The 144,179-nt window shown below is 27.6% G+C and overlaps 4 protein-coding genes and 1 long non-coding RNA gene across 8 annotated transcripts; 4 read left to right on the top strand and 1 right to left on the bottom strand.

Moving 5' to 3' along the window:
- The first annotated feature begins 13,693 nt into the window (after positions 1-13,693).
- LOC124805832 (heme-binding protein 2) lies at positions 13,694-18,975 on the top strand. The gene is made up of 6 exons (XM_065796081.1): positions 13,694-13,815; positions 14,136-14,249; positions 14,412-14,810; positions 15,830-15,921; positions 16,166-17,873; positions 18,364-18,975. The coding sequence occupies exons 5-6, from the start codon at positions 17,633-17,635 to the stop codon at positions 18,843-18,845; spliced, it is 723 nt and encodes a 240-aa protein (XP_065652153.1). The 5' UTR covers positions 13,694-13,815; positions 14,136-14,249; positions 14,412-14,810; positions 15,830-15,921; positions 16,166-17,632; the 3' UTR covers positions 18,846-18,975.
- A 7,372-nt stretch (positions 18,976-26,347) lies between these two features.
- LOC136079758 (uncharacterized) lies at positions 26,348-28,089 on the top strand. Its single transcript, XR_010638179.1, has 3 exons — positions 26,348-27,474; positions 27,544-27,612; positions 27,947-28,089. It is a non-coding gene; the product is annotated as an uncharacterized LOC136079758 (long non-coding RNA).
- Positions 28,090-52,776: 24,687 nt separating this feature from the next.
- Positions 52,777-55,873, bottom strand: LOC136079757 (uncharacterized). The gene is made up of 2 exons (XM_065796080.1): positions 52,915-55,873; positions 52,777-52,845 (listed from the first exon to the last, which is right to left on the bottom strand). Exon 1 carries the CDS (start codon positions 55,502-55,504, stop codon positions 54,239-54,241), a length of 1,266 nt encoding a protein of 421 aa, XP_065652152.1. The 5' UTR covers positions 55,505-55,873; the 3' UTR covers positions 52,777-52,845; positions 52,915-54,238.
- Positions 55,874-69,728: 13,855 nt separating this feature from the next.
- On the top strand, positions 69,729-115,127 carry LOC100215902 (endoplasmic reticulum-Golgi intermediate compartment protein 3). 4 transcript variants are annotated; one of them, XM_065796076.1, is made up of 18 exons: positions 69,730-69,938; positions 76,853-76,923; positions 77,014-77,101; positions 80,632-80,672; positions 80,768-80,846; positions 82,471-82,502; positions 82,614-82,684; positions 83,157-83,238; positions 85,609-85,692; positions 86,125-86,182; positions 91,256-91,300; positions 93,209-93,240; positions 93,351-93,447; positions 94,911-94,975; positions 98,484-98,562; positions 113,997-114,054; positions 114,131-114,186; positions 114,966-115,127. In XM_065796076.1, exons 1-18 carry the CDS (start codon positions 69,851-69,853, stop codon positions 115,043-115,045), a joined length of 1,206 nt encoding a protein of 401 aa, XP_065652148.1. In that variant the 5' UTR covers positions 69,730-69,850; the 3' UTR covers positions 115,046-115,127. The 4 variants fall into 4 exon arrangements, with proteins under 4 accessions (XP_065652151.1, XP_065652148.1, XP_065652149.1 ...); XM_065796077.1 differs by lacking the exon at positions 91,256-91,300; XM_065796078.1 differs by lacking the exon at positions 98,484-98,562.
- A 1,585-nt stretch (positions 115,128-116,712) lies between these two features.
- On the top strand, positions 116,713-117,117 carry LOC124818652 (protein phosphatase 1 regulatory subunit 27). Its single transcript, XM_065795084.1, has one exon. It carries the CDS (start codon positions 116,713-116,715, stop codon positions 117,115-117,117), a length of 405 nt encoding a protein of 134 aa, XP_065651156.1.
- The last annotated feature ends 27,062 nt before the right edge of the window (positions 117,118-144,179 follow it).

Raw genomic sequence — 144,179 nt, 5'->3', positions numbered from 1 at the left:
AAGTACCCTTACTTAAAAAGCAACATTTTACAAGTTAAAAAAAGTTTTTAAAATATTTAATAATCTTGGAATAACTCATGATTGAATAAAGTGTTTATTGTGCATATAAGTGAAAGTGAAAGTGAAAGTACAGGACTTTTGTGTTTTTAGAAAAATGCTTTTTTTTTTCTTGGATCCCGACAAAATTTTTCCTAGGTGTTATTTTCTAAGAGAAGACACATATATATTTATATACATGAAGAGCACGCTGGAAAAAACAGCATAGTCACATTTAAAATGTTTTGAGAAAGTACATCAGAGCCGTGGCTAGGCTACCCCACACCTACAAGTAGGGGCAAGGGAGAGTTTTTAGAGCGAATTTAGAGGCTTATTTGCAAATTTAGGTGCCATTTTTTAAAATTTAACGAGCACTTGCTACATTAACTCAATTGCATAGTTTAACCATTGATCCTTTTTAGGAATTATATATCTTAAAACAATAACTTTTCCTCTTTTTTTGTTTTGGATTAAGTTCTTTAGATTTAGTTCATTTCGATTGAATAAATCTATGACATCATCTAAAAAAGAGAGCCTACTCAGGTGATTTAAGGCCAGTCCAAATTTTTATGTTAGTTCGTCCTACCTTCTATAATTTTTTTTAATAAAAAACTCTTTTTGAAAATTTGTGTCTGAGCTAAATTTAACTTAGCAAAAGTTGGGCTAAGTTGAAAAAATTATTATTGACAAAACTATGGTGGATAACGCATATTGTCATTAAACTAAAAGATGAATGTTTCAAAAAATTAAGGGTTTAAATTGTTAAGCACAACTTTTCTAGTTATCTTCAACCTAAAAGACATCAATATTTTATTATATTGTTTTTTCATACTTTGATTCAGAAGGTAGGATATAAAATCCGACGTTTGATTATTTCTTTCAACGACGAACACTGAAGTGTCGAGAATTCGGTAATACTTAGCGATTTTGTTTTGAAAGGTTTTTGATGACCGCATAAAAAAAAAAAAATTCGAAATGGCTACTAAAAACTTTACATCTGCACAATTAAAAGATATTTTGGAAATTCATGAAAATACTATTGTGAAGATGTTTAATGGTAGAATTGAAAAACTTGAAAACAAATTAAACTCAGTAACTGACGAGAACAAGGAACTAAAAAAGGAATTACGAGAACTTAATAAAGCTGTTGAACTTGTGAGTAATAATTATGATAAAATGGTTGCTGATCATCAAACATCAAAAACATCATTGATAAATGAATATGCAAGTACTAAAATGATTAACAAACTGGCAAAACTTGAAGACAGAAGTTGACGCAACAACTTAAGATTCTGCGGGATTGAAGAAATTGAAAATGAAGGTTGGGAAGACAGTGAAAAAAAAAATAAAGTAAGAGAGATTTTAAATAATAAACTTCAACTACACGGAAACTTTGAAATTGAAAGGGCGCATCGAGTTGGCAAAACATTACCTGAAAACAATAAAAAAAAAATAGATCGATCGTAGTAAGATTTCTTAACTACGAAGACAAAGTCACGATATTCAGAAAATATACGACGATGAAACTATGGGCTCAAAAGGTTTACATAAATGAAGATTATAGTGATCGTACGCTAGAATTGCGAAAAAAACTCCTAAATGAGGCAAAAGTTTTAAGGGCAAAGGGTAAGTACACTAATGTTGTATATAATAAATTAATCATACGGGATTTATAAAAGAAATTCTCTGATCTCATTTCGAATATAAAAAAAACAAAAATTAAACGGATTCTAAAGGAACCTTAAATTTTGAGTCTAGCTTTTATAATTTTTTTCGAACTAATGATTTCTTTTTAGACTAGGAATCTGATCCTGATCTTAATTATTTTACTGATTCTGATGCTTTGCAAAGTAAATGCAACTACTTTTATACCCATGAAATTAAAGGGTTTCTTGATCAAAATAATATTAACACGGTTCACATTAATATTCGAAGTTTAAAAAAAAATTTTGAAATCTTTAGTAATTTTATTAAAGAAACTAGTAATCTTTTTAATATAATCTGCTTAACAGAAACATGGTTGCAGTTCGGAAGACGTAAATTCTTTTACCAATTTTGAACTGCCGGGTTTTAATGTAATTTCATTGGCACGAAAAACAAATAAGCGTGGCGGAGGCGTGCTTATTTATGTTAAAAATAACTTAATATAAGATACTTTACCCGGCATGACATGAGCATCACTGATGCTGATAAAGAGGTTTTAACAATTGAAATTTTAACCAATAAACTAAAAAATAAAATTCTAAGTTGTTATTATCGCCCACCTTCAGGTGAAATTAAAAATTTTAATTCGTTTTTATGTAATGACATTATTAAAAAAAGTAACAGCGAAAATAAATTTATCTACTTATTGGGTGATCTGAATTTAGATTGTTTTCAATACCACGTCAATAATAACATTAAAAAGTTTTATAATAGCATTCTCGAAAATGGTGCGATTCTTTTGATTAGCAAACCGACAAGAATTACTCAATCAAGTGCTTCTTTAATTGATAATATTTTAACCACTGATGTTTTTAAAGTATCCTTAAAAAAAGACATAATTAAAAATGACATATCTAATCATTTTCCTGTTTTCTTTTCTATTAATATAGATAATAAATTACTTCCTTATGAAAAACGAGTTTTCAAAAAGCGAATTTTTACAAATAAAAACCTTGAATCTTTTAAAGAACAATTATCTTTAATTGATTGGAGCTTTATTAACGCCTCTGATAATACAAACTTAGTTTATAACTCCTTTTTTAAAACTTTCTATGATATTTACGACACTAATTTCCCTGAAGTTAATTTAAATCTCAAAGCTAAAAGTATTAAATCGCCTTGGATTACAACGGGTTTGCGTAAGTCTTCAAAAATTAAACAAAAATTATACATTAATTTCTTAAAATGTAAAACAAATGAAAATAAAATTATATATAAAAATTACGCTAAACTTTTTGAAAGCCTCAAAAAAAAACAAAAAAAAAAAATTATTTAAATTTACTAGATAAATATAAATGAAATTTTAAACGCACTTGGTTTATAATAAGAGAAATTACTGGCAGCAAAAAAACTACATCACACTCTTTGCCAACCATGGTTAAACATAATAATGAATTTTTATATGATAAAAGACAAATTACGGAAGAGTTTATTAAATATTTTGTGTCTGTAGGACCAAATATTGCAAAAAACATTTCTATAGCAAACAGTTTAATGAATGATCTATGTTTCCCTCTAAACTCTTACTTGAACTCTTTTGAATTATTTTTTGAAGAGTTTGAAATTGCATTTAAAATGTTGAAATCTAACAAAGCAGTAGGCCCTGATGGTATTAACGGCAACATTATTATAAGTTCATTTGATGTTTTAAAAGATATACTCTTTAAGGTTTTTTCAATATCAATTAAACAGGGAATTTTTCCACAAGCTTTAAAATTAGCAAAAGTCATACCAATATTAAAAGGTGGTGACATTGAGAATATAAGTAACTATCGTCCAATTTCACTACTTTCTGTATTCCCTAAAGTTTTAGAAAGAATTTTGTACAATAAAATTTATAATCACCTTACTATAAACAATTTGTTTTACAGCAATCAATATGGATTCCAAAAAAACAATTCCACTGAACATGGCATTTTACAATTTACAAGAAATATATCTGACTCATTTGAAATTTCTCAATTTACTTTAGGTGTTTTCATTGACTTGGCAAAAGCTTTTGATACTATTGATCACAAAATTCTTTTTAAAAAGTTGGAGTGGTACGGAATTACTGGAAATATATTAATTTGGCTTAAAAGTTACCTAAATAATCGGAAACAATTTGTTTATACAGATGATAACGTATCATCTAATTTGTTAAATATTTCATGTGGAGTTCCTCAAGGATCCATATTAGGACCCCTCCTGTTTCTAATATATATTAACGATCTACCAAAAGCTTCTAACCTAATGACAATTATGTTTGCTGATGATTTTAACCTATATCTTTCTCATAAAAACATTTTTTACACTTTTTAGCCACATGAACATTTAACTAGCCAAAATTTCCGAATGGTTTAGATTAAACAAACTATCATTAAATATTGATAAAATTAAATGGATTCTTTTTCATCCTTATGGTAAAAAGTACCAGCTGCCTGCAACTTACCCTTTCTTTTTATCGATAACATAATTATTAAAAGAGTTCTAGGGACAAGATTTTAGGTGTATATATCGATGAAAATCTTAATTGGAAAAGCCACATTGCTAACTGTGCAATAAAATTTCAAAGAGTATAGGCATTTTATACAAACTAAGAAACGTTCTAGATAAACATACCTTAATTCAGTTATATTATTCGCTAATTCATTGCCGTATTAATTATGCAAACATTGCTTAGGGTAGCACTTATAAAAGAAAACTTAAACCTCTCTATCGGCAACAGAAACATGTAGCGCGCCTTATAAATTTCAATGACCGTTTTGCTCACGCCAAGCCTCTTTTATATGATATGAAAGCACTCAATGTATATGAGTTAAATGTTTTTAATAATATTATTAGTTTTATGTATTAATGCAAGACCCACCTATCACCCGTTTCTTTTCGTAACTTGTATTTACAAAGAAATAGAAATAAATATATTTTAAGGAACGATAATTTAATTCGACAACCATCTTCTCAAACAAATTTTGGAAAATTTTTTATTTCATTTCGCGGACCATTTTTATGGAGTTGTATAGTTCTAAATACTTCTGAAGATTTTTTCTCAAGAATGTAATTTTGATTCTTTTAAACAAAATCTTAAAAAACTCATTTTTTCAACTGAAAATATATTAATCTACTTTTAAATTTTTTGAAAATCCTTTATCTATATTAGTATATATATATATATATATATATATATATATATATATATATATATATATATATATATATATATATATATATATATATATATATATATATATATATATATATATATATATATATATATATATATATATATGTATATATATATATATATATATATATATATATATATATATATATATATATATATATATATATATATATATATATATATATATATATATATATATATATATATATATATATATATATATATATATATATATATATATATATATATATATATATATATATATATATATATATATATATATATATAGAACCCTTAGATGTTGTCCGAAAGTTTTTTCCATATTTTGTTGACAAAAAGTAAAAATTAAAATGCAAGACCGGAATTTTTTTTTTTTAATAATGATAGACTGCCTGCCCCAACCAAACCCTCAGTCGATGTAGCAGCACTCCCTTGTGGGTCAGGCTATTTGTCAGTCGATGTAGCAGCACTCCCTTGCGAGTCAGGCTATTTGTAAGTCGATGTAGCAGCACTCCCTTGCGAGTCAGGCTATTTGTCAGTCGATGTAGCAGCACTCCCTTGCGAGTCAGGCTATAAGATAGTTGATGTAGCAACACTCCGCCTATGATTTACAGTAAAAAAAAAAAAAAAAAAACATTTTATTAAAAAAAAAAAAAATAAAAACATTTTATTAAAAAAAATAAAAATAAAAACATTGTTATATTGTTAAAAACATTCAGAATGTTTTAAAAACATTTAGAATGTTTTTAAAAACATTTAGAATGTTTTTAAAAACATTCTGGTCAATTAAATTTGCGTTTTTGTGGTTTTTTTATATAACAATTAATTTGTAATTAAATTAATGGTTTTGACTTTCGTCCAACACGAAAATGTTGGACGAAAGTCAAAAGTAATTAAAAGTGACGTATGTGTTGGCGTAAGAATCACTTTTTTCCTTCCGCTCTTCCCAAAGCCAACAAACTATACATCTATTTACGATCTACGTAACAACGATCTATTTAATGTATATTCTTTTTTATTTATTATTATTTTTTTTTTATCCACAAGCAATTAGCGGTTTCTCTGTGACAAGACCTGATGTGGTCTTTTTTGAGTATCCGCGTTCTTTATATTTATTTTTATTATTTATTTCTTAACGATATCTTGACTTGTTTAACTTTTATTATTGGGCGCTACTGCAGTTTCTCCCCCCCTTTTTTTTATTGCTGATTATGATAGAGAATTTTATGCTGATTAAGAATCGTATAAAAACATAGGTCTGAAAATTAACAAAAAGTGCTCTAATTCGCTGTTGAAGTTTAAAAATTTACACTAAAAAACGCTAATATTCGCCATTTTTTTAAAACGTTTTATATCAAAGTTTACATTTTGAAATCAATCGTTTAGAAAATCTTTTTTTAATTACGCAACCCGGTTTTTATTGTCGTCAAAATTAAATTATATTGAAATTAAATTGTTTTTAATAATATATTTTATATGTTTTTAATTAATTTTTTAAAAATTAATTTAAGATTTTGCTTTTTAAATGTACATAAATCGACTGACAAATAGGGATTGGCGCAATTAAATGTACATGCATCGACTGAAAAATAGGGATTGGCGCAAATAAATGTACATACATCGACTGACAAATAGGGATTGGCGCGATTAAAAGTACATCATTTGAGACAGGGTTAAGGTTTGGGCTAGAGATAAATCAGAAAATGATGCGCTCAGCATTTTTAAACAGTTTTGTTTTACATTTTTGATAGAAACCAGGCTTTTTTAAATTCATCGTTGAAAAGAATTTTATTTATAACAGAGTATGAAAAAATGGCGATTATTAGCGTTTTTTAGTGTAAATTTTTAAACTTCAACAGCGAATTAGAGCACTTTTTGTTAATTTTCAGATCTATGTTTTTATACGATTCTTAATCAGCATAAAAGTCTCTATCATAATCAGCAATAAAAAAAAAAGGGGGGGGGGGGGGGAGAAACTGCAGTAGCGCCTATTATTGTAATAAGTTTTGTTTATTTAAATTGTAATAAATATTGTAATAAAGAACCAAAAAAAAAATAAACAGAAAGGTTTCTGTCGGATGGAAGTTATTCTATATATATATATATATATATATATATATATATATATATATATATATATATATATATATATATATGTATATATATATATATATATATATATATATATATATATATATATATATATATATATATATATATATATATATATATATATATATATAATATATATATATATATATATATATATATATATATATATATATATATATATATATATATATATATATATATATATATATATATATATATATATATAGGTACGTAGAATTACGCGTTTTACGGAACCGATATTTTGGCTAAAATTCTGTGCCACGTTTTTTGAAGTTTGCTTTTCGCTATCGAGGGAGAAACGTATTTTGAGAATTTTTATTTAGATTTTTATTTAGAAATCATTCTAAATTCCAAATCATTTATTTGAATCATACTTAATATGATTCAAATAAATTACCATTCAATGAATGGTAAATTATTTGAATCATATTAAGCATGATTCAAATAAATGATTTAGCTAGTTTCAATTTTTATAAGTTTTTATGCTAAGTATTGAGACAGTTCAATTATAGTACTCTAATATTTTTAATTACAGTTCAACTGTAGATAAAGCTCTTAAAATTAATAAAGAAGTATAATTAACTTTATTATTAGCACAAAGTTTTTTTAACTTAATAAAAGTTAATATTACTACAGAAATATGACAGAAGGCACTGTTAAAATGATTAAAAAAAGTTACAATGCTTATCTATTATTCAGTTATGACTTTGGTTTCATTTATTTAAACTTGAAAAGTTTATTTGATTCATTTCTTCATGATTGCAGTTAAAAAAAAAATTTTTTTCATTATATATTTTCATTTCTTTTATAATTTGCTTTAAATTAATAATTTTTCAATTAAAACAGTTAATTTGCAATTTTAAATAGTTCTTTAACCAATTTTTGTTTAACTTTTTTTTAATATGCAGTTAATAAGATTAAAATTGGTTTTATATTATAAATTCAATAATACATGTTTTTTGCTCAGTCCAATCATATTACATTTTTAAAAAGCTTTATATCATATAATAATATAATATACTGCTTTTTTATGTATTTAGAGTATATCATATATTAGTAATATACTAATATTTGTCTAAAAATATATAGACATATATAATATATTTATAGTATATTACATTTAATATACAATTTATAGTATATTATATTTATAGTATATTATATATTTAATATATACTATAACATATACTATAACATATAGTATATATTAAATATATACTATAATATAATATATACTTAATACATACTATATCAATAGTAATTATGAATAATATGATTCCGATACAGCAATGACAGTCTTGCACAATAGCAGAGTAGAAAAACTTAAAAAAAACACAGAAAGGCTATTACTATTTCTTACTGGACTAGAAAAGATAATGATTCTGAAGCTGTTGATTATTATATGAAAAAGTTCCAGCTAGTTGCTGACATTGAACCCTGTGAGCTGATGTTTTCCTAATGTGAATATTTAAATGTAATTAAAATAATAAACTTTAATATAAAAACATCTTTTACCAAAACTCAAAATACATCACATAATGCATAGTTTAGTTATAGATGGTTCCCCCTCTGACGTGAAAAAAAGTTTTAAAAACAAAAAATGTTTTATAATATTATTTTAATTAGTTTACATCTTGGCTTTTAGTTAATGATTAAGATATTAAATTCCATTAATGAAACTATATATTAATCATTGTTAACAATAGACACGACGTGAATGTTGCCAATTATTTTTTGATAATTGGACATGCATTTTATTATCATACTACATGATTTTACTATTTTTTGACTATATATATATATATATATATATATATATATATATATATATATATATATATATATATATATATATATATATATATATATATATATATATATATATATGTATATATATATATATATATATATATATATATATATATATATATATATATATATATATATATATATATATATATATATATTATATAATGTGCAGCAAGTAGTGGAACTTGCAAAAAAAATGTACAGAGAGTAGTGGAACTTGCAAAAAAAATGTACAGAGAGTAGTGGAACTTGCAAAAAAATGTATAGCGAGTTGTGGAACTTGCAAAAATTATGTACAGCAAGTAGTGGAACTTGCAAAAAAAATTTACAGCGAGTAGTGGAAATTGCAAAAAAAAATTAAATCGAGTATTTGAACTTGCAAAAAAAATAAACAGCTACTTGTGGAAATTGAAAAAAATATGTACAGCGACTAGTGGAAATAGAAAAAAAAATTTACAGCGAGTTGTGGAACTTGCAAAAAAAAATTACTGCGAGTAGTGGAACTTGCAAAAAAATATGTACAGCGAGTAGTGGAACTTGCAAAAATATAAAGCGAGTAGTGGAACTTGCAATATTTTTTTCATGTTGTGTCTATTGTTAACAACGAATAATAAATAGTTTCATTAAAGAAATTTAATATCTTAATCATTAACTAAAAGCCAAGATGTAAACTAATTAAAATAATATTATAAAACATTTTTTATTTTTAAAATTTTTTTTCAGGTCAGAGGGGAACCATCTATAACTAAAACTAAGCATTATGTGATGTATTTTGAATTTTGGTAAAAGATGTTTTTATATTAAAGTTTATTATTTTAATTACATTTAAATATTTTTTCGAATCTCATTAAAAAAAAATTTTTTGGTTGTAAAAGAGGAGGGGGGGGGGGTTGATGACACGCCCCCTTTCCCATCTATACCACTTGAAACAAAGGGTGCGCTGCTAGTGATGTTGTAAAGCAGTAAAATATAATTTTTGATTTGATACTAGATTTCTTTTTAATTATAAAGATAAATTTATAAAAAAAAAAAAGAGTCATTTTTGATAATAGGGTGTTTGAAACCATCACCCTTACATCCACCCAAAGACAATGATGAAACTTCTATATTTGACTGTGGTCTGATAGCTAATTACAAAACACTTTTATATATAATATAGGTAGTCTTTATTGCCGGTATGAATGGTGGTTTTGTGCCCCCTCTTGCCCCCGGATGGGCCTGTAATCTAGAAACCTTTATAAATTTGTAGATAACTCTTGTATCTATCTTTTGATACCAAGATATAAACTTTTGGATAAGAATTGATTAAGTTATAATAGTTTTAGTTTATAAAAACTTTATTTTGACCACAGTTTCTTCAACAAATTCTAATATCAAAAAATCGGTACTTAAAACGTCATAACTTTTTGTAGGGTGGTTCGATTTTGAAAATTTTTTCACTTTTGGAGTATTGAAATGAAGCTCTTTTTAATGATATATAACAACCCAGAATTTGATGAATTTAAAAATTTCATGTAACATACCTAATATATATTATATATATATATATATCTTCTTCTTTTTCTTTCGGCATTTCCCGTTTAAGGGTTGCCACAGCGGATCAAACTCCTCTATCTAGCCCTGTCATGAGTGTCCTCCACTGACACACCAGCCACTCTCATATCCTTCACCACTGCATCCATAAACCTCCTCTTAGGTTTACCTCTCCTCCTCTTACCTGGAAGTTCCATCCCCAAAACCTTTCTGCCAATATAGCTCTCCTGTCTCCTCTGTACATGTCCAAACCATCTCAATCTCGATTCTCTAACTTTATCTCCAAAACATGCTACATGTGCTGATCCTCTAATAAACTCATTTCTAATCCTATCCTTCTTCGTCACTCCAAATAAGAATCTTAACATCTTCATTTCAGACACCTCCCTCTCCCTCACTTGTCTCTTTGTCAGTGCCACTGTCTCCAGTCCATACAACATAGCAGGTCTCACAATTGTCCTATAGATCTTACCCTTCATTCTAGCCGACACCTTTCTATCACAGATCACACCAGACACTTTGTGCCATCCACACCACCCTGCCTGCACTCTCTTCTTTACCTCTCTTTTACTTCCTCCATTACTCTGTACCCTCGACCCTAAGTAGGTAAACTTGTCGACCTTCATTAAATCAACTCCTTGTAACTGGACCTGTCCACCGTCTGCCCTCTCATTCACACACATGTACTCTGTTTTACTCCTGCTCACTTTCATTCCCCTGCTTTCCAAAGCATACCTCCATCTTTCCAAGTTTACCTCCACTTGCTCCCTACTCTCACTACAGATCACAATGTCATTAGCAAACATCAAAGTCTAAGGGGACTCCTTTCTAACTTCGTCCATCAGTCTGTCCATGACAATTGCGAACAGGAAGGGACTCAGGGTTGATCCCTGATGTAGTCCTACCTACACTTTAAACCTGTCTGTCATTCCTACTGCACATCTCACTGCTGTCACACTGTTCTCATACATATCCTGCACCACCCTTACATACCTTTCTGCTACTCCTGACCTCCTCATACAATACCACAGCTCCTGTCTCGGAATTCTATCATAAGCTTTCTTCATTATAAGTCCACAAACACTGTAACTCCTTCTGTCCTTCCCTATACTTCTCCATTAACACTCTCAGAGCAAACACAGCATCTGTGGTGCACTTAGCTGGCATGAAACCATACTGCTGCTCACAGATCTCTACTTTTCCTCTAAGCCGAGCTTCCACTACTCTTTCCCAGATTTTCAGACTATAAGTGATCAACTTTATTCCCCTGTAATTACTACAGCTCTGATTGTCACCCTTATTCTTGAAAATTGGCACCATTATGCTATGTCTCCACTCCACGGGCATCTTCTGACCTTCCAAGATTCTGTTAAATAACCCTGTCAAAAACTCCACTGCAATCTTTCCAAAACATTTCCATGCATCCACTGGAATATCATCCGGTCCAACTGCCTTACCACACTTCATTCTCCGAATTGCAGCCCTTACTTCCTCCTTGCTCACCTGGGGAACCTCCTGATTCACAACCTCTGTCTCTTCTTCGTGAAAATGGTTGTCCTCTTCCCAAAGATGCAAGAACTCTTAAAAACACCAAGAAAAATACCAGTAGAAAGAAAATGTGGTGGGGATTATAATACCAGAAAGAAATATGGGGATTATAATACCAGAAAGAAAATGTGGTGGGGATTATAAATACCAGTAGAAAGAAAATGTGGTGGGGATTATGCATATTATGGAATATTTAAAGGAATTAAAAGTGTTTAAAGTGAAAAAAATGTTGTTAACAATATTATCAAGTTGTCATTAAGTATTGATGGAATTCCTCTTTTTAAATCATCAAGTATGCAGATGTGGCCAATTCTTGCATGCTTTGATAATTCTGATACATTTGTTATTGCTATCTTTTATGGTGATCATAAACCAGACAATATTAATGAATATTTATTAGATTTTGTTAATGAATGGAATGAGTTAAGGCACACTGGAATTATGTTCAATGGAGACCAGATAAGCATAGAGATTGAATCTTTTGTTTGTGATGCACCTTCTAGAGCCTTTTTAAAGTGTATAGTCCCTCATCCTGGTTATTATTCCTGTGAGAGGTGCATTATTCATGGAACACATGAAGGAAGAGTGGTATTTAACAAAGATTTTCAATTGAGAGAAAAAATTACTTTTGAACAGTTTGGATATCACAATAATCATAAACGATCAATGTCTCCTTTAACTGGAATTGGAATTGGTTGCATTTATTTTTTCACACTAGATTACATGCATCTTGTATGTTTAGGTGTAATGCGTCGCATCTTAATTTATCTGAAAAAAGGACCAGGTGGGAAAATATCTGCTGCTCAAATTTCAGAGGTATCTCAAGTATTGGTGAGTAATAATGGATGTATACAAAGTGAGTTTGCTTGGCAACCTAGAAGTTTAAATGCCTTGGATAGATGGAAAGCAACAGAATTTTGACAATTTTTATTATATACTAGTCCAGTTGCATTAAGAGGTATAGTATCAAAGAAGTTGTATGAACATTTTTTGGTCCTAATTATTGCAATAACCATATTATTAGAAGATGATGACCATCTACGTGTTCCATATTTAGATTATGCAAATGAGGTTAAACATATATATGGCAATACATTTACAGTCTACAATGTGCATATTCTTTTGCATTTAGTTGACGATTCTCGTAATTATTCATGTTCTCTTAACAGAATATCATGTTTTCCTTTTGAGAATTTTCTTCAAAGAATGAAAAGAAACATACAGAATTCTTCCAGTCCAAAGTGTCTCCAGTTTCAAAATGACAATCAGAGTATCAACTTTGTTTTGGAAAATTATCTAAAAAAACTTTAGAAACTAAAATTTCAGCTAACAGAAAAGTTTTTTTGCTCCACAGCTCTTCTATTGCTTTTATAAAGGCTAAGAACAATGATGGTACCTTTCAATGTAATGTTATTGTTACTAAATATTTAGACAATTTCTTTGATACTCCAGCTCCATCAATGCAGTTTAATATATCATTGTTTCGCACCAAACATTTTAATAAAGTTGTCCAAAGAACATTAAGTTGTGCAGATTTTCAAAGGAAATGTGTTTGTTTGAATGAAAAAAGAGGTTCATTAATATTTCCATTACTGCACAATGATGAAAAAAATTAATTTTAGTTTTCTTCTGAACTTGAAATGTAGATCTATAAACTAGCATATTTATATAAATAATTGGGAGAAAAATTTCTTTTTATGTCTAGAACTCTTTTATATTTGTTTTTATTATGATATAATTATGATATTATTGCTTCTATTATAGTAAAATAAATATGTCTTGTTGTAGAGCAGTATGGCTGGAAGACTCAGTTGAAGAAGAGCTGACAATCCCTTCAGTGTGGGTTAAAGGAGCTCCAAATGAAAGGCAGTTTGTGCAATGGTCTAAAGGTAATAATGTTTTAAAAGCATGTAAACAACAGTTAATATCTCAGAATGATTGGTTTTGCTTTCCGCTTTTTAAGGAAAAGTGTCATCATAGTAAGTATTGTGATATTGATATTTTCTCGATCTCATTTGTATGTCAATGATCTATAAAATTGACAATATAAATTTATTTTTATAAATTAAAAATTATATAAATTATATATATATATAAATTATATATATATATATATATATATATATATATATATATATATATATATATATATATATATATATATATATATGTACATATACATATATACATACATATATATAAAATTTAGATGACAGATCAGTATGTGAAGGTTTTGATTTCACAAGTGATGAATCTGAAGCATCCTCAAATAAGAAAGAAGCTGAAAATTAGATGGCTAAAACTTGAAAGAAAAATTTAATACGTATGCTCTATTGTTTAATTGATTTATGTAGTTTGCACTATTTTTATTTTCAAATTAAATATCATGCATAGTTGTAATTTCTTTGTTTATATATATAACAAGGACACAGATTTATTTTGGTATATATATTTAAGATATATATATATTTTTTCTTTTATTTAGCTACATGTCCTAAAAAGCCTACTTTAAACAGAGTTAAGTCACAATCTCTTTTTAATATATCTGCCCATACATTTAAAGGTGCAAGTTCTGGAACTGAAAGAGTTCATGAAACTGCATTTAGTAAAAAAGAAAAAGCTCCAATATTATTTCCTTTACAAAATCATGAAGCTTCACAATCTCTTGCTATTTTAAAACTTGCTTCAGGTTCTAATCAACCAGCTATAAAATCTTTTTCAAATACCTCCACAGAAGCAGTTTTGATGCCTTCATCTACAAGCTCTTGTCCTAACTTTACATCACCTACTGTATCTAAAATTCCAATCCTAAAGAAAGTGTCTCCACCAAAGTGTACAGTCTCTCCGAAAATCTCCATGTCAAGATTTCTTCTTCCTGAAGCTAGTAAGTTTTCATTTTTTCATTTTATTTAATTTTTGAAAAAAATCTAATAAACAAAAGAGTTATTGTAAATTATTATATAAAAATAAGCCATTAAGTTGTTAGTTGTTTTATTGTTAAATTGTTTGTATTCAACCTTATTTAATTACTATTTTATATGGAAAGATAAAAATGTTAGGAACATAAAATATTTAAACAAATTACATATTGTTATGACAAGCACTGATGAATAGTTAAAATACCATAATAATTTTTTTAATGGCAAGAGACTCTTCTGATATGCAGTTATAGCCAAACATTTTAATATTTCCTTAGTATTTCTAGATTCAATCTGATAATATTTGTCAGAAATGATAGTTTTTTATGATGTTTATGTGATTAATACTAACATAATAAGCATCTATAGGAAAATTTGAAGTTTATTTTTAAAGTTCCAATACAAAGTAATTCATTTGCTCACACAAATTCTTGAAGAGCAGTGTAAGATTGGGGCGCACTATGAACCGGAACATTCTTGTGAAAAAGTTGTATTTAAAAAAACATGTGAAAAAATTTGATGATTAAGAAGAATTTGAAAAGTTTGATAATGAACTTTCTGATGTAGTAAAATATCAGCTTCTAGTAAGTGATAATGTATGTATATATGTATGTATATTTGTATGTATGTATGTATGTATGTATGTATGTATGTATGTATGTATGTATGCAGTGGCGGCGTTAGGGTAGGGCCTGGTTGGGCGATGGCCCAGGGCGCCGAATATAAAGGGGCAAAACTAATTGGTTATTTTACCCTTTGCCTTTTTTTTGAATGGGGTTAAATTGAGCTAGGGGCGCCGTAAAAATCTCGCCCAGGGCGCTGGTAGTGCTAAAACCGGCACTGTATGTATGTATGTATGTATGTATGTATGTATGTATGTACATACATACATACATACATACATACATACATACACACATACATACATACATAGTACAAATTATCCAAATGCAGTAAGAAAATTTTTTCAAAGTTTTTATAATAGGCTTATGACCAACAAGTTGATGGCTTGTTACAACATGGAGGGTAAACACAAGAAAGCCTTCAAGAAAAAAAACATCATAAGAGTAATTACAGGTACGTTATTTTCACATTTTCAAATGTTTTTATTAATAAAAAGAGTCTATATAATTTTGAGAGAGTATTAACTATTTAATAAAGTTTAAATATATTTAAAAGCTATGCACCTTTCTTTGGATATATTTGATGTTTTAAATTATTAGGCAAGTTAATTTTTTCTCATCTTGAAAAAAAGTAGTATGTCGTTTAAAATATTTTACTTGTTTATGATCGGTTAGTATGCAATAGTTTTATATTTTAGATTGACGAAGTATACTATACATGAAGTGCACCATTCTATTGGCAATATTCTGAAACGTGCTCCTGACAGAAAAGATGGTGCTGGTCGTGGTGGTGGTAAAGCTGTTAAAGAGGAAGATTTTTTTCATAATAAATCTTTATGATCCCACATGAGTTGTTTTATTTATTTTTATTTGTGTCAGTCATTTTACATAAGTCAAGAAAAAAAAAAGTCAAAAGTCAAGTAAGATTCTTAACCCAAAAATGTAATACATTACAAATATAATAAATAAAATGTAATACAAAAATGATTAAATTTGACTTAGGGTATTTTTGTTCCAAATAGGCTCAAAATCTGTTTTTTCTTCGTATATACGAAAACGTGCAATAAACGATCTTATTGGACATTAGTCAAAAAAATAGTTCATTGCACGTTCTGATTTGGACGTCTGTCAGTATTTCCAATATGAACCAAAATCGTAATTAAAATGTACGTCCAATTTGGATTGAAAATGAACGTCTAATTTGAATATACATCGTACGTTCAGATTTGGACGTCATTCAGTATTTCCAATCTGAACCAAAATTGATCTAAAACTGTACGTTCCGTCCGGACGTACAATGAACGTACCCGTGCCCGCTGGGTATACATATTGGATTTAAAACAAAGCATGAATATAATTTTTGCTGTGTTTGGAAACATTAAAGAGTGACTTAAGTGCATTCCTTCCTACTACATCAAGCTTTTGCATTTATACGTCTAAGTAAATGTGATTTAGCCGTTTTTTCCCGTGTGCTCTTAACATATTTGAGGCAAATAAGACAAAATATTAAATAAAGTAAATAGCAAGTCAAAAAATTTTTTATATCTTTCCAGAAATACCTTGGGTTGAATTTATATTGTTGACTTATTATATAAAAATTACAATTACAGTAAAAGTAAAAATTTAATAACAATCAAAAACACAGTATTCCGAAATTTTAGGTGAGGAGGTTCCGACAACTCTTACGCAATGAATACGCTTTGAGAAGTCATTCAAACTTTATAATATTTTATTTATTTTCAATTCAGGTTTATGTATAACTATAGAGAAATAACCTTATAAGTAACAATTATACTTTCTTTTAAAAAAATTGGACTAACATTACAAAGCAAATATTACAACACATATTAAATTACTGAATTAAATAAGTTTTGCGTGTGTGACATTGTTTAACTTACTTGGCAAATAGAAAAACAATTCACATTATGTAACATAAGATGTGTCAAGTTTCAAAGCTTTAAATAAGCCCATCAGTTTTTATTTTAACTTATTGGATTGATGTAACTATGTAATTTAATGAAAACATTGTTTTCTTGTTTTTTTATTTTGTTTTTTTCATGTTTTAACATTTTAAACTTATTATAAATTCTTATACTAAAATTATAACAAAAAAATTTAATAAAAGTAATAAAACCTTAATAACCCATCTTTAGCATAAACGTACAATGCATATCGGAACTTCAATTATCATTTTTTTGGTAATTGGACTATGTTCAGCTCAATGGATGATCGGGGTTCCCGGACTCTATCGGTCTAAATTACTAAGAGAATATCCAGAATTTTGCGGCAACTTAAAGTGTCCAAAGTTTAACATCACATCAGTAGGCGATGACTACGAAGAAAGGTGTTATGAAGAGTCAATGTGGGCGTCAATTTCAGTCCAAGCACCGCATAAGCAATCCACTTGTAAGTTTTTAATTAAATTACTTAAAAAATTACTTAAACCATTCAAAAAATAAATTTTGCAAATTTTTGTATTTTACCAACTGTATGAAAATAAAAAGGTTGGCATATTTGAAAGGAGCATAACTATATATAAATATTTTTAAACTATATATAAATATTTTAAAACTATATATAAATATTTTTAAACTATATATAAATATTTTTAAACTATATATAAATATTTTTAAACTATATATAAATATTTTTAAACTATATATAAATATTTTTAAACTATATATAAATATTTTTAAACTATCAAGTTTCATTTATAGCCTTATTAGCTATTTCTAAAGTATTGTATAAAAATCAAAAAAATGGTCCGTTACACCAATCGGACATAAATTTCATCTCTCTCTCTTTTTCTCTTTCTCTCTCCCTCTCTCTCTCTCTCTCTCTCTCTCTCTCACTCTTTCTTTCTATATATGTATATATGTATATAAATTTTTTAAAGCATTTGGACCAATGTTTCAATCTCTTTACAAGTATATCAGCGGTGAAAATGATCAAAAGATTGAAATACCAATGACGGCCCCAGTTCTTGTTACAGTAAAGATGTCTGCAGACAAAAATGATTATCTGGATATCAAAATGCATTTTTTCATTCCTCCAACTAATTTAACCATTCCCAAGCCCACTGCTGATGCTATTAAACTAGTAAATTATCCGAAGATTTGTGTCTACGTTCGAGTTTTTAGTGGATATCAGACGTCTGTTAACAAAAACTTGTTGTTACAACGTCGGCAACTTACTGAGGCACTTGACAAAACCGGTCGAAACTATAACAAAAATGATTTGATTTATGCTGGTTACGATTCACCTTGGAAAATCTTTCACCGTCATAACGAAATTATGGTAAGAGTCGAACCGAAAGAATCAGCTTCTACAGGCATTTTAGCAAAAGAGTCAGGCTTTCATACAAACGATGTTGCTTGATTTTCAAAATGCATAATTTATAAATAAAATAATACATTAATATGTTTTTATGATTTTTTATAAATTATAAAGTAAACTTTTTAAACCGATGTAACAAATGTGGTTTTAAAAATAAAAATATTTGCAACTACAGCTTTTTTTTTGGTTTATGCTTAAATTATTAATAATAAATAATTATGCAAAACATATTTTTATTTAGCAAATATCTATTGCTCTTCATTAAAACTTTGTTTTTGTCACATTTCTAAAATTAGAAATGCAAAGCCTATACTACCTGCCAAACTAGCTTGAGGTATCGATCTTGGATTCAAAATGCTTATCGATCTTGGATTCAAAACTCTTTAAAGCAGCATTTGAAAGTAGTGTGAATTTGTTTTCTTAATTTCAAAAACCGGGAGGTTAATTTTGCTGAAGAATTTCATAAGAATTCCGAATCTGCAAAACAAAAAAAGTTTCAATGAGATTTTTTGGGAGGACCAGTGTTGCTTTGAACAGAAAAATGACTAAAATATGACTAAATAAAAGGGAACAATTATATTCAAAGAGAAGGACTAATTAAAAGATGAAATTAACTGAAATTTTTTTTTTTTATAAAAGTTTTTAATAAATTTAATTTTTTTATTTATATATTTATTAAACACCCACTATACAAGTAGACAAGGTAAATTAGAGTTTTATACATGATAATTATAAAATCCTTGAATTATTATTATTATTATTATTTTTTTTTTTTTCAAGATTTTTTTTTAAACGCTATCATCTAGGAATATTTTTTTCAAGAATGTCCTTGAAGGTTGTTCTTTGTTCTTTTGAGTTCCAGCATTTAACTGCACATTTTAGAGTTTGAAGATCCGTTTCAGGAACTAAATTTTAAAGCCAATAATTTTTTTTTTTTTTACTTTGAATTATTTTCTCCAGATTTAGTTCATGTTTGTTACACAAACCCTTGACACTATCTAAAAAAGGTTGTGGGACTGTTTTGTTTTCCGGCTGCGACTTAATAATATCAAATGTAATTTTATTGTTCATTAGGCGAATAAATAAGTTGAGCTTGTTTTGTTGTATAGTTATTTATGTATCTTCAATAAAAAATAAGGGATGAATATAATTTTTGTTATGTTTTGAAACGTTGAGGAGTGACTTAAGTGCGTTTCTTCCAACTATATCAAGCTTTTGCATTAATACTTTTTTATGTTCACAAAGTTCAAGACCATATGTTAGTGTTGGGACAGCTAAAGTTTTATTTAGCTGGAAAATGGAGTTTGGGTGAGCAAAACGGATTCCTGATTGAATTAAAGTTTGGATTACTGCCCGGAAATTAGATATTCGGTGATCAATGTTTAAACTATCAAGTGAGGCAAAAGGTGAACTTTTTGTATCCCAAAACCTGGGTGACTAAGTTTATCATGAAGTTTTATTTTTTGGTGGTTGAGAGTTATTGTGCAGTTTTTAATTTGTTTTTTTCCGGTGAGCAAGAACTCGGTTTTGTCAGCATTCAATTTTATACAGTTTTTGTGTGTGTACATATTACAGGTATTAAGAAGCTTTTGTAGGCCAGAAAGGGTGGAGCTAAGGAGTATAATGTCATCAACATATGCTACAACAACCGTATAGTTTAAACTGATTGATGTACCTACGATGCTTTCATTTTGTAAAGTATCTAGTAGGTTTTCGGTGTAAATGTTATACAAATAAGGCGAGAGAATAGATCCCTGACTCACTCCTTGCGTTAGATAGAATGGATATGATTTGCAACCTAGATAAAGAACAGAAGCACTACTTTCATAGTATAATGATGATATGGTATTAACAATATATAGAGGGAGTTTTTTATCATTGTAGAGTCGCTCAAACAGAATGTCCTAGTTACAGCTGTCAAACGCTTTTTCAGCATCGAGGGAACAGAGATAGACGGGTGAGTTGTTGTTGTTCTAGTGTTTAATCGTTTCACTAATAATAAATTCGGTGTGTAGGATTGAGCTATTTTTAGTGAAACCGAATCGAAGAGGATGAGTTTTTTTTATTTCTGGACAGATTAGTAGGATAAGATATTCCATTAGTTTCGTAAAGATTGGAATGATGCTAATGCCGCGGTAATTATTCGGATCAATTAAGGATTTTTTATATGATTTAGCAAGTGGTATTATGAGTGATGTAGACATCGAGTTTGGGGTCTGCCCATGATTAATAGAAAAATTAAAGAATTTTCTGAGCCATTCTGTTAGTGCTTCACAGCTCGCATTCTTTAAATGTTCAGCTGAGATTCCAAAAGCGTCTTTGGATTTGTTTAATTTAAGGCGAAAAATAACCGTTTTTATATTTTCATCTGATATTATTACCTCGTCGAATTTTGTACAAGGTGGAATTTCAAAATTTGTAGAGGTATATGTGATTGCTTTAGTGTTTAATCGATTTTCAAAACTGTTGGCAAATTCTTTCGTGATTGAGTCTTTATCTTTTTTATTATTTATGGTGCACAATTTCGAGTTTGCATCGTTTTTTACATTTTTGAAAGTATTCCAGAAATTTTTTGAATTTGTATAGGTTTTTGTTTTGAGCATTTTTGACAGCATTGCGGAATTTTTTTCGAGCCATTCGGTATCGAATAAAAATTTGAGAGTTAAAATCTTTTAGGAACCCATTTTCCCTCCATTTTTTAAAATAAAATGAAAGAATATCTTTACTGCGGTTTAACTCGGGTGTCCACCATGATTTTGAATGCAATGACGGTTTTTTCCCGAGTATATTGACTAAATGCTTTAGATGTAGATTTTGTAATAACAGTATATACCTTGATAAGTTCTTCATCGTAATTTTCATTCGTAAAATTGTGACGACTAAAATTAATATTTAAGTAATTGTTATATAGTTGTAAAAAATCATTGTTATTCCCCAGTGAAAAATAAAACCGCGTCCCACATGGGTTCCGCGTGGGTTCCGTGTGGGATTGATGGGATTTACGTGGGACGGATTTTCCGTATGGAAATTTGTCACCTTAAACCCATGTGGGTAATCCCATATGGGTTACATGTGGGAACCATATGGTATTTACACACATGGGAAATCCCACGTGGGTTTCATGTGGGATTTGCATGGGAATTAATTTGAAAGCTGGAAACTAAAAAAAAAACTTTTTAAAAAAAACTAAATAAAAATTTTTAAATCGACATTGCATTGCGTTACGTTTATATTGTGTGAAAATATTTTATATTAATATAGAGAATGGCAAGCAAGTATGTAAAAACCACGAATAATGTTTATCTTTCTTTAAAGAAATAAGATTAAGATTTGTGCAAATAGACGTATTGTTAGGATAATATAATAGTTATTTGAATATAGATCTTAAGTATATTATCTGCAAACAATTAACTGATGAAAGTTCAAATGTTGTCAAAAACCAAGCATGCATGCATGGGATACTACAGTGTCCCACAAAGAAATGCAGGTTTGAAAGTCAAAGAATTCCCAATTTTCTTTGTTAAAAAAGAAAAAAATAGGGTGGTGGTGGTGGGGGAGATAAGTTTCTGTAACTTTTTTTATGCTCCAAAACTTTTAACTTTAGATATAATAAGGTCCTTATGACTTAAGGGACTTACAAACTACATTGAGGAACAAAAGCAGGATATTAACGGAAACTTTTCAATTTTTAATCTGGAGTACCACAGTGTTATTGGGAATAAAGCCTCTGGGTCCAGTTTTCAAAGTAATATAATCTAAAGTAATGTTTAAATAAAATAGTATACTTTAAAATGCATATAGTTATACATATAACTCCTGATATAGTTATACATATATCTCCTGATATAGTTATACATATAACTCCTGATAGTTAACTATATGTATAATTAGTTATACATATAATTTGTTATAGAAACTTATTTTTTAAGGTTATGCTTGAACAAATTAGTACCAATTAATTCAAATTTAAGATTTAGTTAAAGTTCAAGTTAAAGTTCTTATTTATTCATTGTTTTTGTTAATTTTATATTTATTTGTTCAAATTTGTTAATTAGTACTATTTCTTACTACAGTAAGAATGTTTATCATTGTTGAATGTGATTTTATTTGTTAACTTTATTTTCAACATATTTTGCCAACACCCTTTACATTTTAAATGATGACAGCTTTACTTTTCTATTGATGTTAAATTTATTAAGTTTCAATAACTCAGATTGTATCATAACTGAATTATTGTAAGCTTTGTAGGGGTTTGTTGTATATCAAATGGTGTTTTAAATAAAGTAGAAATAATATATATATATATATATATATATATATATATATATATATATATATATATATATATATATATATATATATACACAACATTAAAACAATAAAATTGATACAAAATTTCACTTTAAAACGAATACCATTAACATTGTGATGATAATAGCATTAGGAAACTAGTATTTATGTATTAATATTATACTATAAATAAATAGTTTTTTAATTCATTTTATAAAATAGAGACTGACAACTGATAATTAATGGAAATAAATACAAATTATAAAAATCATGTAAACTTCATTTATTATTTCTAAATACTATATTAATGTTAGTCTACAAAGTTAAAATCAATTTAGAGCATTGTTATTAGTTCTTTTGTGATTCGCACTTCCACTTCTGTCTCTCAAATTTATAAAATAGGTGGTCAAAGCTTGCTCAATAGGTAGGTTCTCAGCATAACAATGCTTTTTTCTTACACTTTCTAAAGAGAAATATGGCAAATTGATTACTTATTTTACCTAAATCATAGGGTCATCTATGCATAATGATGTCAGATGATGACGCGGTTTATTGAACACCTTCACCCTTTATCAAACTCAGTCAATATTTTGCCATCTCCCATTGAAAATGATGTCAATTTTTGTTATCATATTATGATGGTATATCTGAATTGTTAATATAATATAAAAAATGCATATTGACATTATTTTGGTCTCAACATCCCCTCCCCATTGTCAATTATTGTTAAACTCACACTGCCCCTCTATCTACTGGCATCATGATCCCATAGCCTAAATACTATATATATATATATATATATATATATATATATATATATATATATATATATATATATATATATATATATATATATATATATATATATATATATAATTTTTACTTTATTTACAACACCATTTGATATACAACAAATTCTTACAAAGCTTACAATAATTCAGTAAAATTCAATCTGAGTTATTGAAACGTAATAAATTTAACATCAATAGAAAAGTAAAGCTGTCATCATTTAAAATGTAAAGGGTGTTGTCAAAATATGTTGAAAGTAAAATTAAGTTACTAATAAAATCACGTTCAACAATGATAAATATTCTTACTGTAGTAAGAATTAGTACTAGTTAACAAATTTGAACAAATAAATATAAAATAGTGAAAAAACAATGAACAAATAAGAACTTGAACTTGAACTAAATCTTGAATTTGAATTAATTGGTACTAATTTGTTCAAGCATAACCTTAAAAAATAAGTTTATATAATAAATTTTATGTATAACTAGTTATACATATAGTTAACTATCAGGAGTTATATGTATAACTGCATGCATTTTAAAGCATTTTATTTAATTTATATATTACTTTAGATCATATTACTTTGAATACTGGACCCAGCGACTTTATTCCCAATTACACTGTGGTACTCCAGATTAAAAATTGAAAAGTTTCTGTTAATATCCTGTTTTTGTTCCTCAATGTTGTTTGTAAGTCCCTTAAGTCATAAGGACCTTATTATATCTAAAGTTAAAAGTTTTGGAGCATAAAAAAAAGTTACAGAAACTTATCTCCCCCTATTTTAATATTTTTTTTTGTTAAAGAAAATTTGACTTTCAAACCAGCATTTCTTTGTGGGACACTGCAGTGTCCCATGCATGCATGCTTGGTTTTTGACAACATTTGAACTTGCATCGGTCAATTGTTTGCAGATAATATACTCAAGAACTATATTCAAATATCATATAAACATGTTAGAGAATGTTCATATGATATTTGAACATCACAAATTTAATAATATTGTTGTGATATGTTATATAAATAATACCATAATAGATTATGATATGAAAATAAGATAGGATATAAAGGCAATGATCAAAGAATAAATTTACTTATAGAAATTTAGATTTTTGTTTATTAGTTTCAGAATATTATGTGTGACCGCGGCCTTCTATAATAACAGGCCTTGACATCGCGCAACAAGTTTGTTAATCTGAAGGCCAATTCCTAATACTGTGTTTACATTTTCATCTTTTAACATTAGACGAATGTTTGTGTTCGCGCTTTTTTAATAAATCTTTAAAATTTGATTGGTTTATAAATTAGATAGCGCAACTTCAAGACGATAACGTTGTAAGTTTCAAGGCGTTAACATTGTAAGGTAATAATATTGTCAAACTAACGATTAGTTTTTTTAAATGCCTTAAAAATGCCTTTGAAATGCTGTGTATCTCTTTGCAAGTCGAACTATCTCAACTACAACAAAAATATCAATTTATACAACTACAACTACAATATCAATTACAACTACAACGAAGTTTATATGATTGTTTGTGTATTGACTACAAGTTGCCAAGTATAAGGACTTTAACACGATTGACTTCAAAAATAAGTTCAATGGGGGACCTAAGTTTCATAAATAGTATTTTTATGAATTTAAATCCATTAAAAAGAATTTCCATACTACTAATTGATGAGGTCTATGTCAAAGCTTCATTACTTTACCAAAGAGGTGCTTTGTTTGGTCAAGCAGTAAACTACCCTGAAAAGCTAGCTAAAACAATTTTATCATTTATGATTAAATGTCTTTTTGGAGGTCCAGAATTTATATGTAGAGCTCAACCTGTTGCTAATCTTTCCTCTGAATTTCAGTTTGCTCAATGTCAACAAATTGTCTATACAATAAATAATATTAAAAATAGTAAGACACTGGTAATAATTACTGATGGTAACCGTGTAAATCAAAGATTTTTTGGAATGTTTAAAACAGTTGATAGTAAACCATGGTTAACAACATCAGGTATATATTTATTGTATGATTATGTGCATCTACTAAAATCTATATGAAACAATTGGTTGACAAAAAAGACTGGGGAACTTAAATTTTTGAACAATAAAGGACTGGCTTTGGCTAAGTGGAGTGATTTAGAAACTATATATAAAACTGAGTGCAATAGAGAGACAATCTGTAAAGTTTTGTTTGTCTGTTTTTTGCAAAGAAACAGTAGCTGCATTAAGAACGCATCCAGAGATCGAAAATAAAGCATTTGAAGGTACTGCTGTATTTATTGAAAAATAATTTTTTTTCGAATGTTGTTAATGTCAAAGCACCTGGTGCTGGCATTCGGTTTAGAAATGAATTATGCGAAGAAATCCACTCAGTTGGTGATCAACAGTTACAACTGCTACGAGATATTGCTGAACTGTCAAATTTTATGAAACCTACAGGTAAGCGTGTAAAACACGCTTACCTGTAGGTTTCATAAAATTCAACTTACTAAATTGATATTACAACTATAATATTCAACTTACTAAATTGATATTACAACTTGACATTCCTGTTGATGGTATCGATGGTCATACTTGTGACATATGTTTTAGAGATATTTCTACTGATGAAAAAGAACTTCTGGATAATATACATGATCTTGAAAGCTCAGTTAGTAAATCTACATTAGTGGCTATAGTTTACATAGCTGGCTATGTGCAAAAAAGCGAAATAAAAATTTATGATGATTCTACCAATTATTATTATAAATATGGAAGTTATCTGTATAGCCTAAACAGAGGCGGACTTGAAATTCCTTCTGATGCTCTTTTCTAATGGTCAATTTTTTGCTTTTTTTTTTCAAGGTGCTACTGACCCTTTATACAAAACATTTTGTGTTACTCAGTTTTAGTTCATTGCTGCTAAATATTAATTTAAAATCACAAAAAAACAATGCAGAGTATATTCTAATATTCTGCTAAAGAATTACTCACTAATTACCACTCCCAAAATACTAAAGCTATCATAATTTATGTGAAAATTAGTTTTGTAATTTATTATGCTATTTACTTGTTATGTTTTTTATTTTCTCATTAGCCTATATGTCTTTCAATATGTTTGGATTTGTAAATATTTACCCTGTTGAGATATATTGATAAAACTTTTTTTTTGCTTGAATCAACTTTTGTTGGTGTTTTTTATTGTTGGTGACTTTTATTGTTACCATTTTTAGCAAAAAAAAATTAAAAATACAGTTATCTTTTTAATATATAGATATATACTTTGTTATGGTTCTGCTTGTTATTGATACTATTTAATATTACATAAATATTCTTAATGAAATTTGAAATACGAAAAATATGATTATCTTTTAACAACTTTTTGGTTTTTTTTATATTTCCGTCTTTACTAAAGATTATTATTAGAAAACATAGACTGCCATTACACCCTACCTAATATAAAAATATATCAATATAAGTAAAAGTGAAAGTTTAATCGGCCTTCAGTTTTTACGGCATTTCGCGATGTCAAGGCCTGTTATTATAGAAGGCCGTGTGTTACGAAAAAGTAAAGATACTTTTGCATCCAGTGGCTATTGCACCCAACGTCTACATCATTGAAAAAGTAGGTTTTTACATTTTTGTTTTTCTTTTTTTGTTTAACTACTTATCCTGATTGATCACTTTTTTTCAGGATTCTCCTCATGGGTTCAAGCTCATTACGCATAATATGTGTTCAATTACCCATAATACGTTAGTCATTGTAAGTAATAAATTAGGAAATAATTATTTGTGAAATATTGTAGTCATTAATGACTTCAACCTGGCTAATAATTAAAATTGCTCGACTAATAAGGTTCCTTATTAAAATTGCTTTCTCTCTCTCTCTCTCTCTCTCTCTCTCTCTCTCTCTCTCTCTCTCTCTCTCTCTCTCTCTCTCTCTCTCTCTCTCTCTCTCTCTCTCATATATATATATATATATTTATATGTATATGTATATATATATATATATATATATATATATATATATATATATATATATATATATATATATATATATATATATATATATATTTGTATTTATTTATTTTTTTTAGAAAATGTTTGAAGAAAGTTAGAAGATACTAAAAACCTTGGTATTATGCAAGCCGAAGCGATTTAATTAATTCAATCACAAAAAACGGCGTGTAAATCGGAAAAGAAAAAATAATTTTTTTAATATTCATTTTGGATGTATTGATTAATAGCATTTATTTTAAAATAAATTCATTTTGCAACACGTTTTTTATTTTTATAAAATTTCGTCATAATAGTTAATGGTAAATCCCACATAGGTTATAGGTGAAAAACATCACATGTAAAAGATCAAAAATGCTACACATTTTGAATACCAAACGGAATAAAGTAGCAAATACCAGATTAAGTTAAGCCTCTCTGAAAGCTTCGATGATTAATTTTAAATTACTATTTAAGTAATTTTTAAATTAAAAGAATTTTAAAAATTATCATAGAAGCATTCGGACTTTTATTTGTCTAGTATTGACTACTTTTATACCATTTGGATTAAAATATGTGGCATTTAAGATCTATAACATGTAGTATTTTCCACCTATATCCCATGCAGGATTTACCACATAAAACCCATGTGGGATTTACCATATGAAACCCACATGGGACAAAATAATAATCCCCATATGGGTTACATATGGTAAAAACCCACGCGTATCCCATATGGGATTTACCATATGGAATCCATGTGGGATTTACCATATGAAACCCACATGGGACAAAATAATAATCCCCACATGGGTTACATATGGAAAAAATCCACGCGTATCCCATGTGCGCTTTTTCACTGGATCCAGGCATAATTTGAAATGCTGTAATTTTCTGATTTTTTGCGATTGTTTTCTTGAGAAGATTGTCCGATAATTCCAATTTCAATCGATACTGGTAAATGATCACTCATATTTTGAGATAAAAAAGGAATTACGGAACAATTTGAGTATAGAAGAGACGTATACCTCGAGAAAGCTATATGATCTATGTAAGATGCGTTTGGTAATGTATTATGGTGATACGTTATCTTAGGTCCAGAGCCTTTTGTTACGTCCACTAGTTCAAGTTCATTCGACTTAATAAAATCTGATAAAACCACGGAGTAGTTATTTTTTGTAGAGCTAGCTCTCTTTAATAAATAATATATTTCGTGAGGAAAAGATTGAAAGTCCCCAAGAACAATAAATTCAGCAACACTCTTGTAGTTATAAATAACACCGGAAATTATATCCAACTGACTCTTGTATTCCTCCAGCGATGTTTGATTATTACGCAACGATGAGAGATAAATGCCAATAATGATAATATTAGTCTGATTTTTTTAAAGATTTATTGCGAAGATGTGATCATCTTCATAAAGAATAATTATGTTTTGAAACAAATATTTCCGAATAAAAAACGCGTTTCCGCCAAACGGCCGACCCTGCTCATGTTTGTTAGCCTGGTGGAAAAATGAAGAATGGGTATTTTTTTAGATATTTTTTATTATAAAATGTTCTAGTTTCGATAACCAGTGTTTGCATATAAAAGTTATGTCATGAGAGAGAATCAACGATTTGGTATACTCAATGCTTGACTTTAGACCGTGGCAGTTAAAAGTACATAAATTAAATGTTATTGTTGGAAGTTTATCTTCCTTTAAAATGTTTCCTAAATCCATTTTGATCTATGAGAATCTTCCTGGTTTCCATTAGTTTCCAGATTTTGAAATATGTTAGTATATAAACGTTTATTTCGGTATGGTTTAACTATTATATTGTTATCCCATAAAGCAGGGTTAAATATTATTATTTTTTTCTGTGTTGTTTACGGAAACTTTGTACGATCTGTTGTATTCATTTTCTTTATTCAATATAACAGATAAGGGGGTGATTCCTATTTTTGTTTCTAAATAGTTTTTAAAAAGTTCTTCATTGATTTGATTGCTTACCCCTCCGACAAAAATGTCAAATTTACGAATTATTCTTCCACCTGCAATTGTTTTATTTTCAGAAATTTTTGTTCCGTAAACGGGCTCTGAAGTTCTATGTTTTTTACTAATGGACGATTTTGTGTTTTCTGATTAGATTTACTATTTCGGCACTCTAAAGTAAAATTATTTTCGTCATTGTTGGTGTTTGATGCGCGTAGTTTGTTATCGATTTTGGTTTTTTCGTTAACATTTGTGGTCAGTATTCCATCGATTTGTGGTCGATTTGTGATTGAGTGAGTTTGAGCTACTACACTGTAAAACTTTACCGTGAAAATCACGGTACTATACCGTTACCCATAAGTGCCGGTATTGTACCGTGATTATTTTACGGTAAAACACCGTGAATAAATCTCGGTAAAACGCCGTTATTTTACGGTAGAATACCGTGATTATTCTGTAATGAAACAGCGTGAATTACGGTATAGTACCATGATTAATTTACAGAAATGCCTCGCTCATTTGTTGTAAAATATTTTGTGTACAACTTGAATCAAAATATATTTTTACTATTTTCGAAAATGTTTCGCCTGTTTCATTTTGTCTTATTTTTTTATTTATTTCAATTGTATTTCAATTACATTTTTTAAATTGTATATTCAATTATAAATATCTATTAACATATATGTTTGTTTATATGCTAATGGCAACAAAAACACGTCATATTTTTAAAAATCTTTTCAGTTTTACATTACTTACATGTTATTAAATAGAAATAGTTACTCAGATAAATTAAATAAATATAAATAAATTCAAATAAAACGAAAATTTAAAATCTCTTACATATCAATATGACGTTATGTAAATAGTTATATTCGGTAAGTAGGAGTTTAAGAATGTATTAAATTCAAAAATAAAACAAAAGACATCATTGTCAAACTTTTGAAATTTACAAATAAATATAAATAACTACATAATAAACTGCTGTTTCAAAGTTATATTAAAAAGTTTAGCAACGTGGTAAATTCAAATATTATTAAATTTCGCAAACTTCTGCAGTATTGACAGCACAATTCTGCTTATTGCTGAAGTCTTCTTCGTTCGCCTTGCTTTGCTCCCTTTTTCAGGATTGATGCCGAAAAATGCACTAGAACGGTCAATAATATATGTATAAGCAGTTGACGTTTAAAAACATTCTCATCAATAAATATCATTAACATCAAATACTATGTAAACCTTAGATAAATTAAACACATTTAATTAAACATAATATAAGCATTATATACCGTTGACAAAATTCTAATATGAATGATGAAGCTTCTTTTGGATATGGTATATTGAAAATATAAAAACTCGCAAATAAACAACAAAATGACTTGATGAAATTGTTCATTCCATCAACTACAACAATGCAATTAATTACCAGCATGAATCGATTTGCTGTAAATAGCGAATTCCCTAAAAAAAGAATGCAAGTTGACCTAACAAATATCCATTTTAAATATATATAAATAAAAATGATCAAGCTCATACCTTTTTTTTTAAAATTATTTTCAAAATCTTAAAACATATTAGAACTTGTAATTCAACATACCATAAACACATAGATGAGGAGAATTTGATCTTGGCACCAATTCTGTTTGATCCATTCTGTTTGATCCATCTCCTAAACATATTTTTTTTACTACTAAATATCTTTTAGTAACTACATTGCATGTTATTATAAAATGAGTGAAACACAATTAACTGCTTGAAAATATGTATTGGATATATTTTAAATTAATGATTACTATATTTAACATACATCCACAAACATAAAGAGTGGGTCAAGTTTTTCATTAAACAAACTAATCAAAGCCATTAGAAGACCGGGAGCCACAGGTAAATCTGACAAAGTTTTGCTTTATCTAAATTTTTTATCACCTTCTTTACTTTAAGGTCTGCTATTCCACAACTATGCAAAAATAAATATAACTTTTCATAATATAATGCTTTCATCAAAAGTTCACTAGCATTCACTCCACCCATCAAAACATCAAAGTGATGTAGCAAACCATCAACCTAAATAGAAAAAACCAATTTATATATATATATATATATATATATATATATATATATATATATATATATATATATATATATGTATATATATATATATATATATATATGTATATATATATATGTATATATATATATATATATATATATGTATATATATATATATGTATATATATATATATATATATGTATATATATATATATGTATATATATACCAAAACTAAATAAAATAAACTTCTACACAAATCTAATTAAATACTATAAAAAAAATCTCTAATTAGTAGTAATATAGATTAATACATACTGGTTAATAATATAAGTTATATTATTTTTAAATAAATTTAATTTAATTTACTGTAAATAAATTGGGAAATTTATCAACAAATCATTCAATAACATCTTTTCATTTATTTCAGTTCGTTGCAAATAGTATTCGAGTTCTTCAGGACTGTTTGAAACACTGAGAACTGGTTCTTGGTTCAAGCAACCACAACTATCAGTTTTTCTTTTATAACATCTACTAATTGTTCCTTTTGGGATTCCATATTTAAAACACTCATTAATGGTGGAACACGGTTTGGCCGCTGCAGATAGTCATAACGGTTTACTAGTTGTAACCTTAAACTGTCATGACCGCTACCAATCACTGTAGTACCATACTCATCTTTAAACAATTTAGGATATTTGGCAACCATAGAAGATGCAATTACATCTAAATGTTTTTTTAATGGCTTTGGGCAAACAGCAAGGACATCATTCATAATAATCCTTATAATTGCACACTGATGTGCTGTTAAAGGTCTTTCTCCAGCTGCTAATATACCTTGTACCTCTTTAGACATTTTGGCCCAAGGTAAAAAAATGTCAAATACCAATCAGCAGCACTTACATGTTTAATCTTCATTACTAGACAAATTTGACACAATATTTAAAATAGAGCAATTAAATATATAAAGAACACTAACTAAATTTTTTTTCAATTACTATGTTTATTAACAACTTTTTTTAATAACTTACTCGAATTAGTTGAGTTATTTTTCACTTCAACTGTGGGCACCATTTGTATGCTGGATTGTGTGGCCACAATAAAATCTACACGATTTTGAGATTGTACTTCAAAAAACGTTATTAATATTATAAATAAAAGTATATAAACGTATATGACAATAAAAATGACATTTATTATTTATGTATATCATATATCTTTATTACCAGAGCTTTCCTTTGCCCAAGATTTAAGGAGTTTGCGTTGTTGGATGGGTTTTAGCAAAACCAAATCATCAACTTTAACCAGGTAGAGATCTGTTTCATTTTCAACACCTATTTCCCATAAATTTTTCACAACCTGGTTTAAAACACATCCGCCAATATTTGGCAGTGTTCTTAAAATATTACTTTTAATAACCTCTATTATCTAAAAAAATAGATCATATATAACATGTGTATATATCAAGAGTATCATAATAAAAGTCATATTATATTGTAAGTAAATTTTATAGAGTTTGATGTGGTTATTAAATTTAAAAGATTACAACTAATTAAATTTAAAAAACATATATATAATATTCACAAAATGTAGTATTCAAAAAAAAATTAAATTAAAAATATATATATAAAATATTAAAACCTATAGTTGCTTCCATTTTAAATTATACTAAGCAAAAAAACAAAATATTAAAAAATTTAACAAAATTCTTAGTAAGGCATTGATGAGTCGTATAACTCAGCAAAGATTTCATTTTTTTGCCACAATGGTTGCATGCTTTTAAATCCAATTTAGACATTATCTTTTTTATAAACTATATATATATATATATATATATTTATATATATATATATATATATATATATATATATATATATATATATATATATATATATATATATATATATATGTATATATAGATATATAAAAATTATGTTAGTGTATTCTACAAACAGAATGCTCAATGTTCTAAAAGAACAGAGCAATAATAAATTAGTAAAAACACTTATCTAATTTTTGATTTCTTAAACACTGTGTTTCACAATCAGTAGGTTCATCAGGAAGAATGTATGTATATATGAATATATTAGGGTGCATCCAACGCCCCATACTTTCAAAAATTGATCTGTCCCTATTCTTAAAACTTTCTATTGGTTCTCACAAGAAACTCTGTTAAATTTTTTCCAAGTTAAATAAGATTTAAGGAGGGCCACCTCAAGTTTTAAATTTGCAACAAGACCTGAAACGCAAAAAAAAAGTTTTTCAAATGTATGTCATGTTGGATCTCAAAAGAAGCAAAACTTTATAAAAATTTCAAAAATAATTATCATTTTTGTTAAAAATACCTTGAAAAAATTTTTCACAAAAACCATGAAAAAATGTTGTTTTTTTTTTATTTTTTGTTAAAAAATAATAATTTTTATTCAATAAAATTTAGAATTATAATTCTTAAGTAAAATTTTTATTATTTTTGAAATTTTCATAAAGTTTTGGTTCTTTTGAGACCCAACATGACATACATTTGAAAAACATTTTTTTATTCTATTTAGGGTTTCGTTGCAAGTTTCAGACTTAAGGTGGCCCCCCTAAATCTCATTCAATTTTGAAAAAATTTAACAGAGTGTCTTGTGAGAACCAATAGAAATTTTTAAGAATAGGGACAGATCAATTTTTAAATGTATGGGGCGTTGGATGCACCCTAGAATATATATATATATATATATATATATATATATATATATATATATATATATATATATATATATATATGTATATATGTATATATGTATATATATATATATATATATATGTGTGATATATATATATATATATATATATATATACATATATAATATATATATATATATATATACATAATTATATATACAAAATATATATACATATAATATAATAATTATTAGGATTTATAATATTTATAGGATTAAAAGGATATAAGGTATGATATAAAACACAACTAGATAACCTAGCTGTGATCTTCAAGCTGAAGTCTTCAGCCAAAAGATACCATGGACTTCAGCTATGTCTTAGTAAGATATAGCTGAAGTTAATGATATCTTCAGGTGTTTGATATCAACGTATTTGATATCAAACACGTTTTATATACTCAATCTTTAATCTTATATTTGATGTCAAACACGTTGATATCATATAAGTTATATCATAAAATCAAGTGCAATAAGAAATGACATTGAAACAAATAATATTATTTTGTAAGTTATAGAATGAATTATTTAAACATATACAAATATTTCAAATAGAAATTATTCAAACATCAATGCTAACACTAAATATAAAAAAAAAACATGGCAACCCAATTTACTTAATTTGTCTAAAAATTTTACGGTAGTATACCGTGAAGTAGTTTAGAGTCGTGTTCGCGGCCGAAATACCGTAATAATTACGGTATTGTACCGCACAATGCGTTCACAGTGAAATACCGTGTTATTCACGGTATAGTACCGTGAATTTCACGGTAAAGTTTTACAGTGTACATTTGCGAATGTTTTTAATAGTCGCGGTTTGTACTCAGCATTTTTAATAGTCGCGGTTTGTACTCAGCATTTTTAATAGTCCCGGTTTGTACTCAGCATTTTTAAGAGGCTTATCATGCGTTTTTTGAGTTAGACTTTTTTTAGCATCTGTATTGGTAATTTTATTTTCACATTGCGAACAACCATCGATTTTTAATTTCGATATTTGACACGGCTGTAAGAGACTTATATCCAATTCCGAATGGCTGTTTTCTATCTTAAGGTTTTCAATAATTTTAGTTTGGAAAATTATTTTTTCTTTCAACAGTATGAGTTCTTCTTTAATTTCTTTATTTTCCTTTTGAATTTCTTTTGAAATATGTAACAACTCTTTTACTGATTTACTTAAAAATCTATCACTGGACAGAGTTTCCACATTCTTTGTTGAGATAATTACCTTCACGATTTCTTTGTGAAATTGCTTTTCACATAATATTATTGAGAGTATATAAATATCTTCTAAACATAAACTTGTTTTATATCTTTTACGAAGATTCTTTTCAACAGGGTTTGTAAGGTTATGTTTACCTCACTAAATTCATCAACACAAAATGTCTCTAATTTCGGCAAATAATCGCACTCGGTTTCGAATTGTGTTTTCTGAAATTGGGCTCATATTTGAGAGAATTAAGTCTTTTGGATGAGAACAAATTTCCTCTATATTTTTCAAAAATTTTTCTTTAAAAGTATAAATATCACACTTTAAATAGTTAAACATCTCCTCGATTGATCGTGGTACCATATTGGTTTTATAGACAATTCTTTTTCAAGTAGCGTTTTATTGATAAAAAACCATATTATAAAAAAACTTTATATATTATTTTATTATCAGTTTTTTTATTCTCATTACACAGATACTAAAAAGATTCAGTATGTGTTTTTTTCCGTTTATTAATGTTTATTAATGTAAATTTCTTACTTTGTAAAAAAAAATCACCAAAATAAAAACAATAAGGTGGTACATACCCTTTATTTTACAGAAATTTAAAAAAAATTCAAAAAAACTATTATTACCATATTTGGCATAAAATTTAATGAGGAATACGTTTTTAAAGTTATTTTTTAAATATTTTTATCAGAAAAACTGATTTAAGTACCTTTTTTAATAAGTCTTTAATTTTTAAGGCATAGCAACTCCCTTAGCAACCATCTTTTCACTAACTATTACTTGGTTTTATGGTAAAATAAATTACTAGCTTTTGACAATGATAAGCCCTTCAGCCGCATGTTAATTTAAATTTATTAGTCATACTATCAAATTACAATTTAGTTCAATACAAGCTTTGCAAAACATGCAAATGCGCTAGAGCATCTCGCCATCGGACTCTCGTACGAGATTTACGAGATTTACGATGGCGATGCATCGGTTTATACGCAAAAGTGCGTATTTGTATTAATTTCCATCGTAAAAATACGCGACCGGTGGTCAAAATAATATAACGGTAATTATTCGGAAAAACCTTTATAGAAATTTTGGAAAAAAAACAACATCGAAATTCTTACAAGGTTTCTCGAGGTACGATGTAATTCGATGATTTATCACGAGATATCACTGTAAATGCAAAGTATTTCTAATAATACGAGGTATTTGATTAAATTTCGATGGTAATCTTTAAAAAGAGTGAATTAACTGTAAAAACCGAATTAGATTTTCGCAAATTCCCTCGGCAATTAAACACTCCATCGGAAATTATTTGGAAATTAATTTCCTAAGGAGAGAAAATAAGTAAAACTGTAATTTGATTAAAGTTTTTATATTTAGTTCCTACAAACCTATTAGGGATAGCACTTTTACATACTTTGATGTAAAAAATTTACTTTTAAACAAATATTACTATACATAAATTAAATTATTAAATATATTTACATTCAAAGTAATTCATTCTTTAAAAAGTAGCATAGTAAAATAATATATCACATGTAAAAATTACTTTCATAAAGTTAATTTTAAAAATGCGTAACCTTTACTTGTTAAAGTAATTTATTATTACTATCAAAAGTTATTATCATAAAAATACTTTTTCTTTGTCTATGTAAATCGATTTAAAAGTCATGTGAAAGTAATTTACTTTAAAAAGTAGTTTAGATTTTACTTATAAAATTACTTTACATCGAAGTGTAATTTGCTTTTTATATGTAAAAGTAAATTGTTTTTGAAAGTAATCCTGCGTAAGTATAATCAGTCAATAAAACAAAAATAAAAAAGCAGTAAGGTAAATTTTTAAAAATTAAACAATAAAAACGTTAGCAGAAAAAAAGCTGATACAATGATAAAATGATACTATACTAAAGCGTATCAAAGTATAAACTATTTAGGAATTTTTTCCAGTGGGATTTTTTCTCAGGGGTTTTTTTCCTGATGCCGTCTGAATTCCATACGTTCTGGACATTTTCGAAAAGATAATTCTTCCAGCCTAAGAATAGTAAACTGTTCCTATGCTCGGCCAGGAGTTGATTTTTTTTTAAAACAGGTTGGCTCCAAGGGCGGATTTAGGTATGTGGTGGCCCCTGGGCGGAATATACTGTGGGGCCCCTTATAAACAAATAAGGAAATACATTTTTTTACTTATTGAATAATATATATTATTATGTTTAGTAGTAGTAACACTAGTAACAATTAACTACTATTTAATGATAAATAATTATAAAAACAAACAAATTGAGTATAACTAATTACTATTTATACTCGATATTATGATAATATTACTTAATATACTAGTTGCTGTAACTAGTATATTAAGTAATATTATCATAATATTCAGTGTAAGTAATTAAATGAAAAACAATAAATAAAAATAATAATGTCAAGTATTTAAAATTAAATGCCGGGAACTTTTCTTAATTTTATTTGTACAAACTTATCAATAACGTTTTAAAAATCAAGTTTTCTTAAAATATCAGACTCAGAGCTCATTATCGCTAGTTGATTGAGCCTGTCTCCGTCCATAGAAGTACGCAATCTATTTTTATGTGCTTTAAATTAGAGAATGATCTTTCACTACTGCTGTTTGTAATCACAATAACAAGATAAATACGAAGAACTAATTCAACATTAGGAAAACAATCTTTTACTTCCTTATTAATTATTATTTTATACATTAAATGTTCTTGAAAATATTTTGTGAAATTCACTGCTTTTATCTTTAAAATGTTTATAAAATTCTTTAAATTGAATAAGTTCGTTTCCTAAGTGTTCATCAATATCATCCTGGTAAATTTTAACAAGTTTAATCGTTGGTATACTAATTCATACGCAGACAATCGTTTATCCAAGTTAGAAATAAACGTATCAATTACAGGTAAAAAAATTTGAATTTTGAATTTTTGAGAAGAAGTTAAATCTACCTCGGGTGTTTCATAAAAATCTATTGGATTTAAGCAGTAATTTATTAGTTTTATCTACTCTTTCAAGGATATTATTCCAAAAAACCGTGTAAATTCCAGTTTCAAGTGTGCACAATTTGTTGTATAAACAATTTGCATCGCAACGCGTTTTTGTTGTTTGTTCAAAGTCATCAGCTATTTGAATTAGAGTACTTTTAAAATGTTTGAAGCCTAGTATAAGAGGTTTTGTTGCATCAGATCTACATGACCAGCGTGTAGTATTAACTCGTTGTGGTACATGGATATTGGTATTTTCTAAACTTAGAGCTTTAACCAGTAGTTCATAACGTTTTGTTGATGCCGTAAAAAATACATATAACTGCTCTAAAAAGTCAAAAAATTCAACAGCAGCAGTACAGCACTCGGCTGCTGCTTTTCCTACCAAATTTAGGGAATGTGTAGGAATCCAGGAAGCTAGTTTATTATTTTTCAGAATTTTTGATTGGAGACTATTATATTTCCCACTCATTTTTTATGCTTAAGTCATATTTATTTAAAAATTTTGTTAAACCATCATACATATCTTGAGCTTTATGGCCTTGGTTTGGCATAAATACCAAAAATCTTTCCACTGGTGTATCTTTTTCAATATATCTAAAAACTAATGTTAATTGATCTATATGACCTTCATCAGGTGTTGAATCTAATGAAATTGAAAAATATTTAGATAATTTTATACGAGAAATTATTTCATTCAAAACATTAGTTCTCATTATTTCTATTAATTCTTCACAGATAGTAGAAGATAAATAGTTAGTGTGCCCACTTCCACGATTTGCATGATTTTCAATATGATGTTTAAGAATATTATCATACTTTATTACATTTACAAGTAAACTTCACATCAAACTGTTTTTTTCATTTTTGTATAAATAATTCTTTATTACAATTTTGTAAATTTGAACTTCCTACTTTTGCGAAATAATCTATTAATCCTGTCATATTTTCAGGCCATAATCCTATATCTAAATTTAAGCTTTCATTTGTTTCTTCAACAATATTTTGAGGTGACCATCATTTTGAGGTGAAGGGTTTTCGGCGATAGTTACTAGTTAATGCGGTAGAGCAATTTGATATGACTGAAATAAAAAAAATATTTAAAATATGTACCAAATAGAAATTAGGACTTTTTTAAATTTGCATTTATAATATTAATGCGTTTGATTTTCAATTTTTATTATTATTTTTTAATTAATATATACCTAAGTGGCCAATATACGTATAATTTTTTTCGATTTGAAACAATTTAAATTAGGAAAGGTAAATTTGAAGAGATAAGTATAGTATAGTATGTATACATGAAAAAAATATTAATTGTAATATTTATTATTTAAACTACCTAACCTGCATATATTTTATTATTATATGCTATTAAATATAAAAATTATATATTATTAAAAGTAATATTTATTCTTTGTATAGTAATTGTAAAACTTTAAACCTCAGAAGAAGAAGAAGTTGTGTTGGGCTGTGTTATGAAAAACGCTGTCATTTGCCTAGTTTTTGAAATTATTTCCGTATTTTTTTTTATCTTTTTCTTTTGCCAATTTTCGTTTATCTGCACCACTCATATAAACTCGCTTTAATTTATGACGATCTTCTTCCATTTTTAAATTTTAACACTACTCACTGGTTAACTTATAATTTAAGAAACAAATAAACTATTGTCTATTGTGTATGCAAGTGTTGTTAACTGACGTCTGACATGCAATAAGTGCAACGAACAAATAACGATAATTTATCTACAGACAGATAGTCTGTAATGTGTATTTTATATTTCCGAAAACCCACATGTGTATATTTAGAATCACATTTACTAATATTATTACAATCGACGGTGCACACCGATCGCGGACGGCATAAACTATCTTATCTTGATTTTTAGAGACCATTCATTGTCAATAAACGTAAATTCATCTATTATTAGTTAGTAAAATAAAAATTTTTAAATGTCCAAAAAAAGTTCAATATTATTTAATTAAATATTTGTAAATATAAATAAAGTATTTTTTCTGTATTCTAATTTAAATATCATAAAATTGTACGGGGCCCCGAATTTGTGGGGCCCCTGGGCTGCAGCCCACTCAGCCCTCCCCTAAATCCGGCCCTGGTTGGCTCTAAGAATGGCTTTCATAGTAAATAAGATACTGTTCCTGCGCTAGAAATGGTTTTAATTGCCAATATGAGTATGGTCCGGAGTCGATTATTGATGTTTTTAAGGTGGGCAGGTAAGAAATATCTAAAACCGTTCCGACCAATTGTCGCCCCTAAAACCTTTCATACGATACCAATCTAAATCTAAAATAAGTTTATAAATTAATCAATGAATCAATCAGCATGGTTGTAATTCCGTTGCGGAAAGTTCTAGAATATTTAATGACGTTTTGGATTTAATAGTTTAAATAGTTTTTACTAGTGAAAACCAAAGAATTGTAAATATGTGTTTACGGTTTATTATGACGGTTTTTGAAGGATATTTTAGAAAAAGTATAGAGTATAAATGAAGGAGAAAACTTGTAAGAGAGTTTTAGTTAGGAGAGAAGATTATTGCTATTTATTGACTTGTTGGTTGCGAGAAAAAATTACAATGGTTGTTCAACTCATTTGGGAATACTTCACCATTGATGAAGACTCTATTGAATGGATTGACACTAAGATTGGAAAGAAAAAGAGTTACGATGCAAAATGTAATGGAAACACTACTGGAATCAGATGACATTTAAAGTAAGTGTTTAAAACAATACATTGCATTTTGTTAAGAAAGAGAAATGTAAATAAAATAATTTCGTAAATGTAGTTATAGCTGTAATTACAAGTTTTCGCTGTAAATAACTTATAGTTGTAGACTGAAGTTTTGTAGAAGTACAGTATTATATTAGGCGAATATTTAGTTCATTTCATTAAAATTACCAAAACAAACCGTAAAACTGAAATTTTACTGTAATTATGGGTAATTCCCGTTTTACAGTAAAATATCGCATTTATAGCGCAATCTATCTGTAAATAACTGTAATTTCCAATGTTTAACCTTTTTTTTTAATTCTTTTTCGCAGATCTTAACATCCAAAACAAATTGCTGAGATGGAGACTAAAACTTGTGTCCTGAGCAAAATACTGGAAGCTTATAAGGAGGAAGCTAGGAAACAAAAAGAAATATCATGTCTAAGAAGAGGGTTCTTTCCCCCCATAAAGAAGACCCAATCTTCGTTTAAGTCTCAGTCAAAATCTAAGGAAGATTCTCAGAAAAAGTTACAAGCACAAAGTCAAATAGGAGATTATATTGATGCACTAAAATGGTCCTTACATAGTGGTAATCAGCAAGAATTCGATACAGTTCTCACACTTTCATTTGTTTTATCAAAACTCCTTTAAAAATGGTTGAATCTCCAAATAAAAAAAAGGGATCCAATGCACCTAAACTATTTGTGTCCTAAAGCAACGATTAAAAGTTCGACAACATTAGTAAAGTACAAACTTCCAATGCTTTATAAAAAACATAGAAAAGCATGTACAGGACCAACTTGATGAAGACATTCCTAATTCAAAAATTGTTGCTTTCACAAGTGATGGTTGGACTGCCAGAAACAATGATCTTTATAAATACCTTATAGTCCATTATTGTAACAAGGATTTTGAGTTAAAAAAGCTTACTTTGGATCGCTAGAACTTTATTGGCAGAAAAACTGGTATCAAACTAGCACAAGGATAGGACAACATGATTAACAAATTCCTCATCCTTGCTAGGGACAATCTTGAAAGAGTGTGTGTGACAGATAGTGCTAGTAACATGAAGAGTGCAGCTACACAATCAAGACTTGTTGATCAACACATGCTTTGTGTGGACCACATCATGAACCTCTGTTTACAGGTAAATATTTTCAATTAAAAAAACGAAATTACAATTAAATATCTGTTTTACAGCAAAATGTCGGGTTTCTTTTTTTTTTTAATCGTTTTTACAATAAAAACTTTGGTTTTACAATTAAATATCGGATTTATAATTACCAATAAATATCGGAATTACAATAAACCATCACATTTACAATAAAATATTTTAAAAAATTTAAATTTTTTTTAAGTCTGCTGTTAAAAACACACAATAGTTGATGAAGTAATTAGCAAATGCAAGAAACTGACTCAAAGAACACATCAGAGTACAATTGACTGGCAGGAAATCAAACTTTCATGTTCTGAAGAAGGAATAGTTGCAAACAAATTAACCCAACCTGCTGCTAAAAGATGGAACTCAAACCAAATGATGATGAAATCAATTTTAACCTTTTGGCCTGGTTGGAGACATGTTTAGGAAAACAGTCTCGATGCAATCCTCACAGAACTCATCCCATACCAGACGAATTTGAATAAATTGAGGCAATTGAACCTTTTTTTTTGCCAAGTACAAACATAACAATGAAATGTGGGCATCCGATACACAAACAACAATTGATAAAATTCAACATGATGTTCTGTGTTTGCATAAGTATCGTGCCAATAGAGTGAAAAAAAGACATTGGGTTTCATCAGTTCTTATTGCACTTTTGAAAAACTTCCAATCAGAACTAGAAACTCGCCGACCAGAAAAAGGCATAAATTATAAATATTACAACTATGGAAATTGTTTCAACCCATCTAAAAGAGGTGTTGGTGTCAAACTTATCACACAAGACACAGACAAATTGTTAGAAATGACAAATTATTTGGTGGAAAATCATCCAACAACACTTGAATTCTATGCTGCCCGTGAAGCTGAGATGACAGTGGAAAAGAGGAAAAACTTGGATAAAGCTGAGGTTGATGAATTGTTTGATATCATTCAGGAGCAAGAATTGAAAACTTCGGGAGTGTATTAAACCAGAAAATGTTAGTTTTTATTAAAGAGAATTATACACAGGTTAAAGCAAATGTTAAGTACTGGGTGAAAAATTGTGATGATGAGCCTGGTGCTCCACCTACACCAGTTGAAATACCTGAATCCACTGAAACTCAGACTGAAACACAGTTAACATCAACCCCAAGAGCATCACCACAAGAACCTCAAGCTGGAGGTTCTGGGTTAAAGAAAACCACTTTCACACAAGTTAAGAAAAGACCTCACAATTAGACAACTTCATGTCCACCAGCCAGAAAAAAAGTTAAACGTTTTAAACCCTCAATTAAGAAGAAATCCATCATTTCATGGATATGATGTGTCAAGTGAACTAATAGATGTGCCAGATGAAATGTACGACAGCCACAGTGGTGAAAACTCATCATCTGAATCATCATCTGAATCAATTATTTGATAAATTTTTGTAATTTTGTAATAAATATAAATTAAATGAAAAAAGAAAACATTCCGATGTGTTTACAATAGTTTGCGAAATGCAAATAAAATGTTAAAAAAAAAGATTTAATCTTTTTATTTTCCGATATTTTACAATGGTTTGTGGTGGTTTGCAAAGTTTTGCTGTAATTTTGCGAAAACCTCGTAATTATAAATAAATACATCAAAAATATCACAATATTACGAGTTTACACTGTAAATACGATTTATTGCGAAATTACGCGAAAATATCGTACGATGATGCGGAAATCTCGAAATATATCGAGAAATATATAAGAGTGCGTAAAATTCTCCCCATCGGCCTCGGACTACATTGCACCTCCGATGTGATACTATTCCTCACCATCGTATCACATCGGATTCACCGTTATAAACTATTTCTCAAATCGGAATTTACGCAATTTCCGACGGTGGGATGCTCTAAAATGCGCGCATTGTTCATATGTGATTACACTTTTGTAATAACAATATAGTTTTAATTTAGAAATTTAAATAATATTATTAGAACTCATTCTGAAATTGAAAATAGGTTATTTGCTTATAATCAATACAAACACATAAAAAAATAAGATTTAACACACATTAGCAGTTAGTGCTTTACTGTTAACAAAGAACTCTGACCAGGAAAAATAAAACTCGACCAAATAATTCTGGAAGACAAAGATAATTATAAAATTACGAATAGTTTTAGTTTATAAGGATTTTTTTAATAAAATAGGTAGCTACTTACTCAGACTGTGGAAATAATATTGATGGTAGAAATAATGAAGTTAAACAACAAAGATTTAGTTTAGAACTACACATGTATTTGAAGTTCTTGTCAGTGACAAACTCACAAGATTCTTATTGCTTATATATAAAACAAAAACAATATCAAAAAATATTTTGGCAAAAACTTTTTTGCTACTAATGATTAAATGGTGGTAGCATTTTGAGAAGATTATAGAGTTTATAGAGCTATAAAATCTTTTACTTTATTATTTGCTTTTTTTTTTTTTTCTACCTTCTATTTTTTAATGACAGAAGAGGGGACACAGCTCATTGAACATCTGGAGGATATTTTTGTATAAAGAAAAATTATTGAAATAAGTATTTGTTTTGCATTATTAAGATTAATGATGAGAATTATGGTTTAAGACTAAAAATATAAAAAACTTTGCCAGTTTCACAGTTTATGCTTAATGTATTTGTTGAAGTAATATAGAGCGCATAAAAAACATTTATAGAAACCAACAAAAGATCAACATCATCAACATAAGACGTATAAGAAAATAAAAAGCCACTAAAAATGGATTTCAACATAAAATGAAATAGTACGGAGAGACTCATGCTTATTTTGCAGGGTTATATAAATGAATTCATAGTGTTTTTGTCAGTTTAATTTCATTTTTGTGTTTCTCTCAGTTTTTCAATATTTAGCTTATTTAGATTTTCTCAGTATTTCAATAGCTATTTAGATTTTGTTAACATGATATCTTAAAATCAACATAAGGCGTATAACTTGGTATTTTTTCAAAATACCATCGAAATAACATTTTTTCAGTAATAATAGAGGCAAAAAGGCTCAATTAACTATTTTTTAAATTAAATCATTTCAAAATATTATATTTTGAATAAAAACAAATTAGAAAATTGTTGTATAATAGTCTTATTCTGAATTTTATTTTTTATGGGTATGTACCACCTTCTTACCAATCTTCCTGATTTTGTGAAAATTATTTTTAGATAAAAAAATTTAAAATCTTTAATAAATCTGATTTTAAAACTTACTATATCCCTTTATGTTTTTATTTTTATGATTTTTTTAAATAAAATATGGAGCTGTATTTAAAATGCTAAATAAATATTGAACTTATTAGAAATAAAATAAACCTTTTTTAAAAAGTTTTAATTCTTTTTCCTAATTAGTCATATTTTAATCATTTTTTCTTTCTAAAAAGGTGGATCTTCCAAGCAAAACATTTTTTGGATCTCTTTTTTTTTGTGAGTGCAGATTCGGAATACTTATAAAATTATAGAAAAAAATGAATGTTTTTAAAATTAAATAAAAACAGTGCAACGTAAGGTTATATTTCCTGTTTAAAATATGAAAAAAATGTCTTCAAAATCCCTCTTTATGGAAGTATTTTTTGTCTTTTTTTACCAAATATAGAACTTTTTTAAAATTTAACATAATAATTGAGTTTATAAAAAATTATAAAAATTATAAATATAAAAAAACACGGACTCTCCCAGGAAAACATTTTTTTTAAATCTTTGTTGCAGATTCGGAATTCCAATAAAATTCTTCTCCAAAATTAACCTCCCCGTTTATGAAAATTGAAAAGAAAAAAAAAGAAAAATTGACACTCTAATTTGAGAGTAAGTTAACAACTTGATACGAATCAGGATGCATATATTTTATTCTTCTTCAGGTATACCATATAAAGATAAATTTATTATTGTAAAAAAAAGAAAAAATATAAACAAAATTATTACGTATCAGATTGATAAAAATCCATTAAAAAAATATTGATACAAACTTAAATAAAAATTTTGCGGAAGGTTGAATAAGCGCGAATTTCATAAGTGCGAAGCGTGGCATAAGTGCGAACTGGCATATGCGCGAATTAGCATAAGTGCGCAAAAAAATTTGCTAACATTGGAATTAGTGCGAACTGGTATAAGTGCGAACTGGCATAAGTGCGAAGCAGTTGCATAAACTGGCACAAATGCGAACAGACATAAATGCAAATTGGCATAAGTGTGCCGAATAAATTTGCAAATATTAAAACAAGTGCAAATCGACATTTCGCACTTATGCCAATACACACTAATGCCAGTTCGCACTTGTGCCAATGTTTGCAAGCTTATTCGGCACACTTATGCCAGTTTGCACTTATGCTGATTCGCTCTTATGTCAATGTTTGCAAATTCTTCTGGGCGCATTTATGCCAATATGCACTTGTGCTACTGCTTTGCACTTATGCCAATTTGCACTTACGCCAGTTCGCATTTACAAAATTTTGGTATAAATATTATATATAGTTGTTTTTCCGAATTATAATACCTAAAAAAAGGAAAATTAAGAAGATTTAGCACTTTTGGGTATAAAACTCCACAAAAAAAAATCTTCTCGCAGATTCCCTAAACAGTGCCATTTGGCATACATCTATTTTATTTAAGTCTTTTATTTTTTAATTTTTCAAGTTTTTCCATATTTTAGGGCTTTGTAACATATTTGAAAATTCGGATTACCCGGTTTTAGTTTTTTTTTAATATAATAGTTATGGAAACTATTTGATCGCAAATTATAACTTTGAGAAAGTGATGACGAAAATATGTCTAAAAAAGAACTTAGTAGCATAAAAATAAGTTTTTCCAAGTTTCCTTTTTCTTTTGCCGTTTTTTAAAAATTACAAAAAAGAAATTACAATTATAAAAAATCCTGGGCAGAGTAAAACGAAGACAGACTTGCCTTTTCACCGAGCAGTGTTGCAATGTGTCAAACGTTTCAAGCGTTTTTAAAAATTTACATAACTAATAAGTGATAAACAGTATAAGTACATACAAAACTTCAGCAATAAAATAACTTTTTGCTAACAATCTTCCAGCAGAATATTAAATATAAAAACAAAAGTGAGACATAAAAGTTATCACAAAAAGTGAGACATAAAAAGTCACAAAAAATTGCTTTAAGTTTTATTAAAAAATTTAAAAAATAAATAAAGACGCTCTAAGAGTTTATCCGTTTGATAAAGGTTCGGAATATGTCGTAGTTAATGAATCAGATGCATTTAAGAAATTAGATGATGAAATTAAAAAATCGGTAATCATTAATTATGACCCTGCGCAAACCATCACAACAAAATTCCTAACGTTTTTACGTAAGTTGAGGATAGAAAACAAATTTGATAAAAAAACTTATTTTCAGTTACACCTTTCTGATTGTATTACTCCACGACTATATGGCATCATAAAAGCTCATAAACCAGATAAAAACTAATGAGACCATTGGTTTCGGTTCTCCGCCTTATGGTTCTTCAGAATATCTTGCTAAAATAATACAACCAACTCTAAATAATAACAAAACAAGGTTACCGAGTTTGTCTTCGTTTGTCAACGAAGCAAAATCTTGGGTATAATCCCCTAATAATATTCAAGTCTCGTTTGATGTGATAGCTTTGTACCCCTCGGTTCCAATCGACAAAGCGATTTCTGTGGACCCCTTGATACTCAGTTTTTTGTACCAATTTATACATATAAGTCCTTTGATATCATAATATTTTAATTTTGATATTAATATGCTGTGGTCAACTGTATTAAATGCCTTTAAAAGGTTTATAAATACTCCCAGCACATGCTCTCCTTTATCAAAAAATTGAAGTATTTTATTAGTAAGTTCAATAATAGCATGCTCTGTTGAACAACTTTTTTGAAAACCAAATAGATTTTTATACAAAAGTAATTACAAATTCGAGTAGATTACTTTTCATAAACTTCAGAGAACACTGGTAGAAAGGATGTAGGACGGTAGTTGCCCCTATACAGAGTATTTACCATGAAAAAAGTTGCAAAAAAGCCAAATGTTTGACTATGTAGCAATAACTTGAAAAATCCTGTTGGGTGTCAATTAGAATCAAAGTATTTAATAGTTTCGTTAAAAATTTAGGTAATAATTTAGTTAGTTTTTTTTGTAAAGATGGGTAGGAAACCATACAATTAATAATAATTATTTATCACATACAACAAATTTAAAATTAAAAGTAAAAATCTTATTAAAAACCAAAGCGATTTTCTTTTTGAACGTCTTCCATATTTAAAATAGTTATGTTATGGTTAGTCGTGAGTTGTACAACACGCACGCAATCAACTCTCAGTATTAAATTTTTTGTCGCAATAACAATAATTTCTAAGTATTACATCCGTTGTATAACAATTCCAGCATCAAATTCAGGTGAATGCAGTTTGCATTTTTAATTTTAGTCCAGATACTTTTCATTGATTTTGGCATTGGACTGTAACATTTTAAACGTAACAAGAAAGATGGAGAGCTTATAAAAACATTTTCAAAACAAGCATGACAAGGAGTTTTGTCTGCTACCAAAACTGAATTCTCTAAATGAATACCGGATGTTATCCACTGATCAAACATAGCTAAATAAAACATGGGGTATATTTATATCATATATAAATATATCCTATCAGACATGACAGGGTTTTCTGACAACCATTTGTAATATGTTCGTTGATGCGTTTAATTTATTCAGCTTCTTTTTGTTTGTTTTTATACTTCTCATTGCAGATTATTTCTTGTGAACTTTTATTTAATGAAAATAATCTGAATTTCTGCTGTATTTCCCCAATAGTGTGCTGTCTTATATTTGACACCTGCATTTTGCACTAAAGTTTTCGAATTACAACTTCGATCAGCGCATTCAACTTCTTCTGCCATTTGATGCAGGTAAAGCGTAATATTTATTTTTGAATCTATTTGGTTGTATGTGTCGTATGCTGATAAATTGGATAAATAGAACCTGATTGCCCCGGCACTGGATATATATATATATATATATATATATATATATATATATATATATATATATATATATATATATATATATATATATATATATGTATATATATATATATATATATATATATATATATATATATATATATATATATATATATATATATTCAAATTTGGCAAAATAATTTGAATATCCATATATTTATATTCTATATTAAAATTTCATTTAACAGACTTTTTGATCATAGAGTATTGACATTTAAAACCACGAACTTTCAATTTTATAACTATTGTTGGTACAAAAGACTAATATTATTATTTTTCAAAATTTTCCAAAAATTTTTCCTTTTAGTAAAAAGCTACAAGCTTTATCGTGCATTTGCAATTAAAATCTTCTAATTCTCAATAACATAAATACAAGTTTTTAATTATATATTTTCTTAAATACACATTAGACATCTTACTTAAGTAAAGCAAAAATCATTCCAAACACACATGGCAAATTCTAAAAGAAATTACTGGTAACACTATATCTAAATCATGCACTTTAAAAAATGGCATTAAAATTAATGATGAAATCATATATTATTCTCATGAAATAGCAATTGAACTAAACAATTTTTTTGTCTCAGTTGGACTTAATTTAGCAAAAAAATTCCAAATATAAAACAAAAATTGATATCTCGTCCTAAGCAACAACTAATCTTGATTCTTTTGAATTATCACTTGAGGAATTTGAAACTGCTTTTAGTATGCTAAAACTAAACAAAGCTAGTGGTTTTAATGATATAAATAGAAAAATAATTAAAAATTCAAACATTAAAGACATTCTTTTTAAGATTTTTTTATCTTCAATAAAACAAGGAGTTTTTCCTGATTAGTTTAAAATAGCAAAAGTTACACCAATATTCAAAGGAGGAGATCTAACAAATGTTAATAACTATCGCGCTATATCTGTTCTTCCAGTTTTTTTGAAAATTTTGGAAAGAATTATGTATAACAGAATTTACACACATCGTACTGACAACCATTTGTTATATAACCATCAGTATGGATTTAAAAAAAGTAACTCTACAGAACACGCGATTTTCCAGTTAACACGTAGTATCACTGATTCGTTTGAAAAATCTGAGTATACCTTAGGCATCTTCATTGACTTATCCAAAGCCTTTAATACTATAGACCATAAATATTTTTTTCAAAAACTCAAACATTACGGAACAACTGGAAATGTTCTTAAATGGTTAAAATGGTATCTGTTGGCGCTCCTTCACCAATGAGTTTGCTAAAGATTACCTGTGGTGTTCAACAAGGATCAATTCTTGGACCTCTTCTTTTTCTCATATATATTAACGATCTTCATAAAGTATCCAGATTAAAGACAATAATGTTTGCCAAATAACAAATTTTAACAAATAATGTTAATGATACAAACCTATTTTTATCACATTATAACATCCCTACACTGTTTCAACTTATGAATCTAGAATTAAACAAGATTTCTTATTGGTTTAAATCAATCAAATTATCACTTAACATTAAAAAACTAACTGGGTTTTCTTTCATCCACTTTCTAAAAAAAAATTAATTCCTAAAAAAATGCAATCCCTTTTCATTGATAATGTCGAAATAAACAGAGTAAATGTTACAAAATTTTAGGTGATACAAACCTATTTTTATCACATTATAACATCCCTACACTGTTTCAACTTATGAATCTAGAATTAAACAAGATTTCTTATTGGTTTAAATCAATCAAATTATCACTTAACATTAAAAAACTAACTGGGTTTTCTTTCATCCACTTTCTAAAAAAAATTAATTCCTAAAAAAATGCAATCCCTTTTCATTGATAATGTCGAAATAAACAGAGTAAATGTTACAAAATTTTAGGTGTTTATGTTGATGATAACCTTACTTGGAAAACTCACATTGAAAATTTATGCAACAAAAACTTCAAAAACTTCAAAAATAGGAATTTTATATAAGCTAAGAAGCTTTTTGAATAAGAAAATTCTAACTCAATTATATTTCTCTTTTATTCACAGCCATATTAACTATGCAAATATTGCCTGGTCTAGCCCAGTGAAAAAGCGCACATGGGATACGCGTGGATTTTTTCCATATGTAACCCATGTGGGGATTATTATTTTGTCCCATGTGGGTTTCATATGGTAAATCCCACATGGATTCCATATGGTAAATCCCATATGGGATACGCGTGGGTTTTTACCATATGTAACCCATATGGGGATTATTATTTTGTCCCATGTGGGTTTCATATGGTAAATCCCACATGGGTTTTATGTGGTAAATCCTACATGGGATATAGGTGGAAAATACTACATGTTATAGATCTTAAATGCCACATATTTTAATCCAAATGGTATAAAAGTAGTCAATACTAGACAAATGAAAGTCCGAATGCTTCTATGATAATTTTTAAAATTCTTTTAATTTAAAAATTACTTAAATAGTAATTTAAAATTAATCATCAAAGCTTTCAAAGAGGCTTAACTTAATCTCGTATTTGCTACTTTATCCCATTTGGTATTCAAAATGTGTAGCATTTTTGATCTTTTACATGTGATGTTTTTCACATATAACCTATGTGGGATTTACATAAACTATTATGACGAAATTTTATAAAATTAAAAAACGTGTTGCAAAATGAATTTATTTTAAAATAAATGCTATTAATCAATACATCCAAAATGAATATTACAAAAATTATTTTTCTTTTGCGATTTACACGCCGTTTTTTGTCGATTGAATTAATTAAATCGCTTCGGCTTGCATAATACCAAGGTTTTTAGTATCTTCTAACTTTCTTCAAACATTTTCTAAAAAAAAAAAAAATAAATACAAATATATATATATATATATATATATATATATATATATATATATATATATATATATATATATATAAATTTATATATATATATATATATATATATATATATATATATAATATATATATATATGAGAGAGAGAGAGAGAGAGAGAGAGAGAGAGAGAGAGAGAGAGAGAGAGATTTTAATAAGGAACCTTATTAGTCGAGCAATTTTAATTATTAGCCAGGTTGAAGTCATTAATGACTACAATATTTCACAAATAATTATTTCCTAATTTATTACTTACAATGACTAACGTATTATGGGTAATTTTACACATATTATGCGTAATGAGCTTGAACCCATGAGGAGAATCCTGAAAAAAAGTGATCAATTAGGATAAGTAGTTAAACAAAAAAACAAAAACAAAAATGTAAAAACCTACTTTTTCAATGATGTAGACGTTGGGTGCAATAGCCACTGGATGCAAAAGTATCTTTACTTTTTCGTCACACAGACGGCCTTCTATAATAACAGGCCTTGACATCGCGCAAAATGCCGTAAAAACTGAAGGCCGATTAAACTTTCACTTTTACTTATATTGATATATTTTTATATTAGGTAGGGTGTAATGGCAGTCTATTTTTTCTAATAATAATCTCTAGTAAAGACGGAAATATAAAAAGAAAACCAAAAAGATGTTAAAAGATAATCATATTTTTCGTATTTCAAATTTCATTAAGAATATTTATGTAATATTAAATAGTATCAATAACAAGCAGAACCATAACAAAGTATATATCTATATATTAAAAAGATAACTATTTTTAATTTTTTTTGCTAAAAATGGTAACAATAAAAATCACCAACAATAAAAAACACCAACAAAAGTTGATTCAAGCAAAAAAAAAGTTTTATCAATATATCTCAACAGGGTAAATATTTACAAATCCAAACATATTGAAAGACATATAGGCTAATGAGAAAATAAAAACATAACAAGTAAATAGCATAATTAATTACAAAACTAATTTTCACATAAATTATGATAGCTTTAGTATTTTGGGAGTGGTAATTAGTGAGTAATTCTTTAGCAGAATATTAGAATATACTCTGCATTGTTTTTTTGTGATTTTAAATTAATATTTAGCAGCAATGAACTAAAACTGAGTAACACAAAATGTTCTGTATAAAGGGTCAGTAGCACCTTGAAAAAAAAAAGCAAAATAAAGACCATTAGAAAAGAGCATCAAAAGGAATTTCAAGTCTGCCTCTGTTAAGGCTATACAGATAACTTCCACATTTATAAAATTAATTGGTAGAATCATCATAAATTTTTATTTCACTTTTTTGCACATAGCCAGCTATGTAAACTATAGCCACGAATGTAGATTTATTAACTGAGCTTTCAAGATCATGTATATTATCCAGAAGTTCTTTTTCATCAGTAGAAATATCTCTAAAACATATGTCACAAGTATGACCATCGATACCATCAACAGGAATGTCAAGTTGCAATATCAATTTAGTAAGTTGAATATTAATTTTTTCAATTACAGATTTAGCGTTTATAAAGTAAGTACCTCCAGATCCCTGTCAAAGCTTAGAAAAAGCTTTTTCAAGTGGATCTGTTGAAAACCAACCTAATAAGACATACTTTGCTCCATTACTCAACAAAGTTTCTACAAGATCAATAAAGCCATAACATGAATGCGCTATTGAATGGCTAGTATCTAGCGTAAGCTGTTTTACACGCTTACCTGTAGGTTTCATAAAATTTGACAGTTCAGCAATATCTCGTAGCAGTTGTAACTGTTGATCACCAACTGAGTGGATTTCTTTGCATAATTCATTTCTAAACCGAATGCCAGCACCAGGTGCTTTGACATTAACAACATTCGAAAAAAAAATATTTTTTCAATAAATACATCAGTACCTTCAAATGCTTTATTTTCAATCTCTGGATGCGTTCTTAATACAGCTACTGTTTCTTTGCAAAAAACAGACAAACAAAACTTTACAGATTGTCTCTCTATTGGTTTTGGATAAACTGATTTAGCTGTAAGTTTAGAGAGTTTAAAAAGACTATTGCACTCAGCTTTATATATAGTTTCTAAATCACTCCACTTAGCCAAAGCCAGTTCTTTATTGTTCAAAAATTGAAGTTCCCCAGTCTTTTTTGTCAACCAATTGTTTCGTATAGATTTTAGTAGATGCACATAATCATACAATAAATATATACCTGATGTTGTTAACCATGGTTTACCATCAACTGTTTTAAACATTCCAAAAAGTCTTTGATTTACACGGTTACCATCAGTAATTAATACCAGTGTCTTACTATTTTCAATATTATTTATTGTATAGACAATTTGTTGACATTGAGCAAACTGAAATTCAGAGGAAAGATTTGCAACAGGTTCAGCTCTACATATAAATTCTGGACCTCCAAAAAGACATTTAATCATAAATGATAAAATTGTTTTAGCTAACTTTTCAGGGTAGTTTACTGCTTGACCAAACAAAGCACCTCTTTGGTAAAGTAATGAAGCTTTGACATAGACCTCATCAATTAGTAGTATGGAAGTTCTTTTCAATGGACTTAAATTCATAAAAATACTATTTATGAAACTTAGGTCCTCCATTGAGCTTATTTTTGAAGTCAATCTTGTTAAAGTCCTTATACTTGACAACTTGTAGTCAATACACAAACAATCATATAAACTTCGTCGCATAGCAAAATACTTATATGCTCTACATATAATATCTGGAGTATATAAAACTTCACCAACATTAACTTTTCTCATAGCATTAAGGTGTTCGAATAGAATATTTAACTGAAGCGAACTTTCTTTATTTTTTAAAAATCCAACTGCTTTAAATAAAGCTGATTTTGTTTTTATTAACTTTAATTTGTTTACAGCTAAAGATGAAATATTACAAGTTGTGCCATTATGGTTAATTACAAATGAATAATCATTGAAAATTACTAAAATAAATAATGGAACACCAAGTTTGTACATTTTTGATTGCATGTGTAAACTTTTTTTATTAAGCTGGAAAACAATAACATCGTTATTATCACTTAACAAAGATTGAATATCGTCAAATATAAGTTCATCCTCTTATAGAAAATCATTTAACTCATTTGGTAAAATGCTTTGAAAACCGCTTGAAGTTACAGTTTTTCTAACTTAACTTGCTGGTGTGGCTAAACAACTAGGCGTAAAATTTTAAAAACAGATGGTGGGTTTAAAAGTCGTTGCTTCCCATATTTGCTTTCAAAAGGTGCTTCATTTGGCCAATGAAGTTGACATACTGCTGTATAGTCTGTAACAATAAAACCAGTTCTTGGGATAGCTTCACTACATCTTTTTCTCTCCTCTAGATTCTTCGGGACATTATAAATATTTTTGTTGTAGTTGAGTATTGATATTGTAGTTGTATAAATTGATATTTTTGTTGTAGTTGAGATAGTTCGACTTGCAAAGAGATACACAGCATTTTAAAGGCATTTTAATTATTAAAAAAACTTACCGTTAGTTTGACAATACTATTATCTTACAATGTAACGCCTTGAACCTTACAACATTATCGTCTTGAAGTTGCAATATCTAATTTATAAACCAATCAAATTTTAAAGATTTATTAAAAAAGCATGAACACAAACTTTCGTCTAATGTTAAAAGATGAAAATGTAAACACAGTTTTAGGAATTGGCCTTCAATTTAACAACTTTGTTGCGCGATGTCAAGGCCTGTTATTATAGAAGGCTGTGGTCACACATAATATAATATTCTGAAACTAATAAACAAACATCTAAATTTCTATAAGTAAATTTATTCTTTGATAATTGCCTTCATATCCTATCTTATTTTCATATCATAATCTATTATGGTATTATTTATATAACATATCACAACAATGTTATTAAATTTGTGATGTTCAAATACCGTATGAACATTCTCTAACATGTTCATATGATATTTGAATATAGTTCTTGAGTATATTATCTGCAAACAATTGACTGATGCAAGTTCAAATGTTGTCAAAAACCAAGCATCCATGCATGGGACACTGCAGTGTCCAACAAAGAAATGCTGGTTTGAAAGTCAAATTTTCTTTATTAAAAAAAAAAAAAAAAAAAAAATAGGAGGGAGATATGGAGGTTTCTGTAACTTTTTATGCTCCAAAACTTTTAACTTTATATATAATAAGGTTCATAAAACTTAAGGGACTTACGAAGTACATTGAGGAACAAAAACAGGATATTTACAGAAACTTTTCAATTTTTAATCTGGAGTACCACAGTGTAATTGGGAATAAAGTCTCTGGGTCCAGTATTTAAAGTAATACAATCTAAAGTAATATATAAATTAAATAAAATGCTTTAAAATGCATGCAGTTATACATATAACTCCTGATAGTTAACTATAAGTATAACTAGTTATACATAATATTTATTATATAAACTTATTTTTTAAGGTTATGCTTGAACAAACTAGTACCAATTAATTCAAATTCAAGATTTAGTTCAAGTTCAGGTTCTTATTTGTTCATTGTTTTTTCACTATTTTATATTTATTTGTTCAGATTTGTTAACTAGTACTTATTCTTACTACAGTAAGAATGTTTATCATTGTTGAACGTGATATGATTAGTAACTTAATTTTACTTTCAACATATTTTGACAACACCCTTTACATTTTAAATGATGACAGTTTTACTTTTCTATTGATGTTAAATTTATTACGTTTCAATAACTCAGATTGAATTTTAACTGAATTATTGTAAGCTTTGTAGGGGTTTGTTGTATATCAAATGGTGTTGTAAATAAAGTAAAAAGAATATGTATATATATATATATATATATATATTATATATATATATATATATATATATATATATATATATATATATATATATATAAATATATAGTATTTAGGCTATGGGATCATCCATAAATGATGCCAGTAGATAGAGGGGCAGTGTGAGTTTAACAATAATTGACAATGGGGAGGGGAAGTTGAGACCAAAATAATGTCAATTAAAAAATTGAATTAAAAAAAAAATTTAAATTATTTATTTTAAAAAAAAATTAAAACAATATATTATAGATATGAGCAGTTTTTAAAGTTATTTACACCAACAATGTGGTCTAAAAACTTCTTGCTTTTGTTGCTTAAAACTGTAGTACTGTTGAGAATAAATGTATAATTGAACCAGAAAAAAATTGATGGTATATGCATTTTTTATATTATATTAACAATTCAGATATACCATCATAATATGATAACAAAAACTGACATCATTTTCAATGGGAGATGGCAAAAAATTGACTGAGTTTGATAAAGGGTGAAGGTGTTCAATAAACGGGTCATCATCTGACATCATTATGCATAGATGACCCTATGATTTAGGTAAAATAAGTAATCAATTTGCCATATTTCTCTTAAGAAAGTGTAAGAAAAAAGCATTGTTATGCTGATAACCTACCTATTGAGCAAGCTTTGACCACCTATTTTATAAATTTGAGAGACAGAAGTGGAAGTGCGAATCGCAAAAGAACTAATAACAATGCTCTAAATTGATTTTAACTTTGTCGACTAACATTAATATAGTATTTAGAAATAATAAATGAAGTTTACATGATTTTTATAATTTGTATTTACATCCATTAATTATCAGTTGTCAGTCTCTATTTTATAAAATGAATTATATATATATATATGTATATATATATATATATATAAATATATATATATATATATATATATATATATATATATATATATATATAAATATATATATATATATATATAATATATATATAATATATAAATATATATATATATATATATGTATATATATATATATATATATATATATATATACATATGTATATATGTATATATATGTATTTATATATATATATATATATATAAATATATATATATATATATTATTTTTACTTTATTTACAACACCATTTGATATACAACAAACCCCTACAAAGCTTACAATAATTTAGTTAAGATTCAATCTGAGTTATTGAAACGTAATAAATTTAACATCAATAGAAAAGTAAAGCTGTCATCATTTAAAATGTAAAGGGTGTTGTCAAAATATATTGAAAATAAAATTAAGTTACTAATAAAATCACGTTCAACAATGAAAAACATTCTTACTGTAGTAAAAAATAGTACTAACTGATAAATTTGAACAAATAAATATAAAATTAACAAAAACAATGAATAAATAAGAACTTTAACTTGAACTTTAACTAAATCTTGAATTTGAATTAATTGGTACTAATTTGTTCAAGCATAACCTTAAAAAATAAGTTTTTATAACAAATTATATGTATATCTAGTTATACATATAGTTAACTATCAGGAGTTATATGTATAACTATATGCATTTTAAAGCATATTATTTTATTTAAACATTACTTTAGATCATATTACTTTGAAAACTGGAGCCAGAGATTTTATTCCCAATAACACTGTGGTACTCCAAACTAAAAATTGAAAAGTTTCTGTAAATATTCTGTACTTGTTCCTCAATGTAGTTCGTAAGTCCCTTAAGTCTTAAGGACCTTATTATATCTAAAGTTAAAAGTTTTGGAGCATAAAAAAAGTTACAGAAACCCATCTCTATCCTACTTTTTTTTTTTTTAATAAAGAAAATTGGGAATTCTTCGAGTTTCAATGAAACTCCCATGCATGCAAGATTGGTTTTTGACAACATTTCAACTTGCATCAGTTAATTGTTTGCAAATAACTAACTCAAAATCTAAATTCAAATAACTATTATATTATCCTAATAATACGTCTATTTGAACATATCTTAATCTTTTTTCTATAAAGAAAGATAAACATTATTCGTGGTACTTACATACTTGCTTGCCATTCTCTCTATTAATATAAAATATTTTCACACAATATAAACGTAACGCAATGCAATGTCGATTTAAAAATTTTTTTTTTTAGTTTTTTTTTTTAGTTACCAGCTTTTAAATTAATTCCCATACAAATCCCACAGGAAACCCACGTGGGATTTCCCATGTGTGTAAATACCATATGGTTCCCACATGTATCCCATGTGGGATTACCCACATGGGTTTAAGGTGACAAATTTCCATACGGATACCACATGGGAAAATCCGTCCCACGTAAATCCCATCAATCCCACACGGAACCCACGCGTAACCCATGTGGGACGCGGTTTTATTTTTCACTGGGAGTACCAATAAAAGCAAACTTGAACCTCTTCATCTTCATCAGAAACACATAGCACGTTTAATAAATTTTAGTGAACGTTTTACATATGCAAAACTTCTATTAAGAAAAATGAATGCACTAAATATATATCAACTTAATGTTTATAATGTACTATGTTTTATGTTTTTATGTAAAATCAATTCTTCCCCGGTTTCTTCATAATTTGTATTTGTCGAAAGATAAAAATAAATACATTCTACGCAATGATAATTTTATTAGGCAGCCATATTTTCAAACAAATTATAGTAAGTTTTGCATTGCTTTTTGCGGACCATTTTTTTTGAACAAAACAGTTTTAAAAAACTTTTCTCAAGTTTTTATTGAACAATGTAACTACAACTCATTTAAACGAAAACTTGAAGAATTAATATTGACAATAGATAATTTGGTAATATACTTTATATATTTGTTAATATAATGTATATATATATATATATATATATATATATATATATATATATATATATATATATATATATATATATATATATATATATATATATATATATATATATATATATATATATATATATATATATATATATATATCAAAAAACTTTAAAAAATTAATATATACAAAGATTGTTGTGCAATTTTTTTTTATTTTTATTTTTTTGGATATATGGTATATACATCAGATTTTAATAATTTTAACAAACTTTCTGTAAAGAAAAAAATAGTAAATATCTTGCTTATCTTTTACGAATATTACGAGAAATTATCACGTTTATGTTAGCGGTTCTCGACGAAAGACCTAACAGTCTTCTACGAGTCCCCGCGTTCTTTTATTTTTTTATCGATCTAATTTTGTAAATTTTTTTATTGTCATTTACTTATTATTCTTATCTTTCCATCTCGTAAACTTTATATTTTATAACGACATGTTGTTTAAAATGTAATAAAGAAAAGAAAAAAAAACAACGTCTCTAATTTAGTTTCTAGTTTCCCAGAAGTTCTTACGGTCTTTTCACAGAAAAACTTCTTTTAAAAAACAGCTTCTGTTATTCCAATTCATAAAAAAGACTCAAAAATTAAATGTAATAACTACAGACCATTTTCATTATCATCAAATGTCGGAAAATTTTAGAAAAACTTATGTATTCTCGTATTTAAAACTTTTTGAATAATTCTGCTTGTTTCCATCTTCGACAGTCTGGGTTTAACTCAAATCACTCCACTTCTCATGTCCTTATTAGCATTACTAAAATGATTTGTGGTGCAAGTGACAGTGATTTCTTTGCTTGTGGTGTATTCATAGATCTTCAAAAAGCTTTTGATAAGGTTGATCTCAGCATTCTAATAAAAAAGTTAAACTACAACGGAATATGCGGTATTGCTAATCATTGGTTTTTCTCGTATATCAGGGATCGCACACAGTTTGTTTCAATTAATGGATTTGAATCCACACATAAAGTTATTAAATAAGGCGTTCCGCAAGGTCCCTTTCTTGGCTCTTTATTGTATTTATTATATATCAATGATTTATTTTAAGTTGTACATCATTATGCTGATGATACCAATCTTAAAAAAGTTAATTAAGATTTTCATTGCAAATGTAACTGGTAAAATAGTAATCGTATTTCATTGAATGTCAATAAAACAGAATACATAATTTTTCATTCTCCTCAATTAACTATTAAGTAACATTAAAATTAAAATTAATGGAAAAAAACTTCTTTCGTCAAAATATATAAAGTATCTTGGAGTATATCTTGATGAAAACCTATCTTGGTATAAGCAACTGTACCATCTTAAAAAAACTTACATAAGCTAATAGTATGCTTTCTCTAATTCGTTACTATGTTCCTATCCAAACTCTTCGAATGATTTATTATTCTTTATTCTCTTTGTATTTGATATTCTCCAAAAGAAACTACCAAACTCTTTTTTAAATTTTTTTATTAAAACAACTGAAATTCATAATCATCGCACCAGGAACACAGAAAATAGTAAGCTATACTCTTTTTTTTAACACTATTAAGGTGGTATACCCCTCAGAAAAATCAAATTTTTCAAAAAATTTTTTGTTTTTTTATTTAATCTAAAATTTATCATAGAATCATATTCTGAAAACCATTTTTTAAAATTCAGTATGTAACTTGAGGAAAACAACCTTTACTGAACCTTACTTTTTAAAGCGCCCTTGACAACCTCTATAGCAACGGTTAAATTTTTACTTGGCCAAGAAATTCTCCCCAAATATAACTTTTGATACTGAGAAAAAGCTTGTTGAAATGAGTTTATAATTTATTTCTATTTTCCATTAATCAAAACATCTGTAAGATTAAAAGCAATAACTGGATTTCTCATAAATTTCTTTCAGAAGTTTCTTTAAAACGAATTGCCATCTTAAAGTTATATATCTAGGTATCTGTTTATGTTTATATAGTTTAAACCTTATACTTCTAATGGGTAGAGAACGTGTGAAATTTGCTACTCAATACAATAAGAAAAAAAGATTTCATGGAAATCAGTATACTTTAAATAAAACAAATTCAGCAAATACTAATCTTCTACTAACAGATTCACAGAGCTCAATAATTGTATCTAATTCGAAGGTAAACCCTATTAATACTTCTGCAAGTTCAAATAAAAAAAATATATGTGGATACAGAATAATTGATAGCACTTTATTAGCCATTGTTGTTCAGTTATTATGTTGTCCAGAATGTAAAACTTGTCGACTTAATTTAGCTGAAAATGCAAAAAACAAATTTGGACTTTCCAGCTCATTGATTATATTTTGTAAATGTGGATTCAATCATGAATTTTTTACATCCAAGAAGTGTGGTTCTGAAAGTTGTAGAGCCTTTGATATTAACCAAAGGTCAATTTATGCAATGCTTTCATGTGGACAAGGCCATACTGGCCTTAAAAGATTCTGTTATTTTATGGATCTTCCACCGCCAATGACTAAAAACACTTACATTAAAATTGTTCGAAACATTGCTATTGAAGTTGAAGCAATTGCAGGAGAAACCATGTCTGATGCTGCACTTGAAATTATAAAAGCATCCCAACATACTACTGATGAATTCAATTTAATAAATACCAGTGTTTCTTGTGATGGTACTTGGCAACGTCGAGGTTTTTCCTCATACAACGGTGTTTATACTGCAATATCAATGAGAAAACAGGAAATGTTTTGGATTGTGAAGTATTATCCAAATATTGCAAACAATGTTTTTTGATTATAAAGAAAAAAGATACAGACCCTGATGCATATAAAATGCTAAAAAATACTCATTTTTGTAACCTCAACTATACTGGCCCATCCACTGGTATGGAGGTCGCTGGAGCAAAATCAATTTTTGAACGATCTATTGAAAAATATAAACTTCGCTGTACTGAATTTTGTGGTGACGGAGATAGTAAGGCATTTTCATCTGTTGAAAGAGTGTATGGTGATACAATAGTTTCAAAATTAGAATGCGTTGGTCATGTGCAAAAAAGAGTTGGCACACGATTAAGAAAGTTGAAAAAGGAAATGTGTCTAGGTGGTAAAGGAAGACTTACTGATGCAACAATTGACACATTGCAAAACTATTATGGAATTGCAGTATGAACCAAAAATCAGTCTGTTCATGAAATGCGCAGTGCTATACTTGCTTCATTGTTTCATGTTGCTTCCTCAAAAGAAAATAATTATTACACCTATTGTCCAAACGGTGAAAAAAGTTAGTGCCAGCACAATATTGATCGAAAACATCCCAATCAACCTTCTCTCTATAAACCTGGCCCTGGTTTGCCACGTGATATTATTGAGTTACTAAAGCCAATTTATAAAGAACTTAGCTCTAATGAATTACTTGCAAAATGTATGCATGGAAAAACTCAGAACCAAAATGAGAGTCTTAACATGATGATATGGGAACGAGTACCGAAAACTAAATTCTGTTCATTGTTACATTTGAAATTTGCAACATATGATGCTATTGCAAACTTTAATATTGGAAAAAAAGCATCATTGATGACTTATGAAAAACTCAATATGATTTCAGGAACATTTATGATAGATGGCTGCAATAGAGAAATAAAATAGGCTTGTATTAATCGTCATACAAAAATAAATCCAATGTTAAGTTGCGTAGAAAAACAATCAGGGGCAATAAAAAGAACAAAAATGTTAAGGAAAAGCAAAAACAAGGAACTCTTTATGCTGCTGGTAGCTTTTAAACATTTTGCTTTAAAATTTACAGACATTGTTTATTTTAAAAATATTTTATTGCATTTTTTTCTCTTTTTTAATTTTTAAAGTGTTTTTTTGCTAACTTCTATTTTTCAATCTCTGTCACAGTTATTTCATTTTCTAGTTATCAGTTTTTAATCAAATTTTCAGCAATGATGTGTTTTTATATGATGTATGCAATCTGCCAAAATTTAATTATAAGACATTTCAGAGTTTGAGATATTGCTGTTTCAGCACTAAAAATTGGCTTGTTTGAAAATCTTCATAATCCGTGTAGTGCTACATGGAAACTAATAGTCAGATTTAAAAACTTTTGGCAGATTGCATAGATCAAACTGTTTTTTTATCATTGGGCAAAGTTTTACTTTGAATACTCTATTAGAATCTGAGATATTTTTGACAGTGCGACGTGCATATTTTCCTATATCCGCCATTTTAGGTGATTGTCATGACAACATAACCACCTGTAATTTTATAAATCGATTTCGTTTAATAAGATCTTTCATAGGCTTAATTTTAATTTTGACTATAAGATTTCACTTCCAAGATAATTTTGAAGGGGGTATACCACCTTAAATATGGTAAGTTAAATAAAATTAATAAAACAACAATATATTTCCCAATGGAACCAGTGTATTCCTGCATTAATAAAAAAGTCTAAAAAAAATATCCCCTTGTTGCAAATTATTTACTGCTAAACAAAATTCAATTCAAAAATACATTGTTGGAGTGTATTTTATTTTGTTGGAGTTTTATTTTCTTTAGAATTTCTCTCTGTACTAAAGTTGTCTTTAGTATATAACTTCTTTTACGTACAAGTTGTTTGATTTTTGCTTTATTTATTTTTTATTTAGATTATATTTATTTATTATTGTGTTATTATTACTACATTTTATGTTATTATTATATTTATTTATTATCTATGATATGTACATACAATTTATATTGTGTTATAATTATTCTTGATGTTACTGATACTGTTATTATTATTGTTATTATTTTGTATTATTACTATAATCACAATTATTACTAATATCATTATTATCTGTTTGACAATCTTTTTTTTTTTCCCTCTCGGATTTATATTTCTTTTGCTTTTCTTTTTTTTACTTTTTTGTTGTTATTAAGAATTTTTTTTTTAGTCACTCTATTGACTTGTTTGTAACTATATGAGTGACACTTAACCAAATTCTGATAGTTTACGATGAGCATTTGTAAATTTTATACAGAAAAATACTTGTTTCTGAGGTAAATAACACAATCAATAACTCAATTTAAAAAAAAAAAAAAAATGGAGATAATTATAACGTCGTATTGTGGTGCAGCATAGCTTTAAAACTGGACAAAATTAATTTTTTTTTTGTTATGGATTTTTAAGTTAAATAATTATTTGAAGGGCACTTGTTAGACTTAGGAAAAATTACTCCATAGATCTTTAAACATTTATTTACAATTGTTAGACGTTTTTAATGTATTATCGAGTAATTTCGTGTAAAGTTTTTAAAAAAACCGGTAAATGATGATAGATAAAAGAAAAAAAAGTCACAATCTTAAATAAATAAATAATATTAAAAATTACTTTGATCGATTCACTGAAATAAATTACAGTAATTCAAATTTAATGTAAAGAGTCACTCAAAAAAACTTACTCTATTAGTTTTATTTGTTTAAGTTTGGTCAAAACAAATCTTACAAAAAAAAAAAAAAAAAGAACGTCATTAGTTCATCTGGTTTTGTTACGTGGTTTCTACTGATGTAATTGACACATTTCCACATTTTCACACAAAAGGGCTCAATAAGTGCAACAACAACAAAAAAAATTTTAGAATCTCTAATCATCAGAAATTTCATAAAAAAAGTTTTGAAACTGTATCTAATTGAAGACATAAAAAAAAGCGCATTGTTTGAAAAAATTAAATAAAGATAAAATGCGCTTTTTTTTAAAAACCAATTAATGTATATTTTAAGCACTTCAAAATTATTTTTTCATTAACAAAAGATAGCGTCAAACCTAAAATTGAAGAACCCGTGAAAAATTTGGGACTTTTCGCAAACTTCAGATTATATATAAAAACAAAGTTGTACTAATAATTCGCGCAAGCTAGTTATTTTTTAAACATAAGAATTGAGCTAGTTCTACAGGGTTAAAGGTCCTGCCCTAAAAAAAAACATGTGGAAAAGGTGGACCAGAGAATCTTTTATACATTACCACCAAAAAATGTTTAATAACGCCTTTTTTCATTTTCGTCAAATGTACAGTTTTGAAGCATTTCTGCCCCACTGTGCGTCGTGAATAATATTAATAACAATAATATTATTCACGACGCATAATATTAATAACAATTATCTTTACGTAAGAAAATTGTTAATCATACAAAAGTAAACTAGTTTTATAATTTGAAGGTAAAAATAACAACAATAACAACAACAAAAAACGCAATAATAATACAAATAATACAAATAATAATAGCAATAATAATAATAATAATAATAATAATAATAATAATAATAATAATAATAATAATAAGAAGAAGAAGAAGAAGAAGAAGAAGAAGAAGAAGAAGAAGAAGAAGAAGAAGAAGAAAAAGATGAAGAAGAAGAAAAAGAAGAAGAAGAAGAAAAAGAAGAAGAAGAAGAAGAAAGAGAAGAAGAAGAAGAAGAAGAAAAAGAAGAAGAAGAAAGAGAAGAAGAAGAAGAAGAAAAAGAAGAAGAAGAAGAAGAAGAAGAAGAAAAAGAAGAAGAAGAAGAAGAAGAAGAAGAAGAAAAAGAAGAAGAAGAAGAAGAAGAAGAAGAAAAAGAAGAAGAAGAAGAAGAAGAAGAAGAAGAGGAAGAAGAAGAAGAAGAAGAAGAAGAAGAAGAAGAAGAAGAAGAAGAAGAAGAAGAAGAAGAAAAAGAAGAAGAAAAGAGAAATGCTATACAAAAAAATTAATGTTTGCTCGGCACCAGAAAAAAAGTTTTTTTGTTGACCTGCTTTAATCGTCGCCGTTAATGTGATGGTCGCCACGGAAACAAAATGAAAACGTTAAAAATCAAAATATTTATACGCACTGCGTTTATGTGATTTTTTTACACCGATTCATTCTACATTTTGGCATTATTACACATACCAAAAGTTTCATACCTATGGATTAATGTTTAGCTACATTACTTTAACTTATTGAATAATTATTAGATTTAATTTTTGTTGTCTAACTTATTTGTCTTGGTTTAAAATTAGTTTGTTTAAATTTATTAAATTTAAAGTTGTTTATTGTTAAAAAATATTTTTACAGGTATTTTTATTTAAGACTTTCTTTTTTATATTTTATATAAGAAAAGTAAAAGTTAGTTATATGTTAAAAGCAGGTTGGCCACTGAACTTTAATTGCCTTTTTCTTATTAAGGATTGAAATAAATAATTCTATGTTAATTAAATTTTTATTCAATACTTATGGTCAAAATAAGCTCCAGTTTAAAATATAAAAATAGACCAAGAAAATGAATATTAATGAATAATATTCATCACTTTTTAAAACAGCCTAATACATGCCTAATACATCTATCAGTTAATGCACATACACTTAGTTTCATCTTTGCATTATAACTTGGTAATTGCATCTTCACATTATAACAAAATTGATTAATGCATACTTTGATATTATTCATAAATAGTTTCTTTGTAGAAACAAAACTCTTGAATTTTGTCTAAGTAAACCATGATTGACACCCAAATACTTTAATTGTCTTCGCCAAAATCACTAGATACTCTTTCTCCTTAGTTCCTAATCTCTTACCTCCTTAGTTCCTAATCCAAAAATATGTTCGTTGAACACAGTCACTCAATAAGATAAAGCAAAAACTCTACAAAACACCCATCCACAAATGAGAAAGTGTGGTAAAATTTGTGGTGAATAGAGCCCGGGAACCAAAATACCCAAAAATATTTGCAGAACCTACTCCAAATGTGAGGCCAATTAGTTAATAAAATGTTTTTTTACTATCTTAAAGTACATTCATTGACAGGTTTTAAGTATCAAAAAAAAAAAGGTTCTTTAAATGTATGACATGTTGGCTCTCAAAATAAGTGAAATTGAATTTTAAATAATATCGTGTTTTGTAAAATCATCTCTGAAAAAAAAGTTATAAAATATTTTAATTAATTTTTATATAATAATAATTTATATAAAATAATGATTATTTTTCAAATTTTTATATAATTTTGCTTCTTTTGAGACCAAAGATGACATACTTTTCAAGAACTGTTTTTGTTGATAATATTAAAGACTCGTCCGATCCTTTGCAATCAGGGAAGGTTGTGTAAATGCACCCATAATAATAATGTGCACCCTAATGTGCATAGATGCACATTAGGGTGATTTAAAAAAATATATATTGAAAGTTGAAACTAGTGATTTCATGTGTATTGCACAAAAGTGAAAAAAAAAGTCAAACAATATCTAAAACTTCCTCCTTAGCTCCTTGATTGCAAAGAATCAAATGATTCTTTAATATTATGAACAAAATTCTTTTAAAATATGTCATATTGGGTCTAGTTAGTGACCAAGGTTGCAATTTGACTGGAAAAATCATTATTATCATCATCACATTCATCATCATCATCATCATCATCATCATCATCATCATCATCATCATCATCATCATCATCATCATCATCATCATCATCATCATCATCATCATCATCATCATCATCATTATTATCATCATCATCAAGCTTTAGCCTTCCTTTTTCCTATTTCTATAATATAAACATCTCGAGCATCTTCTTTCCTTAAATTAAGCTCATTCATACCATATGTAACACACTCTCTTGAAGTTTTCTTACTTTTACCACTACTATTTTCTCTTAAAGCTGCCACCTCTCTACATCGTGATATCCAAATCACTTAAATCTTCTCTGACAAACGTTGTTCAATACAACATTTTTTCTAATCTCTGTGTCACTAAGCACTAAAATACGTGATTCTTTTTTTGACTCTTTTTTTATCTTGTTAAAGTCATACCACGCATATATCTGATCATCATCTTCTCTTTGGCAAATGCTACACCATATAAATACTAAAGTTTATATAATTATATAAGGATATTGTATTGGCATCTAAATAAAAAGAAAGCAGTTGCTTTATCAAATCGTAATAATTTTTTTCATCTTTTTTACAAGAACATCTCTCTTAAGGAAAAATGTTTTTTTATTTTTGCAAGAAGTCAATGTAAAAAGGTCCTGTCCAATGTTAAGCTCAGTTATTCTCAGTTTACTAAATCTTGTATTTTATCTCAGACTAAGTAAAGTCTAACATTTAATCACTAATTCATGGGTCTGATCTTATTACTTCTCCCCAGAATGAGGCAGAATTTTTTGCAAATATCTTTTCCACTAATTCGACTCTAATCTAATGGCCAGATTCTTCCTGTCATTCCAGTTAAATAGGTTAACCTGTTGTTAGACATCTAAATCACTCCGGCTTCTGATGCTTAAGTTAACTCTAAATTAAACTCTTCTACAGCTTGTGGTTCAGATAACATTTCCATCATATACTTTTTGTGATGGAAATGTTGTCTGGAAATGGTATTTATTAAGTAGTAAAGGTATGCATAAATTTATAATATATAAAGTATTATAAATTTTTTTTTAACCTCTTTTTTGAATTAATTTTTTTGTATATATACAAAAAAAAAATTAAATTCAAAAATGCTGAAAATCTGTGCTTTTATTATTATTTTTTTTGGAAAAGAAAATTTATTGTTATTTATTTTTGTAAAAAGACAACCCTTTTTTTTCGTTTATCTTTTAAATCTTTAAATAACAAATAGGTAATATCTTGGTTTGTAGAAGTAAATTTTACCTCGTTTATATGAAGCATAATTAATTTTTTTTTCAATGAAAAAGTAAGCACTGGGTACATCACAGCACGAATGGATATTTCAACACGCTTAAAACAATTTGATGCATACCCTAAAACACTAGAAGATTTTAGAGTAAAAACATATGGTGGAGCATTAAGTGAGTAGTTTTGTAATAAGAAATAATTTATTAGAAAATAATTATATATACGCTTTAGTCTTGGTCAGGAAGACATGCGGTTGCATGCCATTATATGACCATTTTAATAATAATTTGTTGGATGATGTGACCATGGCTTTTAAATCATAAAAAAAATGTGCTAAATAATGATTTTGAATTATATTTTGAATTTTTTGCACATGTAATTATTTCATATTTCCTCTTGTAGGCATAATATAGATTTTTTTTAAATATTATTAAAACATCCTTAAAACAGGTGTTGTTTTGAAGATGTTTTAACCAATTTTTTTTAAGTACCTGATAAACAATATTGTTAAGACAATATCGTCTATCAAGCACATTTTTAGGCGAAACAACACATTTCCATACTGCGTTTTTTGATAAATATTTTTCCGTTTATTGAACAATTGTTTATTGGTCAGTTGAAATTACAGTTTTGTTATTTTTTCATTTAGATTTTCTTTTTTTTATAACAGCATTATTGTGGCTTTTTATAATTCTTTTACAATTATAATATATAATACAATACAAAGTATTATATATTATAATTGTATTTTGGTTTGAAATTTTTTTTGTCTGCGGTGTTTATCCACCAATTTAAAAACACTTTTTATTACTGGAAACATTTTTGCTATTTGATGGGTTGAACCTAATTTTGTTTCTAATTCTATTACATTTTTTTGGATTCTTTTTTTGGGGGTTGAGTTTTAACTCAAAATTTTAAAAACCACCTGTTTTAAAGGGCATCTTTATAAATAAGTTTGGAGAAATATATCATTAGAGAAGTTTTGGTTTAGCTTATTATTGAGTCAGGCTTTTTGTCAGTTGATATATGTACTGAAGACCCTGACAGCAGGCTATTTCATTATGACATCAATCAGCAGTATAAGATATATATATATATATATATATATATATATATATATATATATATATATATATATATATATATATATATATATATAATATATATATATATCTATATATTATATATATATTATATATATATATATATATGTATATATATATATATATATATATATATACATATATATATATATATATATATATATGTGTGTGTGTGTGTGTGTATATATATATATATATATATATATATATATATATATATATATATATATATACAGGGCTCAAAATAGCAAACTTTTTTCTACTGGACAATTTGTCCGGTAAATCTCAAGTTTTCCGAACATGTCTGATAAAAATTAAAGAAGTGTGATCAAACACCATTAATGAACTCACTTAAAATATTTTGTTTTTACAACTTGACCACGCACTTTGTTTTGACAACTTTAGGCGTTTCAAAATGCGCTGAAAATAATAAGAAAATTTGTAATATAAATTACACAATGTAACAAAAAAAAAAAAAAATTTCTGTTTATCAAAGTTTTTTGATGTTTCTTAATTAATTTGAGTATGCTGAGTCTGAATATGACATTGGATTTTTTATTGCATCAATCGTTTGGTCGTAAAAAAAAAAAAAATCAATTAAACATATAATTAATATAAATCGTTTTGCATTAGATTCTACTTTAGTCAATATAAAACATTTACTAATTCAAAAGTGTTATGTTATGTTACAAAACTTCATGTTACATCATGTTTCTTACATATATTACATAATGTTACATTATATTGTATTGTAACAGTCTCTCACAATCTCAAAAAACACTAAAAGTGAACAGTAGAACGAGGTTTTCTTTTATGAAGTTTCTCGTCATCGCGTATCAAACACCAGATGTAGTCACCCATCATAGCTGCATCCCATCTGCCCTGGTATCTTTTCTCCATTGCAAGAATATCCTGATGGAAACGTTCCCCGTGCTCTTCACTCACATCACCCAAATTTGGTCTGAAAAATTCCAAGTGTGAATGCAGGTAATGCAGCTTTATTGACATTCTGCATTTCATATCTGCGTACCGTACAATTAAGTTTTCCACTATCTCTTTGTAGTTATCACTCTTATTGTTGCCTAAAAAGCTATGAACAACATGTCTAAATGCAGTCCATGCTTCTTTTTCAACAGCAGACATTTTGTCCTCAAGCTCCTTACATGCCAACATAACTTTAATCTGTGGACCAACGAATATACCTGCTGAAATTTTTGCATCTGACACCTTTGGAAACATCTGCCGAATATGCTGGAATGCTGCACTATCTGGGTTTAATGCTTTGACAAATTGTTTGATAAGACCAAGTTTAATGTGAAGGGGTGGTAGTAAGATCTTTTCAACAGGTATCAGAGATTGATTAATAACATTGTGCAAACCAGGCTGTAAATGTTCTCTCACTGGCCACTCACGTCTTGTGAAGTGCTGGTTTGCAGCCCTGCTATCCCATAAACAAAGAAAACACGAGTACTTTGTGTATCCTCCTTGCAGACCGAGAAGAAATGCTAGCATCTTAAAGTCTCCACATACATCCCACTTGTAACTGTCGTAGTTGATTTTCTCAAGCAACAACTTCACGTTCTTATAGTCTTCCTTTAGATGAACGGAATGAGCTACTGGAATCGAAGGAAATCGGTTTCCGTTATGGAGCAAAACTGCCTTTAGACTTCTTGTTGAGCTGTCAATGAATAATCTCCACTCTTCAGGATTGTGAACAATGCCAATGTCATTGAAAAGACCACGAACGTCATGACAATAGCACAGTGATTCTGATACTACATAAAAGTATGCGAATGTTTCATGTCTTTTTCGGTATTTCGAGGTTCTGCAGCTTGGATCTAATAAATTCCATTCTTTCAAACGTGATGTCAGAAGTTCTGCATTTGATTTAGTGAGACCTAAATCTCGTACTAAGTCATCAAGTTCTTGTTGGATAGGGAAATGAGGTGAATCATTCGGTTCCCTGAAATCACAGTCATCATTGAGTTCATCCGGTGAGTCTACTTCAGAATGATATGCAGCTGCTTCTTCGGATTGAGGTGGAGTAGGAACAGGCAATTCATCACTGTGTGGAACTGGTCCAATAGAAGATGGTGTACTTGGATAAACTAGAGTCAGCCTATCTTTCGGTTTTTTATACTTTGAAATGTCAACAATGCAGAAAAAGCAGTCATCATGATGGTTCGTCGGTTCTCTCCATATTCTCGGAATCGCAAAGGGCATTGACTTTCGGATTCCACGCAGCCATCCTTCCAGAGTTGATCTGCAGCTACCACAACTGTAGTGTGGTGCCCACGATTTGTCCTGATCTCCCATAGCCATGCCAAAATAAGCATGATATGCAGTAAAGAATTTTGTACCACTGACAATCTTATGTTTAGCTTGTGTTGGACTAATATAGTAACCACAAACATAACAGAATGAGTCAGGACAAAGCTTGCAGGATCTACTAGACATATTCACCACTTCATGTAACAGTTGTAATTAGTTAAACTGAAAATAAACACACGAATATAGTTAAAATCAGCATATATATATAATGTTTTAATTGCATTACACATATACGAAAACTCCGAAATATACTTTATGCTTTTTCTCAGGAAATCTTGATGATAGAGAAAAACCAATGGTACCACTGAAATCAGCATACAAAAATTATGTAAGAAACATTAAAAAATTAACATAAACAAAAATGTTGTTACATGGTGTTATCTATCAAAAAGAAAATCTTAAAGAAAAAGAAAAATATAAGCTCAAAAAACTAAAATTTGAAAAGGAAAATGGATTTATATTACGTTTTCTAAAAATTACTATATTATGCGAAATGGTTTGTAAATTATTAAATATATATATGATTACTTTTATAAACACATTTAATAGCAAAAATTTTTAGCGCAAAAACAAACATTATGTAACTACTCAAATTTAATAGTGTAATAAAAAGTACTGGTTTCTATTAGCATTAAAATAACTATTATATTAAAATTTTTATGAAATAAATTTAAAAGGGTTTTTAAAAACTAAAATATTTGTTTGAAATTTATAAAAACCATCGGACAAAAAAAAAATACTAAACTATAAAGTTAAATTAATATAACTTTATAGTTTAAATAACTAAATTAATATGTTTAAACTATAAGGTTATATTAATTTAACTAAGTTAAATAATATAACCTTATAGTTTAAATAACTTTTAATAACTAATTGCAACGTTTTTATATGAATGATAAAAACCGGGCTATATAATTTAAAAAAATGTAATGCTTTGGCGTCTTTTAAAAAATGAATTAACTAAAAAAAATGACATATTTTGTTAGCGTAGCTGTGTATTCAATATAAATTTTTTTTTGTATAGAAAATAAAAAGTTCAAAAAATAAAGTTTATATATAATACTGAATTTATTAATATTTTTGGAACAAATGATTAGAAAATAAATGCACATAAAATATATGTCGAACAAAATGACAGATAGATGTCATTTTTTACCAGACAAGTGCCGGTTATTGTCTGATGTAGGGCGCTTATTTCGAGCCCTGTATATATATATATATATATATATATATATATATATATATATATATATATATATATATATATATATATATATATATATATATATATATATATATATATATGTATATATATATATATACAACCCGTAGTTGTTGTCCGAACGTTTTTTCCATATTTTGTTGACAAAAAGTAAAAATTAAAATGCAAGACCGGAATTATTTTTTTTTATTAATTGATAGACTGCCTGCCCCAACCAAACCCTCAGTCGATGTAGCAACACTCCCTTGCGGGTCAGGCTAAAAGATAGTAGATGTAGCAGCACTCCCTTGCGGGTCAGGCTATTTGTCAGTCGATGTAAGAGCACTCCCTTGCGAGTCAGGCTATTTGTCAGTCGATGTAGCAGCACTCCCTTGCGAGTCAGGCTATAAGATAGTCGATGTAGCAACACTCCGCGCATGATTTACAGTAAAAAAAATAAAAATAAAAACATTTTATTAAAAAAAATAAAAATAAAAACATTTTATTAAAAAAAATTAAAATAAAAACATTGTTTATATTGTTAAAAACATTCAGAATGTTTTTAAAACATTCTGGTCAATTAAATTTGCGTTTTTGTGGTTTTTTAAAAAAACGCTTTATTTATAATTAAATTAATGGTTTTTACTTTCGTCCAACAGGCAAATGTTGGACGAAAGTCAAAAGTAATTAAAAGTGACGTATGTGTTGGCGTAAGAATCACTTTTTTCCTTCCGCTCTTCCCAAAGACAACAAACTATAGATCTATATATATATATATATATATATATATATATATATATATATATATATATATATATATATATATATATATATATATATATAAAACAAGTTTTGAAAAAAATATGCATATAATAAAATATTTATAGAACTTTAAAAATGTTTTAGCGGCCATCCATAAGTTATGTACACTCATAGTGGGGAGGAGGGTCTTCAAATAGCAAACAAAAGTACTTGTTAATAACTAAATGTTTTTGAATATATAACAACTTTTTTTCAAAAAAAAGAGAAAACCACGTCTAATTTTTGTTCATAATTTGCCAGCTAATCAATAAAAAATTAATTTTCTGACTAAAGAGCATAGTTAATCAGCACAAAAAGAGGTATGGTATAGAAGAGGGCAGGGATAGTGTCCCTCAATGAACACACATTCCTCCTCTTATACACTGACTCTGTGTACAAAGACTTTCATCCGCATTACATGTGTAAGGCCAACATGTATTTCAGGCAACCCCTTTTTTAGGCTTTGTTTTCATCTTGCATAAGACTTGTATTTTATGAATTTACTAAAGAGGAGTGCCTTAAAAAAATGCTTGCCGTAAGTAAAGTTTACTTTTTATTTGATTTGTTCATTTAAAACAAATTTTTTTAAAAATAAAAATAAAATTATGTCTTAGCTGCAATTCAATCACAGGCCTCCAATGAAAAATCGCTTGCATTAACTTATCAGCCATACAAACTTACAGATCTAAATGTAAATTAACTTAATATTATATTAAAATAAATATTTGCCATCAAGTAATTTTTTTTTAGCACATGCTAAATTAAGTTTTTTTTTTTATTTGAGGAAAAACAACAGTTTTAACTTTGAAGTTTGCCATCCATGTTGAAATTACATTGTGTAAGCAGTTTTTAAAGAATATCTAAATAAAAAACATCAACGTATTTAACATTTTTTTATTAAAAAATTTATATTTTATGTGGGCTTTATATTGCTAGTTTAAACTGATTTAAATGGGTGTGGAAGCAGGCATGGGCTATAGCCCACTATTTAGCATTTAGCATTTAGATTCAAAATGCTAAAGTATCATTGATACTTTAACCTTTTGGTTGTCATATGTAAAATAAATTTTCATTTAAACTTTGCAAAACAAAAGGTTAAACATTGTTAATGATGCATTTGGCAATTTTTTCGAAAAAAAGAAGTCGTTGTATTTTATATTAAATTGAAAAAACTTTTACTTTTTTAAATTGACTGAATATCAAGCGAGATTAATTAAATATTTTTTTCACTTTTTTTTACTAAATAGTTTGCTTTTAATTAAACAGCTCCTTAATAATTGTATTTTTTTAATTTTTACCTCTGTAGTTGAGAAAATCTACCAAAAAAAAAACAAAAAAATAAGTCCTTAAAATCACAAAATTTTTCTTAAACTCACAAATAACAACTCTACTCCACAATTAAAACATTAAAAGTCAGAATTTAGTTTTTTAAATTACTGTTTAAAAAAAATTGAGTTGTGTAAACAATTCAATTAAAAGTTTTGAACCCTTAGAAATGAGAGGAAAATGACCCACTATTATAATATTTATTTCTCAAGTATCATGTTAGGTTTTGATTTAATATTTTTATAGTTTACACTTATCTTTTAGAAAGTCAGTTAAAGTTAACAAAAATGTTATGTTTCTATGTACATTCTGTATTTAATTATAGTAACTGGAATCAGCTCTATTATCATGTTTGCTTTATTTTTATCTGAATTTAACTACTACCTTACAACTGAGGTGAGTTTTAAAATTTTACCTTTATTTTAAAATTTTTATATTGTTGAATAATTTTAAAGTTGACAAATCTTGTGTTTTTTTATTTATTAGGTTCATCCTGAACTCTTTGTTGACACAACGCGGCATCAAAAACTAAGAATTAATATAGATGTCTATTTTCCAAATATTGGTTGTGCATGTAAGTTTTCTTAAGTAACAGGTACATAAGATATCTGTGTTTAATATATTTTTTTAATGTTATTCAAAGAATTATGATAAATATAGGAACAAATTGTAGTTGGCAAAGTAGGTATTAATTTAAAAGAGCTGTTTAAAAAGAATAAATTTTCTTTAAAATTTTTTATCATAAATTTTAAAAATTGATACTTCTATAGTATTGGGCAAGGTAAATTGGGGCAAAAATTTTTGTTATTTCACATTTTGTAATATCATTATCAATAAATTTTCTATTGTTCTTTGTAGCGTCCTCCGTACACTATTTCCCCTTGGGATTATTTTAATCAAAAAGTTAAAAAAATATCAAAAAAATTTGTTTTAAAAAGAAGTTCAAAAGTTAACAGTTTTTTTTTACCAAATCTGTTAAGACTTGACCTATTAAGATCAAAAGTTAAAAAATTTATGAGAGCATTATATTGTTGCTTGTAAAAAACTTGATGCAGGTTGTGATGATTTAGACAAAATGTACTTTAACTGTCTTTACGACAATGTCACCAAATTTGTGAACCTTTGGCAATGCTTGAAAATAATTGTGTACTTCATTTTAAATTGAAGCAAATAATAAACCAGTAACTTTAAAAGAGTCTTATGATTTATTAGACGATATGTTACAGGAAATATCTAAAATATTGATTTTTGTTATTGGCCAATTGTTCGATCTAGCAACATTGTAGACCATTTAATTAAACTTGGTCCTGTTCAAATTACTAAAGCCAAATACCCTGAAGATAGCAATGTTTGACAGCGTTTATTACAATAGCTTTCAAATGGAGAAATCTTTTACAATACATGCTTGGTTTATTCTAAAAACATTATGGTATTATAAGACATATTTTGCTGTCAACTTTTTAATAATAATTTTTAATATCTTTTAATAAAGTCAAAATTAGCCTGTGACGGGTTTAATAAATGAAGACATTTAAATGAAACATTGAGAATTCATGAAAATAGTGTCTCCATATAAAAGAATAAGAACAGGAAAATTTATAGATAATGAAGAGCTTAAAATCATAGAATAAAAGAGTTTACAATGGCTAAATGGTCTTCTTCAATTGACGATTATTACTCTTTACCTAGCTGGAAACAATATGGTGACAGATAAACTGTTTACTTCTCAAAACAGCAAATTCTTAGGACTAATACAGTTGCTTGCAAAATTTTATCCTGTGATGCAAAACCATTTAGCACTTGCAATGAAAGATCATAACAGGGAAAAAAATGAATTAATAGATTTAAGGGTTCAAAAGGTTAACAATGAAGTAATATACCAAGATAGACTTAAAATTTGACAATGGCTGTTTTGATGTTTTAAAAATTGAACATTTTAACATTTAACAATTTTAATGCAATTAAAAAAATTGTTACATTACAAATAATTTTTAATCATTGATCTTTGATTGAAGTTTTTATTTTACGCAAAGGCTTTAAATAAAATCAAAACAAAAATTAAATATAGTGATCGTTTAAAAATAAACACATTATGTGTAAATTAAATGTTATATTTAAAAAAATTTTTATTAGGTTTATATTTTTTATGATTAAATTTAAACATTTAAAACTATTTTTCCATATCGTTCTAAAAGTCTTTTAAAAGATTAATTTTTTAAGTTACTTTAAATTATGAATAAGTTAAATTAAATCTTCACATGATTTAATTGCTTTATTATTTTTTTTTTTTTCTATTCTTACAAAGAATTGTTTAAAAGTTTTTTTTTTTTTTTTGTTTTTATTTAAAAGTTTTTTATTTTAAAGTTGACTTGCTAATTTAATATCGTAATTTTTAATCATGAAATAAATAAAAATTATGATGTTAAAAAGACAATGTTATTTTTTTAAACAATTTTTTTTTGCAACTTTTTGAAAAAAATGTTTTTACCAATTTAAAATATTTTTTCTTTTCAATAAATAAATAATAAATAATAAATAAATTAATAATAATAAATAAATTTGTTCATTTATTAAGCAATCAATAGAAGTTATTTGTAAAAGCGTTTTGCGTAACTTTTATTAAACGTTTTAAAAGATCAATTTTAAAGTAATTTTCTTTTTCTTAAGGAATTGTTTTGCTTATTATTTAGTTTTTAAAATTTTTTTTAAAAAATAAAAAATAAAATGCAAGATTTGTATCCAAATACATGGATTGCAATGCAAATTTTGTTAAACTGTCACAGTAGCAAGTGGAGAAAGAAGTTATTCAAAAATAAAATTAATCAAAAGCTATCTGCGGTCAGCAATGTCGCAGGATAAACTTCCAAGTTAAGGAATCCTATCAATTGAAAATGATATTGCTGAAAATCTTGATTTTTCAACGCTAATCAAAGATTTTGATGAGAAATTGACTCAAAAGATTAATTCAAAAAATTATTTTCCTATTTCATAAATTGTGAAAAAATATTATGTAAATAAAATGTTTTTATGTTGTATGTTAATTAGAAATTTTATTTGTTTTTTTTATTTATTAACAATGTATTAGTTTTGAGTTTGATTTATTTTTATTTTCTGTGTAATTTACCTGCAAATTTCAGGCTTTGTCAGGAATGGCGTGCAGTGGTACTCTATTTCTGACCACGATTAGAATATTTTGTTGCACAACTTGACCATGGCTTCTCAGATGTTTTGAGAACTTTCAAGTTCTTGTATTTTTCCATGTGAGTTCAAATTAAAATGAATTACAAATACACGCTAAAAGTTTATAAAAATAAACACATAAAAATATTTCACATCAAAATAGTTTTGTCACATCTAGAGAAAAAATATATTTTCTAAAGATGTGTCAATGTTTCACAACTTTACCTTAATCATAAAAGTTAATAAAACTATTAATCAAATAAACGCAAAGCAACTGAACACCATGCCAGAGGTTTAAACAGAACACATGCGTACATATATACTAAGTTGCTTATGGGTGAACCAGCACTGCACCAGACGTTAGCTAGATTTAAATTCAACTCACTAAACATTATCAGCGGTATGGCGAAACAGTTCTGATTTCTCTTCATAAATTATTATTAACATTTTAGTTTAATCAAAAAAGTTTGCTTATGAATATTTTGATGCTATTAAAACTTGCTTTTAGTTTGCGAAATAAAAAATAATATTATAATTTACTTAGGATGTAATATGTCTCTTATATATTAATTTATAATATATATTATAGTAATTTTTTAGTAAAGTTTTTTTTGTAATTGTCTCTTGTCTGTTAAGTTGAACTTTTTTGAGATTTTTTGAAATGTTCTCAAAACATCTAAAGTGTTCATGGTCAGGTATAGTTTGTGGTTAAGTTGTTACAACAAAATTTTATATTCCTGGTCAGGTATAGTGCGTGATCGCATCCCAATCAAATCTGAAATTTATATAATTGTCAAGGGTAGCCGGAAATTTTTTGCAAAAAGAAAGCAAGAAAGCCAAGGCCGCCACTGAGCTTACTATAAAATAATTGAATATCTAAATAGTTTCAACATGCCATAAGATAATTATATTTCGTTACTTTAGATTTAAGTATTGATGCAATGGATGTATCTGGCGAACAACAGGTTGGCAAATTATTAGCAAATTATTTTTTGTTAATGACTGTTTTTATTTAAAAATTTAGTGAAGTATGTTGGTTTTAATTAATTCTTATTTATAGACTGATTTAGAACATAATATCTTTAAAAAAAGATATGATGAAAAAGGAAATCCAATTGATACAGTCGAAAAGAAAGAAGGTAATTTTTTTTTTCTTCTTTTTTAAATCTAAATTAGTTTTCTTTTTATTTTAAGGTTTTGTTTGAGGATTAGACTTTAATTTTTTTAATACGTTTTATTTAAAATTGAGCCTTGGTTTAAAAAGTTATCTATAAACATAGTGTTTGCTTTTTCATTGCGTAAGTCTTCTCAGGAGACACATGCAATTGCACGCCATATGACCACACATACAAAACTCAGCCAACTCAGTTTTTTGCATATAATGATAGTTTACGCGTTTATAAAAAATGCGCTAAAAAAACCAAACTGATTTAAAAAATAAACAAACCGTAAACTGAAAAGAGGAATGAACTTAACGAATGATAAAATAAATATAGGATAATCAGAAAAGCACAGAAAATTAAAGCATAAAGCTAATAAATTTTTTAATTTAGAAGTGCCCCAATATTAGTTCAACCTTAGTTTTATTTAAAAGCGTTTCAATTAATCGTTTAAATCGAATAATTTTTTCTATATCACAATGTTGTTGTTGGGCTTAGGTTGATTAATTGTGTCATTTATGAGTTGCGACTGTTATATCGGCATTAGATAAGGGTTCGAATCGTACTAACGGATAGTTTTTTTTAATGTTTTATTTGCTTTGAAGACATTAAAAAATATCAAAATTTTAGGCTTTTAAATAATTAAGTTTAGAATTAATTAAGCTTAGATTAAATATCTTTGAAACTTCAATTTTTTTTTAAATTTTTGTAATGAATCACTTCTAAATTAAAATAAAAACATATATTAGTTTTATGCTTTAATTTTTTCTGGTTTATTTTTTATTTATTTTATCATTTGTTAAGATTTTTATTTTTTTAAGTTTAGTTTTGCTTTTTTTTTTTTTAATTTTTATTTCTCAGTTTATAGTTTTTAAACGTGCTAATTTAAGACATGCAAGGAGCCATGGTCAAGTTGTCAAAACAAAATATTATATACCTGGTCATATAAGGTGTGTGATTTAAGTTGTAATTTCAAGAGATAAAAGGTTTTTTTTGTGTTACTTTTTGCTATGGAGATACAACTTCAACAAGATTCAGTACAACTAGATTCAATACAAATAGAAGTGTGTAATATTTATTTGTAATACTTTAGTTGTTACTTTCTGATGTCTTGAAATATTATAATCAAACAACTTTATGTCATATTTTTAAAATATTTTTAAAAAGTTAAATGTTTGCTTATTTTCACTTTTATAATAATTAAATATTATTAAGCAATAAGTTAAAGGAATGTCCTAAAGTTCTGAATTTTTTAAAAAGTTATAAATTAATTTGTTTGGTTTAAACTTAAACTCAAAGTAACTTAATGAATTAAAATGAACATTATTCATTGAAGTCAATAACTCATTGATTCGAAGAAAAAAAATGAACATTATTCATTGAAGTAAATAACTCATTGATTCAAAGAAAAAAAATTAATAATGTTTCAATGGCAAAATTAAATTTTTTTTAATAAAACAAATTTTAGGTTTATAACTTGCTAATAAGTCAGTTGAAATAATTGCACTGCCTTTTGTTTGTAAACAATAAATAAAAGCTCATGACATTTAATGGCATTAAAATTTTAAAATTTTGGTTTTTAAATCCCTATTAAAATGTTTAGAACTTGGTGATAAAAGTGAAGAAGCTGTAAAGGTATTTAAATTTTTTGAAAATTTATAAAAAATTATTTGGTTAAAAAACTTGATGTTTTCTATTTTATAAGACCTAAACGATTTTACCTTTATTTGAAATGATTTTTTTAAGGTTTTAAATTCAACATTAGATGATAAACCAAAATGTGAAAGTTGTTATGGTGCCGAAACAACAGATCACCCGTTAGTTATTTTGAATTTTATTTTATTGGTACTAAAAAATTTATTTAATTTCATATACAAAATGTAAATACTTCAATGTTTGTCTATTTACTTTTAAATGTTTTTCATGCAGAGTTATAGTTACAAAATAAATTCTAGGGTTTAGATTTAAAAATTGTAAAGATAGTAATTTTATTTTAAAAGTTGCAATTGAATGGTCTATTTTAACCATGCCTATTTTTATTGATTTTTTTTACTTTTGATATGATTCTTGAAAATATTCAAAATAATCAAAAATATTTCATGAAATATTTTATAAAATAGTTTTTGAATTTTTATTTTATTGTTAAATGTGATTTTAAAATTATTTAAAAAAAAAGTTATCCAAAAATTGTACTGAGGTTTAAAATATCTTTTTTTTTTTTTTTTGGAGATCTCTTTAAGGATAAAAGGTGTATTTGCTTAAATCTTCAAATTACTGTATATTATTTAGGTGTTGTAATACTTGCGAAGATGTAAGAGTAGCTTATCGAAAAAAAGGTTGGGGATTTCATGATCCTGATTCTATTGAACAGGTATGAATAAAGCAACAAAAATAATTGTTTAATTAAATTTTTTTTTCAATTCCAAGTGACCAAACTTTAAGTTTGTAATTAAAAATATAGACAAGTTGAAATGATAACAGAAAAACAGTAGTAACTAACAGGTTAAAAAGATTTTAATACTATTGCTGAAAACTCGTTCATTGTTCATGATTGAAAAACCATTTTAGAATAATAGCAATCTGCAATTTTGTCTAAAAAATAATAATATATCATATAAAATATATATACCAGGTCTATAAGTATGAAATGAGCGTGTTTTTTTTTCAAAATAAAACACTATTTTCTAATGGAAAAGTAAAAAATATTTTATTCAAAGTATTTGCCATTGCTTTCTACACATTTTGACCACCTTTCTGGCAATTTGTGGATACCACGCCAATAAAACTGATCGTTTTTTGAGGCAAACCATTCGGAGACCCATTTTTCGACTTCGTAGGAATTGAAGTGTTGCTTATTCAATGCGTGTCCTATCAATGAAAACAAATGGTAGTCGGAAGGAGCCAAGTCTGGTGATTACGGCGGATGAGGTAACTCTTCCCAGCCAAGTGATGTTATTGTTTCCTTGACCGCTTTTGCTGTATGACTCAGAGCATTATCATGCAACAAAATTAACTTTCCGTATCTTCTGGCCCATTCTGGTCATTTTTCGATCAATGCATGGTTTAAATTGATCATTTGTTGTCGGTAGCGTTGCGTATCAACAGTTTCACCAGGTTCTAGAAGTTCATGATACACCACTCCCTTCTGGTCCCACCAAACACAGAGCATTGTCTTTTTTCCGACCCGATCAGGCTTTGCAGTTGATGTTGATGCTTCTCCTGGATTTACCCATGATCTTTTGCGTTTGGGATTCTTAAAATAATTCCATTTTTCATCACCAGTCACAATTCGATGCAATACTGACTTCCTTTTGTGTTGTAACAGCAATATTTCACATGTGGTTTTTTGCTTTTCCGTATGCCTGTCATTCAATTCATGTGGCACCCATTTCCCACACTTTTAAAGCTTTCCCATAGCTTTTAAATGGTTAAAAATTGCTGGTTGTAAAGCATTCAACATTTCTCCCATTTGTTTTTGACTTAAAGTGTCATCTTCATCCAGTATTGCTTGCAATTCTGTGTCTTCAAACCTTTTTGGTGGTCTTCAATGTTCTTCATTGAAACCATCTTTTGTATGTTGCTTCCGATAGAGCATGATCACCATAAGCTTCGACAAGCATTCCATGCGATTCTGCAGCACTTTTATTCAAATGAAAACAAAAAATTAGTGCTTTCCGCAAATCATCATTTTTTGGTACAAAATTCGACATTTTTAACACAATTAAAAAATATGATGTTGTTTATACAATTTTTTGCCAACCTCAAAGTGTTTGAGGTTTTTGAAATTTTTTTTGCCAACCTTATGTCAACCTCTAACAGTTTGAGGTTGGCAATTTAATGGCGACCTTATTTTTTCTAATTCCGAAGGTTGTATATGTATGTATTTATTTGCTGCCGTTTTTCAAAATGCTTTAAGATGCTTATTACGTATTTCAAGAAAAGCGCAATTAAAAAAAAATTATTAGGAGAAACTGTTTGTAAAACATTTTTTGGAACTAATAATTTTAATGAATTTTTTTAGAACTTTTTGAAAATATGTATTTAATAACATTCGTAAACATCTAAGCTAGCTTATTTTGTAAAAAAGTCAAAATTGATTTTTTATACCCTTAGACGTTTTTGAGAAATGGCTGCAGTTCTATTTAAACTTTGTTAAGTATTAAAAAAATTTAAAAACAAATTTTGCTTTTTGGATTAGCTTAGTTTTAATTTGAATTATTTTTAAAAATTCTTTTTAATAAAAAATTGAAAGTTTAATATAAAATGGAAAATTTAATAAGAATCATAAAGAGCTTGAGAAGTTTTTGTTTATTTTGTTTCAAAGAGTAAAGAAAGAAATTGAGAAAGAAATTTTTGAGTGTTTGGTTATTCTTTCTTATTCTTTATTCAGAAATGGTATAATTTAAAAAATACATCTGACAAATAGAGTTGCCTGATTGTTAGAAGAATATCCTAATTGAACTTTATCATGTCTGATAAATTTTTTAGGAAAGTCTATTTGAATAGTATATTCATTTAGCTTCAGTTTTTTTTTATGCTTTAAAAAAAAATTTGCTAACATAATAATGCTTTGTGAGTTCATATAAGTTGTTTCTTAAGCCTCATCAGAGCTTTTTACTACTTTTTTTAGAAGCACTTAAAAAGTTATTATTTTATATCATTACAACTGTTACTTATAAGTTATTCCTAAATACCCTAACAAATCTTTTTTTTTGTAAACTTTTGACTTTTTGGATTATAGTGCAAGAGGGAACATTGGAAAGATACTTTTCAACAGCAAAGTAATGAAGGTTGTCAAATATATGGTTATATTGAAGTTAGCAAGGTTATTCTTTTTATTTTATACTATAATTTCCTAAATTGTTATATTTATTAGAAGTTAATTGGATATCAGTTTTTTTATATCTAAATGAATACTTTGGCTGCCAGATAATTGTTTTATGTGTACTAATGTTGTAAGGTCTTTAGATTTTTGCTGTTTGCAAAAATCTAAAGACCTTCTGAATATTATTTGTTTTTACATCATTGTTAGTTGATATATACAGCTCTTGTTAGTACAACATCAAAATTTCTAAGTCCTACTGTTTTTACATTAACAGAAAAAAGATTGTTACAGATATGATTTCATTATAAAATAACTGTAAAAATGTGGTTTAATGCTTCCTTTATTTTATTTAACTTCACAAAAACTTAAAATACAAAGTTTCTACTAGAGTAATTTTTTTCTCTCCGCTTTACAATTTTTGCGTCTTTAAAGGTTGCTGGCAACTTTCATATTGCTCCTGGTAAAAGTTTTCAACAACAGCACATTCATGGTAATTTCTTTCTTAAAAAAGTTTATTTGCTAATTTTATTTGTAGTGATGACTTTTTTTTTAATAAGATTATAGTTATACAGGGTGACCAGAAAGTTCTGGCACATAGTAAAATTGCCATAAAAACGATGCAAAGAGTCCAAATTCCTATGAGGGATAGAACATGCCTTGGTCTTCAAAACTGACCACACGGAATAGTCCAAAGGGTTGAGATCTGGCGAATAGGGAGGCCATTCTTGGGCGCTGATAAAATCTGGAAAATTGTTTTTGCACCACCCTTGAATGAATTTTGTCTTGTGAGCAGGAGCTGAATCCTGTTGAAATGTCCAGGGCTTTGTACCAAAGTGTGATTGGGACCATGGAAGTACTTCTTTTATAAGGACATCATTTAAATAGTTTTGACTGTTAATTTTAACTCCAGAATCCACAAAAACTAATGGAGTTTTACCATCCGAAGTTATCCCTCCAAAAACTATAACGGATTGCAGATATCCTGAACGAAAAGCGATTCTACCCTTCATGTTCGCATCACTGATACTTCTGGACAGTATCCGATCATTTTGATGGTTTAAGAAAGCTTCAACATTGAATAAACATTCATCAGTGAAAACAATTCCTGAGTGGCGCGCCGAAGAAAAGCGTTTGAGCAAAAGCTTGCATCTTTCCATTCTTACTTTCTTCATGTTGTCTGTGAGAAGATGAGCTTTTTGGATCTTGTATGGGATAAGTTTTAGCTTATCCTTGCATATTTTTCTCACGGATTCATGACCTATTTGCAAATCATTTGTCATTTTTCTCATCGACCTCCTTGGATTTCGACGAATTCTATCACACACTTTTTTGATAATAATTTTGCTACTTGATGTCAGTGGTCTTCCACTGCTAGGTTTGTCTTGGGTGCTGCCTGTCTCCTTTAAACATTTCAAATTATTATAGAAAGATCTTCAAGGAATTTTAAGTCTTTTTGCTATCTCTGCTTCAGTGCATCCACTAAAGAACAAATGCTCTATAGAAACTCGATGGTCTTTTGTGACTTTCATAATAAAAATAAAATAGATTTAGATAAAAAAAAATCCCTGAATACGATTAAGAATTGACATAGGAATAAAATGGAAACAAAAATATTGACAAATAATACATTTTCTTAAGTCTAACAAACTAAAAAAAATGAGTGCCAGAACTTTCTGGTCACCCTGTAATATAATTAATAATATAACATAATTTAGTAAATATATAATTATTATATTATATATTTTATTTAATAAGTAATTGACATTTAAATTTTTTTTTAAAAGTTCATACACATGATTTTATTTTGAAACTGATTTTTTGTTAGATATAAGTTTAGTTAAATATTCTTTTAAATTGTAAAAAAAATATAATTATATATCTTAAAATTACAAATAAATAAAAAATTATAATTAATATATCACTATTATTTCACAATTGCCCAAGTCATTTTTTTATGTCGTAAGAAAACTAAAAAAAGAAACTGAAAAAATTTGCTTTTTTTTTCCTTTAACAAATAAAATAAACTATTTTCTGATTGCTTTAAGATATAGGTGATCTATTATTTAATAAAAGACTGTGTAAACTATACATTTCAACCATTAACTCAAAATCCCCCACCCCTCCCAAATAACTACGGTGATCAAGCCTTCCCATGAAATATGTGCTGTTTTTGTCTTGTATGACCACACGTGAGTATTTTATTTTATAAAACTTGATCACTTGCAAGTTTTATTATATTAAGTGTTGCAGAAAAAAGTTTCAAAAACAAAAAAAAAGCAAAACTAACAAAATAGGAAATTTGAATAAATTTAAATAGAAAAAAAATTAAAATAAATAATTTACATAATTTGTGTTTTTATTTTTGTTTCTTTAGAGTAATTGTTATTTTTAGCAACATAAATAAAAAATAAACGCGTGTATACTTCGTTACAAATAAATATCATTATATAAAACAAAAAGTTATACATAAAAGTATATGCATCCATTACATAGACAATTTCTTATAGGGGTAATATATACTTATTACATTAAAATTATAGAAATATATTTTAAAACAGATGGCAATATATATTTTCATTTTGTTCTTTTTAAAAAAACAAATAAAATATAGGAAAACCATTCATATTAATGTCAACTTATAACTGCTTTTTTTTGCTTTGACTTATTGAATTTCGTTGCTGAAAATAACAACCACTCTAAAAACACAAAAATAAAAACAGTACACAAATTATATAAATTAATTTTTTTTTTTTTTTCTATTTAAGTTTATTTTAATTTTCTATTTTATTAATTTTGCTTTCTTTTTTTTTTATAACTTTTTTCCGCAACACTTAATATAGTTAAACTTGCAAATGACAGTGACCAAGTTGTCTAAAGTAAAATACTCATGCTTGGACATACAAAACAAAAAACAGCAAGCATTTTCTAAGAAGGCTTGGTGATTGTGAAATGATCATGAGAATACGTACATTGCATGTAGTAAATCAGCATTAAACAGGTCATAGCTTATTTTTTTAACCAGGTCATAGTTTATGTTGGGTAACTTTAGTATAAACTTTAGTATAGCTAATACTGCTAATACACTTTAGTATAGCTAATACTGATTCCAATCGAAATTGGAAAAAATCATAGTTTAATAGTTGTGACAAAAAACATTTTATACTATTTTGTAGCAATAGAATAAAATTTCAATTCTAGTTGTATTTTATCATTTTAATTTTAGTAATTAATTAAGTCTAGTAACTGTAACTGAAGTGTTCAATATAACTTAAATGGGTCATTTGCATAACTATTTATTAGCTTTGATTTAGTTAAAATGCAGCTCTTCGAATTTAATTAAGTTTTTGGATTGTCGTTATTATTGAACCATTTTTAGAAGTAAAATATCTAAATTAAACTCGAGCTACGCAGAAAAGATTCTCAAAATTATGTAAAATTAAGCTGTGGAAAAGTAGCATATTTTAAAAATAACATTAACAAATGTTTTTTATGTTTCTGGAACATAAACCGCCAAATTACAGAAATACTTGTAGTTGTTGCTCTTTAACTATTAAATGGTTTGGGATAACAAAACTGTTGAATGATATGTTTGGGATAACAAAACTGTTGAGTGATATGTTTTAACAATATTAAAAATTTTGATGGCACATATGTGTTTGGATCATGTATGCAGAAATAATAAACTCTTTTTTTGAAAATGTTACTAAACAATATCATATATTGGTACAAGATCCCAAAGAGATATAAGGATTAAATAATAAAATGGTGCAATGTGTTTTATAAAAATCATGGCAAGATGTCTGGTTTGTAGACATTTCATCCTTATGAAGTGGATTTAGAAGTATATCAAAACTTACTAATAACAACAAAACCACCATTTTAAAAAAAATTGAATAATTTTTTGCATGATGTAATCTTAATTTGGCGGAAGGTGGGTCTGCACTTTTATACTTTTATTTACTTTCATTTTACTTATAACAATCAATTGCCTTATTTTCTGGTGATTAAAGAGGCCAAGTTTTGACCAAAATATACTTTTTTAGTAACATGAACCGGGATAGCTCATTTGGATAGTGCACTGCAATAAATCAATGAATACCAAAAAGCCTGCAGCGGGGTTGTAGATTCAAATGCAGACTCAACTAACTCAGCGTATGAGATACAGTTCGGTGCCTTGATAAGCTCTGTTATTGCAATGTTTCCTTCTCAATCAGTAAAATAAAACTAAAACTAGTTGTGTTAAAAATGAATAACATTTTTTTAATTTAACTTTTTTTTAAATATTTCCTTATAATATATTAAATATAATTTTTAGTTTAACTTTTCCACCTTTTTGTAACCTGTCATATTGTTGTAATTGCTTATTATATTGTCATTTTATTTATAATTCATGTGTGTATATATGTATATATTTATCAATAAATGTAGATTTAATAATTAATAAAACAATATTGATGTAACACTAACATCTGTGTGAATATTTATATACAAGCCTTGGTAAATGTGTGTGAAATGAAAGTTTCTAACTTTTTTATTTTTGTGATAGCAACGTATTGCATATAAAAGCTAACTTAGGGAAGTGATTATGCAAATGCAAGCTATAGCTTGCTATTGGCCAGGGCTTGTATAAATATTTACTTATTAGTTATTATGTTATGTAGTTTTGCTTACTTGCACTGTGTGTATAATATATATATATATATATATATATATATATATATATATATATATATATATATATATATATATATATATATATATATATATATATATATATATATATATATATATATATATATATATATATATATATATATATATATATATATTGATATTTAATAATAATTATGTTTTGTAGTTTTGCTTTTTGCACTCACGGAAGACGATAAACTTAAAAATTTCTTTTGAGCTCAAAATTTTTTTTATCTAAAAAAGATGTCAAAAAAATGGTGATTCTTATATTTAAGTATTGTTATGTTTTAAATTTAAGAAAATTTCAAAATTCCATTGATGTATAAATACAAGGGATGTGCGAGCCAAAAATTTGAGTTCAGAGATTTTAAGTTCATCAAGAATATCATCAGTCTTAAGATCATGCATTTCTTTTTTATGTGAGGTTTTCACAAATAGTGAATTCAGAATTCTCACCAGTAAATTTATAAACTCACAAGTTGTAGTATGTTAGTTATTGACTTTTGACACCATTAGGTAGCACTGAACATGATCTGAAACTTGACGTACTGCTTTCTTTTTGACAGTTATTTCATCTGATATTTAATTGGATTATTTCAATCACATTTTTAATTATTTTAGGTGTTTGCAGCGTGATTTGTTGTTAGATACAATTTTATTTGAGCAAAATTGTTTATTTTTTTTAAACCATGTTTTTTGAAATATCAAGATGATATAAATTAACAATTTTAATTTTTTGTAAACATAATCTTGGGTTTTTGAATCTTTTTCTCAACTTTAATTCAACTCAATCAACCCTAATATACAAACTCGCACATCCCTATTCCATTTTATAGCTAGTGAATTAATTATTTTTTTGAAAATTCTGTAGTGCAAACGATTAGATTTGGAAAAGATGGAACCATTTCTTTAAACAGTAAGTTCTAAAAAAAATTTATTAAATTCGTAACATAAAAAAAAAATATAAATACATAAAAAACTTTTTACAGTACATACAGTATTGCAAGTAACATCCTACAGTATTTGTAGTATTGCAAGTAACATCTTACAGTACTTATAGTATTGCAGGTAACATTCAACAGTATCAATAAAATTACAGTATGTCTTACAGTACTAATTTATCATCAGCACTTTGAAAATATTTTATTTTGGTAAAAGTATAAACAAATTCCAAGTTGAATTTTATTTGGCGAATACTTATGTATTTATGTACCCATAAAACTAAGTGTATTTATGATTTAGGTAAAGTGCCCTCTTGTTCTGGTTTCTAATAAACTCTAATAATTGTAGAGTGACATTAGTATTACCAGAGATGTTGTGATCAATCAGTCAAGAACTGATATATTGTAAATAAAACTATGAGTCAGATTATTCCTAAAATTTACCTTTAAAACCAAAATATTTTTGATAGACTACTAGTTAATGTTTATCTTGGTTCGAAATTTAAACTGCTCTGCAATTTAAAAGAACTTGAAGATATTTCTCATACATTCTACTTGAAAATATTTTCTATGCTTTCTACTTTCTATATTTCTATTTGAACTCTTATTTTTTTAATTTTAAGACTAATTAAGTTTTGTTACTTGAGCTGTAACTATATAAATAACTACATAACATAAACTATATAATTATTCACAAAGTATAAAGTTACTAGTCATAAATAATAACATAATATAACATGTAAGTCATTATAAAAGTGAGCATTTACCAAATGTATGTTTGTGAACTAAATTCAAAAAATTTGATTTGTCAAATATTTTTCTAATATACTAATAGTTATTGCATACCACTTGTCCCATAACATACCATAATTAAAGCCTATATTAAACACCCTTCAATTTATATTACTATATAATGCCAGCTTAGCTGCTGACATAAAAGTATATACATGTATATATACGATGTATACATACATACATACATATAAATATATATATATATGTATGTATATATATATATATATATATATATATATATATATATATATATATATATATATATATATATATATATATATATACATATATACATATATATATATATATACACATATACAGCCCTCGGAATTAGGGTTGGCATTCCGCAATGCCGACCTATATACACACATATATATGTGTGTGTGTGTGAACCTACAATGCATTAACTAAATGTTTGGGTAGACAGCCTATATGTTTGTCTGACAAAAATAATAGCATATAAATTTTTTATTCTTATATATTAAAAAATAATAATGCATATAAATATAAGGATATTGTACAATAGTATAAACAATAGTTCTGATAAAATAATTCAGTCAATAAATAGTTTAACACAAAATTAGATTATTAAACTCAACAATTGAGACAAATAAGTTATAAAAATACAAAAAAATAAATTTCCTTTGTAAAAAAAGAATAAGTTGACTTTCATAATACAAAAATATCAGTTTTTTTGATTTATGTGACATTGACCAGGTTTTAAGCCCTCAAGAATGAAGAACTTTAGTTTGAATAAAAATATAATTCATTTTCAAGGGCACTTTACCTATCATGTATATTAATTATATTTTTTCAGTTTCATGTGATTTTTTTAACATATAAATAAAATTTGTAAAATGTTATCTTTTTCATGACAAGCACTACTGACATGCACTTAATACTATTGCTGTGATATTTATGCACTTAATACTATTGCTGTGATATTTTATTGTTATTATTGTATTGCTGTTATTTTATTTAACATGATATTAATAACTTTTTACCTTTTTTTTCATTTCCATAAACGAATAATTTTGTTATTACTATAAAAAGCAATATTTAAAAGCAATTTGAAATATTGTTTTTAGTGCATGATCTCCAGCCATTTGGTGCCAAGCAGGTAATAAAATCATTTTAAATTTATTTCTCATTCGTTTTTTTTTCGTGTTTTTCTTCAAGTAAATATTCAATAAGTAAAAATTGTAAAAAAAAAACTTATTAATTTTTTAGTTTAATGTTAGTCACAACATTCGGTCATTATCATTTGGGGAACCAATTCCAGGAGTTGAGAATCCTTTAGATGGAACAAATGTCAGCGCTGAAGCTGGTATGTTTTATATTTTTTTATTGGAAGAGAAGATTAGAGAGAATAATGCAATAGATTAAAAAATAAAATACTTTTTTGATTTTAATTGATTTTTGATTTAATTAATACAAGAAACATTATTTGCTATACAAGAAACATATTATTAGTAATTTATGAATTTTTGAACAACAATAATTAAATAAATTAAACAATCAAATAATCAGGCAACTAAGTTAATTTTTATTTTTTAATTTAGTTTATTACTAATTGTTTATTATTAGTAATTTATTAAAAAAAAAAATTTTTAATTAATTGAAAAAAAAGTTTTTTTTCTAAAAAAAAAAAAAAAAATTTAAAATTTAAATAAATATATGAAATAAAAAAATATATGAAAATAAAAAGTAAAAGTATTAAGTATAAAGTAAAAGTATAAATAGAAAGTAAAAGTATTAAGTGCTGTTAAACAATTAGTAATAAATTAAAAAAAAAATTTTTTTTAATTAATTAAAAAAAATCTTTTTTTAATTAATTAAAAAAAATCTTTTTTTAATTAATTAAAAAAAATCTTTTTTTAATTAATTAAAAAAAATCTTTTTTTAATTAATTAAAAAAAATCTCTTTTTAAATTTATTACTAATTGTTTAACAGCACTTAATACTTTTACATTTTCATATATTTTTTTATTTCATATATTTATTTAAATTTTAAATTTATATATATATATATATTTTTTTTTTGTAATTCACCTCCCCAATGCCAAAAAGGCCACTACAGATGAGGAGGCTACTTGTGGTTATAACCCTTTCTCAACTCTATAACTCCAAAACATGAACCTTGACAAACAAGGCCGCTGCGCAGATAAACAAGTTGAGCACGGTACTACCAGGCACGTGGTGGGAATTGAACTCAGAACCTCTCGCTTATGAAGCGAGCGCTCTACCACTACCGCATAATTTATTTTTTAATTACATATATATTTATTTGTTGCATAGTACAAGTCTCTGGGGTTCCAAATTTGTTGTTACAGTTTTTATTGAAGATAATGTTTTGGAATTTTACCTTGATTTCACTGAAATAAAGTAAATGGTTTTTATTGAAATTTTTAAAGAACTGATACTATGAGCTGCCTTGAATAAGTTATGTTTGAAAAAAGTGCTAAGTCAAGTGAAAATGTTTTGAAATAGTTCCCAGTTTTGGATTACCAGTCGTGTTTAGTGTTTCTGTAAATGTCAGTTCGTAATAAGTTTAAAAAAGTTAGATTTATCTTTATTTGCAATCAGAATTTAAAGTTGTAGTTCTATTGATATTTTAAAGTAGTAAATCTATTATTTTAAAAAGTTATAGGTATTTTTTATCATGAAACTTTTAACAATTGTTACTTTTATGATTTTGTTATAAAAGATTTCCTAATTTGCTATTTGTTTAAAATTCCCAATTTAATATTGTTTAATTTATATAATTGTAAATGTAAAATAATTGTTTAGGTTCGCTTATGTATCAATACTTTGTTAAAATTGTCCCCACGGTGTACAAGAAGCTTTCTGGAGAGGTAAGTGCAAAGCTTTTTAGAAAAAAGTATAAGAACACTCTGCTAACTTACTATTCTTAAATAAGTAAAAATAGATTTTTTAATTATTTAAAATTGATGAATTAATTTAAATACGTTCGATAATTTCTCTGCAAGCCCTTAGTATGATTCTTTTGTATAATTTTTTTTTTTCAACCTCTTCACTTTTAACAAGGCTGCAAGCAACCACTACTAAAGTTGGAAGTTGCTGAAAGAGAAAAGAAGTTCACAAAGCAAGATAACGATTGACAGACAACTTAAAATATTGCATGTTACATGAATCAGGAAAACAAGATAAAGAGCATCATTAGAATAACCGCCCCAGATATGGCAACAGTATTCCATACAAGGATGGATTTAAGATTTATAGAGATAGGTTTAGATAGAGAAACTGAGCACTGACTAGGATCAGAAACAAGACATAAGTCAAGTAGAGAAGGTAAATGATTTGGATTGTTCGGAAAGCAAGTTGGAAAGTTGACTATTTGAGTTAGAGATTAAGAAAGGCAAAAGTTGTGGGCCTTAACGGCTGCAGAGTCACTGACACTAGAGCCAAGCCTTTCAGTGTGATGAACGTTAAAGTCACTAACAACAACGATATTGGCTGAAGGATAAAGAGAAAGGGCTAGGTCAATTTAATCAGAAATAACTTCTTAAAGAGTGCAGTCTTGAGATGAAGGAGAGCAATATAGAACAATGAAAAAGGCGATAGAGTGGCGTGGTGCTAAACAAAAGCACATAAAAGAATAGTCTGATTAGACTAGTAAGATGAGATCGTCGAATTCAAATTTGTTATAGCAAAGAGCAAGTAGGTCTGGTGAACTTTTCAAGAGATAAAACTCGAATATTAATGAATGAGAGTGGTTTAGAGAACTTGGTGATGACAATGGTTTTTTGGGTTTTATAGTTTTTGGTTCATTTTTAAATTTGTTAAAGATACAAGAGCACAGATAGTGCTCAGTACACTATTTAATAGCCCAAGCAATTGCCTCACTATTAATAAATCCTAAGCCGTAACAAAGGGCTCCAAATGTGGCCTTGACAATGCACACCAAAAGTATGAACATGGAAATCATCCATGCGCAACATGGCACTGTTAGTACTGTGATATTTTACAGCTGTTGGTGGAATCGACCTTTCTGAGAGCTACCACAGAGTTTGGGAAAGCTGACTACCAGCCAGCCTCAGAACCATAAACCTGAGTTTTAGAGCTGTACTCTCATTAAGAGATAAAAGAATGAGTTGCCTAGTCATAAAAACAGAGACAAGCATAACCCATGCATTGAGTCAAGTAAATCCAGCATTCAATTTCATTAACTGAAAACAATGTTTTATAAATACATCTATGTCAGCCAAATAGTTAAAGAAGGGGTTAACAAATAGAGTCTGTTGACCCTTTAAGTCTTTTCCCAAGAGGGCTTCAACAAGACAGTAGCCGGATGCATTTAATGTCTGCGCAAAATGAGTATTTTAATCAAGACACTCTAGCCTTAACTCTACCAAGAGCCCCAAGGCAGGGGTGTTTAAAGTCTGAGTTGGGTTCTCCAAGCCTTTGCCTAAAAAACCGTATCCTACAAGGCAGCAGGACATGAAGCAGGTTGTACTGAGTTACATGTTACCAGTAGCAGGATAACCTGACCTGACAATCATGATGATGCATTGCATTTCAGAGGTAAGTCCAATAAGAAACATAACTGTAGCATATGTAGCCACAATGATAAGATACTGTTCCCGTTGATTGAAAAACAGATTTTGCTTGGAGATTACTTTCAGGTTAACATGAGAGAAGCTACATTCAAAGAAAAGATTTGTTCGTGCAATAACAGTTTGTCTTTTACATCATGAAGTGGATCTGGCATTAAAATAATGTTTGGAGAACCTCCAGTTATGAGAGTACATGGACAGCTTTTCACAACTTAGGAATCTTAAAAACAAATAATGGTGAACAACTTCAATTCATACAAGTTTGGTACTTAATGGAAACGAGGCACTTAATTATAGAATTGGTAGTAAATTTCATAGTGACTTAGATTCAGAGTTGGTAGTCCAGTGAGATTTGGAATTAATAAGAGTCAATGGATTCATTAAGGAATTTAAGTCAATGAAAAAGGTCATGGGTCTTGAAGAATGAGCAAAAGAAGAAGTACATATTATTAAGGAATGTGTAATGACATTGACAGAATAAGTGAATAAGCATGTTGGCATTCAAGTTAACACGAATACATATAGTATGAATGTTGATGAATGAAAATGAAGTTTCCCTTCTACATCGAGTTGATATACAGGTCTATCAAAATGATGGTTCTATGAGAAGAATACAACAGCTCTTATTAAGTAGTGGTATGTTATGATATCCTGTTATATTCCCAAAGGGTTAACTGATGTAAAGTACTGAACTAAACCAACAAAACAGCAGTAGATGTTTTGTTGGTTTAGTTCAGTAAATGGGAACTTTTATTTATTTGAATGAAATGGAGTTGTTTTGTGCAGAAAAATTGTTTCAGAAGTGTGTAGTTGATAAAAACCTCAAAAAAGAATTAAATGATCTGAATTGGTATTATCAGAATCAGAAAAAACTTTGATCAGCGTGTTTTAATGATTTACAGCATCATGTTGAAGACATTGCAGGTCTTGAAGGCATGATTCCAGGAAGAAGTATATTATTACTGTCAAATTATTTAGGTGGTTCAAGAAAAACGCATGAACTTTTTTAGGATGTACTTACTGACACACTAATGAGACCTGATTTGTTTAACACTATCACAGCAAATCTTGAATGGAAAGAAATTGTGGAAAATCTGGGCCCATATGTATATATATTCATTTACAGACTCTATGCACCAATTAAAATGTTTATGACAAATAATGGGATACAAATTTTTTTTTTTTTAAATAAAATTATTGGCTAATAGATATAATATGACATAACATAAGCTAGAATGACAAGAGAAAAATTTAAACTATAAGAAATTATTAAGAACAATAAGGTATATTAAAAAGATTATGTTAGTAAAAGTTGTAAACTTATAAATATACTTTTATAAAAGCTACATTTGTAAAAATATAAACTTTTTTTAAATATAGTACTAATATTACTAAAACTAAGTTATAAATTTATCTTAACTGGTATTACATTTTTATATTATTATTTATAATAATAAAAAGAAGTTGTTTTTTTTGTTTTTTTTCTTTCGGAGTTGTTGGTCTAGGTCTTTAGTTTTTTTTTCATATTTTATTTTGAATAATATATATAAATTTTTCCTTTTTTTTTTCTTATTTTCTAAATAATGTTTCATTTAAAAACAATTTATTTAAAAGAAAGTTGTTTAAAAGAAAGTTATTTTATTTCAAAAATCAAAACACTAAACCGCATAAGTTTTTAGACACCCAGATAAAGTTCTTTTTTTATAAAGTACTCTAGAATATAAAAAATATCTCACAAGTAATGTAACATAAGTTTAAGACAAGGTGTTAAAATGTTTTGATTTAGAATGTTTGGAGTAATCAGTATTCTTATACAAAACATAAAAGACCAGTGCGACAACTTTCTGGGGAACATGGTTTGCCAGGTATATATTTGTAAAGTTATATTTATTTTATGATATTAAAGTTGATGTAGGAAAAAAATTAACAAAACAAATTTAAAGCTATTTTGTAATAATAATAAAATTGTGTCAGAAGTTTAAACTTTAAACAGTTTTATTAAGTTGTGTCAGTTGGTCAAGTGAACAGTTTTATTGAATTGTGTCAGAAGGTCAAGTGTTTTATTAAATTGTGTCAGAAGGTTAATTGCACAGTGTTAATGTGTCAGAGAGTCTAAAAGAATTTTTTATTTGTAAATTTTGCATGTTTATATATACACACACATATATATATATAAATATATATATATATATTTATATATATATATATATATATATATATATATATATATATATATATATATATATATATATATATATATATATATATATATATATATATATATATATGGCCAATTTCATAGTTCAGTTACGCATCATGCGGAGAGATTTTTTTTAATAGAAATTTTTCTATAACTCAAAAATAATTTTTTATTACTCAAAATCAATCTTGAATTAAAATTTTATAATATAAACTAAACACAGTTGTATTAACATAACACTGCTACATAGCAAAAATTAAAACATGAGTTCAGTGATGCAATGCGGAAAAAAGTATTTTTTTATCAGCATACTTTTAAATTTTTTTCGCTGAAATTTTAATTCTTGCTTGACTTATTAGATTTTTTTGTTGTAATTTATTCATTTGGCAATAAGGTAGTCATAAAAAAAGCCACAAACAATAAAGTTTTCATATCGTTTTATTTTACAGAAAAAAAACTATCAGTTCAGTGACGCAACGTTCAGTGACCAAACAAAAAGACGAAGTTAAAATCATTTTAAAAAGTTTTGTTATTTTGTAATAAATTTTAATTATACTCAGGTGGAAATAGCATCGCAACAACATTATCATTCTGAACATAAAAATAATGTGATTTTGATATACCTTTGATTTTTCTTGAATAACTTAAAATTGAACTGAATCCAAGTTCATTTTTTTGTTGTCTTGTATCGTTTTCTGACATGTGAATTACAGATATTTGCAAATCTTGTAATGCTAACGCAAAATCTGCTGCTGACCTGATTTCGTATTGACTAGTTTTAACTCTCAGGGGCTGCGATTCGCTTAACAGTAGCTTCTATTCCGTCAACCACTCCTTTCCAGTGCATCGCTGCAAAGAAATGCCAGAAGAATTTTTTATGAAAACGTTTTTCAAACACAACCATTGCAGCCATAATGCTTTTGTTTTTGAATTGAGAAGTGGCATTATTGCTGAACATGTGTACTTCTTTGACTTGATCAGGAATAAAGTGAAGGATTTTGTCAATGTACAGTATAACGGAAGACTTAGTATGATCAGTTGAATCTGAAACTATGGCAAATGTTTTTAACTCAATGTTCCAGACTGCTAGGGTCATAATAGAAACTTGATCTTGACCAAAATGAGCCACTTGTGGTATTTTTATATATATATATATATATATATATATATATATATATATATATATATATATATATATATATATATATATATATATATATATATATTAGGGTGGTTCAGATTAAGGTGAAATTTTTTTTAAACTAGAGTGTAAGCTTATAAGGTGCGCAGACCCTTGTTTTATATTTAAAGAAATTTCATTATTTCTATACACAAAACTGTTTCCATGACAGCAGTGTAATTTCATTGTATTAATGTATTAACTGTGCTCAATTTTCAACATCTACTGTTTTAATAAGATTAACAAAGCTTAATCATGGGTAAAATGGTTCTTGCATAAAACTCAATGAAGTTTGTTTTTAGAATTTAAAAAAAAAGTATTTAAATTTATGTTATTATAGTTTATTTAAATGAAATAAAAAGGAAAATAAAAATTTATTCCAAAAATTCTTGGTAAAATAAGAAATAGAGGTAAAGAAATATTCTTAGTTGAAAAAAACTAGGAGGACACTATCATCTATTCAGTTTTTAACTCTTGAAGAAATCCGTTAAAAATGGATTGACACCTTGAGCAATCAAGGATAGAGAGACCTTTTTAATAGAATCTAAAAAGATATTTTGGTTGGAACATGACATACTACTGTGATCAAAAAGTAAGGTGAATTTTTAATTTAAACTTCCCGCCTTATTTGAATCGTCCAATCTTTTTTATTTTTAAGTTGGTAGGAATGTCATTAACATTTGCGCCAAAAACATGTCAAACTCATAATTATTTTTTTTTGTTTACGCTTGTTTCTGAAGTACCAAAAGTGCATTCGGCGATTTTCATGATGTCTAATTTTGTTGAGCAAAGAAGTGCTGTTAAATTTTGTTTGCGGAATGATATTTCTACTGCTGAAACGTATCGAATGTTGCAAAAGGCCTTCGGTGAAGAGACTATGTCTCAAAAAAATGTTTACAAGTGGTACAAAGGCTTCAAAGAAGGCCGAGAACGTGTTGATGACTTGGAACGCTCCGGACGACCATCAACTTCGATTGATGATCGCCACATCAACAAAATCAAAGAATTGGTGCTTGCAAATCGTCGGTTAACCATTCGAGACCTTGTTGACATGGTTGGAATATCATTTGGGTCGGTGCAAGCGATTTTGAAGAATCATTTGGGCCTCAGAAGACTCAAATCACGTTTGGTGCCGAAATTTCTCAATTTCTTTGAAAAAGAGCGTTGCGTTAAAACGTGTGAAGCAATGCTTTCTGACTATCAAGACGTCTACAAACAAATTATTACTGGCGATGAGACTTGGGTCTACGCATACAACCCTGAAACAACCGACCAATCGAGTGAATACCATGAAAAAGGCGAGCCGAGACCGAAGCAACCACGTCAAAGTCGCTCAAAAATCAAGGTCATGTTGACTGTTTTCTTTGATTATTGTGGTGTCGTGCACTACGAATTCCTTCTAACTGGCCAAACTGTCAACAAGGAATATTATTTAAGCGTTATGCGACGTTTGCGTGAAGCTATTCGCAAAAAGAGACCGAAATTATGGGCCAATAACTCTTGGATTTTGCACCACGATAATGCGCCTTCGCACACAGCACTGGTTCTTTGTGAGTTTTTCGCCAAAAACTCTACCCATGTTGCTCCACAACCACTGTATTCGCCTGACTTAGCACCGTGTGACTTCTGGCTGTTCCCAAAGCTCAAGAGACCACTCCGGGGAAATCGTTTTGAGTCCATTGAAGAGATCCAACGTGAATCGGCACGCGGATTGAAGGCTATCCCTACCGAGGACTTTTCGGCATGCTTGGAAGACTGGAAAAAACGTTGGCAAAAGTGCATTGGGGCCGGGGGGGGGATTATTTTGAGGGGGACGATACAGATTTGGAAGAATAAATAAAGATTTTTCATTTTATAAAAAAATTCACCTTACTTTTTGATCACAGTAGTAAGGTGTTGAGAAATCTGCACAAAAAAAAATCTAGAAGGGAATCTTCAGAAAAAGAAGACTTACATGTATCTTATAGCTCAGAAAGTGATTTCACTGATTATTTAAGCTCAGAATGCAATGATTCTGTTAAAAGTAAGCTAAATGATAATATCCACAATGAAGAACAAAGTATAATACTGCTTAAAGATGTTCTAAAGCGTACAGTCTACTGCTTTAGTAGAAAGACTTTCTGTCAACCAGCACACTGCCATCATAAGCAGTGTTATAGCTATCTCAGGAGGAGAAATAAATGATTTTGTTTTATATGAGATATAATCACATATCAGCCACAGGAGAAAGATTAGCTGTGCTAGTGAAAGTGGCTGGGAAAAGCTACTAGTCATTCCTTATATGATGTTGAAGAAATGCAGTTCAAAGCAGTTTACAATCAAATAGAATCTTTTGACCTCAGTTATCATATACAGTGTAAATGTTTTGATACTACTGCTTCCAACACTGGAAAGCACCACTGAGTAATAATGGCACATAAGCTTGGGCAGCCACTACTTTTCCTTGCCTGTAGACATCTTGTTTTAGAAAAACATATTACCCACTTTAACAAGATAGTAAATCTCCTGATAGTAAAATCTCTGGTCCAGACAATCAGCTTTTTAAACACCTAATATCATAAAAGGCAGTTTCTCAAAAAGAGAGGTTCAAATTTGTATATTCCTGGTCCGCTGCATCATGCAAGAAATATGGCAAAAGCATTGTATTACCTTAAAATATATTTACTGTTAGAAATCATTTCAAACTTATCAGAAGAAAATATAAAAGAGATAAGGCTTTGTTTGTAGGCATCTTTTACACTCAGTGGTTCCTAAGAGCAGTATTTGCAACTGGTTCTACTTATCAGGTTAAAAATAATTAGAAGAAATAAGAAAACTTAAAAAATATTAGTTTATTGGATGATTGATGAATTAATCTATTTTTGTTAAAATACTTTAAAGAACATAAAAACGCTGTGGCAGATGAAGAAGTTCATGGATATAAATCTTCATGCAGCTACTTCAGCAATAAAATCATTTGGCAGGCACAGCTGGTATCTTGATCCTGTCTTAGTTGTACTTGCTTTAGCAGATGAATATTGCCCAAACAAAGAAGATATTACCAAAGCATTGTACAGTACACTTCCTGCAAAACCTAAAGTATATCCACTTGAACGTGTTATGGTCAATAAAGAGCTTCTTCACTCTTTAGATTTTGCACAAGTTCAGTCTCCATCTCTTAGTGCTATAGCTACTGAGCAATCTTGGCTTATCTTTGATTAAACATGAAATGAGTTGCAGTGGCTTCAAATATTTTTATCTTGAGTTTGCAATTATTATTTAATTCCTTGATGTGATTTATGACTCATCAGATAGGACCATTAAACTAGTTAAAGAACTGATTGGAAAAACAACCAAAAAGAAGAAAAGACAAGATTTGTTCTTGTTTAACCATTTTCACAAAAGAAGTAAATAATTAAAAAAAAAGTAAAAGACGAAAAGAAAATAGATTTAGCATCAAACACAACTAATAGTATTTTTAAACAATAATTTGTTAATAGTTTTAAAAAAGTCTAATATTGAGTTAATTTTGTTTTTCTCACTTGTCTTCCTGCAACTTGAAAGAAAGGTATATTAATAGAGGAGAGCTGATCCACCTTACTATAGATACTTTACTAAGTTTGATATCCAAAGTAATATAGCATATTTTAATAACTTATTTATAATTTGACTAATTAAAGTGGATTTTGTAATAAAAAGGATCTACAATCCTTTTTATTACAAAATTGGGAAATAAGTTTTTTTTTTGTCTACTTTATTACTTTTTCTATAACTTTTTCAGTGTTTGAAAAAAATATATACAGAAAGAGTGCCTAATTTTTTTTTTTTATATTAGCTGTTGTAAGAACAAATATAATTTGTTCTTACAACAACTAATATAAAAAATGTTCAACCCAGGGAGCTAAGGCAGCCAGAATTAGAATTTAAATAAAAGAATTTTGCGTTAGTTAAGGGGAGGGAGCGAATATTGCATCTTCGACCCTGTTTCTATGCCAGTTAGTTTACTACTACAAAACTTTTCCAAGATGTCAAAAAAAAATGTTTCATTATCTAGTTGGTTTTTAACTTATTTGAAATTTTTGTTTTGTTTGAAGGAATGCTTAGGCGCAGGCATATTGTTGTAGGAACAGCATTAAGAAGATTTTAACTGGACAACATTCCCACTAAATTAAATTATTAAAAATCCAGGATTTTCCAGTTTTTTACGTTTTTTAACTTAATGCTTTTTAAAAATTTATTCACTTAATTATTTTAAGCATTAAAAATATAATTAAATAATATATTTTGTAGGATCTTTTCCCTATAGCTGCAGCTAGTCAAGAATAAAAATAATAAATCTCAGCAATGAAAAAACATCTAGTTGATAAAAATTATATATTTTAAAAATCTTATTTTTTTTTCAGGTATTAAAAAAGATCTTAAAAAAGTCTATAGCTAGATCAAATATATAAAATAAGAACATATTTGTTGTAATAAAAAATCATAAACTGCCACTTGACTACATGATATATTTTAGAAAACTAGCCAATAGTTCAATAACACATTTTGGCTTTTTTCCAGTGTCAAAATCATAATAAACTTGGATGAACTGCCAAAAACAATCAGAAGTTGGATTGTATGGTGTTGAAAGACCAGTAAAGTTTAAGCATTCGATCTATGCCTTGCATTATAGACTTGCCTGCATTGATTTTTTTTTTCATACGCTATTTTTATTGATAAAATTGTTGAACATAAAAAAATTAAATGGATGTTTGCACAAATAAGATTTTAGCAAGTACAGAATGTTGCCAATTTGGGAATTAAAGCGAATTTAGGATAATTTTTTATAATTGCATATAACACTGGTTTCTTATCTCCAACCCATGTCTGTCGCAAACAAAAAGTAGATTGCGTACATCTTTTTATTTCCACTACTCTGACAAAGACACAAAAACAATCCGCCAAGCCACAAGGACACCCTTTTTTCCATTGTTTCAAGCACAAGGCTCCTTCTGTTGTTCATTAAATACCTCTAAAACATTAGAATCAGGTATTTTTATTTTAACTGCTTCCTTTTTTTTGACCATGTATGCTTTTCAGCTGAAGCTAAATAAAAATTAGAAAGACTTTTTTAATTATTACCATTAGGGGCCAATGCATAAATTAAAAACCATTTTATTTATAATTTGTACTTATACTTCATATACATATACTTCGCTATGAGTCAACTGCTCAACACAAATTGGGGAAAACACTATAGTACTATACATTATAACACCATGGCTATATTTCAGTTACCTATATTTCAATTTGAAATAATTTATGATGACATTAAAATGAGTAACACGATTTATAAATAAGTACAAATGTTTTTATAATAATATAAATGTTTTAAAATACTCACGCAACAATTTTCTCTTTGCATTTTCCAGTGCCCTGTCAAGATACCTACGATAACTTACAGGATCATAAAAAATGCTGCTTGGCAATCCAAGTGTTTCACTTAGCAATAATGCAACCATGCTTTTGTGAGATTTGTTTGGATAGTTTCCATATAGACAAACCATTTTGTGCATAACCACTTTAACAATATGTTGTCTTGCATTGCAATTGCAATAAATCATCTTTTATACTTGCAGAACTGCAAACCTCAGGTGTAAACACAGCCTATGTAACACGATACGAAAACAAATTTAAAGTACATAAATGGATTTAAATCATTAAAAACATAAAAAATTTAAATACCTTAAAATAATTTGTTTACCGAGTTGCTAGGTACCCATCTCTCATTGTTGACAAGCACAGTAAAATTTGTGCCACTATCAGAAAAATATTTCAAAACTTCATAGTTAAAATCATTAATTTCTGTTCCATCACTTTGAAATACAAATCTTAGACCATTTCCAGACAACAAACCAAATTTATTGACAACTACAATAGCAAATGACAAGTTTATAAACTCTACAGGAGAAAAAAAATTGACAAAACATCATTTATTTTTCAAATAGAAATAATTATTTCACCTTTATTTAGTAATTCATCTTTCTTCAGTATAACTAATTTTTTTCATCTTTCTTCAGTATAACTAATTTTTTTCATCTTTCTTCAGTATAACTAATTTTTTTCATCTTTCTTCAGTATAACTAATTTTTTTCATCTTTCTTCAGTATAACTAATTTTTTTCATCTTTCTTCAGTATAACTAATTTTTTTCATCTTTCTTCAGTATAACTAATTTTTTTCATCTTTCTTCAGTATAACTAATTTTTTTCATCTTTCTTCAGTATAACTAATTTTTTTCATCTTTCTTCAGTATAACTAATTTTTTTCATCTTTCTTCAGTATAACTAATTTTTTTCATCTTTCTTCAGTATAACTAATTTTTTTCATCTTTCTTCAGTATAACTAATTTTTTTCATCTTTCTTCAGTATAACTAATTTTTTTCATCTTTCTTCAGTATAACTAATTTTTTTCATCTTTCTTCAGTATAACTAATTTTTTTCATCTTTCTTCAGTATAACTAATTTTTTTCATCTTTCTTCAGTAATTTTTTTAAATTAGAGACATTCTATGCATATTAGTCAGAAGTGAAATCAAAATAGAAATCATTGTTTTCAAAATATTTTATATAAACAAAAATTTTTATAAAATAGTATTAAAAAACAACACTGTCATACAATGAATGAAAAGTCAACAATGAATACAATGAATGAAAAGTCAACAAAGAGTTATTGTTATAATACTACTCTGTAATACACTACTCTGTAAGCAATCAGCAATATGCATTTATTCTTAATAATTGTTGATATTAATTAATAATAAACCTACAACCGTTAACAATAACAGTTAAAAAATTCTGTAACGTTTGCCAACAAACATTTAATCACCTAAGTTAGTAATGTTATAAGGATGATAATCTTTATAACTATCTGCATTAATAACAATATATTTAAACAAATTTTCGTTTCTTTGTGCAACATAAGCATGAAAATGTTCATCGAAATTAATTGATTCTAATGGATTCAACACCAAAATAGTTTTAGATTTAGTATAAACAATACAGAGCAGTTCTCCAAATTGTGGATAACTCTCAACTACAGCATGACATAAAATGCAACCTAATTTGATTATCTGAATACAATGACATACTAAATAAGCAATTAGCGAGTTTCAATTGGTATCGATGCATGACAGAGTAACAGATGTTTTTAAAAATGCATATAACTGAAGAAAGCTCTTTAGCAAAATGATGTTTTGCCTCAAATCACATACACCAATATCTACTTAATGGCCCAAACTTAGTCATAAATTCAGTATAATGCAGTATAAAGTGATGTTTTAGGATTAATTTGTTGTCTGGGTAAACTGATTTAAAGTATTAATGATGCTCTTCAATTAAAAGTTCAAGTTGAATAATAAGACCATCTGTTATTTCTGGAGCAAAAATAATATCTAAACATCCTAATAACAGAATCAAAAGTTTCCAATGGGGGTTCTCCATCTGGAATATATTTTTCAATCATGAGAGGTAAATTCTGTATCAAGCACCATGATATAGCAGCTTGAATGCTTAAATTTTGAAGATTTATTTCTAGTGATTTACTATTTTTGTCTGCCAAGGAGTAATTAAAATTATTTATGGCATTATTTATATCTAAAATAGTCTGTAACACTAGGCATATTTCTAATGGCACTACTCCTAACAAATCATGCATACAATCAGCAGCATTTTTTTCTACACAGTGAAACCAGTTAAGGCAGTTTAAAGAACAACCATGTTTTATGCCAGTTTTAGAAAGATTGTAATCAGTTGATTGAGATTCAACTATACACTGATTGTAGTCAACTATTGTTCGTTTTTCAAAAGCTATTGACCTATAGGTTTCTTGCAATTTAGATTGAATACATTTACAAAAACGACAAAAACATGTGGTACGAAAACTTTCCATAAAACCAAATAAAGAATGTGCTCCTAAAAGATCTGCTAAACAAATGACAATTATTGCATGAATAGTTACTTATTTTCCATTTACTATAACTTGAACCCTTTGCTCACGCTCTAATTCTTAGAGCTGACACAAAACATTTTTTTTAAATATTGTCATATGAATAGCTTGTAATATGTGCATCAAAAGCATATCATAGTCCAATCAAATAAATGCTGTCTGTCTTGGATTGATACTCTGGCAAAACATTTCAAACTTGCATGTTTAAAGCCTTAAGTTTATGAACAATTGTGTGACTTCCTAACACATTTGTGACTTCAAATGCATCAACAAAAAAATGAAGCAAAAAAGTTTTAGGAAGTTTATGGAGAAAAGGATGATTGTGAAATCTGTGTCTGTGAAAGAAAACTCTAACTTGTTGGAATTGATGTGTATATATATATGTATATATATATATATGTATATATATATATATATATATATATATATATATATATATATATATATATATATATATATATATATATATACACATACATATATGTGTGTGTGTGTGTATATATATATATATATATATATATATATATATATATATATATATATATATATATATATATATATATTAGACCATTTCAAAATTGTATATAAAAATAATAATTTTTGAATTTTAATTGGGCTACCCTCTAATTTGATGTGGTTTGTGGTCAGGAAAATAAGTTAAAAATTGTAAGCTTAAATAATGTGTTTTAGTGACTGCTCAAGAGATTCAGAATTGTAAAATAAATGGTGAGAAAACAGTAAACATTCTTATCCCATAAGTTTGATTGAATATAAATGTTACAACATATTTAATAAGTGTGTTATACAATGTGTTATTAAAGTTTTTACAACAGTAATGAATGATCACTTGCTATTCTGCTTTAAAGTTTTTCCTTAAAGGAATGGTCATGAGCTTTCTGTGATATTCAACAATCTGAAATATTAACTGCCATTCAGCTTCATCAAGTGTTAGCACATTATTGAAGTCTGTTGCTAACTTAACAGCACGCTGGAGCACGCACCTGGAGGACTGAAATGAGTCACATCATAATTTTCACCCAATGTGATTAGGGTCAGTTGGATGAGCTCCAGGTAATCTTTTTGTGGTTTATTTTTATTGGAGAGTTGATTCCTAAGAATTTCCGACATATTTTACTTCTTTTGGTTTAGCCATACACATTCACCAACTGTAAGTTCAGATTTGACTTCAATGTCAGAAGTCTCAATTGTACTATATTGGGTAGTGTCAATAAGTTTCCAGTGTTCCTTGAACCGACGAAATATTCCAATCTGTGGTCCTGAAGACTGGAAAAACTGGTCAAATACTGCAGCCAAAATAATTTCAAGGATATGATGCCTGCAGGTTAGAAAAAGTAAACATTTATCATATGCCTGCTGAATGATAGTAATTGCACCGGTGTGAACACCAGTGTTGGAACTTGTTGTGTCATAACAAAGACCTGCCAGCCAATCTGGAACATCTTTCCATCTTTCCAATACTTCAACAACCGAGTTTCCCATAAGCTCACCAGTACCCATAGAAAGTTTAGGAATGGCCAATAGTTTTTCAATATTTAAACCTGATATAATAATTGGCATCCTGTCAGCCAGGTTTCCATATGTGTCAGGTAGAATTTTACTGTCAAAATGAGCAACTAGCGGGTATTTGGCACAAATGTTTCTTGAATGTTTTGAACTATAGATTTTCTAATTGTTTTATGAGCTCTGTATATTGAGCTTGCAGATAGAGTCATATCTTTTATGTCAATCCCAACAGCTTTGAGAACTGGCCCAACAATGTGCGTAGGCTGTACCAATGTAGTTTTTGTACGATCAAGACTTGCAATAAATAATGAACTATCAATAACACTATGTGGTTTGGGTGCTAATTTTTTATTTTGTTTAGTTAGAGTTTCAATAGGGTGGTTTTCTAATATAACGATATTTTTAGACTTTGGCTGGTTTGCTAAATAGGAGCTCATCATCACCAGTTCCTTCATATTCTGAATCTGAATTTTTTTCAACCCATCCAGTCTTGATATATTTTTTCACTTCAGTTGCCTTTTTTTTGTGATGTTCTGCTTGGAAATGTCGATACACTCGTTTTTTTTCACGTTCTTTAAATTTTAAATCTTCTGTACCCATTACCATTTTCCTTTTTTCTCTTTGGTCTTTTAGAAACATTATATCCTGATGAATTTTTATAAGTCTGTCACAATCTGCATGGGCCACATCAAATAGCTTACTCAACTTATTTATCCGATCAGTTTCCAATTTTATCTGTTTTTCAGTTCTTCGAGGCTTGTTCTTTCCTATTTTAACATAAGAGCTATACAATACTTTTAGTTTAGCAATAGCATTCCTTTTTTGTGTTGTTGGAACATTGGCAATAAACAAATTTATAAAACCTCATCAGTAGTATTCGAACAGCTTTGTTAAAGTTCCATTTTGTTTTTTTTTAAGTCATAAAAGAGGCGACGTAGGACAAGACGAACTGTGGGCAAACAGCTTGAACAACTTAGTTTATCTAGAATTGGTAATTGATGACCAATTAGCCACACATTAGTGTCACATCTTGTTTTAATGACCTTCTTTGAAATTTAGATTTTTATTTTTTTTCACTAAAAATACAAAATATACAGTGTCCGACAAAAAAAAAGCTTAGGTAAACTCTCAAAAAATTACAACAAAAAAGAATGACAATCAAATATTCTTTACAATATATATATTTTTAATACTATTTCAGAAAGAAATAATTTATTTCAATAGTGTATCTTTAATATTCTAGATATATCTTTTGGGCAAACTACAACCACATGTTTACCTCATTTTATTATTTGTCAATTAGAGCTTGACATGTCGAATTCCGGACAAATTTTTGGCGAGTTGTGAAAAAAAATATTTATTGTGAGCGAAAATGTAATCCTAAATTATTTTTTTTGCTTCAATTGTCGCTTTTTCTATCAAAGCACCCAAGTCGAACAATGCGCCAGACAAGATCCATTAGTAACACAGCCAACAGTAAAGCACAATAAAAAAGTAAATGTATGGGGATGTTTTACTTCATCGGGTGTTGGTCGTTTGTATAAAGTTCCTGGTATTATGGACAGTAAAATGTACAAACAAATCGTAATTCATCAACTGATACCTAGTGCAAATGAGCTCTTTAAAGATAAAAGTTGGGTCTTTCAGCAAGATAATGACCCGAAACATACGGCAAACAATGTAAAAAATTATTTGAAGAACAAAAAATTAGTGGTTCTTTCTTGGCTGGCTCAAAGTCCTAATCTGAACCCTATCGAGAATCTCTGGAGTATATTGGATCATGGAATCAAGACAAGAGCTCCAAAAAATGAAAAAGAGTTGTTTCAAATTCTTCAAAATCAATGGAAGAGCATTTCTGGGGAACTCTTACAATCACTTGTTGAGAGTATGCCTCGTCGGTGCAAGACAGTAATCAAAAGCCGTGGCTTCACCACAAAGTATTAGTTTGGTCTATTTCAACATTTCAATAAAAATTCTCAAATTTTCGTCATTTTTTTCTTGTTTTTTTTCTATCTAAGAATCAATGCACCAAATAAAAATTTTTTGTTTATTTTTTTTCTATATCAGTTGTAGAAATTTAGTTGAGTTCGCTTGCATGTCTATCTAAGCTTTTTTTGTCGGACACTGTATATAAGGTACATATTCACATAAACATATAAATATTTTTGTCATTAATCAAATTAATTGAAACATGAATTGGCTTTTTTCCATAAGGAGTATTTAGATTAAACCAATTACCAATTAAAACAAACATAGTTGTAAACATAAGTTAAATCAACACTATGTAGTATACAAATGAGTTATTTTATCAAATTTAGTAGATTAGTTGACAAAAGCAGATAAATAAAGTTAATTGAGCTGTCACTTAAGTTGGAATAATGTCATGAAATTTTGTGGAGTTATTTTTTTCATCAATTAACATCATTTAAACACCTAGCCATTTAACTTTTCAATTTTTTTTTTTGAACTGGTCTAATATATATATATATATATATATATATATATATATATATATATATATATATATATATATATATATATATATATATATATATATATATATATATAGGTTTCTATCTTTATTAACAGAGTTGTTTGTTTTCTTTTTCTCATAAATTATTAATTCAACCTAAGTGACAAATATTTATAATTGTATGCCGCTGCATTGATAAATATGATATATTTATAACAAGTTTGAATTGAACATATTTTAAATGCAATTTATAGAAATTGAAAATACAGTAAACAAATACATTGTTTGTTTTTTCCTTTTTTTTACATTTTACTTTATTGCATGTTTAAAGTAAAATTAAGTAGAAAAATATCAAAAACAGAATTTTATGACATAAAAATCAACAACCATTATGACTAAAAAAAGTTACTACAAAGCTTTCAAAAAGTCTATAAAAAAACATTACTGTAAAGCTTTCAAAAAGTTACTACGAAGCTTTCAAAAAGACTATTAAAAAATATTACTATGAAACTTTCAAAATAAATAAATCATTGAATTTGATGAAAATTGATGAAAACAATGAATCTAATGAGATATGTGAAAATTTACAATCATATTTATCGTCAAATAAAAAATAAGGTTAAAGAAAATTAAAAAAAAAAGAAGAAAAATTTAAAGTAAGAATGTTTTAAATAACTATTAAAAAAGAATTTTTTGTAAGTATAGAAATTTTTAATTCAATATTTTCGATAATCAATTTTATTTTATTATTTTTATTTAATTCAGTATTTGTTGTAATATTTTCAATGTTCATCAAAAGTTAAATTCTTATCTTAAATAAATTTATGTAAAAATAAATTTTTTTGGTTTGTTTTCTCTTTTTTTCTTGTTGTTATTTATTTTGCATTATTTCTTATGCTAATTTTGATTTGCAGAATTTATTTTTATTCTGCGCTTGGACTTTAAATGATGCCTGAGTTATAATTCAGAATTTGTTTGTTTTTTTTTGTCCTTCGATTTCCTTTTAGTCTAACTGATAAAATTTCTTTTAGGGAATTCAACTCTATTGCAAAAATACTAACACAAAAATTAACTTAACAATACAATTTAAAATTAGAAAGGCTAGTTAAACTTTTGTATTCTATTTTATTACCCCAAGTTTCAATGTGATTATTTCAGGACATCATTTACCATCAGTGACTAAATATTTTTGAATTATATGGATAATTGAAAAAAAGGAATATAATTTTTTTTTTTTTTTTTGTGTTATTCACCTCCTCAAGGCCGAGATGGCCACTACAGATGAGGAGGCTACTTTATAGTGGTTATAACCCTCTCTCAACTCAATAACACCGAAACACAAACCTTGACGAACAAGGCCGCTGCGCGGAGAAACAAGTTGAGCGCGGTACTACCAGGGACGTGATGGGGATTGAACTCGGAACCTCTCTCTTATGTAGCGAGCGCTTTACTACTACACCACTACCGCATTAAATGCTCAAAATGTTTTATATCTGCTTTCATCACGTAAAACAAGAATAGGACAAGAATATTCCCAACAGGCATTTGTTTTAAAAATTACGCTCTGAATGTTTTTTAAACGTCTTCTAAACGTTCTAAACTTTAGAACGTTTAGTAGACGTTTAAAATACGTTTTAGAGACATTCAAAACGTAAATTTTAAAAGCAATGCACGTTAGGTTATAGGTTCTAATAAAATTTGCATTAAACCAAGTTGTTCAACTCTAAGTAAGTTGAACAAGTTAGTCAATTAGTTTCGTTATTAAATTAAATGTTCGGACAACTTTTTGATTGAAAGTACATCGGATAAAATTTTCTGAACTTTAATTTCATTAACAATTAATTTTCTTTTTTTAAAAGATGATTTTTAAGTGAGTAAAAAATAATTTTTTAAACTTTTTTTTAGAACTATAAAACACTAAAACTATTAAAAACGAAATTAACTTTTTTGTTTCTTAGGAATGTTTGTACTGTATGATCTGTCACCGATGCTTGTTCAATACACTGAAAAGAGAAGGTTTACTTTATTTCACTTTGTTGCTGAGTATGGCTCCTTTACCTACTGTTATTGATGATAATTCATTTTGTTTTAGATCTTTCACTCATTTTTTAACTGGCGTCTGTGCTATTATAGGTGGTGTTTTTACAGGTAATTATTTCTATTATGTTTATGACTTGTTAACACATCAGAGAGTATTAAATAACTTTTTTTTATTTATCTAAAACGAATAATACTTCTGAATGAACGTCCAGCTATTCCAATTCCGCTCCATACCGTTTGAATGAGACCGTTACATTATAGGAGATTATCCTCTAGTTTCAAACTCTTGTATCGATTTTTAATATATTGTAATGTATTGTTAAACAATTCTGCTTAAATACAATTTGTTTTTAAACAAAATTGTTCGCTTTGTAAGCTTGAATACGGTGTTTGTTTTATCTGAGAAACGAATCGAGGAGGTTCCTCTGGGTACAGATTTTAACAACGTGTTCGAAGTGATATTATCCATGTATATTATATATTTTCAATGTTTATAAGTTTGTTACGTGTTGATATTAGACACAAACTTGAACCTTTTGAAATCCAAACTCAGTCCCCCACCTCTTACTCTCTTTCTCATTCATTTTTCATTTTTTCTCTCTAAAGTTAATTTAATTTTAACTAGTTTCAACTCTATGGAAAATTGTGTTAAAAGCCTAAAAAAAGATTTTTTTTAATTCGAATAAATTATTTTACTGATCAACAAAATTAATCGTATTTGTTTTATATATATATATATATATATATATATATATATATATATATATATATATATATATATATATATATATATATATATATATATATATATATATATATATATATATATATATATATATATATATATATATATATATATATATATATATATATCCTTATTCTTTTAGTTGCTGGTTTGATTGACTCCTTGGTCTACCATTCAGCACGCGCACTCAAGAAAAAAATAGAATTAGGAAAAACGACTTGAATATATAACTAAAAACTAGTGTAAACTAACAAACAATTTAGAATTTTCTACAAACAAGTATTTATTACCATAAATCAATTCATTACTTTTGTTTTTAATTAAACTCGATGTTTTAGTTCCCCTCAAATTTAAGAACGATTTTTTAATATTTTTTCTATTTTATTAACCAACTTTAAAAAGATATCGGCTGTTCAACTTGAATTAGGTAAAAAGGCTTAGGTATAAAAACTATTGGTGAAGTTTGGTAATTATGACTAACTTTAAATAAGTATTATGTACTCTACAATACAATGGTATACAAGGGAAAAGGGCGGAGGGGAATTTTAGTCTAGATCTAATAAACGGGGAGGTCTTAATAAAAAAGTGGGAGGGAATTAGTTACAAAATACGGATAAAACAATTTAATTCTTGTGTAATTCTAAGGCGCATTTTTAAAAAGCTGTAATTTGAGTAGGATTTAATATGCTTATGTAAGTTTTATAGTACGGTGAGAAATAATTGAAAATCTAACTTCTGACAAATCGAAATTTGCAAGATTTTTTAAAGGTCGATGATTTTTAAAGCCTGACAAAATGTTTTTATTCTTATCAGTGACTGATATATACTTTTCGATTGAGATGTGTTTTTTTTTTGTTGTTGTTGTTGATAAAAAGTAAAAATTAATAAACGGGGGGAGGGTTCTAACAAGCTTGGGGTGGGTGGAAAAAATGTCCGAAAATTTATAAACGTCCCATCTCGCGTATTAAGCACTTAATGTAACTTGTATTTTAAACACGTATGTGGTAAACTTAATGTCTATATAAACGCACGCATTTAAATGTTTACGTGGTAAACGTGAGGTCGTGCATAAAAGTATTTTATAAAATTGTTATAAAGTATTTGAGTTTTACTACTTTTTTTAACTTAATAATTAAAGTGTGTCACGTGATTGTTATAAAAACTTTGAATATTATTTATGTGATCATAAAATATAAGAAAAATCCGGTTTTAACACTATTTGCTTTCCAAAAATTACAATATTTTTCGTGAAAATAGAAAATTTTCATTTTAATTTCTCTACGAATACTTTGAGTTTCATTAGGAACAAAATTTATGTTTGGTTTTTTTTTTTCATTTAAAGATAATCTTTTTAAAATTTAAAGATTGTCTATACAGTCTTTTTAGTAAAAAAACTTGTCTATTTATCGGTATTATATACCCTCGCAAAGAGTTAAAAAATTTTCGCACAAGTTTATCTGTATTTTGCATCCTTGCAATAAGTGAAAGTGTTTAAATTTCAAAAGCAAAAAAGTTGTATGACGCAAAGATTTAAACCCAACGGTTTGTTTATTTTGTTGAATGAATTAAAATCGGCAAGCTAATCGAATTAGTTCATATCGGTTTAAGAAGCTTACCTTTTTAAACTATAGATAATGCCCAGCTGTTTAAAGATTGTTTTAACTTTTTATTTTTTCATTCCTTTGATGCAGTTGCGTAGTCGTGTTATATTTTAACTATAAAAACTAGGATAACTAAATTACTTTGACAGTAACAGAGACAAAAGAGTAGCAGTTGGTACTCCAAAAGAGTAACAGAGACAAAAGAGTAGCTGAAACAACAATAAGAAAACTTAAAATCGGTTATAAAACAAAATTGAGAACTGAAAAGCGAGCGAAGATTTATTTGTAATGAATCGAAAATTAAGTCAAAATATTTTGCACACTAATGATTACAATATTCGAAGAAAAAGTTTATTGGAAAAAACCTACTCCAGTGTCGACAACGAAACAAAGCTTATCAATGCAGTTGCCAGAGGAGATTTAGAAGATGTTAAAAACATTCTTGCAATGCCAAATCTTTCAATGAATGCGATTAGAAAACCAGGTTGGTCAGCACTCCATCACGCTTGTAAAAATGGAAATAAGGAGATCGTTAAATTATTATTAAAAAATGGAGCTGATATAAACTTGCGTTCTGAGGATAAACTATACCCACTAGAAATATCTACGCTTGGAGGACATTTTGAGTTATCTATGTTTCTTATTGAAAATGGCGCTATGTTGCAAAGCATTGTGAATGGTATGCCCATTTAATTTAGGAAATTATACGCGATTATAAAGAATCTGAATAGGAAATGAATAGGAATTGACTTTGTTTACAAGTATTGATACGTCGTTAACCAGCTATTAAGTTTTCAAAAAACGCTATTTGTTTTGACTGAATACCGTCACATTATCGACTAATAGATAACCATTTGCAAATTGAGTTGATATTGCTCAAAAGTTTTGATTATAACTAGATGACTTAAAAAATAATTGACTAAAAATTGACGTTTATTTTATAAATTGCAGTAAAGTTTAGAAAAGTAACTAATCTATTATAATAAATAGTTTTTTCTGCTTTTATTGAATTAACATTATCTCCTTTTTTTAAATTTACGTAATTTTTTAACATACAAAAAGGTTGTTTTGCTTTTTTATTAAAAATGACTAATTATAGATTTTATTGAATTATAATAATTATAGACTTTATTTGTTAATTTAGATGTTGATTCGATATATATATATAGATTTTGTTTGTTAATTTAGATGTCGGTCTTAGGTAACGATAATGATATCTTCTAAATATATCATTAATCTTGGCGCTCCCCGTACATTTTATATATTTATAACTTGCTATTTACAATACTCTAAGAAATAATGCCCTCCAATAATAAATAAGGGGGCTATAGCTCCCGAAAGAACTAAATGGCAACCATTTGCAAGAAAAAAATTTGTTCACCATTTTTACCTTTGGCTAATGTTCGCCTCCATTGATCTTTTTTAAATAATGGTTCTCTTTTTTTTGTTGCTAAGATTAAATATTAGGTTAATAGGTTATTGTTAAGGGATCAAAGTTTTGTATACATATTTTTTTTTTTTTTTTACATTTTTTTAATCATAATGTGATTTGATGCGATATAATAGAAATCTCTGGTCCATGACTGCGTCGATTCTGAAAAAAAAAAAGAAAATGATAATAAGAGAGTTTGAATAAAAGTATTTGTGAAATTTTTTTTATCAATTTAATAGAACAAATAGCATAGCAAATTAGATAAAAACAACTTAATAGCATTGTCGCTGCATCTGCTGTTTTTAACTACTACTTTATCACTTGCTTTTTGACTGGAAGCTTTAAATTCTTTATTATTTGAAATACTAAGCGTTTGTTCATTCGTTTGTTCATTCGTTTGTTCATTCGTTTGTTCATTCGCTTTACTTGTGCTAGCTCTTGTTGTTTCATTTTCTCTTTTACTTCCGCTAGCATTGATTCCACTTGATCTGACGTCACAAAAGTCGTTAAGTGAAGTTCTTGTGTGGTAGTGCGGATTTAAGGAAAAAGTATAGAAAAGAAAAATATGTAAATATTGTAAATATTATTGAGATACATGTTCAGCTTGTCTATTAAAAAAGGAAAATTTTATGATCATACTTAGCATTAAGTTCAAAATGAAATTAGTAAAAAAAAACCATAGTAAAATAAAGATAATGCACATGGCTAACCTGTAGCTTTTTGGGCAAAGAACGAATTGCGGACCTCTTTAGCTTGGAAGCTAAAACAGGCTGTGGAGGCATTATATTTATTGATAAAGGGTTTCCGGTGGGATATGAGCTAGCGACTAGCGAGCGACTAGCTAGCTTTAGAGCAATTTTCAAGCGATTTTTTTTTCTTATTTTGCTTTTTCCTAATGTCTTTAACATCTTTAAAAATTCAATTTTTAGTGTTGAGTCTATTATAATTGTGAGAATAATTGAACTTTAAACATTGCTATTTTGTAGCAATGTGTCGCTAGCTACATATCGTAGCTTTGTAGCCAGCTACAAAATATCTACAAATCTATAGCTGGTTGATAGCTACATATCAAAGTTTTTGAGATAACGATTTTATTTATGAGATAACGATTTAATTACAATTTGATGCTAACTACAATAGCGAGTGGGTCTTTAGTTTATTAAGCTAACTGTCCTTGTAGCCAAATCGCTGTCTTTATCTTTACAAATATTGATAGCTTTTCGCCAACTTAAAAAAGCTAGCAATCCTCGTGGCCAAGTTGTTGTCTTTATCATTACGATTATAGTTGGCAATTCGCTAGCAGATTTCCCACTGGGTTGGCTCTCAGGGAAACGTTAATTTGTAGATCTGTTGGTTTGCATTTCCGATTGCCTGTTTTGCTTTAGTGTAAAGGAGCTGTAACTTGCATTTCTTAAAGGCAATTTTAATTTTTTCCTCAGTCATTGATTCTAAATATACTTAAACTCCTCCGGATACCTGCGAGCGTTTCTTTTGTAACACAAAAGTTGAGTTTTCTATTGTTGTTTTTTGCCACTTTCAACCATGTAGCCTTTATAGGTCTCAAGAATCTTACATTGAAAAGCTGTATGACGTGGATGCAGTTGAAGGATTCAGGATCAACATAATAATTAGCTAGCTTCTTGACAAAATGAAATGTAATACGATTCATGATTATCTAACGACACAATATTTAAATTATTACTAATAATAAATATTAAAATATTCGTAAACTACGATTTTATAAAAATGGCCCTCGGTGACAAGACATTATGTCTTCCTCTTGCTCCAGCTATTTATTTTATTGTATATATATGTATATGAAAATTGCACTTATAATAAAAGGTGAAAATAAACTAAAACTGAATATTTTTGACTGTCAACCTTTGGTCAAAGACTAATTTTATAACGTGGTATATTGGGATGTCTTGTTATGAAAAAATTATTTCTTTAAAAAAAAAGAATGATAAAATTAATTTTATATTGATAAAGTTAACATTATAATTCTTTTAGCTACTTTTAGAGTAGACAAAAAAAATTAAATTATTTGTTTTTGTAATTATCAATTGTTTGCATTGATTTAAGTAGTTGTTGTATAAATTAGAAAAAAATTGCGTCAGAATTGCGCGATGAAAAAAAAAGATGCGATTTACATTTTCAAAAACCACGATACTACGTACAATCACAATCTAAATTTTGAAAATATTCTGTCGACGTCATTAAAATAAGGGAGGTTTAATGCGTCACGGAATTTTGGTGTACAAAATAGGTAACTTCCAGAGACTTTAACTTTAACTTTTGTAATGTTGATACTGGTGCCAAATAAAAGTGTTTAAAAAAAAATTACGGTGATCGGAGCCTGAGAAAAATATTACCCTGAAAAATTGTGATTTTATTCAAACATAATTTATATTAAACAAAAATATTCTTGAGCTTATTTTGAAAAACTAGTCTTTTGCTATATATTCAATTTTTATTATATATTTTTGTTATATATTTTTGTTATATATTTTTGTTATATATTTTTGTTATATATTTTTGTTATATATTTTTGTTATACATTTCTGTCACTTTTGTTATATATTTCTTTACGCTATATATTTTGTTATATATTTACACTTACTTCTTTTGTTATATATTTATATATTCAGTCTTTTTTGTAATATATTTCAGTCAGAAATGGTTTAAACAATACAAATAAGGCCGGCGCGAGTAAGTGACGAGTGATAGGGGGAGAGGGGACGAGGGTGCCTTACGAGTTTTACCAACTTAAAGTAAAAAAGGTTATCAAATTCTCTAATTTGCCGACTAGAGATAAATAGTCCAAGGTCTAATTTAGTCCTTTAAGCCCAAACTGTATCTAAAAAAAAGGTCCCCAATTGCTGACAAGTGGTGCAAATATTTATTGAATGGGGGGGGGGGGGGGTGGGGGGCCACAAATTCTAAACACTCCACACATCTCACACTCCCCTTTCGCGCCGGTCTTAAACACAAATAAATATTTAAATATATACTTTTGTACCATTATAATAAATAACAGTTTCTAAAAATACAACATATAAACATAAATGTAAAAAAAAAAGGATAAAGTAAAGGTTTTACAGGCAGCAAGTAAACTCGAAGATCGGGAATCTATATAAATGAAGATTTCGCCAGCGAAACATGTGAAATAAGAAAAAATTTACTGAACAAAATAAAAGAACACAGAAAGCATGGTAATCTTTTTAGCGACAAAAGCCTTTCCACTTATTTCTCCATAAGGTAGTCGTGTGTATTTCATAAGGTTTTGAAGCTCCCTGTTTGATTTGGAGATCGCTAAAACGTAAGAATAAAAATAGACAATGTTTTCCTAAATACCAAAGGTGTACTTAGCTATTGAATATGATTTTTATTTGATTTTTTTAAATTTATTATTTGTGAAGTGACATTGTGCATATAGCTAAGTACCCCTAAAGATCAGAGATTGCTGCATTTATATTCTCATCCGTATATGATTTATAAGGTTGCCATGCTAGAAGATTTATGAACTTTCTTGCTCGTGTTAAAGTATTTTATGAGAGCCTGTGTCTTGTAAAACTACTGGACGTCAGATAACATTTTAGCATTTTCCGTAATAGAATTACAGTATACTAAAAACAGTAGAACAAATAGAAAAATTCCTTGGTAGGAAAACCTAATTACTTTTTTTTAAGCTGAAAACTTATGCCTTATTTTATGTCGAGAAAAATATTTTCAGTTATAAGTTGTTGTTTTTCAGCTTTAAAGATTATTTTAAAAAAGAAAATAAAGTAATAATAGTAAGAAGAAGTTTAAATGTTATCTACAGTGGCGGCTACTAGCGAGCAGACTTTTAAAGACTTAACTGCTTTATTCACGGCTATTTTCAAATAATAGTCCAGTCGAAATAGTTGAAGAAATAGAAGTAGGTTTACAATAATTCGCATAGAGCTAAAAGTTGATACAGACCTAGGGGACATTATTACGAATAAAAGTTCCCACACATCCAATATTTTCAAAAAAAAGTCATTTAAGGTCAAATGTAAAAAAAGAAGGTTTTACTCTTTTGCCGGTAAACGTTAACCTTAAAACGTAAACGTTGCTTTATCAAAAAATTAGATTAGAGGAGAGTAGGATACCATGATACACATTTGGTTTTTGCTTCGTAAAAATATTTTTAATACGCCATTTTTTAGAAGGTTGGTGTAATTTGTAGAATAAATTTATCCCAACAAAATTAAAGTTATTAATTACAAAAATATAACAGCTTAAACTTGTAAGACCAATTAAAATTAGAAACTTGTATCAAGGTACCCCAGCCATGGGGTACCTTGATACAAACTATAAGCATCATTTGAAAAGTAAATAAAAAGTAAAAAACTTAGAGAAAAGGCAGATTTTTAATTGAAAGACAAACAAATTAATAAACATAACCCAAATAATGCATTTAATGGTATAAATCACATCACAATCAGAAATCCAGATAAAATATCGTTTTGAATGATATTCTTAAGCGTCAATAATTAATGGCTTTGTATCAAAATTGAATCTTCTAAGACATGTACCAGAAAAAATCTGCACGGACATTTTAAAGGATATTTACTTAACTATTGTATTTCGATATTGAATGTTATATATATTTTGAAAGTAAATATATTAATGTTATCAAATTTCACTTAAGAAAGTTTGTGAAGTTTTGTACGTGTAACGCACGCACTTTGTGTTTTAGACTCGACATCAGCTTTTGCACAGTCTTCGGCTGGACTTTCTTGGTAGTTCTAATCCATTTATTTTTGAAGTCTTTAATGTTTTTGGTTTCTTTTAAATGGAACCTTAGTTTTCTTTTGACAAGAGCCCAATATCTTTTTATAGGACGTAGTTCGGGATAATTTGGTGGATTGCAGTGTTTTTCAACGAAATCTACTTTATGTTCTCTAAGTCAGTTTAAAGTTGTCCCAGAGTAGTTACATAAAGCTAAATGGGGCCAAAATAACGGGTTATCCGTGCGTGTTCTTAAAAACGGCGAAACACGTTTCTTGAGGCATCCTTTTATGTGTATTTTGGTGTTAATTGTTCCCGTAGTCACAAAACAAGAGCTTCTTTCACTACATTCACAAATTACTTGCCAAACTAAGACTTTTTTAGCGAGTTTTTGCATTTCAATGCATTTATAATTGGAATTCAGTTTCTTGCAGTTAATTGCTGAATAATGTTGGTGTCCTGGAATAGATCGGAAATATGTAGCATAATAAGTTTTTCTTGCTATTCTTCACGATGATGAACTTTTTTCTTTTTATGTGATTTATAGCAACAATTTTTCTTTACTCTTTGTATAGTGGAAGCACTTGTTATAAATTTATTCGCTAAAGTTCGAACAGAAATCTTCGGTTTTCTGTCTAAGGCATCTTTCACTTTTTTACCAAGATCTCGTCTAACAAAACATTTTTTTCTTCCACTTTCTGATTTACTTTTGATTGTACCAGTGTCCTTAAATCACTTTACAACGCTCTGCAATTATCTCAAAGCAATCTGTAACTCTTTAGAAATTGTTTTGTTTGATACACTAGGATTTTCAACCAGAAAATGCAAAAATTTTTCTCGCTTTTTATCTTGATTTGATGACATTTCAATTAAAACTAATTGTTTTGATAACAGAGTTATTTAAATTTTGAATAACACTAATACAATAACATTTTAAAACAATTAGTTGTTTGAAATGATGCGCGGTTTCCGTAAACACCACATCAGAACACGCGCAGATTTTTTTTGGTAGATGTCTTAGTAATTATATTTACATAAATCTCTTAAAAACTGACTGTAAATATTAAAAGAAAGGATTTTTAAATTTGTTTATAACACATTGCAGTACTATTCTACAGTCTGAGCCCCCCCCCCCCCCCCGAACTTCCTTGTTAAATGCTATTCGACAGATAACATAAAAAAATTATATCAGTAGATAACTCTAGATTAACTGTTATACGAAATAATTATTTTATTTATCTTCATTGTAATTTCTATGTAGAGGAGAGTTGTTAAAATTCGAACTATGAAATAAAATTTTTTAACCATAAAAACATTTATGAGTTGATTTATACAATGAGACCATCCTACTATCCTTGTAATAATAATTTGGCTCGATTTGATTAATATGATTAAGTCATATTAATCAAATCGAAACCGAATTTATTTCCAATAATAGCTGTTACTGGAAATAAATTTGGTTTTGACAAGGCACCATTTTGTTCCAATCAAGGCAACCGTATTCCTAAACTGGAACACTTTGATTCCTTAATCGAAAAAGCTTGTTTCTTTTAATAAAAACCTCATTATAATCAAAAACAAGCAATTAAAAGTTATTTTTATTTTTACTGTGGCAAAACTTACATAAGTTTCTATCATAATTACAATAGATCTAAAATTGCTCGGGCATAATAAAATTCTACAAACAAATTGGAGAAAAGCTTTAACTGTTTTTATTTTTTATTAATTAAAAATCACTAAATAAATTCTTTTTTGATGTTTATGATGTAATTATCGAATAGGACGATGTTTTAATTTCGGCAACACTTCCCTACTTATTTTTATATTTTTGTTATTTTAAGTTTTATTTAAACTTTTAACAGGTTTTTATGAATGACTTTTATCAGGTTTTGATGGATCGTTTGATCTTCTTAGATATACTTTAGTTTGTATTTGCAGTTTTATTTTTTATTTTACAACAGATGTAAATTAAAAAAATGTCGTACTTATAAAGACCCCTCTTTCTTGCTGATGTACTTTATGGGAAACAAAATATTTTTAAAAATATTAAAAATATTCCTTCCTTATAAATTTGATAATTTTTATAAAATCGATATAAGTCTAAAAAAAAAATACCATTGAATAAAAATCAATAGACACAAACAAAAAGTAATTAAATATGTCATAATGGAGATCATCAATAAATACTAAAAGCTTCTTCAGAAAGATTTTGGAAAATATAAAATATAAAAAAAGTATTTTTAAATTAATCTCTGTTCTAAAAAAAAAACATCAAAATAAAGGCAAACAAATCATAATCAAAACAAATTATTCCATTTTGATATTAATAAGATTTAACCAGAATGCTTCATTTGCAATTATAACAATGCTTTTATCTTTATAAAGTATTGTGTTAATCCTGAACCAATATCTGTGCAATAGTTGCATCATAGATCCCATACGAGTAGGGGAGAGCGGTTAATATCTTAAGGAAGTTATTAGTTTTTACTTTATTTCTTTGCTATAACTTACATTTGCATTACTTTTTTCTTTGTACTTCGTATGTTCAATCCTTCTAATCTTACTGAAACTAGTTAAGCAACGTTTTTCTTTTATCTTACATTTCATTACGTCACAGCACGTTTGATAATAATCTTTGACGTTAAACTCGTTGATTTTTTTAATTGTTTTTATTATAATACTTTTTTGCAATATCAAAAGTAATTTATATATTGTGCGTCGTCGATGATATTTCTTGTAATGCAGCATGATTTTAGGGTAAATCTTTAAAAAAGTCATTTTTAATGTTTATTTTTATATTATCCTAAAGAATTGGTAATGTAAACCTAAATTGTTATATTTTTGCTAATAGACCCGGTGTACCGGTATAAAGTCAGCGTTTTTTTGTAAAAATGAAACAGTAGTTTTGAATGGGAAAAAAAGTTTATTCAAAGTATTAATCATTGCTTTTTACGCATCTTGACACGGCATTAATTTTTGTTCAAAAACCTCCCGATTGCCAGTTTGAGCGTGTTTTCACACTTACAGTCGCAGTAAGTGAAAACCATGTAAAAAAAACAATAAAATTTTAATAGCAATAAAATTTTTTAATAGCAATAAAATTTTAATACCAATCAATATCAGAAGTTTTTGCGAGTGGTTTCTATCGGTACAGACATTTTGCCCTAAACTTGAATTTGATTTATTGGAAATGTCAAATCTTTGTACGTATTTTTTAGTGCAAGTCCTGCCCGATGGAGGATTCTCACTGAAGCGACAGGAATTTTACTGCATAAACTTTCTATGACAAGATGGAGCTCTCGTACTGATGCAATCAAACCACTTGCAATCAAACCACAAAAGACCGAGATAAATGTTGGCAGCGGAGAGAAAACCTGGATCTGACCAGTCAGCAGCTCAGCCAAGCAAGAGCCTTAAGGTTAAAAAGCTTTAAAAGCTTATTTTATTTATTCATCACTTGTGAATAGTCTCTGATTATATTGGATTGTAAACAAACTCTATTAAAAAAAATATTAGCTGTTATATTTAGGTATCTTAAAAAAGTATCCTTAGAAATGCTCATAGCAACCACATTTTGAGTTATTTTTAGGTTAATAACTAGTCAAATATCTTTTTTATTGTTAAAAATTGATGTGAATATAAAAGCTTCCATTCTAATTCTGAATGCCCAAATCAAAAACGTGTTACCGTTGATGGAACCTGGCAAACCCGAGGATAATCCTCCCTTAATGGAGTAGCAAAAACAATCATTGGTAAAAAATGTATTGATGTTGAAGTACTTTCAAAATTTTGCCATGGCTGTGTCTCTCGGGAAAATAAAAAGTCAACTCCAGAATATGCAGAATGGTTTGCAAATCATCAATGCACTATTAACCATGTTGGTTCTTCGGGTGCTATGGAATCTGCTGGGGCAGTCAAAATATTCAATCGCTCAATAGAAAAAATAACCTGATTTATAATGAATACTTAGGAGATGGTGACACTTCCTCCCTTAAAGATGTAATTGAAAACGACTCTTACAAAGATTTGAAAATTAAAATCACAAAATTGGAATATATTGGACATGTACAGAAGAGAATGGGTACTAGACTTCGTAAGGTTGTTAAGACTTACAAAGGAACAAACACACCACTCCACGGAAGTGGAAAGTTAACTAAGTCTGTGATCAATTCTATGCAGAATTTCTATGGCCTAGCCATTAAAAACAATCTTGAAAATTTGTATGCTATGAAAAAAGCTGTTTGGGCTGTTTTGTTTCATTGCACAGATTTTGACGACAAGGCGACACCATATGTTCCCAAGAAATTCAGAGACTTGGTGTAAATACTTATATAGAGCAAGTGAATCTTTCTGTTGCAGTCTTTAACATTTTGAAACCAACTTTTACTAATTTATCATCAGATGGTTTACTAAAAAAATGTCTCCATGGTAAGACCCAAAACGCCAACGAGGCACTCAACCAGATTATTTGGAGACGCTGCCCAAAAAATAATTTTGTGGGTAGAGTGGTCTTAGAGTCTGCAGTTAATTCATCTGTTATTGAATTTAATGAAGGGTCTAATGGAACCCTCTCTGTACCAAATAAATTTCATCTAACAGGATGTGTTACGCCTATGAAACTTAATGAAAAGAAGAAAGAAACTATAAAGCGGTTTCTTCAAAAGTCCACTGACCGTGTCAAAAAGAAAAGAAAATAACTAGAAACAATTAAAAAGGGTTACTTAGACAAAGATGATGAAAAAAAAAACTCGAAATATATTCCTGGAGGGTTTTGATATGTTTTTGTGAACTTTTTATTCTTTTGTTTTATATATTTGTTGTTTTCTCAGGTTTTATTCTTTTGTTTTATATATTTGTCGTTTTCTCAGAATAAAGTTTTGCTTCGAATAAAAATCTTTAAAACATGATAACTTTGGACTCGTTTAAGCTTTTTATCTTTTTTTTTTTTTTTGATTTTTCACATAATTAAAAAGGATCCGGATGAGAGAAGGATATATAAAATAAAATAAGGAAAGTACTTTTTTATGAGACTAATGTTGGCCATTTGTCCACCATTTTTTCTATGTTTGTTTCAAATCTTGTAACTTTTTATATACTGTGAATAATATAAAATGCTTCTCTCATCCGGATTAATTTAACTCAATGAGTATATACACCAATTTTCAGCTTGATATGATAAGTATTTTGATTGCTAGCTTGTCACAAAAAATGCTAGTTTTTTCATTCATTTTTTAAATAATTGGCTAATCGAGACATTTTTTTTTTAAAGTTGATTTTTGTAAATAGTTTATAGAACCACATTTTTGGTGAAAAAATTAAATCAAAAACTCTTTGCTTTCAAAAGTTAGCCTTTTCTGTGGAGGACCACCTTAAAAAATAGTTACCATATTTTCAATTTGTATAGTTAATTACGATTTGATACAAACCCTTACTGCTGTTAACGACGTTTAATGACGAGCCATTACCATCGATGACAAACTACGTTTGATTAGACAGCTGCTAAAAATCTTTAAAAGGTTAGGGGCTCTTAGTTGCAAATTTTCTAAAAGGTTGTAGCTGGACCGCTAGTAATCGAATCTGATCTCGTTACTAAATGAAAGCGCAAACTTAAGCGCTTTCACGATAAGCCATCAAACGCAGCCACGATACCCAAACAATAGCCAAACGAAAGAATTCGAAGCGAAAGCTTTATGTTGATTTAGATAGTCTGATCCAGTTGATTTATTCAAGATTTGAGGCGAGCAGGATGTTTTCATTAATCTCGTTGGATAACGATGATCTTTCCATTCAAAATAAAGCTTGCGAACTTGCACGATTATTTGAGAGATGTAAACAAATAGGATCTCATTGAAGAAGTTTGTCGTTTTGAAAATGCCCGCAAAACAATTTTCAAGCAAGAAAGTCCACTATAGCTACTCAATTAAATCTTTGGGAAGAAATTTAAACGCCTTTTTCCGTACATTTGCATCATGCTCCGGATTTTCAACACTATTCCTGTACCAGTTGCTGAGGGCGAACAATCGTTTAGTAAACTGAAGATTGTAAAAACTCTCTTCGTTCGACCATGTGCCAGGATAACGAAACTAATTTTTTGATTATTTCGAATGAAGAAGATTAGGCTAAGAAGGTGAGCTACAGCGATGTCATTGATATTTGGGGGGCAGAAAAAAGCTTGAAAAACTCATTTTTAGCGCTCTATTTACCTTTCTTTGACCAGGGCGCCATTGGCGCTCTCGAAGGCCCTATAAGATTATATATGTTATAATAATATAATATTTGCTGATATTTATTATTTATTATTTGACATTTATTATTATAAAGTATTTACAAATAAAAGTACAAAGAAAAGAACTAAAAACCAAGAATAAAAAACAACAAGAAAAAAGAAAAAAAATCAAATATAATTTGAATCATGTATTTTTTAAATTTTTTTTTCTAAAACCCTAACTTTTATCCCCTTTTGTTTAGAAATCCAGAAAAAGATATATTATCAGATAATAAAAAAAGAAGATATAAATCATGATATCAAAGCCTTCATGATATCAAAGCCAGGATGGTATTTAATTAAAACTGATGTTTTATTTTCATAGACTACTAAATTTTTAATTACTAAATACTAAATACATCACTATATTTTACTAAATTTTTACTAAATTACTAAATATACCACTAAATTTTTATTTAGTTTTGTATTTAGGTAAAAGAAATTAATTTTAAATTGCATATTTATACGTATTTATTTTTTACAAAATTAATTTTTTTTTAAATAAAATTTAATAATATGATGAAACTTATATACCAGTTAACCAGTACAATTGGGTCTTAGCCGGGGTTTTCTTGTATTACCCGATTACACGGGATAACGTCCCGCCCTTCAAACCGTAACATGTAACAGGTGTATCGGTATGAAGTGAGCATTAAGATACAAATGTGTCGGTAGGGAACATTTGTTGTAAACGAGCTTTAATTTATTCTTGTTTGGTTGGTATGACATCTGTCAAACATATTTAATATACATCAAACCGTGAACAAACAACATTATATTTTTTATTGTTTAAAAAATGTCGAACTTTTACCAGAAAGTGATGATTTGCGGAAAACATTATTTTTTTTTATTCGAAGAAAAGTGCTGCAGAGTTGCGTCGAATGCTTGTCGAAGCATACAGTAGTCATCAAATGCTTGTCGAAGCATACAGTAATCATGCTCTATCAGAAGCAGCATGCAAAAGATGATTTCAAAAATTCAAATGAATTTGGTGTGAGTAATGAAAAGCGTGGAAGACCACTTAAAAATTTTAAAAAACCCAGAATTGCAAGTAATATTGATGATACTTGAGTATCATTTCTGTCTAATATCATAATATGAGTCAGAAGAAAATGGCGGCACTAGTAAATGTTGGACAATAAATATTTTCTGACCGTTTAAAAGTTGTTTGAAAGCTCCAAATGTGTTGGAAATGGGTGCCACATGAATTGAATGAGAGATAAGATGTAAGATTTTGTTTTAAAGACACAAAAGAAAATCAGTTTTGCATCGAACTATTACTGGGGATGAAAAATGGATTTGTTTTAAGAATCCCGAACGGAAAAAAAGTATAGGTTTATCCGGGACAACCATCAACTTTGACAGCAAATCCAGATCGATTCGGCAAGAAAGTTCTGTGTTTGGTGGGATCAAAAAAATGTATCATGAGCTTTTGAAACCTGGTAAAGCTATTAATAATAATCACTACAAACAACTAATGATCAATTTAAACCATGCATTGATTGAAAAATGACCAGAATGGGCCAGAAGACAAATAATAGACAAAGTAATTTTGTTACACGACTATCCATCTGCATACTAGACACAACCAGTTCAGGATAAAATCAAAGAACTTGGCCAGGAGCTGCTACCCAACCTGCTTTATTCTCTAGACTTAGCCCCTTCCGACTTCCATTTTTTTTAATCAATGGGACACGCATTGGTTAAGCAGCACTTTGATTCCTATGAAAAAGTCAAAAATTGTGTGTTTGATTAGTTTGCTTCAAAAGACAAACATTTCTATCGACGTGGTATTTACAAATTACCAAAAAAGTGCTCATGAGCACCTTTCCACACCAAGACACCTGATAGCATGGTGGATGCCATATATTACCAAAATATTTCTTTCCAAAGGTATATCAAGTTGGGTCTCAAAAGAAGCGTATTTTTATAGAAAGGTTAAAAAATTTAAAGCTTTTAAATATAAATTAATTTTTTCAAATTTATTGTAAAAACATTTTCAAACAAAAATTGAAAAAAAGCACTTTTTACACGTTTTTTAAACAAAAAAAAGATTTAAAAAAGATTACTATTTATAGAATTTCACTTCTTTTGAGGCCCAACATAATATATTTATGGCATAACATGACGTCTTATTATGCTAAAAATATTTTTCTCCCAAATGATCCACTTAGATATTTGAGCACTCAAAATATTTTCTTAAAAACACAGAGGTTTTAAAAAAGTAGCAAAAGTGCTCATATTACCCAGACCACTTGGTAATATGAGCACTTTAAAATAGCTCAAAAAAATAACATCAACTAAAAAAATACCATACTGACAATTAATGGTTAGTTCTAAATGAATTGTTAGCTCTAATTGTTAATTAATTAGTTCTGATTAGAACTAATTTTTGAAATATAATGACTCCTTATTAACAAAACTTATCATTAAAAGATCAAATTTTAAGCCACTTTTTCTTGAAACAATACTACTATGATTTCCGCAAAAAAAAAAAAGTTTGTTATTTTTTCAATTTTATCAACTCAAACCTTTGAACGATAAAAATTCAAACTTTTTGAATTTAAATTACAGAAAAATATTCAGTATTGTTAAAATATTAAAAATTTTTACTATGTTTTGTTTTTATTCAAAAAGCAATTAAAACCACTGCTATTTTAGGACTTTAAACTAGGTAATTTCAATGAAAATCATTGGGTAATTTGAGTAGGTACGCGTAAATCCGGATTTTACAAAGCCGTTTTTTTGGCCAAATTCTGTGACACGCTTTTTCAAGTTAGTTGAAAAGTTGCATGGTATGAACATGTTTTGCTCTGTTATTTTTTAGAAATATGTATCAACATAGATATTTTTTGAATACTAGAATTATGGAACTTTAATTTTACATGAATTTTTTTTAGTTAAAATTTTATTTATTATGAATTTATTGTTGTTAAAAATTTGCTTGTTTTTTGGACATCAAGTATATATCGAAGGAATGCTGGTTCATTTTTCTAATATATTCTCTCACCTTTAATAACCTTTTTTCTTACTACCTTCCAAATTTCATTGAAAAAAGAGCATACTCAGACACTTGAAAACTCTACTCCAATTAGGTAAAATTTTGTTGTTGTTTGGACATCAAGTATGTATCGAAGGAATGCTGGTTCATTTTTCTAATATATTCTCTCACCTTTAATAACCTTCTTTCTTACTACCTGCCAAATTTCATTGAAAAAAAAGCATACTCAGACAACTTAACATTATTTTCTAATTAGATAACTTTTTAAGCTTCAATAACGCACACTTGCAGTGAGGAGGATTTTAATGTCATTACATTTACCATTATTTAAATATATTATATTTTATCTATAAAAATTAAACTTTTTTCTGCTATTATGGGGCCAAAAACAAAGTTTGGGTTTTATAGTGAATGCAAAAAGTATTTAACTGCTAATTTTGAATTGTCGCAAATAGGCATTGAGTCTAATACAGAGTGTAATACAGTTTGTAGAAATGGACATATTTTTTTATTATTTACAAAAAATAGTGATTCGTTTCTCAAAGCATCTCAACAAGTCACTAGACATTTTAAGATGGGCTGAGGACAGTAAGTGTTTTTATGAATTTTGCAATAAACTTTTTTAAGCCGTATATCAAGTTTGTCTAATATTGTATTATCGTCAGGCTTCTCAGATGTTTCATATACCAATATGAATGTTTTATCTTTTTTAAATAGTTGAACATCAACATCCGCAGGTTAAAGCAAATGAGACATAACTAAACATATAATTAGAAAGAAATTAGGCCTTATATAAAAAAAAAAAGCTAACTCTTACAAATAATGTTGGAACAAGTTAGCACTTATAAAAGCTGATTAAACAGCATGCCAAACCAATTATGTGTTCTAAGACAAAATGTTAAACAAAAAGTAAAAATAAAGTTTCAAGGGCAAAAATACCAGATCTGAAAAAACACACATAAAAGAATAAAATTACAGTGAGAAGATTCGTCACTTTAAAGCTGAAAAAAAAGCTTTGAAAAATAAATGAAAAGCATAAGTTAAGGCAACTCAAAACTAAGCATAACGCTGCTGTTTTTTACAAGTAACAGGGTAATTGCTAGTTTGGAGAATGATTTTCTCCAGATTAAGGAAGAAAGAAATGTAATTATGCCAGAAGATAAAATAACATATTTATTACAAATAAGATTAATAATTTATAATATGCTGTTGTGTAATATAACCAACAAGTAACATTCCATATCTTATGAGCAAAATAGGGTATAATATGGGTGTTATTTTTAATAATATTAATCATCGAATTACTGTTGAGCAAAGAGCTCGTGAACTTGCCAGTATTCCAGATTTGCAAGCAGCAGAGTGGGTTATGCATAATAATAATCATACTCTTGGGTTTGACGCTACAACACAAGAAAATGTCCACATTAATAGCATTAACTTAACATCTTAAAATAAATGTCTTGTGTTTGCTCTTTTTTAGCTAACATTTATTTCTTTATGAAAAAATTAGTTTCATTATTTTAACACTAAAATTTCGCGCCACAGATTTGTTCGCCGTGATGATATTATTTTAACAACGCAAAAAATTTAACAGCGTTTTAATTAGATGATAGCCGCTAATTAATGCATATAAATTTACGAAAATTGTACTGATTCCTGTTATCACCACATAAAGTCGATTCAAATAATACAAAGCAACTTTAACTTCAGTGATTACATCTAGAAATCTTTACCGGGTTTTGCATCAATTTAAAACAAACATAACATCCATTTAAAACAACCATAACATTCATTTAACATGGACGTTTAGATATTAGAAAAAAGCTTATTAATCGCAAAAAAGTTATTATACGCAAGCGCAATAGGATTTTATAAACTTAAGAAAATAAAAAATAGCTACGGACCCTCAGTAACAGAAAAAATGTAATTAAAAAACCACTTATTTGTATATTCTAGGTCATTATATAAGTTTCTAGTTATTTATTGAGTTAAGTAAGTTTATAAATCGATTAATTACATAAACTATTATTTCAAACATAATAGATGTTTCATTATGAAAAAACTAAACACAAAAGAATTAATTTTTTTTATGATTTGTTTGCAATTTTTAAAATACTTTTGATCATTATTTAAGCGTTAAAATTAAATTTTTTTTTGTTTTAATTATTTAAGATTTTAATCTTTTTAGTAGTTGGTTTAGCTACGTGAATTTTTTATTCTACATAAAAAGATAAAACATTTTACGCTAAATTTGTAATGAATTAACAATCTTTACTTGATTTAAAAACATTAACATTGCAATAGATATATAAAACCTAATCATTTTATAATTGAATAAATAAATTTACACTAGCAACTGCTTGTTTGTTTTTTCTTGAACATTGTCTACTTTCCCAGTTGGTTTTTTTATACTGAAATCTGTATGAAGGTAAATTATTTTATGTAGCCTGTTGTTGCAAAGAGAAAAATAGTATCTTAATATAAAAATTATATAATCACAACAAAACATACTTTAATATAATGTGTTTATAGTTTTGAGAGTCTTCTTGTAAATTGTTTGAGCTGGCCTTAGCTGTTTTACCTAATAATTCTATTGTTTTCCAAAAAAAAAAAATTATGTTTATGTTAACTTTATTATAAGAATAACTTCAATTTGCTTTAAATAAAGTATTTTGCTATGCCCCTGAAATTCTCTTTAAAAATCAAAGTATTTATGTTTCAATAAAGTATATTTCTAAAAGCTCTATAGTAAAATTAAGTTTAAATTCATTTTTGAAATTGTGAATCAACGATAACCTTTGCTTAAAAGAAAACTCTTTTTAAATTTTTCATATTTTCATGTATATGAGGGGATTTCCACCTTAGGTGTATCTTTCTTTTTATTAATAAGTTGTATATGTTGTAATCTCTCAAACTCTTATTTATTACTTTCTAATTTTATTAGTCACTATGGTAGCGAGTGGGTAGTAGGCTATTTATAACTCGATATTAGAGGCCTTTACAAGTTAAACTTCTTTCTAAATTAATGGGAACCTAACCTAGGGCAGGCCGATATTTAGTAGTAAGTCAACAAAATTTTCTTTACTTTTCTAAATAGCTATTTATTAACCTAATAATTTAAGAATAATACTTTACATGATATACAGGCAATAAATACAAAAGTTGAAATTGAAATTAAATTATAGTTAAAATTCCTTTTCCAGTCTTTTAATAATCAGTACCTACTACAATCTAATTAAGTGAAAAAATATTTAAGTTTATAGTTTTGTGTAAATTGAGTGAAATAAAAAAATTCAACTTTCTTTTTAAAAACCATTGATTAATAATTCGTTCTTTTTTGCTTGACATCATATTTTGGGTCACTTTGCTGCTCACAAAAAAAATGTTTTTAACTGTTGAGATTATATTTTCTTTTATTTTTGAAACAAGGGCAGAAAATGTTATTGATTCCAACATTTATCGCAACAATTTTGAACTTCAAATGTGGTTATCATATCTATGGTCACTATCTAATCATTTCATGTCTAATAAAATCGCTGGATAGCTTCCTCTGATATATCATGGCTAAAACAAGGAGAATGACCATTGTTCAACTGTTATCATAATAAGTAAAGAAGTAAAATACAATAATATTATACAAGATTCAGAAGACTTTGAATTCAAAAAAATTTATAAAATATTTGAGCATTGCTTAAACAGTATTTTTAGTAGACTTCAAGGTGAATACTGGTTATGGAATGACTGCTCAAAAACAACAGTAGTAGAATTATATATATATATATATATATATATATATATATATATATATATATATATATATATATATATATATATATATATATATATATATAATATGTACTTCTTGTATGTATGTATATACAGCCCTCAGAATTAGGGTCGGCATTCAGCAATGCCGACCTAAAAGTGTTGAGGTCGCAAAAAATTGCCGACCTCGTTTCTATGTTTTATGGTAAGACCTTGATATTAAACTTTATTTGCCGACCTGCTGCCGACTTCTAAAAGATTGAGGTCAGCAAACAATTGCCGACCTTAAAATTCCTTATTTTGAGGGTTGTGTATATATGTATATATATATATATATATATATATATATATATATATATATATATATATATATATATATACATATATATATATATACATACATACACACATATATAGACATATAACATATACGCATACACTTATACGTACATACATACACACACACACACACATATTATACACATATATACACACACATTTATACATATATACTTGACACACACACACATATTTATATATATACACACATATATATGTGTATATATATATATAAATTATGTCAGTGTATAATACAAATGAATCGATGTATACAAAAACGTTCTAAGTCATAAAAACTATTCAGTCAACTAAGTCAGACAACTTTAACTTTAACACATATATATATCACAAGTTTTGATATATTTTTTAACAAATCTAATATTTAAAGATGTCAAATAGCACCGAGATTTTTTTTTGAATTTATTAAAGTTATAATTTTGGATTTAATAAGTTTTTTCTCGTTCCCCGAAAAAATAGTTTTTATGACTTAGAACGTTTTTGTATACATCGATTCAAATAGAGTGCTCAATGTTCTTAAAGAAAATATCAATAGTAAATCAGTAAAAACATGTTTCTCCATCAGTAGGTTCATCAGGAAAAATGTATAGAAAAAGTATTTCACAAGAAGTTGGGAACTGTTATAATTAATTATGTAATAACTGTAGGGTTTTTGCAACCAGGAAGTTGCATCAACTACATTAGATAATTAAAAAATCATGAAAAGAATTCTTTGAGTTGGGATAATTTTAGACTGGTCATTTGTTTTTATAATTTTTTTAAAGAAACTTATTTTCATGTCTGCATTTAGAAATTAATTCAGATTTTTTATTCAGTAAATTTTCTTGATCTAAATGAGTAAACATTTCAAATTTTTCTTGTAAACATTTTTTGGAAATGTTATTATAAGCATGCACAGTTTTTAGAATATACCAGTTTAATTTAAAATTAATATTTTTTTTTTTTCAGTAGCCAAATATATTTTGATAGCATAGTCTCTTTTGAGTATTTTTTATGTTTAAAAGATTGTTTGTGGTTGGCATAACGTTTTTTCCATTTGCCCTCGGTTAAGCCAATATATTGTTTATCAGGGTTGTTATGCGAGGAAACAATGCATTTGTAAATAATATATTTAATAATTTTTGATAAGCAATTATCATTCATAGGGCAGTCAATTTTTTGCTTGCAGTTACAATTTTCAGTATTTTTTTCTTTGGGAAATTTATTTTTATTAATTAATGCAAAATTATGGCCTTTTATAATTCTTTCGATATTTTTTGTACAGCTATAGCTTACCTTAATAGTGTTTCTGTTAAAAATTTTGTGCAATTTATTAGAGGAAGGAAAATGTATGTCAACTAATTTTAAAAACGCTTTTCCAATATTTGTTGAAATATTTTTGCCGTACAGAGAATTGAACCAAATTTCTAAATCTACTTCTCTTTTTTGCAATTTTTGTTTCAAATTTTAGCTCGAAATTTTTAAATCCGCATTTTTTAAGAGCATCTTCATACACGCGTTCATGTGTTCATTCATGACCAGGGGCTTTCCCAAATAAAGAGATGAAGAGAACGCTTTATCCGAAGCAACTAAACACACAGATACTGATGCAGACAAAATAAATATTAATATATAAATATTATATATAAAAAAAGGTGTCATTATGCATGTTTTAAATTTGGTTGTTTTACCAATAAGATAAGATAAGATTAAACGTGACAAATGCACAAAATTTTTGGGAGTACTTTTTGATGAAAATTTGTCATGGAGAAACCATATTGGTCTTCGCGAAACAAAGGTGTCCTCTGTAATAGGTGTTTTTTATAAGTCAAGACCTTTTCTCGATAGTAAATCACGTAATATGCTTTACTTTAGTCTTGTACATAGTCAGCTTTTGTACGCAAATATTGTATGGGCCAGCACCATAAAACCAAATTGCTAAAATTGCAAAGTCTGCAAAACCATGCATGCAAAGCAATTAATTATTTAAATAGGTTAGTAAACCTGGTCTTAGTGATGAAAAGCATGATGGTTCTAGATATTGAGAAACTTAACACATTACAGATATTAATTTTTATGTATAAATATAAAAAAATCTTCTACCAAGCGTTTTTTCAGATAACTTTCTTATATCATTTTCTGAAAAATATAATCTGCGTTCAAATACCAGGAAGGACTATCAACTAGGAAAAATTAAATCATAGCAGTCAAGTTTTCTAATTACAAACCGAGGTCCATCAATATGGAATCGTTTCCAAAATAAAAATATTAAAGACCTAAAAAGCATTTCATCGTTTAAACAACAAACTAAAATGCATCTCCTTAATTCCTTACATATATATTATAGTTTACAGTATTTGTTTTCAGATTTTTTTGTATTTTTTCTTTTTATTTATTTTTTATTTTATTCTTCTTATGTGTTTTAATTTTATTAAATTTTTTATTTTTCTTTAAAAATTAAAGTGTTTTTTATTTTTATTTCAATAGTGACTAAAGGGGCTCTATGAAAAGGTTGTGATAATAAACGCATCATCCTTACCTTCTTTGAATCCCTGACTGATTATAACAGTATATATATATATATATATATATATATATATATATATATATATATATATATATATATATATATATATATATATATATATATATATATATATATATATATATATATATATATAATAAATTAAAAAGATTAAAAACGTTTTTTTATAAAGGTTTTTTATGTTTACGATGTTATTTATTTTATATGAAAAATTGTAATATTGTTTAATTAGCGAAATAAAAGTTAAATAAAAAAAAATAATAATAATAATAATAAAGTCAAGTAAAAAATGTGTACCTAAGCGGCATGGAACAAATGAAGCTAAATAAATATGTAAACATGTGTGTACGTCTTACCGGGCTTTGCATCCATTTAAAACAAATATGGCATCCATTTAAAATTAAAATAAATTCCATTAAATTAAAATAAATTTATATAATATCAATAAAAATAGATTTATATAATATTAGATAAATAAATATATAAAAAAAAAACCCTTTTTTTTTAATAATATAGAACGTTAAGATTGCGCCTGCGTAAATGTTTTAATTGAAAATCACGATTGTTTTAAACCATCCAGTCAGAATCACATGTTCATCTTTAGTAAGAAATTTTTTATATTTTTTTAAATTTTGTTTGTGCAACTTACTGCACAACAATTTTTAGGATTTTTTCAAAATAAAAAACTCAACAAAGCGCAACTGATTTTTTAGTTTGTTTTTCCCCAATTCAAGATGGTTAATTTTAAAAACAATGATTTTAATACGTAGTGACGTCACGCCGGCTGGATGAATTGATTGTCACAATGTTTTAAATGAATGTCATGATTGTTTTAAATGGATGTCATGTTTATTTTAAATGGATGCAAAACCCGGTAAGTATGCTCATACTACCAAGGTGCTCATATTACCCTAATCTACCCTACAAGTGCTCATATTACCCTAATCTACCCTACATATTTTAAACAATTTACAGTTTATTATTTATCGAAGGTTGGGTTTATATTTATTTAGTTCACTTTAAAACATTTCATACAAGTAAACAACTTTGGTTTTTGTATTGCGACATAGTTATGACTTTTTCTTTCAGGTTTAGCTCTCCTAATTATGTTAATTATGTTAAGTTATGGCAGGTTGACCTCTCCCAATTAGAAGAGTACGTTTGATGCTCGTTTGTTTACTAAATGTATTTATTAAACAAAATAAATGATAAAAAAAATTTTTTTTGCAATTATTTTTTTACTATGTAATTACAACAAAATTATTTGCAAAAAATTTATTTCAAAACAACATACATTCATTAACTTTTCATTACATTACATTCTATTGATAAAATACTAATTTATTTTGCCCAGCAATTAAATTTTTTATTTCATTTTAATTTAACGATCTCTTCTATAATTGGTAAAAGTAATACTTAAAAATATTCTTAAAGCTTGAGAACATGCTAGTAGTATATATTGAGAGTTCTGGGCCATGACGATTTTAACCATTAATTCATCCATAATTTTAACATCAATTTTAACCATTAATTCATCCACAATTTTAACCATTAAACTACCTGCAATTTAATTATTATTTTAACCATTAATCTAACCACAATTTCAACAACAATTTCAACCATTAATCTAACCACAATTTAATTTATTATTTCAACCATTAATCTTACCACAATTTAATTTATTATTTTAACCATTAATCTAACCACAATTTAATTTATTATTTCAAGTATTAATCTAACCACAATTTCGATTCATAGTATATTTAATATTTTATCTTCTTCACATTCTACTGGTTCCTGTTCAATCTCATTTTTTATAATATATAGAACTATATTATAAAAAGAATTTCATTCTTCATTCTTCTTTGTCAGAATCTTCATCATATTCACTTCCTAAATCTAAATCTGTCATAATACTAGTAAGATTAGAAATCTTTTTTAGAACTACTACTTCTGGTAATTTAATTTGTATGGATTCAATCATTGAACCGATAAAAATACCTTCAATTTTTAAGCATCCAACGACATTACATCTTTGATTTATATAATCATGACCTGAAGTTTCAGTAAGTGATTTATTATTTTTACGATAAAATAGTGAAGTTATTCTTAAATCTTTTTTCTTTTGTGTAAATAACTTTCCATATATTACTGGAGGTGCATTTGGTTTATCTGTATTATATCTTAAAATCTTTAAATTTGAAGTATTAACTTGTGATTTTCGTCCACCTTTTCTTATTTCATCTTTATACTTTTCAATTTGTTCTCTACAAAATTCTTCAATAGCTTCAATCATTTCAATAAATTTTTGTTGTTTTTCAGTTTTACCTTCTTTTTCATCAAAGCATACTAAAGAAAGTGAATAGCCATTAAGTTCATTCGTTTTCATATCTTTATTTTCGCAAACACCATATGAAAATAAAGGTAATGTTTTTATTAAAACAGGTCCCTCATTTCCATTAGGATATCTATATGCAAGATTTAATTTTTGATATGGAACAGGTTTGTCAGCTTTAAATACTTTTTTTACAAATAAGTTTTCAATGTTAAATTTTTCAGGAGTTATAAATATTTCATTAGCATTTTTCATTTCCATTTTATATACGCAAGAAAATTATTTATATCATTTTTCAAAAAAAATATTTTTTTGTTTAAGAGAACTTAACTGTAATAGTAAGCTACACCAATGACAATAAATCTTCCAGATTGTCCTACTTGCGCATCACCGGAGTTTAATGTAACTACTAATCTTCTTCCAGCTCCAACAGCAGGCATTGAATCTTTAAAATGTCTATAAAATGAGATAGTAGTTGTAGATACAATTGAAGGTGTTGGAGCACCATTAGCGTCTGTTTGAGCTAATAGTCCAGATTCTTCATTATTAAATGAATAAAGATTAACACTATTCCATGAGGTGAGATAAAAATCTTCTAATCCAGATGACATGAATATACAATGACTATCACTAGACTGATTATTTTCATCTACATATCCACTAGATAATGTATAATTACCATAGTTGTATGGAGTCCAAGGGGTTATAACACGGTTAGCATGTTTAGGAGGAATGTTACCATCATACATTCGTACTCTTGATTCCCACCAATCTCCAGATAGACCAATAACATGCATTCTAATATATTTTAAATAAACCCCATTACCCTTTCCTGCAGTATCTAACAATATATATTCATTACCATAAGTTGTACTCGGATATCTAAATACAACAGATCGTAAAGTAAGATCTGAGATGTAAGGTGGTAATGCTGGATTTAAAGAAACAAAAGGTTGTAACCAATAATCAACATTAGCTCCAGTAGCGTTATAAAGTTCAATTTTTAAAGTTTGTTTAAATGGCATATCAAATGTAATATATCCTCCAAATTGAGTAGGAGTATGCATATTACATCCTTGCAAAGAGTTAGCATAATATGATCCACCAAGTGGAGAACACAGAAAATCACAGGCTAGACCAATAGTATCCATTCCAGTATTATCTGTAGTATGGTTTAAATTTCCTATGCAAAGTTCGTTATCTGCATATATTTTAAGAAATACGTTACCTGCAACACTGGGTCCAGTAGTAACTGTTTTATTTAATGCTATCCATAGTTTTCTTAGGATACCACTATTATTATTAAATGATATAGTATATACAGCTGTTCCAGTATCACCTATACTTGGTGGGAGAGTTTGTTTTTTTGATCCAAGACATGTTAAACTTGTATTAGGTACTATTTTTAAAATGTGAGAATTAGGTACTATACGATCGACGTAATCTTTTGAAGTAACATCATTTGGATGTGTAGGACTTGGTATATTTTCTATTGTGCTACCATTCATATCAAGTATATTAGTCATATTATTCAATCCATCTCTTCTAAGAAATGTGATATTAGCTTGAGACAATGTTAATCCATCAACTACTGTTTGTGAATTTGAATTTGTTGTTCTTCCGAATATATCAACAGGCATTTTTTTATATACATAAGATTTTAATTTAATTTATTAATAATATCTTGAAAATCAACTCCTTCATCAAGCTTTTTCAATACGTAAAGGCATAAATGTCCAAAGAATGAAGTGTCTCCAAATTGAACTCTTTCGCTATTATAATAGACATTATTTTTAAAATAATCGACAAGTTCAACAGGTGGAGGTTGAGCATAAGAGTCAAAGACATACTTTTTGTCATTGACTTTATACCAACATATCCAATGAAATCCATCTGTACTTGAATCTCCTGTATTTACTATTCCACATTCTTTTTTATTCATTTTCTTTGGTAGTTGATCTCTTACAAATACACCTCTAAAATTTTTTATTTTTAGTTTTTTTGCTGCTTTTTCTAATTGAAAATTTGTAAGTGGTACATTAGGTAAAATTATTCTTTCAACATTTATAAATTTGTTCATTTTATATATGAAAAAGGATTTTTTTTTCATATATAGATTTCAACTAAGTTATAGTATCCTTTATGCGGATCATTATTGCGTTTATAAGATCATTTGTTCTAGTTTTAAGTGTTATTTTATCAACATATTTTGTTAAAACTGTTATTTTACCCTTTTTTCTATTCAATAAAGTTTTTAATTTATATCTTCGTTTAATTTGCATTTCCATTTTATATAAAGAAAAAAAAATTTATTGTAATTTATAAATTTTTTTGTAAATTATAACCTACTTAATTTTATTATATTAATGACATTATTACAATAATTTTCAATTGAATTAAATTCATTAATATTTTCAACGCATAAGACGTCAATAGCTAAATCGTCGTCATTATCGTATAAATTTTTTGCTTCTTCTATTGCTTCTTCTAATAAATCTATATCAGAATTATTAATAACTATTACAATTTTATTATTAGTGCATATAGATTTGATTTGTAGTTCACGTGAAGATTTCATTGTCATTTTATATATATAAAATTTTTTATAAATTATTTATATAAGTTTCTTAATTCTTTATTATCAATCCAAGAGTTAAACGAATCAGGATACCCATACCACTTTACAAATGATTTGTTTTTGAGTTTTCGAATTACTTTTTCGATTCTAAATAGTTCCTGATTTGTTTTTTGCAATTCTTGTTCATAAAAAGTACCTTGTATTTCTTCACCATTGTAGTCAGTTATTTTATAAGTTGGAGGATCTGTGTATTGAATTTTTGATATAGTAAAAACTTCTTCAGTCCATCTTGGTGTATATCCTTTTTCAAATGTTTTCTTCTTTTTAGTTATCCTCACTTTATCACCTATTGAAAATCTAGGATGCATTGGTTCTGATCTTACATTTCCGTTCAAGTTTAACCAAACAATATTCTCATTCTTTTTATCACTAGCTTCAACTGGTGTCATTTTAATGGATGAATGTCTTGCATTGTTATAATTATTTACCATTTTATTTAAAATATCAATATATCTTCTAGTTGAATTAGCTGAAAAGTATTTAAACATTTTCTCTTTCATGGTTCTATTCCAACGTTCAACTACAGAACTTTTTTCTTCATTTTCAGTTGAGTATATATCTATCCCTAACGCTTTAACATACTTATTATAAAATTCTTTACCTTTATCTACCCACAATTTTTCACACTTTCTATCCTCGAATATTTTATTCAAAGCATGAGCAACATCAACTCCAGTTTTAGT

The sequence above is a fragment of the Hydra vulgaris genome, chromosome 04 (assembly GCF_038396675.1).
Source record: "Hydra vulgaris chromosome 04, alternate assembly HydraT2T_AEP".
Classification (NCBI taxonomy): Eukaryota; Metazoa; Cnidaria; class Hydrozoa; order Anthoathecata; family Hydridae; genus Hydra; species Hydra vulgaris.
Note: the sequence above shows the minus strand (reverse complement) of the source record. Positions and strands in the feature narration are given on the sequence as shown.

What these genes read in the sequence shown, in the direction of transcription:
- LOC124805832 (XM_065796081.1), top strand. Translation starts at nt 17,633, where the DNA reads ATGCATATCGGAACTTCAATTATCATTTTTTTGGTAATTGGACTATGT. An exon ending in ACCGCATAAGCAATCCACTT is followed by an intron (nt 17,874 to 18,363) that starts GTAAGTTTTTAA and finishes AATTTTTTAAAG; the next exon opens with CATTTGGACCAATGTTTCAA.
- LOC136079757 (XM_065796080.1), bottom strand. Translation starts at nt 55,504, where the DNA reads ATGCAATCAAAAATGTACAAACTTGGTGTTCCATTATTTATTTTAGTA.
- LOC124818652 (XM_065795084.1), top strand. Translation starts at nt 116,713, where the DNA reads ATGAATCGAAAATTAAGTCAAAATATTTTGCACACTAATGATTACAAT.
- LOC100215902 (XM_065796076.1), top strand. Translation starts at nt 69,851, where the DNA reads ATGGATATTTCAACACGCTTAAAACAATTTGATGCATACCCTAAAACA. An exon ending in GCCGAAACAACAGATCACCC is followed by an intron (nt 82,685 to 83,156) that starts GTTAGTTATTTT and finishes TATATTATTTAG; the next exon opens with GTGTTGTAATACTTGCGAAG. An exon ending in ATCCTGATTCTATTGAACAG is followed by an intron (nt 83,239 to 85,608) that starts GTATGAATAAAG and finishes TTTGGATTATAG; the next exon opens with TGCAAGAGGGAACATTGGAA.